At 45.2% G+C, this 109,598-nt stretch overlaps 5 protein-coding genes and 1 pseudogene across 6 annotated transcripts in view; 3 read left to right on the top strand and 3 right to left on the bottom strand.

Annotated features, from left to right (window-relative positions):
* Positions 1-8,767, bottom strand: part of GLUL (glutamate-ammonia ligase) — a 9,527-nt gene extending 760 nt beyond the window's left edge. Inside the window, exons 1-7 of the mRNA XM_079760830.1 lie at positions 8,636-8,767; positions 5,861-6,039; positions 4,177-4,338; positions 2,449-2,595; positions 1,938-2,065; positions 1,538-1,737; positions 1-970 (exon numbers count right to left, since the gene is read on the bottom strand). The exon at positions 1-970 is cut by the window's left edge and continues 760 nt beyond it. Of these exons, the coding sequence (XP_079616956.1) occupies positions 652-970; positions 1,538-1,737; positions 1,938-2,065; positions 2,449-2,595; positions 4,177-4,338; positions 5,861-6,026 (1,122 nt within the window). The 5' untranslated portion in view covers positions 6,027-6,039; positions 8,636-8,767 and the 3' untranslated portion in view covers positions 1-651. The remainder of the gene's footprint in view (positions 971-1,537; positions 1,738-1,937; positions 2,066-2,448; positions 2,596-4,176; positions 4,339-5,860; positions 6,040-8,635) is intronic.
* Positions 8,768-16,443: 7,676 nt separating this feature from the next.
* TEDDM1 (transmembrane epididymal protein 1) lies at positions 16,444-17,454 on the bottom strand (the record flags this gene model as incomplete). Its single annotated transcript, XM_079761999.1, has 1 exon — positions 16,444-17,454. The coding sequence occupies exon 1, from the start codon at positions 17,347-17,349 to the stop codon at positions 16,444-16,446; it is 906 nt and encodes a 301-aa protein (XP_079618125.1). The 5' UTR covers positions 17,350-17,454.
* An 11,030-nt stretch (positions 17,455-28,484) lies between these two features.
* On the bottom strand, positions 28,485-29,387 carry LOC307093827 (transmembrane epididymal protein 1-like; the record flags this gene model as incomplete). Its single annotated transcript, XM_079762100.1, has 1 exon — positions 28,485-29,387. One exon carries the CDS (start codon positions 29,385-29,387, stop codon positions 28,485-28,487), a length of 903 nt encoding a protein of 300 aa, XP_079618226.1.
* A 20,491-nt stretch (positions 29,388-49,878) lies between these two features.
* LOC307092829 (transmembrane epididymal protein 1-like) lies at positions 49,879-50,652 on the top strand (the record flags this gene model as incomplete). The annotated part of the gene is made up of 1 exon (XM_079760322.1): positions 49,879-50,652. One exon carries the CDS (start codon positions 49,879-49,881, stop codon positions 50,650-50,652), a length of 774 nt encoding a protein of 257 aa, XP_079616448.1.
* Positions 50,653-58,771: 8,119 nt separating this feature from the next.
* On the top strand, positions 58,772-59,389 carry LOC307093535 (transgelin-2-like; annotated as a pseudogene). Its single transcript has one exon. The product of its transcript is annotated as a transgelin-2-like (transcript).
* Positions 59,390-61,434: 2,045 nt separating this feature from the next.
* On the top strand, positions 61,435-105,211 carry RGSL1 (regulator of G protein signaling like 1; the record flags this gene model as incomplete). The annotated part of the gene is made up of 22 exons (XM_079762055.1): positions 61,435-61,548; positions 63,412-63,486; positions 64,926-65,055; positions 66,528-66,632; positions 67,619-67,780; positions 69,630-70,597; positions 72,835-72,897; positions 73,328-73,550; positions 74,834-74,947; positions 78,182-78,302; positions 82,392-82,585; positions 83,973-84,090; positions 84,521-84,635; positions 86,422-86,562; positions 86,739-86,865; positions 90,550-90,721; positions 99,552-99,690; positions 99,906-100,030; positions 102,682-102,791; positions 103,080-103,172; positions 104,178-104,247; positions 105,127-105,211. The coding sequence occupies 22 exons, from the start codon at positions 61,435-61,437 to the stop codon at positions 105,164-105,166; spliced, it is 3,519 nt and encodes a 1,172-aa protein (XP_079618181.1). The 3' UTR covers positions 105,167-105,211.
* Positions 105,212-109,598: the final 4,387 nt, after the last annotated feature.

A 109,598-nucleotide genomic window follows, 5' to 3' on the forward strand; every position in this document is an offset into this window, starting at 1 on the left:
TCAAAGGTAGGGCTACCCATCCCTCCCATCCCTTTATGCTGAGCTTGCCTTCCAGTGAGGGCACTCAGCCCCAGGCCAGGAGAGCAGGTCACTGCAAAGGAAGGGGACACAGTTGGCAGGTAAGAGGGCTTTCCTGCCTGCTGCCCCCCACCTCTCCTAATTCTCACTTTCATTAGAAAGCTGCTTATAACCTTTTATGGAACTTCCCAACCAAAGGGAGTATCTAACCCAATCACAGAGCAAGCCCAGCACTCCTACCCCCTTCAGCTACCTCAAAGAAGAAAAAGGTCCTCCCCCTCCCTTCACAAATACTATGCTCACTGTCCAGATAGCTACGCCTGTTGGACAAACACCTGATTAAGTGAAGCAGTGGTTATGTTTCCCCGCCCCCCCCTCCCCACAAACACACTAGAAAGCTTCAGTGATAGGGGAAACAAAGGGTGTGTGTGTGTGTGTGTACGAGACTAAGAACTTGACCCCTCTAACCTGGCCAAAGAAAGCAAGAGATATTAACTGGGCACGAGGAATAAAAAAAGACCTTGATATTCTGCCCTTTGAGTTACATTTGTTATGACAACTGAGGGGCGAGAGTGGGAGCGGGACGAAGAAGAAGTAATTAGCAGGAGCTGGATGGCTGCGAGTCCAGTCCGCTTAGTTTTTGTACTGGAAGGGCTCGTCGCCGGTTTCGTTGAGAAGACACGTGCGGATGAGGGCTTCTGTCACGGCGAAGGGGTCACAGTTGGCAGAGGGGCGCCGGTCTTCAAAGTACCCCTTCTTCTCCTGGCCCACGGACCGGGGAATGCGGATGCTGGCGCTACGGTTGGCCACGCCGGCGGAGAAGTCGTTGATGTTGGAGGTTTCGTTGAATCCAGTGAGGCGCCGGGCATTGTCCCGGCCCCCCTTGGGATCGTAGGCTCGGATGTGGTACTGGTGCCGCTTGCTCAGCCTCTCGATGGACTCCTCAATGTACCTAGAGGAAACAGAAAGGATGAGGGGACCGTCCACCTGTCCCCCAGGAAATCTGTCCTTCAGGGGCAGGAGCAGGTATGGATTCAAGAATGGAGTGACTTATCTATCAAAGACTTTCCCCAGTTTCCAATTCACCTCAACATCGCTCTAGCAGAGCAAATACCCGCCTTGTTCCTGGCCTGTCCCAGTGCTCAGAATAGTGTCAGACATCCAAGTACATGACACTTGTTGAATGAAAAGACCCCAGACTTCCTCTCACCCATAAGCATTAAGTTCATTCACATGCTTGTACTGTACTATTACTAACTTAGTTCTTATTAGAGGTTTTCAAATGCCATTCATCTATGTCAACTTTCCCTATCGCCACCCTTGAATTCTATTCCTGGAGTAATTTCGACCCTTTTCAAATAGGAACAGAACCACAGAATTAGAAGACAGTTTTTGAAGCCCCGTGGCAAAAGCTAAGGTCCGAACTAGGAAGTCTGGCTTACTCATCCCCAATACATCACGTCCCTGGCAAGTCTTCTTGCACAGAAATAAGATGGCCACAGCAGGAGAAGGCACTCACTTGAGACCGTTCTCCTCTCGCATGGCCTTGGTGCTGAAGTTGGTGTGGCAGCCTGCACCATTCCAGTTTCCGGGAATGGGCTTGGGATCAAAGGTTGCTATCACTCCAAAGTCTTCACACACTCGGTGCAAGATGAAACGGGCCACCCAGAGATGATCTCCCATGTCGATGCCTTCACAGGGTCCTATTTGGAATTCCCACTAGAGAACAAGAAGGTTGGCCTTGAATATAAAGCCAACTGCTCACCCCGCTCAGGAGCTCTGAAACCCGCTCTCTTCTCACCTCTAGTCCGTCCACCTTTTAGGTTTCGGGTTAAAGGAGGGGAGCATCAGCAGCGCTGGCTACCAAAAAGCCCCTACTTGCCTAGTGATGGGGAAAGCTGCAGACCAGAGCCATTTACCTGGGCGGGCATGACCTCGGCATTTGTCCCTGCGATCTTGATGCCAGCGTACAAGCAGGCCCGGTAGTGAGCCTCCACAATATCCCTGCCGTAGGCTCTGTCTGCTCCCACGCCGCAGTAGTATGGACCTGGAGAGGCATCAAGACGAAATGTCAAGAGAGGAAATCCCTAACTCCCCTTTCCACCTAAGATGCATAGCGCCCAAGGTCAGCAATCAGAAAGCTCTAACACTGGCTCTCCGGAATCACTGTCCCTGCCTTCACCTGGCAGTGGGGCAGCAGAGCAGGGGGCTCCTCAGTGGAGCCAAAGGTTTCCCCCCAGTATCAATGGCAAAACATCTATGTTTGGGTCTGGGTAATGTGAGGGCAAAGTATTATTCCAGCCAGGCTCAGGGACACTCCCAGAGCTTTTTGATCCATAAGGAGTCACTGCCATCTCTGGGGAAAGAGACTTTCCTCACCAATTAAGCAGCCGGGGAGGAGCAAGGTTACCTCTCGCCCACGAGACTTACCTTGGGGTCCAGGGAAGCCATTGGAAGGCCAACCAAAAGGGTGCCCATCTGTGCCCATGAGAGTATATTCCTGCTCCATTCCAAACCAGGGATGCTGATTGCTCACCATGTCCATTATCCGTTTGCAGGTATATCTTAAATTGGTCTCTAGAGAAAAAAAAAAAGAGTCAACAATCCTTTAGAGACATCTGGGCAAATATACTAAATCTCGGTGCTGATGGGGAAAAAAGAAGTTCTTCCGAATCCACGCAGCCAAAGTGTTGAGTAAAAGCTAAACTGGCCCTGTTCACCTTTCTGGGTCCCATTGGTGTAAAAGAGGAAAATGGGAGATGCTGTAATTAAAAACACTTGTAGGGAGGTTCCCCCAAAATTTGTTCTAATCAAGTCACATGACAGTGGCTCCAGGAAAGCACAAGTGTTCACCTTATCAGCATGCTGGCCACCTCCTAAGGACCCAATACCAGGCACTTACACTGTCTATTCACAAGACAGACGCTTCTACAGTCAGACCTATTCCTAGTTTCTTGGGCATTTAGAGCCAAATCTATAATTCTTATTGAATCACTGTGTACTGGGAGCCTTGCATTCATTTCAGGTGAGAAGATTTAGTGCTGAGTTATATAGAATTGGATAGTGCAAAAGAAAAACTTACAATGAGATGAGCTCAACTGGAAACAATTTCTTAAGCCAGACGGGAACTTTAAAATAAGTAAATACAGACATACTGACTGCTTAACTATGCCCCAAGACCCATTTTAAGAGGTCTATATAAATCCACAACCGAGTCTTCATAACCACCCTGAGAAGGGTTATTATACATCTCCACCTTTACTAGTGAGAAAAGGAGGCTCAGAGATGTTAGGTGGCCTACCCAGGTTACTACAAGGCAGGCAGCAGAGCCAGGAAACCCATGACTGTCTTTGCATCAGAGCTCACGCCCTTGACCACAATGATACGGTCTCTCAGGACAAAGGCATTGTGGTCTAGAGTCACTCAGTGACGTGCCCAAAAGACCCAATGCCAAAGTGTAGCAAGAGACTACACAGAAGTGAGATTTCAGCTGAGTTTAAAAAGATGAATGGCTGAGAACTGGGAACAGGCTTGCCAGAGGAAACCCAAAGGTGCAGTTACAGCAAACCTCAAGGCAAATGTATGTTATCAATGAACCAAGAGGCTCACGTTTTAGTCAGTGGACAGACAAGGAAGAAAACAAGCAGTCTGGAATGAGACAGCAACCAATAGTTGATGTCAAACTGTTCTCAATGATTTGCATATATTAACTCATTTAATCCTTCCAACGACTTTAGGAGATGGATTTCATTACTCATTTTTAAAATCAGGGAAATGAAGGATAGGAGATAAATAACTTGCCAAGTTCATAGCTAAGAAGTGGCAGATCCCAAATTCAAACCCAACGTTCTAACTTCAGAACCATGTTCTTAAAATCGACAGGCAGGCAGGCTGGACTGTGTCCCGGGGGACTCCACCAGCAAACAGATTTAGAAGAATTCAATTTTATGCAACCAACAGGAGACCATGGGAGGATGGCCCACTTTACCACTTTGAATGAGGAAGTTCAAGGTGGAGAGATGCTCGTCCAACCCCCTAGACTCCTGAAACATTCCGAGACAGTCTAGTCTTCCCATTACTAATTTGTCAATATCCTCTCGCTCCCCTTTATTCCATTCATGAATTGGGGTGGGGATATCCATATCTATCTATACACACCTGCAGGTTTGTGGTTGTACTTTAAGACTTCACAGAACACCAGCTTGTTGGGGTCCTTGCGGAAAGGGTCCCGAAACATGGCAGCAGGAACAAGATACATGTCACTGTTGGAGCCTTCAGACTGCATAGTACTAGAGCCATCAAAATTCCACTCGGGCAACTCTGGGGTAAAAAGAGAGGAAAATTAAGTTTAAAATGCACAGCTTTCCAGGCAGCACACAGCCCTTCACTTACCCATCGACACTCTCGTTTCTACAAAGTCAGTGATGCATGTCTGCCACTATTAACATGCGCTGTGACGTGTGCATGTAGCCCTACAGTTCTGAGTTCTAGTAAGACCCTTAGATCACTTCCTTAAAGAAATAACAGTCACAAGAACAACCTAAGAATGATGTTTCTTCCCTGCATAAAACCACCGGACACCAAGGAGACAAATTAAAATATTCTGACATCAGCACTCAGTCATCATTTAAAATATTGAAATAGGAGAAACAAGGATTATCAATTCCCCCACTAGACCATCTGTGTTTCTTCTTTCTCTGATTCATCACCCCCGCCCTGTCTGTGTCCCTGGCCTGTCCTTATTTTATAGATGACTTATTCAAGGATGCTCCCACATCACGTATCCACTTTCCCCACTATGCTTAAAGGCCGCTTTCTTCCTCTCTCCAGCTGACTGAGTTCTCCGAAGGCACAGACCAAACTCTTACCTGTATCCCCAATGTCTTTCTAATACCTGCCACATAGCAGGTACGCAATGTATGTCTTATATTATGGTCATTCATTCACTCAAATGTCAAGTTAACAGAAGAGGCAGCTATCCTAAAAGTAGGTAAGAGGTGACAGTTGTTCTCTGATCCCTTTTTCTAGAAGGAGGAGGGCTATGGCTTCCTCTAGACCAAAAAAAAAAAAAAAAAGAAAGGATACAACTCATAATGACTGCTAGTGGAACAATAATCAGATTATTTAAAAATTTCCAAAAGTGGCTCAGCTGGTGTGGCTCAGTGGTTGAGTGTTGGCCTATGAACCAGGAGGTCATGGTTCGATTCCCGGTTGGGACACATGCCTGGGTTATGGGCTTGGTCCCCAGTGTGGGATGTGCAGGAGGCAGCCAATCAGTGATTCTCTCTCATCATTGATGTTTCTCTCTCTCTCTCTCTCTCCCGCCCCTCCCTGCTTCTCTGAAATCAATAAAAATATATTTTAAAAAATTCCAAAAGTGCCATCCATTATAAACACATGAATGGCTAATCCTTTTAAGAAAGCACTTTAGGGTGATGACTTTGCATCTAGAACCCCAATGATATGAGTTTAAAACAGTATTCAAAGAGTTTGTAAAGTAGGTGTCTCAGTCAGATTAGAGCAGTGGTTAACAAACTGGGTTCCTGGGGGTGTCTTAAGCCAACTAAAGGCTACCCAAGTCAGTAAAGTACCCAGCCCCCTTATATCCCCAACCAGGCTTTATTTTTTGTCTTATATATACTGACTTAGACACAAGATTTCATCTAAATAAAGGAGTCCATTGTTGCCATGCTTCGAGGCAGTGTAAGAGCTTAATGTTGAGTGACTGAAGTCTGAAAAGCCCTGCCTTAGAAAAGCTTTCCAAACAGAACAATAAAGAGGCCCAATCGAGTGGCTTGGTCTCAGGCTGCCCACCCAGCATAGACTCCCCACTCTTGCCCACCTTCTATACTTTTGGGCTCACTGTCCAGGGTCCGGGTCTTGCATCGCAGTCCTTCTCCAGTACCGTCAATCCAGATATACATAGCTAGGACTTTATCCCCCTGAGGCAGGGACATGTACATCTGCTTGATGCCTTTGTTCAAGTGGGAACTCGCCGAGGTGGACATGGTGGAAGTTGCTCTGGTGAGAAAAAAATAAATAAAATCAATGAAGAACACCAATTCCAAAATGATCCTCTACAGGAATCACTCTATGAGGACAATGAAATCAAGAAGTCGCAGAGGGAGTGGTGACCCCCGCCCTTCCCTTTGGAAGTTACTCAAGGGTCTATTTATTACTCTGCTTTCTGGGGATTAAAGATTTATATTAGACAAAAATCTCCTTATAAGCTTCCTCAAGCTAGAATATTGAGGGCTAAGCTTTATTCTTCTCAGTGTAGCCATGGCAGGGAAATTGTTTTATTTATTTGTTTTTATACTAAGACACTGGGGAGGAGTGGAGGGAACCCAAAACAGAAGACACAAAAGTTCAGAAACACAAGTTTACAGAACAGATATGATCTTCCAATACAAATAAAATCCAGCCACAGAAAGGCTTGGCGGCTATGGTCTCGGGGTGAGTCTTGCCCCTTTGCCTGGCATCCCAGTGGGCATGGCAATCAATAAAAAACCCGTTTTGAAGATTCCTCCAAACCCTGGTGGGGAGGTGGGGGAGGGGGAACCTCACATTTAGACAGTAGGTAGGATAAAACAAGGGCGTTAGCTAGGCTTAAATGGCTGGCGGCTCCCTAAAAGAGCTGCAGTCATTACAGTCACCAAGATTAAAAAATAGCTGATCCAAGTTGGAGCCTAAGATGCAGCACGCTGCCATAACTTCCATCCGTCAAAGCCAAAGTGCTCACTTCAGAAGGTAAGTTTGAGAATGACATGCTGAGATTCCCCTAGAGAGCTTTTCAGGGAATGAGGGGATTCCCACTTCCAAATGAAGAAGATGTGGAGTTTCAAAAGCTGACGCATGCTAGAAACTGCAAGCCAACACCACAAAATCTCGGGAAAAGAAGGCACTCTGAAGCCACACAACCTAAGAGGAATCGGTTCTACCACTCCCTCCCCCTCCCCCCTCGGTGGCCCAGGGTGGCTCAAAAGGGAACATATTGTTCTCCTCCTATGACTTGGGCAACTCTGAAGTACAATGACAAAGTTTCTATGGGCAACCGTCCATGTTTACCCAGCTGAAAACATCGGCTTCTTCCAATATCTTCGCCCTTCCCCTGGGGAAGAGGAACTCGTCCAGAAGACTTGGTGGGTCCAATCCCACCCTCACCCCCCAACACCTGCCCCTTTAAGTCCAGAAGGAACAAATCCCCTGATCCCTTCAGCTCCCAATAAAAGCTACAACCCAGTCTCCAGCTTTCCTCCCAGACATCAAGCACACTTCCTCCCATAAGCCTGGGTGGGGTGGGGTGGGGGTGGGGGGGATCTTGGATCTTCTGCTCTTTTCCGTGACACAAGTTGGTCGCCAACAGCATAGTTGTTTACTGTAACTGGTGCCACCGCGTGCCTAGTTGAGAAAAATAGGGTCCGGCCGTTTTTGAGCTGTTTCTGCAGCTGCCGCTTGGCTGGGGGTCCTCCTCCCTGTCTCCTCACTCACCCCAGCCACAGAAGGTCAAGCGGATCGCTGAGGTTGCTCTCTTTGGCCCTTCTCTTTTTGGAGTGGCGTTCCTGCCTGTCCTCCTTGTCCGGGTCTGGCTGGAACATGCTCCGGAGTTTTAGGGGCGAGGGAGTCGAACGTGGCGAGGGAATCGGACACGGCGAGGGAATGGAGCACGGAGAGGCAGCGGGAGAGAGCGAGGGAGTCACCGAGCGATCGGTATCGTACCAGGACGCGCCGGAATACGCATGCTGGTGGCTCGTGGTCTTCATCTTAAGTCGCGATTTCTCTCCGGGGTTCATAGAGTAGGCGACGAAGCCAAAGCAGTTGGGGGGCTGCTCTGAGGAAATGGACTCCTGGTCGTCTTCATCTTGCTTCGCTGTCCTCACCGAGGATCTGCGGCTCGGGGAGGATACCCCTGGGGCACCCCCGTGGTAGTTGGAATAATCCACTTTGAGAGCAGCCCTTTCCTACTGAAATGTCCCGAAAGTTGGTGCCCCGCCCGCCCCTCGGGCCCCCGGCCCGATCTCAGGGTCTGGCCGTGGGGGCCATACCCCTAACGAGGGCCAAGGCTGGGGGACCGCGGGAGCGTCAGCCCGAGGCACAGCGCGCCGAGGACGCCTCTACCCGGCCCGGCCAGGCCTCTCCACTGGCCAGGCCCGCCGCTGCGCCGCAGCCCGGGGTCCCCATTGTTCAGTCACAGTGGCAGGTCCCCGGGACGGGGCCGCAGCCGGAGCTGACCGCACTAACGCGGCCACTCGCCTCAACGGAGGCCACTAGAAGAGCATCAAGACCGCGACGATCGCCGAGGCCCGCCGCCGCGGGGGAAGAGGGCGCGCTCCCGCAGCGGCCACCCGGCGACTCCATCCACCGCGCACACAGCACCGCCGAGCGACCTCCAGGGGCGGCGCTCTGGGGCCGCGGGCAGCCAGAGGGAGATCAAAACAAGTCCCCGCCCTCCTCCCAGCCTGGCGACCCGCGCGCCCCACCGTCGCCAACCCAGGCCCACCGAAGCCAGAGCGGCGCCAGGCCGCGGGGCGCACTGAGGCCGGGAAGTGGGAAGGGGCCGGGCTCCGCGGCAGGGCGGGGCGCGCCGCCGAGTCCCCGGGACCCGCGCGCCGCTTACCTGGGGGGCGAGCAGGCGGCCGGGGGGCAGGGCGGGCAGGCCGTGAGAGCGAGGTGCGGAGAGGAGAAGAGAGGAAACTGGGAGTGCTGCTCAGACACTCGGCTCTTCTCCCATCCTCGGCTCTGCGGGGCCGTCCGCGGCCCGCACCCTTTATCGGCGGCCCGGGCCGTCCCCGGCACCCTGATTGGCTCCCAGCGGCCGGCAGCCGGGGCGGGTCGGCTGATGCGCGCCCGGGCACCGCGGCCATTGGGCAACGGGCGGCGCCGCCGGGGAGGGGGCGAGCGCGCCGGGAAAGAAAGAAAGGGAAGGGGCCTTGGGGGAGGAGCGCGGGAGAGGGGAGGGGGCGCCCGTACTTGGGAGGAAGGGAGGGGTGGGGCGGAAAGGAGGGCGGGCTGCGTCACGAGGGGCGAGTTCCTGCGGGAAGGACCCTGCCTGCCCCAGCCTTCCGCTCGCCACCGCGGGGCGTCCCTGCAGCGCCCACCGGGCTCTGGAAGCGCGCAGCCAGCCGCCCGCAGCCTCCGTCCCTGCAGCCGTCAGGTTGGATTAAGTTGCAAGAGTCCTGTCTTTCAGGAGGTCCTACTGCAGACCCCATAGGAAATTCTGACCCAGCGCAACATAAATTTGCCTTTTGTTGTTAGAGACCCCCGCGCCCCCTACTCCGCGCCCCAGCCCCATTCTCCGTGCTTGTGTCAAGTTGAGAGGGGCGCAGGGCGCTGGGGCCGGAAAGCCCTGGGCCTGCGGAGAGCTCGGCGCAGAGAGGGTAGGCCTGGGTGGGTTTGGGTGAATGACCGGATGTCTTCGAGCTCACATTTATAGTCAACGTGCTGTGTTTATAGTACCATCCATAGAGAGGGACCTGAGGGCAGTAGAAACAAAGCTGGGGACCTGTCTGATTCCCCTTCTGTGACCCCGAAAGCAAGTCGGTCTCTCTGGGCCCAAGTTTTCTTGTCTGCAAATAAAGGTTTTCAAGAGAGGACCTTTAGAGTTGCCCGCCAGGATTGAAATTCTCTGTGTGCAAACTTCCCCAAGGGCGGCTGAAAGGAAAGGGAGGTCTTTGTATAGACCGAGGGTAGGTAGAAAATTTAGGGTTCCTTAAACAAATCCTCCCTGGTTTTGCTTTTCAGGTAATTTATTGCACCTTCTTTTTAATCTGGAAAGAGAATCAGTATCCTTCTCCTCTCAGCCTTGCAGCGATGGTTGAGAAAATGCATAGACAAACACAATCGCGAAATGGATGCTTGTCAACAGATGTAATTGTGTATGTACGTATACATACATATATATGTACATACACACATATATACCGATATATATGCATATGTATGCACCAGTTTTATTACTTCATCATTCTCTATTTTTATTCTCTGAAATCCATCTGAAGGTATCTGGCCTTCATTGCATCTTTCAGGAGCCCCCGCGTTTGAAACGGAGATTTTTGAAGACCAAGAAGGCATGTTTTCAGTGCCTTTAGAAGAGGAAGGGAAGAAGTTTGTTGTTTTGGTTATTTTTTGTACCACAAATATGGAAAAGAAGTGTTGCCTGTGACCACAAACACATAACGTGGCTTCTTGGTCAACATCCCTCCCCTTGAAGAGTGTGTTTTAACACTGTAGTGCTTTAAAATTACAGATGCAACATCCATCTCAAAAGGGCTTTTGGTATGTTTGGGACAGGTGACGTTCTGGACTGGGTAAAGTGCCTGGCAAGTGTAAGGGATTCCATGTTAAGTTTCAGTGCTGCCTGTTGGAATCTTATGATGTGGTTGTTGAAAGCTGGAGTTTCAGGTCAGACAAACCGAGGTTCAAGTCTGGGCTTTACCTCTTACCAGCTTTGTGTTGGCTTAGTTAGTTAGTCACATGAAGGCTCAGTTTCCTTGCCTACAAAATATTGTAGGGATTAATTGTGATTAATTTGCAAGTAAATTAGCATAGTATCTGCAACATAGTGTTTATGACTATTATAGGGTAAAATGTAATCTGAAGAGATTGGATTATTTCTTCCCTCGTAACAACCCATTGTGTACAACTTTCTAACTCTCTTATGCTCCACTGTCAGTTTTCTGAGAGTGGGGCTTAGACCTGGTCACAGTGAGCTGTCTTCATTCCATTTCTTTCTGTTAAGTCTCGAGTTTAAGTTGGTTGAGGAAGGGGAGTGGAGGAAGTGAAAAGTTCCTTTTAAACAAGATGTTCTACTCTACTCACCACCTCCATCCAGCACTTGAGGTGGGAATGGCAAACGTAATAGAAAATAGAATAGTAGCAAGTGCAGTTTTTTTTTTAGCTTATGATATCATATTTTGTCCTGTGAAGGCTTGCTAGGTATCTGAACCTCCTGAGGAGCTTATTCATCTTGTAACTCCCCATAGTATCCAGGGTGAGTGCTCAATAAGTGGCGTTTGTTGACCACACAGATATGACAGCGGCACCAAGGGAACATGTGGTTTGAGCTGCTTTTCCAAGAATGGAAATGGATTTGCTTTGAGCCCTTCGTGTGACCAGGGACATACTTTGTCAGGGCTAGCCACATAGAACATGACTGCGGGGTCTTTCAGGCGGGAGCAAGAGGCCTTGTCCTCCTTGGTCCACCCCACGCTTACTTAAACCAACCGAAATAGGGCTCCCAGGAGTCCAAGGACTGAATCTTAAAAGGGTATGAGGGAAGAGAAAGTCCTGTTACCAACTGGTTCACCCCCAGAAACCCAGACTGTGCTTTTGGAGAAGTTCAAAGTGGAACAGCCTGTTTCATCCAGTTTGGCTTTGCTGTGTCTGCGGCCCTTTGTCCTTCCCCTTCTTCCCCAAATGGCCACCCACCCCATTCCCCACCCCCTTGGTAAAAAGGGTATTAGAAAGCTTGAGCCTATGAACTCTCTTACCTCTTGGTATACTCAGTATCAAAGCCAACAGGGGGTGGGGGTCCTATTACATGTGCTTCAAATTCAGGTTTTTGTCCCTTAGGTAGAGTCTGTATGTCCAAGGGGTGGGTGGAGTGGGAGAGCAATTTTTTATTTTTTATTTTTGCTAATTTTTACCCGAGGATATTTTTCCATTGATTTTTTTTTTTAGAGAGTGTAAGGGAGGAGGAAAGATGGGAAGAGAGAAACATCGATGTGAGAGAGACACATGGATTCGTTGCCTTGGGAATCACCTGGGGCCTCAGAGGTACATACCCTTGTCTGGAATCGAACCCGAGACCCTTCTTCAGTCCTTAGGTCGAGGGTCTATCCACTGAGCCAAACCAGCTAGGGCTAGGTAAAGATTTTGTTCCATATCAAAGGATGGCCGGGGACGAAAAGCATTTCTTCAGTGTTGCTCTGTTGCCTGAAATAAAGGCCTTGTCTAGGGTGGGTTTACCTGTGAGTTCACCTTTCAATTTCTCTCTCTTTTGAAGGACTCATTCTCACCCTGCAGGTTGGAAGCCCTTAATCTGGCGGTTTGAGGTGCCTTCCCAGGGCCTGCATGGCTGCCTTGCACTCCTTAGGGACAAGATTTGGGGTAGGGCTCAAACAGACCCAAACCGTCAGCCATAACATGTAGTTTGAGAAATGGAGGTTTCCCCATACCTGAATGATTTCAATAGGCATTCGACAAAAACCATTTAATCCGACTAAAGGCACACAGCTGAGACCCCGGCTTCAGAAACTCCCTGGAAACCCAACCCCAAATTGTCAACTATTTTTGTTTTTAAATAAATCAAGACCAATTCTTTTCAAAAGAATAGGCCATTGTATAATCTTAAGACAAAATTCAAAAAGAAGGAAAGGAACAGTCTTGGAAGTTAATGTCATTACTCTTAAACCAGATTTAGGGAAGAAGAAACAGCAGGTGGCCAAGCTTTCAAATTTCATTACACAATTAAAGGAGGAAAGACCAGGTTTTACCTTAATTCAGTACCTAACACAGAACACAGAGAAATTGTTCTTTATATCCTTTCCGATTGTTTGATATTCTTTTTTGTTTTGTTAATTTTTTAACCCGGGACATTTTTTTCCCCATTGATTTTTACTGGTAGGGAGAGTGGAAGGGAGGGGGAGAGAGACAGACACACATCAATTGGTGCCTCCCACACGTGCCCCAACAGGACCAGGTTGGATGGAGGCTGCAACCAAGGTAATGTACTTGGACCAGACTCAAACCCTCAACATTTCAGTCCTTGGGCTGACACTCTAACCACTGAGCAACACCAGCTAGGTCGATTGTTTGATATTCTTAAGCTCAGGTTAGAAAATGAGAAGTTCAAACCTCAGCTGTGTTTCTTTAGCCTGACTTTTGTTGAAGGCTCCTCGAAGTCATTCGAATAGAGTGAAGACTTGATTTCTCAAACTCCATGTCATGGCTGAAGGTTTGAGTCTCTTTGAGCCCTACCCCAAATCTTGTTTCCAGTAGGAAACTGCTTGGAGAGTTGGGAAGAATTAAGTTCCTCTTCGCTAACAACATGGGAAAAATAAGTAGTGTTGAGAAAATTAAAGCCGTGCAGTTCTGGAATTAGATGTTCATGTTATTCTGTCTTAAAGGTGAGGACACTGAGGCCTCAATAAGTCAGTAGCTTGCTGACGTCATCTTAGGGCAGTATGTCTCAGCCGGTGTGCTTCCAGTGTGTAACTCCCTTGAGAGCCTTACTCTCTTTCACTTGCTGTAGTGTCAGGCTGTGGATAATGCATTCCTGGACTACCACCTCTAAACCACTGAAATCTCTACCCAAGTGCAGGGACTAATCTAAGTGCTACACTGTGGGTTTAAGTGCCTTCCAGGTAGTGGGCATTCAATATATTCTTTGTGAACAACTAGATTACCAGAAACAAAAATGTTTTAAGGTTCCATTTAAAGGCATCTTTGGAGATCATATTTCATATTCAATAATTGGCCCCCAGTTTCACTGTTTTGTGAATCTGGGATATTCACCGATAAAAATGGGTTCCTTATTCTCAATGTATGGATGGATCTATCTTTTGGGAGCATTGTTGGGAATGATGGGAGCATTGTTGAAGTTTATGAAAAAGGTGAGGTCAAAACATTACCAGGATCAGAGTGTGCCCTTTTGTTAGTTGGTACTTTTCTCAAAGATATCCTCAACTGGGTCCAAGGTCCTTCTCCCTCATCCCCATCCCTTTAGTTGATTTGAATCCCTGTGTATTTCACATGCACATGCCAAATTTTCATGGAAAACAAATAGCCCTGGGGTATGTTTTCTGGATGCTTGGGCAATACTCAGACTGGTTGTGTATTCTTCCTGATCCCCTTTACCTCCCCCCTCCGCCACCCCTGCTTTTAAAATCTTTTTTTGAGAGACTTGTTTACCAAGTTGGAGAGCTAGAGGCTTCACTGGGGTGGTGTGAACGTGGTGCCCTCTGGTGGAATTTTGTGAGCATGGCATGTCTCCCTGCAAGTTGAAGAGCGGGAAGTTGTTTTCTTGACTCGCTTTCAAGGGGAGGGCCTCTCTGTTGCATAGTAAATTAATAATAGGTAAATTTATTACACTGGATATTGAAGAGGTATTATCCTGTGCGTATCAGTTGATTACCAGAGGCTTGTTTATGATTATAAAATTAAGCCAGATGACCAGAAATGGGCAGCAAGCAGCACGTGTGGTGTTTCACCTTCTCCCATCAATGTTTACCAGAAGTGAAGAGAGAGAAGGTCCCCTTTAAAAAGGGTCATTGATGCCGAAACCGGTTTGGCTCAGTGGATAGAGCGTCGGCCTGCAGACTCAAGGGTCCCAGGTTCGATTCCGGTCAAGGGCATGTACCTTGGTTGCGGGCACATCCCCAGTAGGGGGTGTGCAAGAGGCAGCTGATCGATGTTTCTAACTCTCTATCCCTCTCTCTTCCTCTGTGTAAAAAATCAATAAAATATATTTTAAAAAAATAAAAAGGGTCATTGAGAAAAGTCTAGGAACCAACAGTTAAGGGGGAATGGCAAGCATCAGGAAACTTGGTCACAAACAAGTCTTATCCTCAGCCCTCACATAGATCTGAGCCTAAAAATTTAAGGCCCAGCTAGAAGTTAAGAGTCAGCCAGATATTCTCTCTCTCTCTCGCCCTCCCTCTCCCCTCTCTCTCTCCTCTCTCTCCCCTTCCTCCTCCCCCCCCCCTCTCTCTCTCTCTCTCTCTCACACACACACACACACACACACACACACAAAGAGAACCCCAGGGGGCAAGGCTCGAGAGGCGGGGCATGGACAAAAAGTGTGACAAGAGACACATCTTTTAGGGGAGTCTAGAGTACTTGCACTGCTGCTTGCTCTTTTTTCTCTTTTATCTCTCTCTCTCTCTCTCAACAATTTCATTTTGAGGATTACTCCCTTCACCATTGCCATTAGCAAAATCACGGTGACCCAGAGGACATAGTCACTGGCTTGAGTCAGACACACCTGCACTTGAATTCCTGTCTTGCTAGCCATAAGACTTGGGCAAGTCAACCTGTTGAGTCTCAGCATTGTTTGGAGGTTCCTTGTAGAAATGCTTGTGAGGATTGTAAAAACAGCACAGCAAACAATTCAGAAACAGAATAGTGGATTTTATTATCTCAAGAATGAGGAAGAGAGTGGGCAAATGACTGAGGAGATGACTTAGGCTTTAGGCTTCCAGAGTTTCACAGACCTTCCGACCTGTCTGGCAGCACTTTTAGAAGAAACGTGTAGGCAGAGATTTTGAAAGCAAACAAGCCTTTATTAAGCATCTCCTATGCTACATAGTTGGCTCATACATAGGAAAGTATGTGACTTGATCTGGCCTACACTTTAGATGGTGAGGAAAGGCCTCCCCAAGGGGAAGGATTTCAGAAACAGAGCAAGCAAAGTGTATCAGCTGTATGAGCCAGGGGACAAGGTGGGTCTAGTGAATGTGTCTGAGAGTCCCAGAACAAAGGAGTCAGAGTGGAGAAGGCCTCCTTGGGGGTGCTCCATGGTGGGAGGTTGAAGGTGGGTCTTATGCTGGGTACCAGATAACATGATAAAAATGTGATTGCGGAACGGCTTTCTGTGAAATAGAAGGGAGTGAAATTTTGCCAATGCTCATGGATAGGATCTAGTAAATTACATGTGCTAAGGTGGTAATGGCGAACTAGGTAAGCTTTGTCTGGAATAGGACTAATAAAATATGAAGTTGGGAAAATACTGAACATTTGGATTCTATAAAAATTCAGTTTTACAAATTTGAAATGTTACTGTATTAAAGCATTAATATAGTCTCACTTTACTAATTGGAAATTAACCCAATTAAAGCATTAATATAGTCTCACTTTATTAATTTGAAATTAACCCAATCCTTAAAGAACTTTCTTTGGGAGGAGGCAAAAGTTCTGTTGATGCTAGCTCCACATGATAGAGCCATTTTGGTGAGCAAACAAAAATACCCAGTATTCTTTATCAGGATGAGACATGAATGTTTCCAGTGTTGAATTGTAAGAAATCATTATTCCCTCAGGTAAAAGGCAATCACTTCTACCCAGAGAAGTAGCTGGTAGATGGAATGACTGCTGGACTCCCCTCTCTTCCCTTCAAAGGCTTCCCTTCTATTGCATTTTAATTCCCATGGCTTTTCTTGCACATTTATCTATTCACTTGGTCCTCTTTCCCCCCACCTCGCCAATCTATTCAGCATCCCTTTCTCAGCCCCCTCCCATTTCCTCAGCAATTCAAAGTTCAGTGACAAGAGACACATCTTGTCAGATGTACCAGCAGACGGAGACCAAATGTTCTCCATGGCCATTACCTTCATTGGAGACCAAAGAGGATACAATGCACATGTCGGAGAGAACCTACAAGGAGGAAGAAGGGATGGACAATGTGCAGGTATCCTGGGCCCTATCTCAGGGTGAGCTCTCTGGGAGGAGAAGAGCCTGGTCATCTTTCTCTGACTGCTCCACTTCTGGCAGCAATTGGTAGATGGGTCCTTCAGTGTTTGTATAATACGGAGCTTCTTTGGATCTCATCAGCTTCGACCTGGGTCTGTAACAATGATGCCAAAAGGAAGAGATGCCGTAGATTCCCAACAGACACAAAGCATTGATCATCACATGCCAGCAGAAGAAGGTGGTGACAAACATGATGTCACTGATGTCATCATCCTGCCATGGATAGCCGCTGACTGGTCTGTACAGAATAAAGCCTGCCTGCATCAGCCAGGAGCCCATCATCAGAAACAGAAAGGTCTCAATCATTGAGAGGTGAAATGCGTTGGGAGCCCACAGCTCAACAGTGAACACCAGCATCAGCAGGAACACCACCAAGATGAGTAGAGAATGAACCTGCAGTTCCACCCCTGTGGAATCTTGAACATGCGACACCAACAGCATCAGGAGCACGTAGAAGATCAGGACCAGGGCACCTTTTTCTAGGAGCACACACCTCTGAGGGAGCAGGTTCTTGCTGGTGACGTCTACACAGCCATTGAGGGTGAGGAGGATGAACATGGTGAGGTGCTGCCACTCTTTGGGGAACAAAAATCTCGGTGGCAGTTCCCTGTTCATCAGCACCAACCCTCCTTTAACGCAACTGTTCTCGTAAGCTATCAAGATGGAGCCTGTCACTATTTTCAACAAACCTCGGTAGGATATTTCCCACAGCCTGGCCCACCTTCCCTTATTTCTTGGAGGACAGGAAGGATTCAGGAGAGAGTCATTGAATATCACAGCTTTGGAGACCACTATTGCCTGATACAGTCCGTATGAAAATAGAAACAGCCCCGGGTACACGTGACCGATAAAGGTTCCCATTGAACTACAGATCTTCTTAACGAAAGAGAGAAGAACAAAACTTGGGCACGTCCACACCTTCTGGGGCCACTCCAAGGTCTAGACTTTGGAAAGAATTGCCTTCCACCAACTTTTATCATCTCACCCCACCCACTGCCGCCCTACAGAGAGGAAATGTTTCTTGAATCAAACCTACACCTTTGGTGGTGTAAAGCATCATTATTCCATTCCATTCTGGTACATTGGGAACTGGCTTCTGCCAAAGAAGAAAGTTGATGAATGTGTTTTTAGGGGCTCCCCTCTATGGCCTTTGGGGTGCTTCAGGTCACACTTGTCCCTTTCTCCCCTGGATTCCTTCCCCTTGTGCTGCCCAGCACTTAGAGCAGAAGGAGAGAGGACCATGGGATGGGGTAGGGGCTGCCATGATATCCAGAGGTAACCGGGGCACTCACAAACCCTTGAATATCATTCAGTATCCCTCAGACATAACTTGGGTCCAATTGTAAGGTTTTCTTTCTGGATACATATATTTATAAACATTTGGATATATAACCATTTAATACATACTTACCGTCTACCTGGCTTTTCTATTCTTTTATAGAAACATTCTTGAAAATGACCAAGAAAGCTCCCTTCACCTCCTCCCCTTACCTCTTCACATCTTTTCCCACCCTTACCCCCACTTCAACATCTCTACTGGTTCTAAAAAGCTACCTTTTGATATGACTTTAGAGATAGTGGTGGTTTTGTAGAGTATAAACCTAAGCTTGAGTCATGTTTCCCAGAATTCCCTTTCCTACATGGTTCCAGGTTGAGCTGGCTACAAGAGAAATTTACCTGGGAATCTGAAGGTGGGAGTGAGGCAGCACCTAAGCACACTTTGAAGGTGTAGGTGCTAGGTACCTGGCACACTGTAGCTCATGCATTTGGTTACTGATGTGCTGGCTCACCTCCTTGGCATGGCCAACAGCCAGGTCTATAGCTCCCTTAGCTTCTCTTAGTGTGAAAGGCACCAGTTTCTTCTGCAGATCACCTGCCACTCAAGTACGAGGTGGTGAGAGGCAGACATAGGCTCCATTTTGTCCTCATGGGTTTTGGTTTGTCCCTGCTCTTCCCTAGCTTCATGTCATATGCTTCTTCCTGGCTGCTGCCACACCAACCTGAAATGACCTCAGGCCCATCATACAGCAGAGAGGCAACAGTTCCAAAGACTTCACCACAAATGTATAAGGTGTAATAACTATAAGACATCAATATTTCACATCACTCTGCTCCCATGATGCATCCCTACCGATATAAGCGATTTAGGGTATAATCCTTAAAATGCAGATACTGTTGAGAAGAATGACTCCAATGAGGTGGTGTTGGCCCTTTTATTTTAATATGAATTAGCCCATCAGCTTCATTTATCCATAACTGGTGTCTGATGTACCTTGGGAGACAGTGCCCTCGGTATTGGGTATCTGCCAGATGAGTATAAGGCAGAGGATGGTGGAGAATAAAGTACAGGAAATGTGAGGCATGCACTGGGCCCACAAATGGTTCTGGGTGTATTACAGGGAGTACAGGGAGTAGAATTTCTCTGGGAGTACTGAGGGGGAAGGAAGTTTATCACTCAACACGAGCTGTGCTAACATCACAGTCATCTGCAAAATCATCTGCCCTCACAGTACAAGCAATGCTGTGAGCCGAGAGTTGGCCCCTGCATGCTATCAGCGCCCCTGGTGGAGAGGAGGAGAATTCACACCCAGGTCACACAGCACTGCCTCTCAGCAAATACCTACTCTTCTCCAAGTCCACTTAATTCCAGAAAAATTAAATTTCTCTCTGCCCTCGAGGATTGCAATAATTTAGATTGCTTCTTGCTATTCAGATATTTGGTGGGGCTGGGTGTTTGAGTGTGAAGGCAAGTAGGAAAAACAAAGCTTAATTCTGCTTTCTGAAGGAATTTGCTTTATTTCAAATTTTAATTTTAGGTGTTTTTATTCATTGTATAGTCATTGTGGGGGGAAAAAAACAGATAAAACATCTAAGCAAAAAGAAGAACATTAAAAAATCATTTGTAACCCCACAGTCTGAAGGTGACCATTGTCACCACTGAGGTATAGAAACACTTATGAAAGCAGCATGAGAAAGTGGGAAAATGCATTGACTGGAAGTGAGAAATCTGGGTTCTACATCCAGTTCTCCCTTGACTTACTGAATTTCATACCCCTTATCTGAAAAAAAAAAATTGAGTGTTGAACTGTCTATTAAAGTGAAAATAAAAGGGCATGAATACTGTTACACAGACATGAACTTATTTATCTCCTGACTGTTTTTCTGATTTGGTGAATTTTCAAAATGCTTGGAGCACACTGTAAAGCTCAGTGCTTGATTCAAAGTGACAGGTTTTATGAGTCAGGAAGGAGAGAACCCCAGGGATTCTCTTTGGTTCTTAGATTTGCTCTGGGAGAAGCATAGGGTCCATGGCTCCGCCGGGGATCAGCAGTGCTGGGCTAGCGATCATGTGGCCTGTAGGTCCAAGAGGGGCTGCATTTGGTCACTCTGAATTGCCTCCAGTACTTTGAGGCTGTGGGTCCAAGTGAGGCGGGGGCAGCAGAGCTTACTCCAGCTCCCACACTCATCTCCCCAGTTGTTCCTGGCCGCCATGAGCTCGTTGCCAGGGGCCAGAGGAGGAGAGAGAACAGCAGCACTGACCCAGGAGGGATGACCCAGCAGTTGCAAGTGGCATGGATGAGGACAGGTAGCCCATCCTGGATGCTCAGGCCCCCACCTTGGCCACACACCAACGCTGCATGTCCTTTGAAACATGAACACTCTGATCTCTCGGCTTTGAAGATAAGAATCTCCCACCCCAAACCAGACACTGCCCACAGGTAGCCGAGAAGAAAGCCAAAGGGAGTGAATGATTAGCAGAGCTGGCAGGCAGTCCTGAGTCTGTGGGCATTGAGTGCCTGGGAAGCTGTTTCCTACGGAAAACTCACCTTGACCATGGAGCCCATGGAGGTCCTTCACGGCCTGGCTGCTCCATGGTGAGGCTCCCCTCAGACCTGCCTCCCCCACCCCATTCTCGAGGGTCCCAGGCACAACCACTGCCACTTGTCTGGCTTGATATGCTAGAATGAGCAGGAAGGTCCTCAGAAATTTAGTAAATGTGAATTTACTAAAATCTGCGAATTCTGAGGGCAGCAGGGCATATAAAAAGTATATCATAGTTCTTATCCTCAAAGAGCTTACAATTTAGTTGAAGGCACACAGTTCATACACACACACACACACACACACACACACCCAGAGACATGAGAAAACTAGACTACCTCTCCTATCGAAATCAAGTGTCACATATGTAATTCAAAAATTTCTAACAACATTAAAAAAGCATATAAAGGCAGAATTAATTTTAATAAGATACTTAACCCAACGTGTCTAAAATGTTATTTCAACATCCTATCTAATAATAGACAAATATGCAAATTGACCATACCTCCGACACACTCACAAGCCACGCCCACAAGCCACACCCACCATCCAATCAGAGTGAGTATGCAAATTAACCCAAACCAAGATGGCTACAGCCACAGAGAGCAAGGTTTCCTAGGTAACAGAGGAAGCAAAGCTTTCTGCCAGCCATTGCAGGCCTAAGCCTCCACTCAAGCTACAAAGTTTCAATTATAGAAGGTAAGCAAATTCAAACAAATGGCGGCAGAATGGAGCTTGAGAGAGCAGGCCAGGGTTGCCCCCGGCAACAGGGGAAGCAAAGCTTTCCACACACCCTGGCCAGGCCCACCCGCTTAAGGCAACAAAGTTTCAATTATAACCCCAACACAAATGGCTTCGGGCCTCGGAGGGAGCCCTAGGCTTGGCTCTGCTCCAGGCTACAAAGTTTCAATTGTAGAAGGAAAATAAATTCCAGATACCAGGGCCTCCCCTTGGGTTGCCAGGGGGCGTGGCCGGCCTGCAAACCACCACAGGCCCCTCGCTCAGGCCGCCCCATGCCCCAAGGGTACCCCACCCTGATCCGGCACACCCTTCAGGGCAAACCAGCTGGCCCCCACCCCTGTACCAGGCCTCTATCCTATCTAATAAAAGAGAACTATGCAGATTGATCATCACTGCAATACACAATATAGCTGCCCCCATGTGGTCAAAGATCCTGCCCCCATGTGGACACAGGATGGCCACCACAAGATGGCCAGCAGGAGAGAGCAGTTGGGAGGCACCTGGCCTGCAAGGGAGGGCAGTTGAGAGGGACCAGGCCTGCAAGGGAGGGCAGTTAGAGGTGATCAACCCTACAGGAGAGGGCAGTTAGGGGTGACCAGGCTGGCAGAGGAGGGAAGTTGGGGGCAAACAGGCTGGCAGCAGAGTGGTTAGGGGGTGATCAGGCTGGCAGGCAGAAGCGGTTAGGGGCAATCAGGAAGGCAGACAGGCAAGCAGTTGGGAGCCAGCAGTCCTGGATTGTGAGAGGGATGTCCGACTGCCCGTTTAGGCCCAATCCCAGGGATCGGGCCTAAACAGGCAGTCGGACATCCCTTGAGGGGTCCCAGATTGGAGAGGGTACAGGCTGGGCTGAGGGGCAACCCCCCTCCGTGCACGAATTTCGTGCACCGGGCCTCTAGTGTTATTATAAGAACTATAAATGAAGTATTTTATGTTCCTTATTTCATACTAAGCCTTTAAACTCTGGCACATATTTTATACTTACAGCACATCTCAATTCAGACAAGCCAAATTACAAGTGCTCCATAGCTGTGTATGGTTAGGGCTGCCATATTGGATCGTGCCAATTTAGGAGAGAATGACATGTTGAGTGAATTTCAGTTTTAGTGAAAAGAACAGTTCAGAGGACGTAGAAGTTTGGTCAGATATGGCATCTAGGGGAGCCACAGTATAAGCTTTGCAATGGCTGGGGGATTTTAGTATGGTGCTGTCACACCTTTTAATTTACTTCCTTTCTGTTTAGGAAGGCCTTTGTTGTCGTAATCACCATCATCATCATCATCATCATCAGAAAAGGATTGCAACTCACTTTGCTGCAAGACAGAAATACATCAGAGGAAGAGAGAAAGCCTGAGGCTGGGTGCTCCAGCAGAACCGTGAAAATCAGCACAAGGTCAGATACAGCACATGTGTTCATGCTGGCATTTGACTTTATGAGAGTGGCAGAAATACCCTTCTGTTGTGTTAAGCCAATAGGAGTTAAGGGTTTACCAGGTTTTAAATCAGGTAATTAATATACATTATCTACCAAGCCTCCAAGAGGCTCACTGAAAGCTCAGTAAATTAAATTCCTTAATTTTGATGTGACAAGCATCCAAAGGGTTATGTTTATTATTCCCACCCAACCTCCTCCTCTACCTTCAGTATCTCAAAATCTAGAATTCTCATGTACTCTGTCCAAGCCACTGTTTTGGGGCCCAAGAAACTAAATTCCACCTTATGATTATAGACACAGAGCATAAGAACTCGATGGGCCTGAAGCTCCTCATTCTCATTAGGATCTCAGCTTCATTTTGGATACAATTTTCCAGTGACATCAATGATGAGAGAGAATCATTGATCACCTGCCTCCTGCATGCCTTCTCCTCCCTGCTGAGGATTGAGCTGGCTATGTGGGAATGTGCCCTGACCAAGAATCGAACTGTGACCTCCTGGTTCAGAGGTCAACCACTGAGCCACGCCAGCCGGGCAGAGCCACACATCTTAATGAATGTGGTGTTTCTCATCCCTAACCTGTGCTGGATAAACCTTCACCCAAAACTAATACGACCTGCATTGGTTTTCTATTGCTGCGTAACAAATTAACTTCAATATAGGAGCTTAAGCAACACAAATGTATTATCTCTGGTTTCCATGGTCAGGAATCCAGTATGGGTTGGCTGAGTCCTCTGCTCATATCTCACAAAGGTGTTGGCCAGGGCTGGGATTCCCATCTGAGGCTCAGGATCCTATTGCAAGCTCACTGGATGTTGGCAAAATTCAGCTCCTTGCAGTTCTAGGACTCAAGCTTCCGTTTTCTTGCTGCCTGTGAGTCAAGGACTGCTCTCAGCAACTAGAGTTCGCTCGCATTTCCTTGCCATGTTGCCCCCAGTAGGAAGTTCATGACATGACTCTTTGCTTTCCTTCAGGCCAACAAGGTTGTATATCCCTGATGGCTCACCTTCTTGTAAAGACCTCAACTGACTAGGTCAGACCCACCCAGGACAATCTCACTTTTCACTAATTTAAATTCAACTTATCCTATCTAATAAAGATGGATATGCAAATTGACTGTCACTTTGCGACAAAGATGGTGGCGGCCACAGCCAATAAGGAGGGAATATGCAAATTGACGTGACAAAGATGGCAGTGGCCAGGTTGTTCTGGGCCTCTGGGCAGCGCGCAAAGGCGGAAGGCGGCTCTGGGCCAGAGGGAAGGCCGGGTCCCGGGTGCCAGCAGCCAGGGGAAGGAAGGCCTATTCTTGCACAAATCTTTGTGCAACGGGCTTATAGATATAATATGAGGAAAGAGCTTAGATTCAGAAATCATATTGTTTTTCAACTAGTTTACTATATATTTGTATTTCTGAGGTTCAGTGTCTTCAACAAAGTGGGCATAAATTATTATTAAATAAAAATAAGCTGCCTCAAAAGATTATTATGAGGGTTAATAATAACATATAAAGAACCTGGCACACAGTAAGTGCTCAATAAGTCATATCTATTTAATAAAGATATATTAAAATAACAACAACAACAAAAAATAAATTCAACTGATTATAAACGAACCATGGGAATGATATTCCATTACATTCACTGGTCCCATTCACACTCAAGAGGAAGGGATTATACAGAGTGTGTACACCAGCGGCAGGAGTCTTGGGGACCATCTTAGAATTCTGCTGACCACACCATCTAATCTTCCTTTTCATTCATTACTATAAGTTGCATTATAATTGTGTATGTCTATTTGTATCTTTCTCATTATTGTATTGCTAATCCCTACACAGTACCTGGAAAAAAGTAGCTGTTTAAGATTTTTTTAATGAATTGATCCTTTTGTCATCTTCATTGAATTTGGAAGATTGCCTTAATTTATTATCTACCTGTTTACAAATTAGTCTCCTTCACTGTATGTTCACTTTAGTGAAATTCAGTTAAAAAGTTTCTCTTACCATTCTTCAAATATCTGGGGGTGAATTCTGTTTAAAGCTCTGGTCCCCTGTGCAACTACTCTATTAGTGTCTATTGGGACTCAGAGAGGGTCCCAATAGGAAATAGATTGCAACCCAAATTGGAATAGTTCAAGGAGGGCTGAAAAGGGTACTTCTTACATAGTTGAGAGCTGGATGTAAGGTGACCGCAAGGGATAGCTGAGTAACAGATGGAGTTGTGACTGCCTTTAGGCCCCAAGGGACATGAGACAGAAGTTCCTGGTATGGGCAAGCACAGTGTGGTGGCTTGTGTGATGGCCTCTAAAAAGATATTGCCAAGTCTTAATCCTGGAACCTATGAAAGTGACCTTATTTGGCACAAGCGTCTTTGCAGATATAATTAAGAATTTTGAGATGAGATCATTTTGGCTTTAAGGTAGGTTCTAAATCCAATGACATGTGACTTTATAAGAGAAAGGCAGAGGGAGATTTTTGACACAGAGAAGAAGACAATGTGAAGGTGGAGGCAGAGATTGGAGTGATGCATTCACAAGACAAGGAATGCCAGCAGTTACCAGAAGCTGGGAGAGAATCATGGGACAGATTCTACCTCAGAGCTTCTAGAAGGGACCAATGCTGTCCACACCTTCATTTGGGGCTTATGGCCTCCATAACGGTGAGAGAGTAGGTTGGTTTTAAGCCACAAAATTTGTGGTGATTTCTTATGGCAGCCTAGGAAACTAATACTGATGGTGTTATGGTGTTGGGGTACTGCCAGCCCGAGGTGACCCTCAGAGACAGGAGCCAAGAGAATAAAAATGCTAAATTCACTCTCTTCTCCATCCTCCTGCTGGGCTCCTCATTGGCTTAGCATTGCCTGAAGCCAGAGAATAAGGGAGCTCAATGATGTGCTACAGACCAGGGTAGTCTCCTGGGCGAGAGAGCAGAGGGAGGTGAAACTAAAAACAGACAACATATCTCTTTTGAGGCTGCAGGTAGGGTAATCATAAGTCCCGATTTGTCTGGAGCAGTTAGGTTTTTACCTGTCACCCAGGTGCAGGAATTAATTTTGCCTCTTTTCCTTTTCAAGTGTCCAGTTTTTATATGGTCACATTGGGTACAGGTTAAATCCAACTGCATCATTATTCAAATGGAGATGGAGTTTGCTGTAGGGTAGGTGAAGTGAAACAAGTCACCACACTCTTCACTGTACCCTCTCTCCTGGTTGCCCTGTGGTCCTAACCGTTCTTGACAGGCGTAAGGAGAAAAATTAAGACCTTATGAAGTTAACAAGAACACACCTACCTCCAAAACCTGGATCCTGTATGCCCCATATTTTCTGGGGCTTTTCTTACTTCATCTTGGAGATCTTTTCATGGCAGGACATACAGATCTCCCTTGTTCCTTTAAACTTCTGCATAGTACTCCATAATTTATTTAACCATTCCCCTATTGGCAAACATTTATTATTTAAAGTTCTTTATGGGAACAACCAGAGGCCCAGTGCACGAAAATCATGCACAGGTAGGGTCCCTAGGCTTAGCCAGCGATCAGGGCCGATCACGGCTGATCGGGGCCTTTCTTTCCCAGCTGCCCGCTACCGGCTGCCAGCCAGGGCCTTCCTTCATTCCACACCACCTCCTGGTGGTCAGCGCACGTCATAGCAAGCAATCAAACTCCTGGGTCTCCTGGTCGAACTCCCGAGGGGACACTTTGCATATAAGCTTTTTATATATAGAGATGCTTCAGGGACCATCCTTATACATGCTCTTTGTGTAGATGTATGAGTATTTCTGCAATATATACTATATTAGAGTTCTCAGCTACAGACAACAAGACTCCATTCTGGCTAGTTTAGGAGAAAGAAATGTATTAAAATAAATGGGTTAGTTCACAGAATCATTAGGGACTAGAGAAAGAGGTTCCATATTAAATTTAAAGGACCAATGCCCAGAAATTCACTGTCAAAATGGGCTTAGATTGCTGCTTCTGGCACTGACCCCAGAACTATGAGGCAGACCAACTTGATGATGAAAAACAGAGGTTGACACCATTGCCAGTATTCTTGCTACAGAATGGAAAACCCAGGCGGAGCTCTTTTCTTTGCACTGCTCACTGTCCGGGTTGAAATCCTAAGTGGGTGTTGTCTAGTCGGTAACATGCCTGTACCCCAGCTAACTCCAAAGGAGGTCAGAGATTAAAAACAAAAATATACCAGGAAGGCAAGCCTGGTAATATGGAAACTCATCAAAATGTTGGGAGGCTGCTTCAAAGATGTAGTTAGGCTCACGTGACAGATCTCCACTGCAGGTAGCAAGAAGTGTAATTGTTTGCTGGAAGGATATATGCATCTAAATTATGGCACACTCTGCTACTCTGACTTCCAGAAATTATACACCAATTTTACATTGCCACCTACAGTGTATGATAATTCTCTTTCCCTACATATTCTCTAGCTATGGATATTATCATTTATTTAATACTTATGACAATTTTTGACAACCCGAAAATGAAAAATAGATCCTACCTTACTTAATTTTGCTTTTTCTAAAAAACAAAAACCCCAATTTTTTTCGTTTATTAGTCATTTGTTCTTTTTCTGAGCCATAGACACTTATATTTTCTGCCCATTTTTATATTAGATTGCATATGTTTAACTTTTCAATCCATCTATAATTCTTTCCTTGTGTGTTGTCTGAGATAGAAACTAACAGTTTTTCTCCCAAAATGGAGAGTCAGTTATTCCTCACATTAATTGAGGAGCCCTTTCTTACCATGTATTTAATCCTCACACTATATTTCTGTGTCCGGAGTGTCTATTACATTACACTATGTTGATTGACAGTCCAATGGTACTTGCTTGCTCCTATACCACAGCTTTAATTGTAGAATATTTATAATGTATTATGAAAGTCGGTAAAGCAATTTAATCCTCATGTGTAGAGGACAACTTTATATTCCTCTGGAACATGCTGAACAAATGAGATGACTAGGATATGACAGATCTCTGCTCTTAAGGAGACTGCCTTGAGTGGGTATGGCAAAACTTCCCTGTGCGAGACAATGTGAGAAACAGGACAAAGAATGTATCCTCAGCATGGAAAAAATAAGGCAGATTTAGATGAGGTGCTGAAGAGTTCCAGATCAAAAGAGTATGCGAGAATTTTCTGGAGAAATAATTCTTGGTGGCAGTAGTGTTAAGGTTTAATGCCAGGTATAAAGTAACACTGTATAGTTAATATGTGACTGGTGATGGCTTTTCCCAAATTGCATGGAATGTCCTTTGGCAAAGGCACAAGTGTAGGATAGAGCAAATTAGGATGTAGTAAATTCCTGGTAGGGCTGGTGGTAGTTAAACAAGTAGCTACGTCTTGCTTTGGCTGGATTAGAAATCAAGAATAAGAAATGTGCTAGCATTTAATGGAAATTTGGTTTATGGGAATTTGAAAAAACTGTGACATGAAAGTACTGATTCTTACTTTATGTGGAAAATTTGAAACAATGCTGATCTATCCAAATTTTAAAAATGTATGTATGATATTCTTATTACTGTAACCAGGTGAGAGAAGTGAATTATACCATATATGTTTCACTTTAGTTGGCAAACAGAAGCACCTACGATTGCAATTTTGATTCGTGAGAAAGTAGTCTTTATTCCTCAAGTAAAAACCTGGAGAAACAGCCCGTGCCGGCATGACTGCTGGACTCCACTCTCTTCCATTCAGAGGCCGATCTTGGATTGCATTCTTGAACTCTCATGGCTTTTCTCCCACATTTATCTCTTCCCATGGTCCTCTTCCCCCACCACATCAATCCCATCAGCATCCCTTTCTCAGCCCCCTCTCTCCTCATCTCCTCAGTGATTTGAGGTTCAAGGACAGGAGATGTACCAGCAGATGGAGACCAAATGCTCTCCATGGCCATTACCTTCATTGGAGACCAAAGAGGATACAAAGCACATGTCGGAGAGAACCTACAAGGAGGAAGAAGGGATGGACAATGTGCAGGTATCCTGGGCCCTATCTCAGGGTGAGCTCTCTGGGAGAAGAGCCTGATCATCTTTCTCTGACTGCTCCACTTCTGGCAGCAATTGGTAGATGGGTCCTTCAGTGTTTGTATAATATGGAGCTTCTTTGGATCTCATTAGCTTCGACCTGGGTCTGTAACAATGATGCCAAAAGGAAAAAGCACAATAGGTTCCCAACAGACACAAAGCATTGATCATCACATGCCAGCAGAAGAAGGTGGTGACAAACATGATGTCACTGATGTCATCATCCTGCCATGGATAGCCGCTGACTGGTCTGTACAGAACAAAGCCTGCCTGCATCAGCCAGGAGCCCATCATCAGAAACAGAAAGGTCTCAATCATTGAGAGGTGAAATGTGTTGGGAGCCCACAGCTCAGCAGTCAACACCAGCATCAGCAGGAACACCACCAAGATGAGTAGAGAATGAACCTGCAGTTCCACCCCTGTTGAATCTTGAACATGTGACACCAACAGTATCAGGAGCACGTAGAAGATCAGGACCAGGGCACCTTTTTCTAGGAGCACACACCTCTGAGGCAGCAGGTTCTTGCTCGTGACATCTACACAGCCATTGAGGGTGAGGAGGATGAACATGGTGAGGTGCTGCCACTCTTTGGGGTACAAAAATCTCGGTGGCAGTTCCCTGCTCATCAGCACCATCCCATCATCAAGACAGAAGATCACGTAAATCGTAAAAATAGAGCCAGTCACTATTTTCAACAAACCTTGGTAGGATATTTCCCACAGCCTGGCCCATATTCTCTTATTTCTTGGAGGACATGAAAGATACAGAAGAGAGTCATTGACTATGGTGGTCTTAAAGACCACTGCTGCCTGATACAGTCCATAAGAGAAAAGATACAGCCCTGGGTATACATGACCATTAAACTTTCCCATGAAATTACAGCTCTTTCTGATTCAGGAGTGAAGAGTAGAACTCAGAACCTCTCTGCCCTCCTCTCTTTGAGGACCCCTTTAAGGGTTGGGCTGTATATAAAGAGCTAACTTCTACCTACTTTTATTACCTCTCTCTGCCCACTCTTCCCAGACAGAATGGAAAGTTCTGGACAGAAGCCTACACTTTTGGTGACGTGGGTCTCATTGTTCCATTCCATTCTAGTACACTGGGAACTAACTGACTTCTGCCAAAGAAGGGAGATGACTATTTCCTGGTATGCACCTGTGAGAATTTGTGTTCTCATGAGCTCTGAGTTTGGGCCTTTGAGATGTTTCTGGTCCCTCTCTCCCATGGCCTGATTATCCAGATGAAGTCTGGTTTACTCACAAATATTTACACATCTGTTAAGACTGTATCTAAGGCAAGAGGTTTTCATTTAGAGAGGATGGTAGAGAACAAGGTGCAGGGAATTTGAAGCATGTTCTGAGCACACAAATGGTTCTGGATCTATTGCAGGAGGTACATGGAATAGGAGTTTCTCTGGGCCTGATAATTGTGTTGAGAGGAGAGGAAATTCATTATTCTACATGAACCATGGTGACATCACACAGTCTTCATAATCATCTCTCCTCACGGTGAAAAGCAGAACCGTGGGGTAGAGAGGCAACACCCATATGCTGATAGTGCCCCCAATGGAGAGGAGGAGGTTTACACCTAGGTTACAGCACTGCCTGAGCCTTCAGTCTTACCCAGTAATCTCCCTTTTCTACACCAATTTATGTCAGAAAAACCCATCTATTCATACCCTTGAGGATGAGGGCATTTCTTATCAGTGGGACAATGGGGATTTGAGTGTGAAAATGCTGTAAGAGAGATAGAGCTTAAGATAGCTTTACAGAGGGACTTGCCTTCCTTATTCCATTTTAACTTCAACTTCCTTTTCCTTACACAAGTGTGGTATAGATTGACTACACATTCACTGTACTCATTTCCTTTTCTTCTTTTGTATGCGATAAACTACATTTCCCACTGTGCCTACAGTTAGATGCAGCCCTACACCTGAGTTCTAGCCAGTGGAGTATGACTGGAAGTGATATACATATACAGTATTACTTTCTGGCCTCCCCCATAAAAGTGCCCCTCGTGTACTCTTTCCTTTCCTCTTGTTTTATACAGAACATTACAGCTTATCTGAAAGTCACACTTGAAGATAGAGGAGCTCCGAGGTGGAAGGAACAGGTTTCCTGAATTGCTTCTTCTAGGAGGCCTATGCACTCTTTAGGAATACTCATTTTTGACTCTATATGGTCAAGAATATTTTTGGTTAAACATTGGAAATTTTTACACTTGTTTATTATAGCATCCAGTTTACCCAAGCTATTGCAAAATTAATACATAGCTTTTTGCAGAAAAAATTGGAAAAATCCATAAGCAAAAAAAATTAGAGAAAAACAAGCACTTGCCATTCCAAACCCAACGATAATTGCTGTTAACATTCTGTTGTAGAACCTCAGCTTTAGGAAGGCATGGTTTGAAATGGAAAAAATGACTGGCAATTGAGAGACCAGGATTCCAGTCCAAATCTCCCCCTAATTAGCAGAGCTTCGATTTCTCTATTAGAGAAAAGAAAGAGCTTTGGCATCTGTGTTCTCTAAAGAGAGAACAAGAAAAAGGAGAAGAAGAAAGAGGGAGAGTAGGAGGAAAATGTGGGGGTTATTGCATAGAAAGGAGTGACTTTGGTACCCCCAATTTTCCCTTTTTAGCTAGTGGTCAAAACGCCCAGAAAACTTCAAAGAGCTGAATTCTTAGGGAGAGGAGGTACAAAGGGAAGCGTGAGTATGACCCTGTGATGGAGTGGTCCATGGAGGAGAAAGCTCTGGGACACTCTTTGGTTCTTGTCTTTGTTCTGGGAAATTGCTGAGCTGCTCTGAGGGGAGGTGGCCTCTGTGCGGCAAAGTCCATTGCTCCACAAAGAGCCCAGGCATGTTTCTGAGTAGCCTGGTTCTACCTAGAATGGACTGAAGGTGTCAGAAGTGGCTGTAGCCCTCGCCGGTTTGGCTCAGTGGATAGAGCATTGGCCTGCAGACTGAAGGGTCCTAGGTTTGATTCCAGTCAAGGGCACATGCCCGGTTGCAAGCTTGATCCCCAGTAGGGGGTGTGTAGGAGGCAGCCGATCAATGATTCTCTCTCACCATTGATGTTTCTATCTCTCTCTCCCTCTCCCTTCCTCTCTGATATACATACACTGAGTGGCCAGATTATTATGATCTCTGAACGCATAATAATCTGGCCACTCAGTATATATATTAGAGGCCCGGTGCATGAATTCGTGCATGGGTGGGTTCTGGCTAGCCTGGCCAGGGGGAGGGGACATGGGTGGTTGGCCAGCTTGCCTGCTGGTCGAACTCCTAGTCGAGGGAACAATTTGCATATTAGCCTTTTATTATATAGGATATACATTGAGTGGCCAGATTATTATGCATTCAGAGATCAAAATAATCTGGCCACTCAGTGTATATATATGTAATGTATTAATTTTAAAAAAAGAAGTGGCTGTTTTCAATCACTAGTTATGTTACTTCCAGATGTCATAGCTGTGGGTCTAAGGGACATAGTGGACATTGAGGGAAGTGCATTCACTTCCTGACCACCCCATTTGTCTCCACCTTTTGACTATTCCTGGCATCTGTGAGCCAGTGGCTAGAGGAGGAGATGCGAAGTTGAAAATGGCACAGATGAGGACAGGTAGCCCCACTTAAGATCCCATCCAGGATGCTCAGGCCCCCACCTTGGCCACACACCAACACTTCATGTTGTTCATTGAAACATGAACATCCTGACCTCAACTTTGAAGGTAGGAATCACCCACCCCAAACCAGACACTGCCCACAAGTAGCCAAGAAAGCCAAAGGGGGTGAATGATTAGCAGAGCTGGCAGACAGTCCTGAGTCTGTGGGCACCGAGTGCCTGGGAAGCTGTTTCCCAAGGAAAACTCAGCTTGACCATGGGAGCCCATGGAGGCCCTTCATGGCCTGGCTGCTCCACAGTGAGGCTCCCGCAGACCACCCCCCCACACTTGCCTTCCCACATTCTTGAGGGTCCCCGGGCACAGCCACTGCCCATTGTCTGGCATCAAATGTTAGAATGAGCAAGAAGGTCTTCAGGAATTTAGTAAACAGGAATTTACTAAATACTGTGAGATAATCTTGTCCTTACAAAGCTTACAATATAGTTAAAAGCATAGTATATACATGAAGACACATGCACATGAAATACAGAAATGTATGGTAATTGGAGAATTATTTTGAATTAGAGTATGTCATGCTGAGTGATGTGTAGATTGTATTTTAGAAGCTTTCAATGACAGGAGTTGTTCATGGGGGAGATTCAGTGTTAGTAAGAAACATCCCTAGATATGTCCTAGACTGCCAGTAATTCAGGGAAGGTTTTTCAAAAGCTTTTATACCACCTGTAAAGGAATCTTTCATTTCTTGTTGTTGCAGGACAGACAGACATGGCTATGAATCCAGTGCTGTGTTGTATGGATGATAGAGAGACAGGACTAAGTAAATGCTTGCCCACCCCCCGCTCCCCACTCTAATGCTAAGACAGGGGCACTTGTGGGAGAAGGAGTGGGACTCTGAGATTTGGGATGGGGAAACAGGTGAGGCTGAGAACTCTGAACTCCCCAGTTCCATTGCACCTCCCTTTCTGACAGAAGAAACCCCTCTCCCCAGCTGAGAGAAAAAGTCTTCCTCTGTAGAAATACCTTTCAATAACTGCACCTGGGAGAGTTCTGTCACCAGGGGACACCAGTCTTTGTAGGACTCACTCCCCACCCCTATTATCTCCACGTCCTTAAAACAAGAGTAGATCCCAATAAATAGCCTAGACAAGGATGTGCAAGTCCTGAGGCAGAAGAGGAAGTCCATACACCAAAAGAATTATAAGACCTCACCAGTCAGTCTTGGCAAGAGTGTGGGGAGCATGGATGTGAATGAATTAGAAAGTGTTTGACCATTAGCATGAAATGGAAAAATTGATTGAGCCCCTTTTATCAATATGAGTTTACCTTCCTGAGATTCTAGGGTCAGTATGTGGCTTGAGCATCTTGGAATGGGGTAAATAGTCTACTAGGATGGCCCTTTGAAACCTACATGGACTCAAGGTGGTTTACAGTCAATGAAGTTGACCCATTGGAACTTTCTGGGCAAACTCAGGGTTAGCACTGCCAAACAGAACTTTCTGCAAAGATGGAAATTTTCTATAATCTGCCCTGCCCTATATGGTAACTTCTAGCCATCTGTGGCTACTGAGCATTTGAAATGTGGCCAGTGCAAGTAGGGAACTGGATTCTTAATTGAAACGAATTTAAATTTAATTAGCCACGTGGACAGCGGCCATTGTAGTGTAAGGAGTCTGAGGCTCAGGGAAGGGCAAGGAGTTGTCCTTTTTAATCTGCGTCCACTCCAGCTGCCTCCCTCAGGTTTCAACATAGAGTGTTCTCATTATCATTCATTATCATTCACTTTTGAATAATTTTTCCATTTCTATTTTTATTATCTTTATCTCACAAATTATCTAGAAGAACATCTGTTAATTTCCAAGTAAATTGTATCCTGTTTTCTTTTGTTATTCTTTTTTATGTTGATATTTTTCTGCTTTTTAAAAACATTATTTTTCTTCATAAACGTTCCATGAGAAGCATTCAAATATTCTATATTCCTATTAATGTTTATATGATAAGATGATTTCTGAGATGAGTGTGTTATGTTCTTTGACCATGACTGTGATTTCTTCATGTCTCTTTATTTCCATCAGTTTTTATTCTATGCATGTAGATGCCACTGTTTTAACAACATTAAAATTTATAATTGTTTTATCTTCTTAGCAAATTGAATATAATAGAAAGGAGAAAATATATTTTTCCCTGTTAATTATTAGTGATTCTTACCTTTAGTTTTCTTTTGCCTGATATTAGCACTATAATACCTGCTTTCTTTTATTAATTTTCTGTTATACTTTTGTGTCTGTGTTTTCAACCTTTCTGTGTTCAGTTCCTTAAGCATATGCCTTATAATCAGCATATAGTTTGACTTTGTATTTTAACCTGTTCTAAAAATCTGCGTGATTTTGACAGGGGAAATTTATGCTACTTGCATTTATTATAACCATTGATATATTTAGACTTATTTTTCACATTTTATTTTATGATTTCCTGTTCCCTTTTTGGTCCTGAATCCAGTTCCTTCTTTAAAAATATTTCCGTAGGAATGAGTAAGTTACATTTGCTAGAAATTAAAATTTTCTCTGAAACAAAGAAATGTCTATTAGAATAGAAGGTTATGGGAACTTGAGATGGGTGACCCATTGGTTTCTGTGTTCTCCAACTTTCCTTACCCCTCCCGCTCTAGCTTTGTAGAACTTTACAAACAATCCTGCGAATCCTTGGAACCTTGACATCCATGTAGGCGTGTCGCACAGGCCAAACTGTCCTTGGGTTCTCATAGCTCCAACAGTTTATGTGAAAACCTCTATTCGTTTGTTCCTCAAGTAAGTGAATTTTTATGTATGAAACTTAATAAAAATCACCGCTGCCTCATTCAGAGCAGCACCAGCCAGTGCAGCAGTTAGTGGTCAGTGTGTCTTTTTCCTGCTAAGAAAGACTAGAACATTTTGAGGTATCCTAAGAAACAACAGAGTGAGGTGGTTAGTAGTACAGACTCTAGGAATACTCAGCCATGGGTGGAATCTCAGCTTCGTCACCTCTGCTTTCAATAGTTGTAAGATCTCGGTCCAGTAACTTAATTTCTCCAAGTCCCATTTCCCTCATAAGTAATATGGGGTCAATAATAGTATCACCTCAGAGGGTTACTGTGAGGATTAGAAGAGAGAACCCCAGTAAAAACAGCATAATCCTCAGTATACAGGGAGAACTCGGGAAATGGTAGCCGATACTGTTAACAGTGATCTTAGTCCACACCCAGGACTCTAGACAAGACTGTTTTCACATAAAGTGTTGCTTCCGGGAGAGCCGTGGAACTCCTTGAAGACACATGATATCTCTAAGGCCATAATCTATTTCTGTTGATATTCTTAGCAACCCCAAAGCTGACAGCAGATGTCATTTGTGAACAGAGGTCAGGGGCTTAAAGGGGTGCTCCAGGTACTGGCCTTGGACTGGCAACCTCTGCCCTGTTATGTGTTTCGTCTGCAGTTGCTGCATTAAGAAGACCTGGCCTTAATGAAATATTCAGTCCTGAATCTTTTCATGTTTCAAATTAACTTTAACGAGCAAACAGGGAAAGATCAAGAGACCTGCGACTGGGACTTAGGGGGAACTTTGAAGCAGAAGCCAGGATGGGATAGATGCCCTCTGGAGACAGGCCAGCATTTGCTTTTGATTGCAGCAAACTCTCAGATCTTGTTCATCTGAGCAGCAAACAAGGGGGCTCTGGTCCCAGATACCTGAGATTTCATCTTTTGTAACACCTCTGTGTTCCTCACTCAACAAACATGTTGAGTACCTACTGTGAGCAAGAAACTTGCTCTCCTGCTTCTTATACGCATTGAGTAATACCTTGAGTGCCCTCAAGGATTTTATATTCTGCTAGAGGAAATAAGATGGACACAAATAGGCACATTAGGAGGGGGACTGAATGTTGTTACAACAGAGGTACAAAGTCCCAGGAACAGTTGCTTCTACCTTGGAGGGAACCGAGGCTGCTGTATGCCGGAAGTTAGATGGGAGCTGCCCTTTTAGGAACAGTAGGATCTGGACAGGTAGAGGTGAGCAGTGATCTTTCAGGTGGAGCCCAGTATGAGCAAAGGCAGGGAAGTCTGGGGAATGTTCTGGAAATAGTGAGTTGTACTTCCCTGTCTTCAGTGTTTTCATGGGAAAATCTCTTAATTTGAGTTTAGTTTCCTCATGGGGCTAGTTCTGTCTACTCAGATTCACAGGGGTCCTCAAACTTTTTAAACAGGGGACCAGTTCACTGTCCCTCAGACCGTTGGAGGGCCGGACTATAGTTTTTTTTAAAAAAACTATGAACAAATTCCTATGCACACTGCTAAGTCGGCTGCTAAGCAGGACAGGCAGCGGCGGCAAAAACACCCGGCGGGCCAGATAAATGTCCTCGGCGGGCCGCATGTGGCCCGCGGCCCGTAGTTTGAGGACCCCTGACTCAGAATAATTGTGAAGAATGAATGACTTGTAATAGGTAAGTGTGTAGATTGTTGTATGTGCTGGAATAATGGTAGTTTGGGTCTCTCATGCCTGTTTCTGTTTCTTCACCTTACTCTAGTCCCTAAATGGTGAGAAGTAGAGCTTTAGGAACTTGAGGGCAAAAAAAAAAAAAAAAAAAAAAAAAAGGTGGGGGGAGGGTGCTGCATGTCAATACTGATGTTTAAATAAGGAAGTTTAGGATTGCCACAGGCAGGCCCCAGCAGAAACAGTTCTCTCCTGCCATAAAAAGGACATAATCCTCGACAGAACTGGTCCTGGGCTAACTGTCACATTGTTCCTGTCCTTGGCACAAACTCCTGGATGCCATGGTCATCTTTCCCAAGTGTCCTGTCCCATCAGCATCACCAAGATCTCTTCTTTCGAAGACTTTTCTTTCACTGCTTCCCCAGTTTTCTGGTTGAAGAAGAAGCTTGTCCAGAAAGCTTAAGATCTCAGGAACTTAAGAATCCATCAGATGGTTTTTTCCTTAGCAAAATTGGTCTTCTGGACTTGTCTCAAGAGTGTTGGGTCTCATTTTGGAGCCATATATTGTCATTTTTCATTTTTTAGTATTTAATTCAACAAATGTTTTCTGTTACAGGATCTTAACTGTAATTCATCCTTTGGTCTCTTGCGTATCAACAGTGGCTTCAAAGGGTAGTAGTAAAACAGTTAGTGGCAAAACCCCAGTGTCATTCCAAGGTGGTGGTTGGGGTCGGGGGCGTGTGGCTGGTGCCTCTGTGTAAGACTTCCAAAGGGGAGGCCTGGAGTTGTGCTGCCAGCCTTGGTTCGTCACCCAGCTCTAGCCCATGGAAGAAGCTGAGGTTGACAAGAGATTGGAAACTGGGGATTTCTTTGAAGAGGATTGTCAGTGCCCTGTGTGCTCTCGGTTCTCCATCCCCACTGGCTGGAGGGAGGCATGAGGTGCACTCCCCTCACCTAGAGCCAAGGGAGATGGCTTCAAGGGTGCTATGTGGAAAGCAGGACGTGTGTTCTCTAGAGGGATGGAGAGGCTGTGTCTGGCTCTCACCTGGGAATCTAGTGGCTAGAGGCTATCATGGGGCTGCACCTGCCAGGTGCAGAGCGGGGAGAGGTGGCCCCATGGTGGGGAGGTGCCGGCCCATGACAGAGGACAATGGCGGTTGTCTCCAGGGTCTGCATACGAACCCTATGGAAGCCAGCAGGGCAGAGCTTCTTCCAAGGTTCTTCCCCCAGAGGAACCCCTGGAGGGGTGAAGGAACCTAAGGGCTGAGAGGAGGGGTCAAAGGTGGCCCTCTGGGGGAGGGGCATTGCTGACATGGTGGTCACCTCAGTTTGCTCAAAAGACCATGAAAGGACAGGAATTGAGAGATGACTATAAACAACTTTTTTTTTAGATTTCTAGTAAAGGGAAGCAGAGCAGTAGGGTAGTATGTAAAGCACTTAGCACAGTGCCAAGCACATAGAAAGGGCTCAATGAATGTTGGCCGAAGAAGGACTTGATGAGTCATGGGTTGTGCTCAGTAAATGTTGGCCTACTGAGTACATGCGAACAAGAACTGTAGGCATAGGGACTGGTCAGGAAAGGCTTCTAGAAGTCTTCTTTTGAGTCCTAAATGATAGCGTTAGAGGAGGAGCATAGAGGGGAGAGGAGGTTTCAGGCATGAGCCAAGGCACCAAGATGGGGAGGAGTTGCGGGAGGGGCAGCATGCCTTCCAAGCCCCAGAGCTTTTGGGGGAGCAAACCAGGCTTGAATAGAGACAGCTGGCGATAAGACTGACAGAAGACCTTGAGTGCTCGACTGTGGCATTTATTTTGGGTCTGATACTTCAGTAGGGAGCCAGAGATCTTGAGCCATCAGGGACATAATGGGAATATAGCATTCATTGTATTTTTCAGACTATGTGCTGTGTTTCTATTCCAGGCATTGAAATTGAGCCGGTTATAACTCGTGCTCCAGACAATCTAATGAGAAGCACATGTTTTTATACTAACTCCAACCTTCAGCTTCTTCCCTGAGTTAGGACAATCCTGGGAATAAAATTCTGAGGATAAAGATGGATAGGAAATTGGAACTCGTGTTAGGGACTTAAGGAGGGGTGGGGAAAAGGGGGTTCTCCTGAGTGAGGTCATTGGATGCTGGCTTGAAAACAGACTGTTTCTGCAGAAATCCAGGCACCGCTCTCTCCGCTGGCTATTAGGAGCAGGCTTTCATGTCTCAGGCCTGTAAGCCTTAACAGCGCCTCTCTCATTTCCACAAATCCGGGTGGCAAAATAGTCACCCGGCTGGATATTTTAGAGTTAGGGTGATTCATCTGGTCACATAGAGTATTGAGATTCTGACCAGTCTGGTTACCCAGGGAGATGAGTGGTGAGTGTGGGTCTGAGAGGGCAAGCACCAGGCTTTGGCCCAGTGGGACCTGGGTTTGAATTCCCATCTTTCACCTCCTAGCTATGTGACCTTTGACAAGTCCCTGAACCTTGATTACTTACCTGGCAAATGGGGGTGATAGCTCCAGAGTTTGTTGCATAAGAAGAATGTCTATTATTGCCATTCATTCTGTAAATGCCATCCAGTTCTGGCTGGTCAATAAATGCTGGGTAATTGGAGCACGATGGGAGAGAAGCAGCAGTACCTTCTGGCAGGGACGTGACAGTTCAGCTAGCGAAGCCCCCTTAGCCCCAGATTATAGTCCACTCTTTGGCAATCCTGTTTTGGTTACGTGTTCCCGTTTATAAGGAAAACTCTTAACAGGAGATTGCAGCCATTTCTGAATTCTTTTGGTTATTAGATTATGACTCAATATCCTTTTTGATCCCGGGGCTATTTACACAGAGCAATTGGGCAAGTACGTAGCTGGAGGGAACGAGTAGACAATGAAAATGTTAACCAGTGACTTTGAGCTCTCAGAACGATAGCTTCCTATTAGGTTATTAACTAATAATAGTTAATAACTGTCTGGGATGATGGAGACACCAGCTATGTTTCCATGGGTGTCAGGGCCTTGCTTGCCCCATTCCACCGTGGAAAAGATTCTGGGCCAGCTATACTCAGGCAGCCACAGAAATTCAACATGGCCCATGAGGGGGGTGGGTCTGACCAGGAATGAAAGGTACTGTCCTAACTACACTGCCAGGGTGGCAAATAGGCCTTTTGTTCCAGAAATTTGGATCTTCCTTATCTCTCAGGAGGGTGGACAGCTCTCTTTTTGTTCTGAAAATGCAGACCCTGCCTGGTGGTACACAAACTATTGCAGCAGGAGGGGTCAGGATGGACCCTTTCTTTAAGAAGTGAGTCAGGGGCCTTGGATGAAATCCGAGGGGTTGAGACAAGCATGAGACTCAGGGTTGTCTGGAAGTAGATGCAATCTCTTCCCTGAGCAGGACTAAAGAGGGGACAGCAGGGGTCTGATAGGATTGAATGGAGAGACAAGGTCCCAGGGCCATGCAAGGAGCATGTGTCTGAGGTCTCATGGAGTGACGATGCGGGTGGTGGCTTAGAGCGGCCTCCTCCTGCAGCCCCTGCTGGTGTGAGCAGGGACTAGGCTGGGGCAGCCCGTTTACCCCCTGGGCTGCAGCACCAGAGATGGAGCGTCACCCCCCTTGGAGCTAGAGGAGAGGGACCTCGTTGCTGTATCAACAGCAAGCATTCTCTCACATGCCTGTCATTTTCTGAGTGGCTTGAGTAGAAATGTATTGTCTCCCAGGTTTGGAGGTGAGGAGTCTGAGATCAAGGGGTCAGTAGAGTTGGTTCCTTCTGCGGCTGTAAGGGGGTCTGTTCCATTGCCTCTCCCCGAGCTTCTGGCGGTTGGCTGTTAGTCCTAGGCATTCCTTGGCTTCCAGAAGCATCACCGAATCTCTGCATCTTCATTTGGTGTTCTCCGTGTCTGCCCTGATTTCCTCTTTATAGAAGGATGTGAATCATATTGGATTAGAAATCTACCCTTCTCCAGTATGCCTCATCTTAACATAGATAATTACAACGATAATGCCCCTATTTCAAATAAGGTCACATTCTGAGGTGCTGGAGGTTAGGATTTAACATATGAATGGACGGCACAATTCAACCCATACCAAGGACGATCCACACAAGCAGGGTCAACTGACACACATGGTTAAAGAAAAGCACCCCAAGAATGTACCATAGAGGAATCTAAACAAGGCTCGTTACCTCACTCAGACTCAGTTTCCCCAGCTGTCACAGGGAAGGAGCCTCCTTCACCTAACATGGCCGTTTTGTGGGTCAGAGGAGATAATGTAGAGAAAGCTCAGGAAACTAAAAAACATGAGTTTTCATTTTTATTACATTATTTCATTAATTAAAAACAGCAACTCCCATCTATTGAGGGCTGTGCTACACTCTATCACATTCCATTCTCACCATAACCCTACATGGTGAATATCCCCATTTGAGGGGTAGGGAGACAAAGACTTAGATAGGTTCAGTCATTTGACCGAAGGGCTCGTAAGTGGCAAAGCTAGAAATGAAACTTTGGGCTGTCAGGGTCCAGAGTCTGAGCCCTTACTTATTCTGAATATCTCTGGTATTAGAGCTGAGTTCTGGGCAGTAGTGAGGCTGAGGAAAAGGCAAAAGAAAGAGGATATGCTTTATACTAAGGAGGACACACCCATCTGTTAGATGGAGATTTAGTGTAAAAAGCAAGTAAGCATGGTGTTAGTAGGGGATGGGAGAAAAAGAGAAATAAAAATATGAATAAAACCTAGTCCATGCCCTGGAGCAGGTGGGAAAGCAAATAACAGATATGGAGGGAAAGGAGTCTGTGACCCGGAGTGAGCTTGGGGAGGGGGCTCAGGAAGGGAGCAGAGGCGACAGGGGGCAGGTGACTGACCTGACTTGGAATGTGCCCAGGGTATGGACTCTGTTTTGAATCCCAACTCCCATAAGTTGTGTGGCCTGGAACAAGTTACTTACAACCTGGAAAACTCCGTTTTTTAAACTGTAAAAAATGGAAATTTTTGCTTGCCTTCTGAACAGCCACCTGTCTCTTCTTTCTCCCTAAAGGACCCCGTTTTTTGTTTTGCTAGTTACCCCCTCCCCTCCTTGTGTGTCAGAGGAGGTTGGCCTGGGCACCGGCCACGTTTGCAGGGAACGAAGCAGGCAGACCCCACTGGTGGTTGGTTCCCTTGCTGTTGATGGGGCTGCACTACCTCTGGAGTTCTTAAGTTAGAGAATAAATTTCCTAATGCTTAAGCCAGTGGAATCAGAGTTTTCTATTTGCAACCAAAAACATCCAAAATGATTTATTACCTGATAGATTCGTGTGGAATAAATGAAACATTCCTATAAAGCGTTTGGCACTGTGAAATGTTAACAATTATCATTAATATAGGATGCTTTATTATGGAATTATATAGGGCTTTTTTCTTTACTAATATGTATCATGTTTCTCCGAATACATATGAGAACATTTTTGGCCAGAACGCAAACTTCTGCTTCGTTGGTGCCCAACTCAGTTGCCAAGAAAAATGCATAGTAGGTATTTAATATCTATTTCATAATATATATATATATGTACACACATATATATATATTATGAAATATATATATATTATGAAATAGATATTAAATACCTACTATGTACCTCTGATGGACAGTCTAACCCAGGTTCCCTTGTGAGTTGGTTGGAGACTGTGACCAAGAAAAATGTTTCATTTTGCCACTGAAAGTGAGTTCCAAGAGAATGTATTCTAAGTCATTTGAAAAAGGGAAAAATGGCAGACCTTTCTAGAACTGGAACGTGCCAGAACCCCAGGCTCTCGGGGCTAGAAGGTTCTGGGAACCTTCTGGTCCATCGTCTTCATTTCCCAACTGAGCCCAGAGACTGCCTCATGGTCAGGCAGACGGAGGCCAGGCCAGGACTGGAGCACAGCCTCCGGACTCCTGCTTCAGTCCCTTTCCTTTTTGTCATTACTTCCTCCACCGTCATCTTCCCTTGCAATCTCTTCCCAGAGGTTGGGCTGCCGGGAATCCATGGGGATTTGTGGGATTCCATGAGAATTTGTGGGAATCCACTTCCCACCAAGGTCATTCTGCAGAGTCGCTGCCAGGGACCAGGTGGCCTGGCATGAGATCTGAGACTCGGCATCCTTTGTTGACTGCAAACATCATCCCTGAAGGGTCACGAAGGGCCAGGTGTGGGGAAGAGGCCTCTCCCTGTCCAAGCACAGACCAGTGTCTAGTGTGCAGGGCTGGTGAAAGGGTACCATCCAGGTCAGTGCAAAGGAGAGCACACACAGCACCGACGGGCTGAGTACACTGTCCATCCCAGGGAGCTCTTGAAAGACTTTTCCAGTCTGCTCTTGGCTGGCTCTGTACATGGCCTACCCTCGCCCTCCCCCACCCAGCCACCACCTTCACAGCTTTGTTCACACCATTGTCCATACCTGGATGCTCCTACCTATTCTCATCTGCTCCCCATCCCCAAGTTGTTGGCCAGTGTAATTTAAATTTCAGTGCAAATATGTACTCCTCCATCAGAACTAACCATACACTCCTCTATGTTCCCACCACTCTTGGTCTATTCCATCATTATAAAATTTAATCCAGGATGGCTTTAGTAGGGTCTTTTCTGTTAGATCTGTGTTTCCCAAACTTTAAATGCATACTAATCACTTAGTGATCTTGGTAAAACAGAGATTTAGATTTGGTTGGTGTAGCCTGGGACCTGGGAGTCTGTATTTCTAACAAGCTTCCCGGACACTGCTGGCCTATGGGCCACACTTTGAATAGCAAGATATTAATATAGGAGAGGGGCATAAGTACTATATAAATGAACTAAAGTGAAACAGAGCTAAGTAGGGGCCTGCTATGTGCTGCCCGGGGCTGACCAGAGATGCAAGCAGACCACAGGGAGCTTCTGGAACAAAGAAAATTCCTGTAAAGATTGATTAATAGTCCAGCTGGAGTGGCTCAGTGAGTGAGCATCAACCTATGAACCAGGAGGTCACGGTTCAATTCCCAGTCAGGGCACATGCCCAGGTTGTGGGCTCAATCCCCAGTGTGGGGCATGCAGGAGGCAGCCTATCAATGATTCTCTCTCATCATTGATGTTTCTATCTCTCTCTCCCTCTCCCTTCCTCTCTGAAATCAATCATATATATATATATATATATATATATATATATATATATATATATATATATAGCTACTCACCCATACTTATTATTTACCCATACCATAAAGGGGAACAGACCACAAAATATACCTTGTAAAGGTTAAAGTTAATCCCAATGTTTTGCTCCGTTCTCTATTTCCCCATACCATCAGTCTTCCATAGAAACTACAAGCAGTTATAGAAGCTCAGCCTGTAGAGTTAGGGTGTCTCTTCCTTCTCTTGTAAGGAGAGTCGGCCACTCTGTCGGTGAAGTGGCTTTTCTTGCTTATCCTCTCTGCTCAAGAAACTTGTTTCCACTTTAACCTCTTGTCTGTCTGGCTCACATCTTTTTTTTTTTTTTTTTTAATATATTTTGTTGATTTTTTACAGAGAGGAAAGGAGAGGGTTAGGGAGTTAAAAACATCAATGAGAGAGAAACATTGATTAGCTGCCTCCTGCGCACCCCCTACTGGGAATGTGCCCACAACCAAAGTACATGCCCTTGACCGGAATCGAGCCTGGGACCCTTCAGTCTGCAGGCCAACGCTCTATCCACTGGGCCAAACTGGTTAGGGCCTGGCTCACATCTTGCATTCTCTTCTGCTTGAAGCCAAGAATCCTCTTGGCTCGGGGCCGGATTCTCCCCTGGGGACTCACCCCTCCAGCATTGGTACTGCTTTTGAGTTGCCTGAGAGCAGGTGCCATGTCTTATTCATCTTTTAACACCACCTTATAGCATAATGTCTGGCTGATTATAGGTGGTTAAGACACATTTGTTGAAGTGGCTAAGTTATTGGTGTTTCCTTTAAATGTGAATATGTGATCTGGGCAGTATTAGGAAACTGTTGTTGCTGGGATGGCAGAAAGTGAGGTGATGCAGAACTTGGGGGTCACAGGAAGGCAGGATAAATCCTGAGCTGAACCAAGAACTCAGCTTACAGATCCATAAACTCAATTTTATCCGTCTCTTTAGGTTCTGAAGGACTGGTTGGCACTAATACATAAATCAGAAGGCCAATTTATTCACTAATGTTAGAGGCCGTGTCTTTCCAGTGACTGAGTTGCTTATGCCTGCTAATGAGATACTCCCACCAACCACCCACGCTCCCCCACCAGCGCCCCACCCCCGGCCTTTTTGCTGGGATCAAAGTAGCTAGGGATAATTTAGCTCAGAACATTGACTCCGAACACAGATGACTAAATGAACGTGTGGGGAAAATAAAGCAGATAAAGGAAAAGCTTGAGAAATTGTCCCTGTTCCAAAAAGATTACGCTTCTATAATAGAATGCTCATTTTCCCCCACATAGTCTTTCTCCTTGGATGGCACTGGATAAAGACAGATAAAGTCTGTGTTTCCAGACTCCATGTTGACCAGCCACTCCTGCTTCAGCCAACACATCCTTCCACCAGGAAGCCCAGCTTCAACATAACTGATTCGCTCACAGCTCTTTCTAACAGCATCTAGTCTTGAGGACACATGCAAGTGGGCATTTTCATGGCAGGCAACATGTGTGTGGCACCTAGAATCTCAGGGTGGGGATGCTTCTGCAGAAAGTATTCCATTTATTTGATGCTGACTCTCCTTGTCCCCCAATTCTGGGGACCCCTCATTTGGCTGCTTCTCTTGACAGTACCACTGAGGCATTGGGCAGAGTGGGACAGATTGAGATCTAGTCAGTGGGCCGGCCAGAAAGCTGGACTGTCCTGCAGCCTGGGAGCTGGCTGGGAAGGGGGCTCACAGCCTTGGTCCACTTACATGTTTGCCTTATGCTGACTGAGCTGGGGTTTTCTTGTACCTCTCGTGGACAGCCAGCGTGTGACTCTCTCAGCATCACAACTAAGCCACCAGCCATGTGACATCCTGTGAGTCACTGCTCTCTGGTCTTTAGTTTCAAATAGGCCCTATGGTCTCATCCAGCCCTAAGATGACCAACTTAAAGTAATTTATATTTATAACCTGCTTTAAAATACAACATTTTATGGAATCGCACAATTCTATATTTATCTATGGGGAGAATGAATCTTGGAGAAGATAAGCACCTCATCTTGAATCATCCGCCTAGCAAACTAGGTCTCAAACACAGATCAAACATCTCATTTTCTTAATCATTGATAGATAATGTCTCCTGGGACCTGGACAAGGAGGATTTTTTTTTTTTTTTTACTTATCTGGCTCCTTTGCTTTCTCTTTTCCTTGCCTCTCCCATTTCAGGGACTGGGCTGCTTTTACCCTCTTTGCCTTCTTTCTGCTGAGTTCCCCATGTTCTCTTTCAGTCTTCATCTCTCTTTCTCCCCTCCACCTTTCCTTCCTTCTCCCTTCCCTATTCATCCCTTTCTTAGCCTCCTTCTCCCTCCCTGCCCTCTTTCTCGGCATGCATACCAACCTCTCTTGGTAAATATTGCTGGGTTCTGCTTTTGTAAAGATGTCTCCCCACGCTCCTGGGTGAATCTGTGGGTCAGTGAGGGCAGGAGGATGGTGTCCAGGTACAGCCTAAGGACCAGAGTGATGTTTCCTAGTCTAGTGCAGTGGCTTCAAGTATCAGGTAAAGGATGGCTGGCCTACATTGGAATCACCAGTGGTAGGAGACACATATTCATTAGGGTCAGGGTGAAAACTTAGTACTCTGTATTTTACAAAAGCTCTCCTCAGGTGATTAGATGAGTGGCAAGGTTCATACTTGTGCCCACAAGGCCCTGCCCCTAGCGGTGAGCCAGTGAGTGGCCAAGTGTCCACAGGAGTACCATACCAAGAGGGTCGCCTAAGGTAGAGGTCTTTCTTGTAGGTCATGGAACATCAGCTAGTGAATTTGGCATCTGCTCCCTCCACATCCTAGGTGGATGCCCCATCAGTGATACCTCCGGATCAATAGGGGGAGCTCTTGCTTCTGCCACATTTGTGCAAGCAGAGTCTTCTGATCTGCATTCCTTCTATTTTTGGGTATCAAACCTGCTGCCCCAAACCAGAGATGTGTCCATTCCTTTCACCCTTTTAGATGACACTCCCTTCTCTTATACAGTTGTCACCCCTGTTATTGGCTGGAAAGGAGAAGAGAAGAACAATTTTCACTCAGTTGTCTCTAATTGAATATGAGTTTCCTAATTAAATTAAATTCCTAATTAAATTAGGATCCTAATTAAATATCAGGACTGCCCCACATGAGATCTCTGGGGGACACACATGCAGAAGTTGGTAGAATCTTTGAGGCCATCTAGTCTACCTGTACCAATGAATCCCCTCTGCCTGTTGCTGAAAGGTAAATAATGTTGCAGATAAGCTCTGTGCTGCATCATCACCAAGCTCTTTGCTGGGATCACACTCTGCCTTTTGTTTACACCAAATGCCATCAGTGGGGGCAATATCGCCCCCAAAGGGCTAAAAATATTGTGATTTTAGATATTATAATGGTTCCAGGAGGCCATAGGAAATAAAATATAGCATATAGCTATGATATTAAATTTTCACGGGGACATTTGTAATAGTGTCAACAATAAAAATAAAGTTAAAAAATGTTTTCATGGGGGGAAGGTGATAAGGAAACACATGTTGAAAAAGTTTCTTAGAGGGGACAAAAATTAGAAAAGGGTTGAGAAACACTGATTTATGCAAAGGGGTCTGTGTCTGTGGCTGAGAAGTTAAAATTATGCCAAGTCATCTACATCCTTTCATTCTGCATCTCCTGTGTCCAAGGACGAAGAAGTAAAAAACAAAATTCTCCTCTAACTACATAGCTCTGGTCATTTGTTCCACTCATATAGCTTTAGCTCTGAGCATTAGTGGCCTTGCGTCATTTGTATGTATCTGTTCCATCTTTATAACTAATTAGAAAACCTTTTAGGGTAGAGACCATGTGCTCATTTGACAGTTCGTTAATTTATCCATTCATCTATCAAACATTCATTGAACACCTCTAGGTATGGGGCTAGATTCTGAACAGACAAAGAATGCAGGATATGGTCTCCAACTTGAAAGACTTCCCAGTAAGTAAAGAATGCTAGAACAGTGTGTCAAGCATAACAATAGAGATGTGTATAAGTTGCATAGAGAGGATCTTTCCTATTTGGGAGGAGGCAGTGCTTGAGCAGAGCCTCGAAGGAAAAAGGAGTTTCTCAGGTGAACAAAGAATGTGGAATAGGAAGAACATTCCAGACCAAACGGAAAGCTTCCAATATTCCTGGAGATGGTACAGGTGGGAAGGGACTAGGAATGAGGTCAGGCTAAAGCAAAAGGTGCCTTCAAGCTTATTCTAATGACATGGGTTTTACCCATAAAGCAATGTGATGCCACTGGGGAATTTAAGTTAGCCAGTGGCATAATTAACTCTTTTGACTGCGATGTGGATACGAACAGGTGAGGACTGGAGCCCGGTTAAGAGATGTTGCAACAATGCAGAGTTGGGGGTTTTGGGAATCCAGAGAACTTGGTGAGGATGTGGGGGTGAGTAAAAATGGGTACCACCACTTTGAAGGGAGATTCATCACTATCTATTAAAACCAAAAAAAAAAGGGGGAATAGTCTGTGATTCAGAAATGTCAATTATGGTTACCTACCCTAAAGAAGAGTATTTGTTCAGTGTTGTTTGTTTAAAAGAATCAGACCAGCATGTTCATTGATAAAGAACTAGATAAAGAATATGACATTAAAAGGAATGAGCAGCACCTCCCTATAGCAAAAATGGTTCTATCTCCAACACATTCTATGACTGAGTTGAAAAAAAGCCAGTTGTAGAATGATATGTATAAGTGTTGGTGTCCTAACGAAAACTCATTTTGGTATATGAAGAGCCCCTTTGCAAACAGCTGCTTTTCCACTTTCTCACCCTACAGTGGACTTGTTAGGCATGGGGTCTCACGCACCCACACAGCACTTCTACTGTCTTCTTATTTCCTTAAAAAACTACTTAATATCCAATCGATACAAAATAACATTTATAGAATGCATATAGGGATACAATCAACACTCCTGTGCTCACCACCAACTGTAAGAACAGGAAAACATTGTCATTATTTTCAATGTCTTGTGTTTCCCTCTTAAATCGATCCTATCCTTCCCCTCTTGGAGGTAACCATTTGCCTGAACTTTGTTGATAGTTTCACATATGTGTTCACATCATTCAGTTTTGTGTGTTTTGAGCTTTGGCATTCTTCTTTCACTTAGAGTTATATTTTTGAGGTTCCATGTTTGTATTAGTCAGAGTTCTGCAGAGAAATAGAACCAAAAGATCTATGTAAAGGAGACCTATTATGAGGAGGTGGCTTGTGTGATTATGGAGACAGAGAAGTCCCACCATCTGCTGTCTCTAGCTGGAGACCTGCTGGTGTCATTGCCGTCTGAGTCTAAAGACCTGAGAACCAGGGGTGCTGGTGGTACAAATCCCAGTGCAAGGGCAGGAGAAGACCTATGTCCCCGCTCAGTAGACAGGCCGGAAGCAAAAGGGGCAAATTCCTTCTTCCTCTGCCTTTTGTTCTATGTGGGCCCTCAATAGATTGGATGAAACTCATCCATATTGATGCGGGTAAACTATTCTAATAAATCCACTGATTCAAAAGCAAATCCCATAGGTACACCCCGAAACAATGTTTATTTAATCTGGGCTTCTTACGAGTGAACATTTTCCTGGCAATTCTCAAGTAATCAGGCACTAAGTGTGTTTACTTGTGGCTCTTAAAGACTACTTATACCCAGGGAAATAAGGTTGTACTTAGTGCTTGTATGAGGTTATATGTGAGGACTCGTAAGGGATGTACTCTACGTTGTGTGTTCTCCGTGCTTCCTCTGAGTTCTTCCTTATGTTCTGTGAATTTGGAGGGAAGTAAGGAAGGTAGCATTGGCATCAAGGACAAGTGGGAGGAGAAGCAAGGGGGACCCATAGCATAGTCTCTGAGAAGGGCAGAGGCCCAGGCATTGTGCTGGAGAACATGCTTATATCACTATTTGGCAATGGTTGGTTAGTTATCAGTGAACCAGAGCAGAAGACCGGACGGAAACCATGACACCCACCCCGCCATAACGTTGGGTTTCCTCCAAAACCATTTCCTTTCTGAATGTGGATGCAGTGAGCTGGATAGAGGATATAAGTCGACTTCAGGAAGCTCTCTCCACACCCTAGAGCCTGAGGACGTCATTGCCTACCCTCTCGCCTCTGCATTTGGTCGGACCAGTCTTCAGTTCCATGGGAGGCTTTGAGGGTCATCTGTACCCAGGGCTGTCTCTCTTCCTCTATGGACTTTATCACGCACGACTCGTGTTCAGGGCCTTGATATGCAACATCCCCGTTCAGTATCCCGCACGCTGTCCCTGGAGCAAAGGAAGATGGGCCAGGCTGCAGCAAATATACTATGTTGGCTTGGTGAAGATACTGAGCGCCTGCATTTTAGTAGCCCAAGAGCTGCATAGCATCCCTGGACAGCTTGTATTCATCAGCAAGATATATCATCAGCGGAACTTTATGTACCGCAAGCAGTGGCAGCATCTCACTCTGTATATGACCTTCTTCCTGAGTGGGTGTGTAGATGTGGTGAGCCAGAACCTGCTGCCCCGGAGGTGTGCTGCTCTGGAGCAAGGTGCCCAGGTCCTGGGCATGTCTCTACTTCTGCCCCTGATGGTGTCTCACATACAGGACTCAGACGGCGTGGAGCTGCAGTCTCACATCCTGCTCATCCAGGCCATCTTCCTGCTGACGCTTGTGGTCATTGCAGAATTCTGGGCTCCCAACGCGCTGCAGCTCTGGGTGATGAAGGCCTTTTTGTATATGATTCTAGGCTCTTGGCTGATGCAGATAGGCTTCATGCTGTACAAACCCATCTCGGGCCATAAGTGGATGGACGATGACAAAAACGACATTGTATTTGTCACCACCTTCTTCTGCTGGCATGTGGCTTTCATTGCCATTTTGATGATCTGGATCTACGGCTTTTCCTTTTGGTGGTATTGTTACATTTGTTGATGTCTGAACCTGGGCGGGCCCAGAATGGTTCCTGTCACCTGCACATTCTGGAGCGCCTGGTTGAGAAATTGAGGGAAGTGGAGCTGTCAGGAGGACCAGGTGCCCTTCCTTCAGAGGTCCCACCTGATGCAGGAGACTCTTCTAGGATGGGCAGGCCCCCCACGCCCTTCTGGCTTCTCTCAGTCTCATTTGCTGAGCCGTGTGCAGAGGAAAGGTGATAGGCGTGTGACTATGACCTTCACTCTTAGCTCCCCGAGTAGTTCCCCTACCTCTCCTCACTCTCTTCAGCTCCAGCCAAGGCAGTCTGCTCACCCTGCTCCTCTCTGCACTCTCCACTCCCCTCCAGGCGAATGGAAAAATAATATACTAAATCTGGCCTTTGGGTCTCGATAAATACCCTTCACCCACCACGTAGAATACCAACTAGTCATGTTTAGTACATCATCATAATTTACATACTGTATTACATCATAATAGTTTACCTCTCATAATAACCACCTCCACACCTGTCCTCTTTATGGATCTCTTCAGTACTCATACTGAGTCGGAACTGCCATTTTGAATATATAGAACTATTAGAACTGTTACTGAGTTCTTTGTTTTGATTACTTTATAATTTGTCCAAAGGAAAGTCAGGTCCTTTTTTTCAGCTTTATTGAGGAATACTTAATATACCAAAAAAATCACACATACTTCATGTATATATTTTGGTGAGTTTGGACCTGTGTGATACCGTGGGGCAATGTCCTCCTCAGAGTCTAGTGGAACAGAGTAACACCCCACATGCAGTGCGGCTCAAAAGGGCTCATCTGCTTCCAGAATTTCTGTCTCTCTCCCCCTGAGTGTGTTCTGTAAGATCTTCTATCTGTGTATACCAGTCCATTGCTGTGTACATATCTCAATCGATTTCCAAGTAGTAGAGCCACGTGGACCCACTCCTTTCTGGTTTTCATGTATAATACAATTCAATGGCTTGTTTATTTCACACCCTTTTCTTTTTAATCCTACAGCTACCCTATGAGATCGGTTTATAGATGATAATCTAAAATTTCAAGGAAGTGGCTTCAGGTGGCTAGTCATTTTGCGATGCCACATCATGCCATAGCTGGGTGTCAAGGAGGGTTGGAATTCTGAAGAGTAGAGGTAAATTATTGGGGACTTGCAAAACAGTGTCTCTGTGTCACCATTCTGCTTCTCTCCCTGCTGTTCCCAGGAGATGGAGCATCTGTCAGGTATTCCTAAGGTTCCCAACCATCTGCGGAGCCTCCCCTGTGAAGGAAAACCACCATTGTTCTGAGGTTGCAGCTTTAAAATGGCAGCATCTGTCCCCATTTGGACTTCTGATAGCGCCCTGGGATTTTCCAGCAATGAAGGCTCCCAGTTGTCTCTTAATGGAGGATTCCCTGGCCAGCCCTCCTGGTCCCGCCCCGGCAGGATAGTCCAGAATTCTCCAGGCTTCTGGGCCTGTGGAGTTCTGGCCCTTCGTTCAGCTTCTGTGCTTCTTCTTGGTCCTGGTGACCAGCGGAGCTCAGCAATTTCCCCTGTAGGTTCTGCTGTGTTCCTGGTTGGCCCCTCTGGTCCCATCACCTTGGGTTTCTCCCCAGAACCTTGGGCATCTTTCCAAGCCTTGCCCAGCCTTGCAGCTCCTCGTTCCTGTAGCCTAGTTGAACCTCCTCTAGTGACCTGAAGTTGGGGTGGTAGGAAATCTGTCATATCCTTTCCTAGTGATACAGCAAAACTCTGTTTCCTACTTCACTCAGGCCTCCTCTTTGTGATATTAAGAGCATATTTTGGATTTTTTTAACCTAAAACAATACTTTTTTATTGTTATAATCAGACCTCATCTTGAGGCAATAGCTTTCACTAATTAAGGGATGTTGTATACAAGGATAAATAAGCAAAGCCCACATATAATATTTTGAGATATTTTCACTCTACAAAGGTAAACATTGAAGAGATACCAAAAGCTACAAGTTGACAGAGCTGTCACATTTCTGAGGACTTTTGAGGTCCTATTAGATATGGATGAGCTCATTCTTGTAGTAATTTAATGCCTAGAAATATGATGGCTCACAACATGTATCTTTCAAATAAAATAATAAATATTAATAGGAGTCTACAGAGCCACCAAGGATTATTAATGGGGCCTGAGATAATGGTGGAATGGGCAGGCTTCCTGTTTAGATGATAAGGACATTTCTTTATTCCTACATCACAATATGTATGTGCACTCTGACAGTAGTCCTAAACTTTGAAACGTAAAACCAACTGAAGATACATTTTGAGAAGAACAAAACCAAAAAAAACAACAAACAAATATGGTTTGGGAGAGAAAGGTGTCGTCTTCACCACTATCCACCAGAGGGCACTATCTCTACATGTGCCCATTGAGGCATTTGCTTTCCAGTTAGTATTGAACTATCCATTTAATAGAAAGAGGAAATAAAAATACAGAAGCAAGGGTTAACTAAGAATCCATTAATATAATGAAGGTCTGTGTGTTTCCTGTTAAACTTAAATGTGTGGATATGATAAGCATAATATTTAATCAATAGCTACAGATTATATTTTTAGATCTATAAACAGATACATATATATAGATATCTACACATATATAGATATATAGATATGTATGTATCTCAAAAACGCAGCAGTGTAAATATCCCTTTAGCTAAAATGGCTGCTTTTTAGCAACTTTATAAAAATCGTCAAAATGCTCTTTTTAGTTTTATCCTATATAATAAAAGGCTAATATGCAAATTGTCCCCTTGACCAGGAGTTCAACCAACAGGCAGGCCGGCCAACTGCCCATGTCCCCTCCCCCTGGCCAGGCTGGTGGGACCCCACCCATGCACGAATTCATACAAATTCATGCACCGGGATTCTAATACACACACACACACACACACACACACACACACACACACACACACTGAGTGGCCAGATTATTATATGTTCAGAGATCATAATAATCTGGCCACTCAGTGTATATATATATATAAGTTTATAATATCAGCTGTGTAGGAATGATCAGAATGATGTGGTTCAGAATATCATTGTGTGGTCAGAGATGTTTTTCACATAAATGACCTGAAATCTGAGACTGGACACATGAAAGGCATTCTTATCATGAGTGGAGGGAAGAGAAGACTCCCAAGTGAAGGTGTGTGTATGTGTGTGTGTGTGTGTGTGTGTGTGTGTGTATATATCCTATCTAATAATCCTATCTAATAAAGGCGTAAGTGACCGTACCTCCGCTACAAAGATGGCGGCCCACATAGCACCAGGGTGGGACGCTAGCGTCGTCACCATGGTGACGACGCTAGGTCCCATTCACAGGCCGCAGAGGGAGGAAGAGCTGCAGACAGAACACTGGGCTGCTGGGCAGGGGGCATGCTCAGAGCCGCCGCCCGCGCAGCTTGGAACAAACAGAAGCCCAGCTGACAGAAAGCAGGCAGTGGGCCGGCGGTGAGCTCTGAGCTGCCTCTGCGCGACATAGGACACGCCAAAGAGACAGACGCTGGGCCAGGGGCTGCTCAGAGCCAGGGCTGCTCAGAGCCGCCATTGCGCAGCTTGGGACACGCCCCTGGCCCACCAGAAGGAAGCCCAGATGACAGAAAGTGGCGGTGGGCCGGGGGTGAGCTCTGAGCTGCTGCAGTGTGACTTGGTACACGCCAAACGGACAGACGCTGGGGCCGGGGGGGCTGCTCAGAGCCGGCGCTGTGCAGCTTGGGACAGGCCCCCGACCCAGCAGATAGAAGCCCATCTGACAGAAAGCGGTGGGTGAGCTCTGAGCTGCTGCAGCGCAACTTGGGACACGCCAAGCGGACAGACACTGGGCCAGGGAGCGATGCTGTGCAGCTTGGGACACACCTCCAGCCCAGCAGACAGAAGTGCAGCTGACAGAAAGCAGGGAAGCTGGGCTGAGGGCATGCCCCTGGCACCCCCCGCAGTGCAGCTTGGGGCATGCCCCCAGCCCAGTGGACAGAAGCCCTGGGGACACAATGCAGGAGGTCCTCTGTGCATGAACTGCAGAAGAAACACCTTTTCTGAAGCCTCATTGGCTAAGCTCCCTGTAAGCTGCCTCTCACAGTGTTCTGGTAACTTGAGTAATAAGAACCTAAGAAAGTGTTCTAAGGTTTTTCCACACTCCTGGAGGAAAAACAAAGGTCTGCTGCTGGAGGGCTAAGATATGTCATATCCTGCCCTAACCAGTTTGACTCAGTGGATAGAGCCTCGGCCTGCCCACCGCAGGGTCTGGGTTCGATTCTGATCAAGGGCATGTACCTAGGTTGCAGGCTCCTCCCTAGCCAGGGCCCAGGTCAGGGCTCATGCAGGAGGCAACCAATCGAAGTATCCCTCTCACATTGATGTTTCTCTCTGTCTTTCCCTCTCTCTTCCAAGCTCTGTAAAAATCAATGGAAACATATCCTCAGGTGAGGATAAAAAAGAAAGAAAGAAAAGAAATGTCATATCCTATGAAAGACACATCTTGAAAGTGCCTAAAGAAAGCTGTCATTTTTTCATGGAGAAGGGACTGGAGTCCGTGTTGGTGAAAACACCTTGGCGGCTGTGACAGTGGCAGCAGGAGTGGGGTGATGGGGCTGGTGCCTTCCCCTGATCAGCCCAGTCACCTCCCGCAGGGGAAGGCCAGACTGCAGCTTAGGCCCGCTCCCCATCAGTAGGACATCTCCTGAGGGCTCCCAGTCTGTCAGAGGGGGCAGGCTTGGCTGAAGGACCCCCCCCCCCAAGTGCACGAATTTCGTGCACTGGGCCTCTAGTCTATAATAATAAAAGTGTAATATGCAAATCGGCCGAACAGCGGAACGACCATCTGGACGACCTTCCGGACAAAGCCGGGGTTGAGAAGGCCTACTCTTGCACGAATTTTGTGCATTGGGCCTCTAGCCAGATAATAAGCATGCAATAAGTAGTTGGTGAATGAGTAAACAAAGAATCTGGTACAGTAGCATAGATGAAATGTCAGTTTAATTCGGATCTTGGTTTTGAAGAGTAAGTGGGAATTTGTTAGAGTAGTTCAGGCAGGGATTCTAAGGTCTTGTAAGTTCCTGTACTCAGACACCTAACTTGGCATTGCAGTTCCAGTGATGGGACTTCATGGCCCAATGGTTCCAGAGAAAAATATTGAGTTCCTGCCCCCTAGGAAGGGTGACTAAGGAAGAGCCACACAAAATTGTTTTATGGACAGTTTGAGAACATGCTTTTCAGGGCTGAGAATTGATTGAGGACAAAGTATAAACCCCTAGTCTGATTTCTTTTTCATGGAAGATACTTAGCTAATGTTTATTGTCTCCCGTTTTAAAGCCAATGGAAAATGAGATAACCCACAGCCAACCAGAGGAAACTATCTGGAAAAGGAGGGGAAGAGGTGGAAAACAAAACTTGGATCTTAGCTTGAATTTTCCAGCTTATATGAGAGACAAGTCATTACATATTCATTGATTACTTGTTAAATTTCTAGAAGGATGTTATATCCAGAAGGTACATTAGAAATAAATGGGCAGATCCCTGTTTTCCCAAAACATAAAGTCAAGTTAAAGAGGCAGAACTTAAACTTAGGACTTAAACTATCATTGGATAACAGTGACAAAGAACCTGTCAATGCACACAAAATAGTATGGACTAAAGGCCTTAGTATGGGAAGAGTCTGATACATTCAAGGGGATCCAGGAGATTGGGTCACATAAAGACTGGTAGAATCTGGAACCCTTTAGAACAGGTGTCACTGTGCATTCTCAAAGAGCTGGGTTCTGTTGATGGGGATAATTCTGCCCCTAATCAATCTCAGTGGCAGGAAGAGCATGGCAACATGAGCAATGCTGGTGAGTCTCTGAGGGGGAGGGCTCCAAGGCTTTGAGTCCCCAAATAAGGCAAATCACTCACCTTCCCACTCATCAATAGATCTGAGTCGTTCAGGGACACCACGAGTGGCTCTTAGTTATTCATGCCCTCTGTTTTCCTTTGTTCTGCTTTTGTTTTTCCCCACTCCATTTTCCCCACCTTATGCTACCATATATTTGAGGACAGGACCCCATTCATAAGACAACTAAGTAAAATGCAGATCAAGCCATCATGTGTTGTCATACCTCCTCCAGGTAGAAGGCTAGCATGAGGTTTAGGGTTAGCCAATGATTTCTTTTTTCTCAAGTTGATATTATTATTGTGTGGAGTGAGTATTGAAAGCCTTCCCAAATTATTAGGAAGTGTGAAGGTAGAAGAGGTGAGAATGGAAAAACAAGAATGAGTAAGGGGAAGATATGGAGAACTTTGTTCCTATACCCCAATAAGACTGTCCTATCATAATCAAGCCTCTTGTCACCAGCCTTGTGTATAGTTATGGAACACAACCAACTGGGAAATTTCTGCCAAACCCCACTTTCCTGTACTCAAATCTATATATATAAAAGCCTAAGCGACTGTCTGACCATTTGACCATTTGCCTGGTAGCTATGATGCACAATGACCACCAGGGGACAGACGCTCCAACAGTAGAGGAGGGAGCCTGATTCTGCATGGAATCAGCCATAGGTTAGGTAGCTGCTGGGGCACTGTCGGCCCCGAATCTGCTTCACCGCACCCGGACCCAAGGAGGTGGGCTCCCCGCAGGGAAGGCTGAGGGACCCCACCAGTGCATGAATCCATGCACTGGGCCTCTAGTGTCTTAATAATCTTATTAAACAAATCCATGGCAGGCCTTGTGAATGACAAACAAAAGTCCTAAAGATTGGAGATCTATAGAACTTAGACATTGTGCAACCCCTTTTAGTGCCTACAAAAAAAAAGATGGAAAGGCAAGGTCCCTACTCTCATAGAGTTCAGTCTAGTAAGGAAGATAGGTACACCAATGGATGAAAACAATGACTTGTTCATTGTAATGACGGGAGATGTACACCATGGTGTGTGTAGAGCCATTGCAGTAGCTTCTACCATGCTTGGTTCACCGCAAAGATTATATGTAGACCAGTTCTTGATGGGTAACTAGTTATTTCTGAAGCAGACCGGGATTGAGATGACATTTCAGGCAATGGGAATGCAAGCACAGACATGGAGGTTGGAAGTGAGAATACAGAGCAATGCGTAAGAAAGAACAATGCCTTGTCTGGTCAACAGGAGGCACCATGAGTGTTGAAAGCCTTTGATAGCTTCTTTCCATATAGATATTGTTTACTTCCTCTTTTATAACATCTGTAGGAAAGGAAGTTTAACTAAACATGAGGATACACACAAGAAGTGGCAAGAGGAATTATACAGAAAAGTAGATCATTGAGAGGAAGTCCAAGGGGTTTAATTTTAAGGGGTGGTGGGAGATGACGCTGGGAGGGAACCCAAAAGCCAGATCTGGTGAAGCTCAGATACTGTACTAAGGAGTTTGACTTTAGGACATTGAAGAGTCTTTGAAAGGTTTTAACAATAATAATATCAAAAGATTATGGCGGCAGTGTGTGAAGAGTGCTTGGAAAGGAAAGAGCCTGGAGCTAGGGAGGTGATTTTAAGAAACGGATGCAGTAGTCTAGGTGAGAGATGACAGGGGCCTGAAATAAGGGAGTGACTTACTTTATGGATGGAGAAGAGAGGACAGGTTCCAGGGATATGTAGGAGAAACCACAAGGCATGGTCCTCCATTGCATGTGGAAGTATTAGAGAGAGAGAGAGAGGGAAAAACAGAGCAAGAGAGGAATCAAAGGTGATTTTCAGGTTTCTGGTTTACGGTAGATCATTGGATGAGTTGTGGTTCCAGTAACAGAGATTGGGAATACAGGAAAAGGAGCAGGTTGGAACGAAAAAGAAAAAAAAGAAAAAAGGTCAGATCAGTATTAAAAATATTGAGATGAAGGTGCTGGTGGATGTTCATGTAGAGATGTCACTTAGCTCTTTGGGGGTTTAGAACTAGAGAAAGGGAAAGAAGTTTGGACCAAAAACAGATTTTGGAATCATCCACATGGCACAGGATAAGTAACTCAGGGAATGCTTATAAAAGGAAGAGCAAAGGGTTGAGAAGGGAGACAAAAAAACATGGATATAAATTTAAAATACAAACACTTGCCCCGCAACCCCACCTGGAGTGTGGGCTCTCCAGCCTGCCCAACGCCACCCACAGCCACCACCACCTTTCAGAATGGCCAGCAGGGGACCTGCCTGTGGCCTGAGCCAGGAGGTGCAGCAGAAGATTGCGAAACAGTACAATGCAGACCTGGAGCAGATCCTGATCCAGTGGATCACTGCCCAGTGCGACAAGGATATGGGCCGGCCCCAGCCCAGGCGTGAGAACATCCAGAATAGGCTCAGGGATGGCACACGGTGCTGCGTGAGCGCATTAACGGGCTGCATGTACCCTGAGGGGCTGGCCCAGTGACGAAGATCCAGGCCTTCTCCATGGCCTTCAAGTGGATGGAGCACATGTCCCAGTTCCTGTCAGCAGCCAAGCGCTACGGCATCTGTAGCACCCACATCTTCCAGACCGTGGACCTCTGGGAAGGAAAGAAATGGCCTGTGTGCAGAGGACACTGATGAAACTGGGTGGACTGGCAGTAGCCTGGGGTGATGGGTTTTTCTCTAGGGATCCCAACTGGTTTTTTAAGAAGTCCAAGGAGAGCTCTCAGAACTTATCGGACAACTAGCTGCAAGAGGGCAAGAACATGATTGGGTTATAGATGGGCACCTCAGGGCGTCTCAGGCAGGCATGACTGGCTATGGGATGTCATACCAGTTCCTCTGATCCATCCTCAGCCCTGCTCCTGCCCTCCCTTGGATGGCATATTTTTATTTTATGTAATTTACTTATTTATTTATTTGTTTATTTATTTATTTATTTATTTATTTATTTATTTATTTATTTATTTTTAGCAGTGACATTCCCTAGGAGCCCCTGGAACGCTCAAGCTCCCCTGTGCCAGGGTGGGGGCCTGGCCTGGTGTGTCTCCTCTGGGGGTGCCCAGTGGCAGCCTCTCCCCCTGTGCTTACTAATACATTCCCTTCTCCAAACTCACCAAACCTGGACCAACTGGCCTCTTCTTTTTCCCTGACCAAAATTTAGGGCCTTTTCCTCCTCCTTCAGACCTCTCCTCCCCGGATCTCTGTGCCTTCCATCCATTCCTTGGCTGGGGGTCAGCAACAATGCCTTTGGGCCTTCCTTCCACAAATACGCCTTGCTCACAGCTGTGGCTGCAGGACTTAATTTATCCCCGCACAGCTGGACTGGGCTCTCCACACACTGAAGGAAGCCTGCCCTGGCAGAGGCCCTCCCGGCTCCTCATTTTCCATTCCCCTCGCTGTGGCTAAGGGATGGTGTGAGGGGAGCGAGGAGGAAGGGCTTCCCACTATGGACTGGGGCTTGAAGTATCTGAATTCGCTGGTTTAAATAAATAATCTCTGGGTTGTTGGTTTTTTTAATTACAACACTAGGTGGCAAAAAGAAGAGATCTGTGGAACAGAGGGCAAGAACTGACATACTCTGTAACAATAGTGTTTGATTGTCTGAGCTTTTATTTCCATTTTTATTATAGGAAGACAATAATCATCAAATGTCATCAGGAAAAGTTATGGAAGTCTTGTTTAGGCCCGATGCACGAAATTCGTGCAAGAGGCTTGGCCCTTGCAGCCCCAGCTGCCTCGACCCTCGCAACCCCAGCTTCATCCGGAAGGTTGTCCGGAAGGTCGTCCAGATGGTCATTCTGCTCTTTGGTCTAATTAGCATAATAGCTCTTTATTATATAGGATAACTACACTCTAGTGGTGGTGAGTGGTACTTACTATTCACACCAGATGTTTAGACTGAGGGATAGGACTAATTATAGTATATAGGTTGCTCGTTTTATAAGTCTTCCATTATAAACTTTAGGTATGATGGGCAAATGTAGGAACATTGATAGAACAATTAGGTTATTATTCACTAGTTGAGCATTGTGTTCTAAGAGCAGAGATAGTGAATTAGAGTTAACTTACAGGGGTCACCTAGTCCACCTGTGGTCTCCATGCTTGGCTTTGTAACGTTCAACATTAATCTCCTCAGATGAACTTGGACAGTGCAGTGATCAAGCCTGAGGGGAATGAAAATATTTTGCATGACCAGATCAATATTTAGAAAAGCTCTTGTTGGGTTTAATGTTGGGCCCAACCCAGTAAGTTATACTTTGACTGGATAAATGTAGATTCTTGCCCTTGGTTTCTGAAAAGTGACTGAATAAATAAGGGCTGGGGGAGTTAATAGTGAAATGAGAGGGCACCCAAAGCTAACCCCACTTCCGGCCACACTAATAAAACATGCAACATGGACAGCAGTTGTCTGCGTTCTTCCCTGGGGTGAGTGCAGACTGTTTGAGTTGTGCTAGGCACTCCAACCAACAAAAGAGGAACCAGATGGCAAGAAGGCGGTTGAAGAATTGCTTAATGACCAGCAAGAGGGGTTGGAGATAAGCCGAAGGTTGTGATGTCTTCATAAATTTGAGGACATTGTCCCGCTTAAGAGGACTTAAATGAATTCTGTGAAGCTTCCGAGGGTAGAATTTCTGTACATAGAAAGAAGATAAAGGAAGGCAGTTCATAGTAGGAAGAATCTTCCTAACCAGTTCCTCTTTTCATAAATGGAATGGCAGCCCTGGGAGGCAGTGAGCTCCCCACAGCTGGGGGTGTTCAAGCAGAGTGATACTGCAGAGGAGAGTCCTGGAGATGGCAGGAAATTGAGTTAGATGACGCTGAGATTTGGCGATGTGAAATGTCCCATTCAGTTGCTTCATTTTCTCATCCTGAGTACAATTCTGGTTCATGAGTGTGTTTGTTTTTTCTCCCCATACAGAGATAATCTGTTCTACAAATCTCATAATTCTGCTGGAGGATGAAATCTTTGCTGATTTTTTCAACACATTTCTTTCTCTCCCGGTAAGTTTTCTCACTCGTACTTAAATCCACATGTTTCATCAACAGACAAGTAGTGAATCTCACTGAGCCACGTGCCTTTAAAAAAAAAAAATTATCAAATAAAAACTTTTCAATTTGAGCAAGTAAATATGAATTAGAATTTCCTCTAAAATATCCAGGAGCTTCCCATCATTGATATAATTCAGTCCTAAGTCCCCACCTCCTTAATTGCCTTGACCTGCCCATCACACCCTCTGCTGGTACCCAGTAGTCTACCCAAAGGAGCACCCCTGGCATCTGCTGAGCTATGTTCTTAGTTTCTGTAGTTCCACCTACCAAAGTCTTAACCATTCTTCAAGTATCTGCTTACATCCTGTTCTCCTTAAGGAATTCCCAGGCCCTTCCAATGGGACTTACTTTCCCTGCCTCTGTGCCCCTTAGCACTTTGCAACTAATAAAAAGTCTTAGTATCACTTCTGAAACCTTTCATGCCACTGGCAGAGGTAACAGTATGCGTGAGGATCACCCCAAAGACCTGCTCTTAGATGTCTCTTCCTCTTTCCTCTTTTTACCATGTTGCTAGCACCACCATCCATCCAGGCAGCCAAGCCTGTTACCCCAAAACCCCTCCCTTCTTGTTACCACCTCTCCCCAATGTTCAAACAGTGACAAGGTCTGGCATTTTGCTTTGTAAAAAATCTCTCCTATCTGCCCCATCCTTTTTGCCTTTAGATCCTATCTCCTCCCATCTGGTTGCCTAGTTCACAGGCACTGCTCCATGACAAAAGAGAACAGTAGGCTAGAATTATCTACCAATTTTGCACACTTAACACCCCCATAAGTAATCTCTACCCCTAATCTTCATATCCTCGGTCCTTTCTACTTTCTCCAGCTCAAGAGTTCAGGCAAATCCAAAGCTGTTTCTCTTTATGAAAGAGTTTAGGCCTTTGGCTTTAGCCAGTTAATACACAAAATACACAAAAGTTAACCTTTTGCACTCGGATGTCGAGTGTGACTTGACACGGTTAGCATCGGTTGCAGGAATCGAGAAAAAGCAAGCGAGTGCAAAGGGTTAACACCTCTTAATATCTTGGGCTTTGGCCTTTGCACCCAGGCAAGATAACTCCCAGGCTGAGGCAAGGCAGAGCCAAAAGTTAAACAAATCTTGTCATTTAGTCTACTTTGGGTGTTTGGGGGAAAGGCAAGTTGATTCAGTGGAGTACATATAAGGATGAATGTCCCCTGAAATAGGAAAGCAATGGGACTAGTTATAGTATACTAGAGGCCCGATGCATGAAGATTCGTGCAAGAATAGGCCTTCCTTCTCCTGACTGCTGGCACCACCTTTGCTCAGGCCTGGAGCTGCCTTTCTGCCTTTGCTTTGGCCCAGAGCTGCCTTTCTTGCCTTCCCATGCTACCCAGAGGCCCGGAGCTGCTGAGGGGGTGCGGAACACCTGCGTTGTCACCATGGCGATGACGCGAGCGTCCCGCCCCCGGCCGCTTGGCACCTGAGTATGCAAATTAACCTGCCATCTTTATTGGGTTAATTTGCATACTCACTCCTGATTGGCTGGCGGGTGTCACAAAGGTACGGTCAATTTGCATCTTTCTCTTTTATAAGTGTAGATAGGTTGCTCATTTTATAAGTCTTCCATTATAAACTTTAGGTATGATGGGCAAATGTAGGAACATTGATAGAACAATTAGCTTATTGTTCACTAGTTGAGCATTGTGCTCTAAGATGAGGCCAGTTGGTCCAGGTTTTGTGAGTTTGGAGAAGGGAATGTATTGTGCTCACATCTTCCCCTGTGGCTGCAGATGCCCGTAACATGTTCGTGAGGAGAAGCTCTACCCCTTTGGCTGTTTCCTAGTTTTCTTTTGCAGGTCTTTGGTCAGACACCATTTTATACAGTTGAAAATGCACAGTGGAGCTTGTGGCCAGAAATACCTCATGACTTGGTGAGTAAGGGCCTTACTTCAGTGGCGGCGGTCTTGGGGTGGGGGGTTGAGGGAGCTGAATTGGAAGTGTGATTGGGAGAGGGAGAGGGAGAAAGGAAAGCAGGTGAGGAGAGCAAACTGTATCAAGACAGTTAGACATTTCTCCTTTGTGCATTCTTATCACTTGGCCAAGAGGTGCTGCTGACTTCTGTTACCTTCCAGTCGATAGTTAGCAAATGGGACTTCATCTCTCATGCTCACTGTGAATGTTCGGTGGTAGATGCTTGAAGCACTGTGTTGAAAAGAACTCTGAGGCCACACCTAAGCCAGGAAGAGTCTGGGAATGGATTGGCAATGCCTGATGTGGGTGTGGGGTAGGCAGTCACAGTCCATGAGCTACCTAGTAATTTGCATTATAAGGTGCAGCTCAAGGTAAGATGCCACTCTGCAATTCCTAATGCCTACTCCACCACTCTCCTCCAGAGAGTTGTCTCACTTTTCCCTCTTTATGTCCTTTTTCCTTGTCGTCATCCATTGTCTTTCTCTTTTCCTTCCCCCCCTTCCTGTTACTAGTATCCTTTTCCACCGTATAGATGTTAGACATACCAATGGCTTCCACATGCCCTTCTGGCGGCAGGTAGTCTCAGAAAGGTCATCCTAATCCCTGCTCACAGCAAGGTTTTGTTTTCCCCTGGGATCTGGAGAGCTGGGAAAGACACCCCACTCTGATGGTTACATTTAGTATTCCTAGAACTCCGAAACTTAAACATATGAGTTTTTTCCTCCTTTCTCTGGTGGCTCCATGTCTCAGGGATCCATCCTGTACTCTAAATGATGTTATGTGTGAGTCTTTGTGTGTTTTTGTACACATTGTGCAGTTGATATGGGTTGGGAGCCTGCAAAATATTATAAATGTGCTTACAAAGAAGCACGTTGAATCGAGTTATGACTCAATATCAAAGACCAAAGTCTCTTCTGCTCCTCTTCTATCAAGCAAGACTTAGATCTTATTTCAAAATATATCTTTGTATTGATTTCAGAGAGGAAGGGAGAGGGAGAGGGAAAGAGATAGAAACATCAATACTAAGAGAGAATCATTGATCAGCTGCCTCCTGCATGACCCACACTGGGGATTAAACCTGAAACCTGGGCATGTGCATTGACCGGGAATCAAACCGTGACCTCCTGGTTCATAGGTCAATGGTCAACCACTGAGCCACATAGCTGGGTGACTTAGATCTTTTTTTAAAACAACTTCACCCACGAAGATTTTTCCCCACTACCAATCCATTCACTCCTTGGGGAGCCTCAGTTCAAGTCTCCAGTTTCTTTAGGTTCTATTTTTAATCTCTGGGCCAGATTCGGCAAGTGTTAGGTTATTTGTTGCCCTTTTCTAAGCTACATTTCTTAGCAGTTCAGTTCCATTTCTCTTTTCTGTTCCTATTTTGCTTGGACTCTAGATTCCAAAGTACAAAGGATTATTGACCTGGTTGGGAAAATACCGGTTACCTTTCTTCTGTAAAACCAACTTGTGTTTCCATTACATTCTTTGTCAAGAGCTCATCAGTTTCATTAATTCCCCAGAAGGAGGTAAGCATGAAGGTGTAAGTATGGAGAAATATGGGAAGCCAGGCTGCCTGTTAGTCCTACAGTAACATACAAATAGTGGCTACCTTTGTAGCCTTAGACCTTCAGGTGGCTCAGTCTGTGTTGTGACCATAGGTAAAATCTTGAGCTGGAAAATTGTTACTTAGATCAATAAGCAGGAGTCTAATGGGCTGGCTATTGTCTCACTACATTTATAAATGAGAGAATTAATGGTGGCCACAGAACATGACAAAATTGCCTAAACTATATGCAAAATCAAACATATCTTACCACCTTCATTGCCACCACCTGGTCTAAGCCACCATCATTTCTCACCTGGCCACTGAAATCATCTTAGACTCCTTGGTTCTGCTCTTGCTCTGCTGCTCAAAGCAGTCAGGGTGAGCCTTTCAACATTTAATTCAGATCATGTCATTCCTCTGCTCACCACCCACCACCCCTGCACCAATGGCTTCTTTCTCAGTGTGAAATCCAACACCCCTACCATGGCCTTCAAGGTCCGAGAGACCTGGCCTCATTTCCCTTCTGACCTCATCTCCTCCTACGCCCCTCCTCAATCCCTCCATTTCCCCCACATTGGCCCTCTTACAGTTCCTTAAACATATTAGACATATTTCTATTGCAAGGCTTTGCACTGTCTGTTTACGCTTCCTGGAATGCTCTTCTTCCATATCCACACTGGCTCCCACTCTCATCTCCTCGAATCTCTGTGAAGTTCTCACCTACTCCATGAAGATCATAATGTCCACTTGTCCAACCCCTGCCTTAGCATGCCCAGCGTTTCTCTACTTTTTCATTTTTTCCTGTAGTGCTTCAACTTTTCCAGATAATGTACTTGTTCTACTGATTGTTCATTGTCTGTCTCATTCACTAGATTTTAAGCTCCTTGAGGGCAGGGTTTTTTGTTGTTTGCTAATGTATCCCAAACACCTAGAATGGTACTTGGCACTTAGTAGACATGTAATAAATATTTGTTGAAAGAATGAATGAAGTCTCCATCTAGGATTGAATTGGTAACTTTACTTTCAGCTCAACTAACCAAAGGAAATCAAATATGCTCCACCCAGGGAAGGTTAAGATTCAGGGGATCCCATTGAGTAAAATGTTGTAACAAATCACTGCTATGCTCTCTCTCTCTCCTGCGATCTACGTATTGGGGAAATTGGATTGGTAGAATTACTCTCATGAGGGAAGGCAAAGGGCCTTGGTTGGCGGGTGTTTTTGATTTTGGATTGTATGTGTGCTTGTGGGTCTCTCACATGTCACTTGATGCATGTCAGTAGAGGGTCTGGTGCCTAGTTTCAAAAGCACCACATATTCGGGACCCAACTCCTCTAACTATCCACCATTTCTCCTCACTCATACTGAGCGAATGGGGGTCTGACTGTGCACGAGGCTGAGAGAGGAGCTGGGGACAGAGCTCACTCTCCCTCAACATGGACTTTTCCTGGCAGCCAAGATGATGAGATGGAAAAAGGCAGACCAGTGGCTACTCCAGAAATGCATTGGCGGGGTCAGAGGGATGTGGCGCTTCTGTACCTACCTCAAGGGCAGTGCAGGTGGGTTCTTGGAGTTCTTCCTGGGGCCTTTGCAAGTTCTCAACAGTTTCTAGGTTGCCCCAGAGCACTTACTAACAGTTATGTGTGTCTATGGTGAATATAAAAAATGATTTATAATGCAGTTTGAGTAAAGTCTTTTAAAACTGGGATCCATAGTGTAGGTTAGGGCAAACGCAGTCAGAGTCCCTTTCACTCACTCATTTGTTCATTCATTCAACAATGGTGATTGAGCACCACTCTATGGCAGCCGCTGTGCTGGTAGGTGGGGATACAAAGGTGAATGAGAGCTATATATCCCCACTTCATAAAGCTGCCACGATGGTGGGGAGACAGACAAGGAACAAGTAAATAAATAAATCCTTGTAGCAAAAGTGTTAAGGTGCATTGATTTCTGCTCTATTGGGTCCAGTAGTTGGTGGATGCTGAGAGGCCAACAGCTTGTACAGTTCAGTAATGTTAAGTTTTACCCAGGGACAAGCCCTGGTTTAAGGGTGAAGTCTTGGGTCTCCAGAGAACATGGAGGGAAGAGCTATCATTCAGTTTGTCACAAGGATTTCATCCCTGACAGTTATGAAACAGGGAACATAGTGTTTGGTACATTTTGGCCCAACTGTCCTTCTGCTAGCTACTCTGGGTTCATGATCTAGGAAATTTACTTTTCCCTCTGTCTTTATTTTTTGGACCAAACTCAAATGTCTCATGATCCATCTTCAGAGTCATGCTGTTTTTCTTAAAGTGAGAGTTTTTCTAACAATAAAAAGTCACAAAAGATCCCTATCCATTAATTCCCTTCCTCCATGACTCCCATCTGCCCCCATATTAGGACATTTCTGGAGATGGTACTTTAATCCAGAGGAGTGGCTAATGGTGATGTTTGAGGCAGTAGAGCAGGTGGGTGGTAGGGGTATCAGCTGCCACACCCTGATGCAACCACTGAAGAGGCAAGATTGGGGTGCAGCTCTGTGCCTCCCCTGTCTGGTCTGTAGGTGAAGAGCTGGTGGATTTCTGGATCCTTGCTGAGAAGATCCTGGGCATAGATGAGATGGACTTGGAATTGAGAGACCACTACCTGTCTCTCCTCCTTGTGCTGAAGGCCACCCATCTTCAGGAGGGCTCACGGGTAGTGACCCTCTGCAACATGAACATCAGTAAGAACTATAAAGTTTATCTGAAGTAAAATCCCTGGGAGATGTAACCAGAAAAATCAATCCAGTGTCTGATAGCCCTCAGTCTCTTGCTTTGCACACTGCCACCCTTTCCATGTTCTGTGCATCAGGGATGCCAGTAGGAAACCCAACCCGTAACAGGGGAGGGATGAGAGAGACCAGTTGTCCTTAGGCTGGTACTGGCCTCTTCTGAGCTATTACTTTCCAGTGATGTTTTGCTGGATGGAGTGAAGAGGAATTGGAACAAGGTAATTGCATAGCTACTCCATCTTCTGAGCCTGCAGGGCTTGTCTTTTTTTCTTTCTCTCTCTCTCGCTCTCTTTTTTAATTGGGATTCTTTAGAATAAACTGCAGCCCATGGGCCAAGTGAAGTACATGTGGCCTATGAACTAAGAATGTTTTCATATTTTTACTTTCTTATTTTATTTTTTAAAATGTTTTTATTGATTTCAGAGAGGAAGGGAGAGGAAGAGAGAGAGAGCAACATCAATGATGAGAGAGAATCATTGATTGGCTGCTTCCTGCACACCCCCTCCTGGGGATCGAGCTTGCAACCCCAGCATGTGCCCTTGACCGGAATCAAACCCGGGACCCGGTAGTCTGCAGGCTGATGCTCTATCCACTGAGCCAAACCAGCTAGGGCTGTTTTCATATTTTTAAAGGGTTTAGAGACAAGTGTGCAACGAAGACTGTAGGTGGCCCCTTTACAAAGCCTAAACTATTTATTAGCTGGCCCTTCACAGACAAAGCTGCCTGCCTCTTCTCTAGAACATCCAGATATTTATTCATTCATTTATTTACTTACTAGAGGCCCATTGCACAAAGATTCATGCAAGAATAGGCCTGCCTTCCCCTGGCTTTGCTCCCGGCCATCCAGGAGTCTGCAAGTCCTTGCTCCCAGCTGGAGCGCTGCTCCTGTAGCTCCCTCTGTCCCCCGCGCTCCCCCTCATAGGAGGCGTCCTGCCCAGCTGCTCCGTGCCTGCATATGCAAATTAACTCACCACCTTTGTTTGGTTAATTTGCATACTCACTCCTGATTGGCTGGTGGGCATCACAAAGGTATGGTCAGTTTGCATATTTCTCTTTTATTGGTGTAGATTTATTTAGTGAGGAGGCATTGCTAACCCAAACACAAATGTGTTCCAGATTTTCTATTTGGGATTAGTCACACTACTCTTAATTCAGAGAGATAATTGAGAATTGATGGCATTAAAATCAGAGCTAATAAAGACTTCTTCAAATTATTGTCCAAAGTCCTTCCTCCTTGTTAGATCTGATCCTGAGACATCCCATTCAGAGGTACATGTTCTTACACAAGTTTTCATGTGATGTTTGCTTTTCTTTACAATAACATTCAATAGTCTAAAACAGTGGTCGGCAAACTCATTAGTCAACAGAGCCAAATATCAACAGTACAACGATTGAAATTTCTTTTGAGAGCCGAAAATCGACTTCTGCGCATGGGCCATGAAGTTTCAATTGCACTGTACATGCACGCCCACACGTGGTATTTTGTGGAAGAGCCACACTCAAGGGGCCAAAGAGCCGCATGTGGCTCTCGAGCCGCGGTTTGCCGACCACTGGTCTAAAAAATAACTTGAAGAATCCCATAGAATGACTTATTTATCTGGGGAAAAAGGAAGGTAATCAGAGAAAGGGATCACTGTGATGTGATGCAAATCATAAATACGCATCCATCATTTATTTGACCTCTTCACATCCCTGGGTTGCTTGAGGAACAATGAAATTCTAATCAAAAACCATTTGGAAAAATTTCAAAAGCTCACCGGCACCACATCGTTTTCATCTTTCATCTCTGTCTTCTTTCCAGAGTCTCTCTTGAACCTCTCCATCTGGCATCCCAACCAGTCAACCACCAGGCGGGAGATCTTGAGCAACATGCAGAAAGTGGCTCTGTTCAAACTCCAGAGCTATTGGCTTCCCAACTTTCACACCCATGCCAAGACCATCATAGCTAAGGAGGAGTCATGCCAGAATCTGATGCAAGAATATGAGACTCGCCAGTGCAGTATTTGCTGTACCCATGTAGGAGGGCTCCCTCTGAACATGAGCATCAAGAAGTCCTGCCACCCCCAGAAGCTGTACTCCAGCAGAAAGATCAAGCGGAAGATGTGGCAGTTGATAGATCATGCCTCGTGGTCTCTGGAATTGGATACCAAGCCAGGCGCCAATTCCATGTCCTCCCAGGAGATCTGTCCTCAGGAGAAAGTGGTTATACAAATGCCTTCCCTGAAAAAGGCCTCTTCAAAGGAGAGAATAACCAGTTCCCTGGAAAAGGACAGTCTGAGTGCCAGGAAGTCCAACATGAAGAAGAAAGTCAAGAGCCATCTCCACATGGAGGGCCTCTTTGAGGCAAAGATCTCTACCCACCTGAGGACTGCCACCCCCATCATCCGTCACTCCCCCCGTTTGACAATCAAGAAGGCCATCAAGCAAAGACTCTCCTTGGGGTACACCCACTGGGCCTTGTGTGCTGATGCCTTTGCAGGGAGTCCCTTCCGGGACCACCTGAAGAAGCTGAATTTGAAAACTGAGGTCCAACTCCTGGACCTCTGGCAGGACCTGCACCATTTCCTCAGTGTCCTGATGAATAACAGGAAGACGGGGAATGCTGTCTTTTGGCACATACTAGGCAACCGAATCTGTGAGCTCTACCTAAATGAACAGATTGGGCCATGCTTACCACTCAGCTCGCAAACCATTGAAGGTCTGAAGGAGCTGCTGCCTTCTGGGAATATGAACCCCTGGATACCCAAAGCCCAGGAGGAAATCTGCCAGGTAGGTCACACCTTACCGAAATGGGTTAAGATCTGGAAGATTGGGTCAAAACTGACCTAAAACCCTATCTGCTCATCTATACTAAGTTAATGATATAATTACCCATATAACCCTTCACCTATTGAAGAGTTGGTTAATCTTATAGGAGCAGGCTGTACAAATTCCCAAGGAACAGCCAAAACTCCAAAGAAGAATGGAGGTGGGGGAGTGGTCAATATCCACCTTTCAGTCCTTCTTCAATTCCCCCTTATGTGAAGTCTCCCAAAACCATGAACCTCTAAGTGTTCCACTGAGGGAAGTTTTAATAACTGTTTTGAACGTCATGGATTGGAATGCAGGGTCTTTCTTTTCTAGAATAGCCAATGAGAAAATGGCCAATTGAGAAGGGTTTATTCTCATCCCAAAACATGAGATAAAAGTGAGAGACCATCCTAAAGACTCACAGGAAGTAAGGCCCATTGCTTGACTGTTGTATCATCAAGATCTTGGGAGAGCCCTAACCGGTTTGGCTCAGTGGATAGAGGGTCGGGCTGCAGACTGAAAGGTCCCAGGTTCGATTCCAGTCAAGGGCATGTACCTTGGTTGTGGGCACATCCCCAGTAGGAGATGTGCAGGAGGCAGCTGATCGATGTTTCTCTCTCATGGATGTTTCTAACTCTCTATCCCTCTCCCTTCCTCTCTGTAAATATATTTTTTTTTAAGATCTTGGAAGAAAACAAATGGCAGAGTCAGTTGGGAAACAGATGAGCATCCAATAAAAGGGACTAATTACAAGGCATTGGGCATGAGAGTAGGGAAACTACAGAAGATAGTGCAGTATCCCAGGGCCAGTAATGGTGGGTCACCTTTATCACTCTTAGGCCTGAAGAGTTGAGGAGAGGGAATAGTTAGTTACCAGATCCAGGAGAGAAGAGCTATATGGAATGGAATGCTCGGCAGAAGCTGTAATTGTCGGTAGAGGGATGTAGCCAGTCCATAGTGATCTGGCTGGGAGGGACCAAGGGAATAGATATCCCAAGCTCACTTGGCTCCTACTTTCCCATCTCCTGTCAGGACTCCTGACTGGATAAACCCAACCAGAGGTCATGGGAGCTTGTTGATGTGGCCCATACAGGTTCATTTCCCAAGGCATAAGCCAGGTAAAAAAGGCTAGAGAGTAGATCTGGAAGGGCAAGTAGATATAAATAGCAAAATTTTTAGTGCATTATAATTTATTTACCTTATAAAACACATTACCTCCTTGAGGCTTCCTAGCACCTCTGAGAGGCAGACAGGGTAGTATTGTTGTCATTTGTACAATGAGGAAAATGAGACTCAGAGAGGGTAAGTGGATTAGCTCAAGGCACAAAACAGACTAGTAGAGGAACCAGGAGCCAGAACCCAGTTCTTGGCTCTAAGTCCAGCACAATTTCCAGTACAGGATCATTATCCAGGGCTGCACATCTGGGTTGTATAGGACCAGATCAGTCCAGTGGATCCACAGCCACAGCTCTCCTGCGCAGTTCTTCAGTCCTGGAAGTCTAAAGGCCCCCTATCTCTTGTGAAATGTGTTCCCTCCTCTCCGCTCCCAGGGAACTTTGTTCACACCTCTGTGGTGGCATGTGCATCATGCTAGAAGGTGAGCTCCTCGAGAACCAGGCTTGTAGCATATTGGTCTGTATATTCTCAGCAATGGGCACGGTGTCCGGCACGTGGGAGGCTCTCAGAATGTATTCATCAGATAAATAAGTGAATGAACGCGAGGGTATAGATATATAAACCGAGCTAAGCACTAATGCATAGCTTTCTATTGTTATTATTGGGCTTTGTTTGTGTATTTATTTTAAGGTAATGAAATAATTTTCACAAGTGTGTAAGGTCTTCAAGGAGGAGATATTAAGAGTAGACACACCAAAAGAAGATGGTTGGTTTTCAGGACCATTCTGAGAATCGGATGAGATAGTACTTTGGAAAGGAACAAAGATTTAAGAGGTGGCCAATAATTGTCCTTCAGTAAACTATTTGTGGTACCTCTTCTTAAATAAGTATCGGTTACTATCCTCTGAGATTCAGAGAGAGGCTGCATGAACTGCAAATTTAGAAAGCCAAAGGAATGTCCTGGTTGGTCATGGCTAATGTTTGCTATTCCACTGTATCTCCAAACTAGAGACTCTGGAATCGGCAGCCTACGCTTCTCCCATGTGAACATTAGCAGGCTGAGCACACCTCCTAACACTTATGTCATGTTTGAATTGCAGATGCTCAGCTCCTGGTATGATGAATTCCTGAATGAAGAGGACTACTTATTTCTCACTTATTCAGTAGGAGGGGCTTTGAGTTGGGGATGAATCATAAGGTTGAGGGAAGAAAAGAGAGCAACTGCTCTTTTACTACACTTGATCTTAGCCAAAAGGCCGAGAAGCGATGGCAACTGCTCTTTTAGAAGCCTTATTCGTTAAAGTAGATGAAAGTCTGATACTATTTTTTCTAGAGGCTACTGGGGGGTTGACATGGTCCCTGATGCTTAAACATAAAGCTCTCAAGTGCATAAGGTGACTTTAAAAGAGTCACATGCACATCGAATTTCTCGGTTAATAGAAAATGGGTTTGCAATGGATCGGAACAAATTGAAAACCATCAGCCTAAGTCTGCCTGACAGGGAGACACAGGGGGACTGGGCTGTTACAAAAATCTTGCTTCTGGTCTAGTTCTTGTAGCAAATATTGTCTGTCCCCCTCCCCCTTCTCTTAGACTCAGACCAAGGTCACCAACATGAGGTGGCATAAGAAAGACTCTATAAGCAAAAAAGAGAACATTCTTCTTTATAAGAGATTTGAGGAATCCTTGGCGTTAAGCCAGAGTTTGGCTAACATGGAGGAAATGGATTCAGTGCAGTGGAGAAAACTAGCTACTGAGGACCTGAGACAAGACGGGTCTCTCCGGGTGGAACTGAAGTCTCCAGTGTTTCTGACAGGTGAGGGCAGTCACCATAATTTTTTCGACCCCTGACATATAGGCAACTGGGAAATATGGACAGTTAACATTTAGTGATTATTTACTGTGTGCCAGCACTGTGCAATGCAGGAAGCAGCCGATTGATGTTTCACTCTCACATCAATGTTTCTCTCCTTTCCTCTCCTTTCCTCTCTTTTCCTCTCTCTCTCTAAAAATCACTTTAAAAAATTCATTTTTAAAGTAACACTAAACTCTTGCAATCTTTGCATTGCACGGTGCACTCCATATACAAAACAAGATGCCCTGGATGCTTGCCCCTCAGAGCTGTGCTTGAGCATGAGTTATTTAAATATATCGTGAACAGGCCCTCTCTCTGTTTTACCCAGAGTTTCACCTTCTCTCTGAATCCCGAACATTCCAAAACCTCTCCCAGAAATGTAGAGAGATGTGGGAGAAAGGATAGCTGGTAAATTTCACCACACCAGACAGGGTAACAGGCATTTCTTTAGTGGCCAGGAGTGTCAGGGGTAGCCAGGAAGAGTGAGAACCATGCTCCATGGAGACGCGCCCTCCTCCCCCGCCCCCCCCCCCCCCCCCCCCCCAGCACATGTGATTGTTTCATCCACCGCTGCATTTTTGGAACACGGGTCCGATCTGATAAGGGCCTCCTGTGCATTTGTCCATCTTGGAGCTCTGTCTGCTCAGGAGGCTGATGCCTCTACTCAGGCTGCGCCAGAAACCCACAGAGCACCTGAACTAGAATACTCTCAGCTTTCATACAGAGAAAACGAGTCCCAGGGAGGTGAGAAGGTTGCCCGAGGCGGCTCAGCAAGGGAGGACTAGAAACCTAGATCCTCTGCAGAAATAACCCACTGCTCTTGCAACTTACAGCCAGATGCCCCTGGCTGAGAGGTGATATTGACAGCAATGGCAATTGTCATAAGGGCAACTGACATTTGTGAGTCCACACGCTGGGATTCCTTCTGGACTCCACCAGTATCGCTCAGAAAGCACTAGACTGCCCTGGGGAGTTCCGGGACCACTGTGTGTGACTGGGCGGAAGGTCTCCATGGCCAGGGGTCTCCAAGAAGGACAGAGTCCTCCCACGCTGGAGGGCTGGCGGTCTTTCCTTGCTTCTAATCTGGCTTAGAGAACTTGTATTCCTTGCGTAGAAACATTCCCTTAGAACGTTATTGTCGTACTTAAATAACGTTTAAAAGGCAGTACTTTCAACAGAAGTATATAAATCTTTGACCCCAGAGTGGTCAACTAGACTCTCCCCTGTTTTTCTCTACTTGATAGACATAGAGAAAATGTCCTTTGAGGAACTCTGCTATAAGTATCCGAAGGTGGCCATAGAGAAGATGAGTGAGGACTACAAAATATATTGTGAAAAAGCACCTACTAGTAAGATGGGTAAGTGTTTATTTAAACCCACAGATAGATTTGAGACAGCCCAGTATGAAAGAATCTCCCAACACAATGGGCCAAAACCCAAAAGGGGAACCGGGCTGTGTTTGAAATGAGGCATGGTCAGTCTTGTCTCCCAGCTCCTACCCCCTCCTACGAAGTCATAGAAGGGCATCATGAAAAGGAGATGCGATTATAAGTGAATGAGGATGAGGATGAAAATAGTTAATTCCTGCCTTCTTGCCTAGTTATTACTCTGGGCTTTTAAATAACACAGACTTGTCTTCTGCGAAGTTCCCTGGAGTCAGAAGTTTATGGAAGGAGGTCTGTTGGGCATGTTCTGAATAACACCTGTAAGGGAATGAGGAAAGCAGGACTGGGCAGAGGTAGGTGCTGACTTTAGGCAGTTAGCGTAGACCTCAGATCCCCTAGGAAGCTGGAGAGCCAGGTGACACTTCAGCATGGTCCCTCATTGAGGCAAGGGGCTTTTATACGTCTGTATCAACTCACATGGGGTGTGGCTGTCCCTCAGGAGGGTCTGACCTTGGGTCAGGCAGGGCCCTTTGTTGGAGGCCAACTCCCAGAATGAGTTTCAAGACTTCCTGCATTTCTGACTTGATATCCTTTGTCAGTTTTAGGAAAATTCCAGTTATTATCTCTTCAGATATCTGTCCTGCTTCATTCTATTTCCTTCGGATAATCTTACTACACAAATTTTTAAATATATATATATATATTTTTTTATTGATTTCGGAGAGAGAGGAAGGGAGAGGGAAAGAGAGAAACATCAATGATGAGAGAGAATCATTGATCGGCTGCCTCCTGCACGCCCCCTACTGGGGATCGAGCCTGCAACCCAGCCATGTGCCCTGACTGGGAATTGAACCCATGACCTCCTGGTTCCTAGGTCGACGCTCAACCACTGAGCCACACTGGCCAGGCCACATATTTTTGACATTTCAGCCACATTCCCCATGTCTCATATGCTTTATTCTGTATTTTTCACTTTTTTTTTTCCCTCTCTGTGTTTCAGTATAGATATTTTCTTTGGGTCTTACTCCTAGTTCAACAATTCTCACTCAGCTATTTATAATTTGTCATCCTACCCATTTCTTAACTCTCAATTTTCTACATTTCAGTCATTAAACCTTTTATTTTTAGAATTTATTTTTTTCCTTTTTGCGATACTCAGTCCGTGTTGATATTTTTTCTCTTTTAATTACTTACATTAAATGAATAGTAGTAATTTTAAAGTCCATATTTGGATTTCCTGCCATGTTGTTTTCAAGTGCCATGGGGTTTTTTTTCTCCTTGGTTTTTGGTCATCTTTTTAAATGCCTTGTTATTTCTGCTTTATTTGTGAACGTGCTGTTGGTACAAATTCGTAGGGATGATTTGAGCCTCTGGGTGACCTTACTGTCCTCCGGAGAGGGCTCCCTTTACTTCCGACATACACTGAACAAGCACATCCAGATGACCTTCACCCACTGAGGGTGAGAGTTGATTCAGAGCTAGCTTCCATGCCTTTTGATGGATGAGCTAGCTCTGGTTTTCCTTCCTTTTGGGGGTCCCAACGGAAAGCCTGGGGTGCTTTTCTTCTTTGCTGTTTTGCAGTTTTGCTGTCATCTGCCTTGAGAGTCCGCCAAAAAGTTCTGTATTTCTCAGTAACAATTGTCATACTTGTCAAATGCCCTGAAAGTAAAAGCAGTGGCCAAAGGGTTTCTCTGCCCATTTTCTAAGGGCGCATGGCTTTGTCTTCGGTCCTGTTCTGGCCTTTAACACTGCAAATGCGTCCAGGGCAGATGCACTGTTGGTGTTAGCTTACCCTCTGGTTTCTAACCTTCTCTTTGCTTCTAATCCCTATGTTTCTATTTTGTTTTGTGTTAATGTCTTACAGGCTTACTTACAAATTTGAACCTGTGTTATTCTTTTATCCACGATTTCTAGGTGTTTTTTATTGGGAGGTTTGTTGGGGTTCTTTTGTTTTGTTTTTGTTTTTTGATATCTGGTCTTCCATCATCTGGATTGTACTTTTTCACCTATTCAATTGCGTATTAGACTCAGTATATATTTCTATTGTTTTCGATCCTTTGGCATAATATCTGTCACTGAAAGTATTACCAAACCAGACAGAAATTTCCTATGTGTGTGTGTGGAGGGGGGAGTGGGGGGGCGAGGACATTCTAGTTAATAAATAGTTTACAGGATTTACTATAACCAGACCATGTTCTAATATCTGGAGGGGCAAGATGAGTAATATACCATCCCTGCCCTTGAAAAAGTCTGCATTATTTTCTACGATATGAACAACCTCAAAAGGCTCTTTGAATACTAAAATGCTTGGAGTCTGTCATTCTTTAATAGTAATGTTTTAACATATTTTTGAAATAATGGTTCCTAAGTGGCAATAGGGCACCAGACACCCACTCCAAATTGTGTACTATGGTGCGACAGATTACCACTTGAGAAGTTCGCTGTGGCAGCAGTGTCCTCAGGAAAGGGAATGGTTTCTGTTAAAGCCAGAAGGTGGGGAGAACTCTTTTTTTTTTTTTTACATATACTTTATTGATATTTTACAGAGAGGAAGGGAGAGGGATAGAGAGTTAGAAACATTGATGAGAGAGAAACATCGATCAGCTGCCTCCTACACACCTCCTACTGGGGATGTGCCCGCAACTAAGGTACATGCCCTTGATCGGAATCGAACCTGGGACCTTTCAGTCTGCAGGCCGATGCTCTATCCACTGAGCCAAACCGTTAGGGCAAGGGGGGGACTCTTAATGAAGAGATCAAGCAAGAATCTGTGAGTTTGCTGATGACAAAGCAGGGGTTCCAGAGGACAAGTGGAAGGGTTTCGGAGGAGACAGCAGAGGTGTCTGACTGCCACGTGGAGTACGGTCTTAGTAAAAATTACTGATTGGGGGAGGGATGCCCTTTGGTGTTGAAATGATAGGAAGTATGATGGAGTAGGTCTCAGCAGTTTTCTAAGGAAGGTGGGCTCTAGGCCTCATAGCCAGCAGACGTAAATAACACAGCCTGGACTGATATTAGGGTCAGGGGTTAAAGTCATCCCGAAGTCTCTTACGCACTAATGGCCGTGCATTCCCAGCACTAATGGCCTGAGATGGCAGCAGTCGTGGGGACCGTGGTTTTTCCACATGCACTCTTGCTACTTTGTCCCTCCTTCTCTGCAATGTTCTTTATAACATGGCGTTGCCCAACGTTGTGACTTCTCGTTAGATTACCAGTATAAAGTCTATCGTCAGAAATTTACCAAAGAACCACGGATACATTCACCCCCAGCTAAGGAAGCGCCCTCAAAAAAGATTGCTGTTGTAAGGAAGCCTTCAATGAGACCCAGGTAAGACACCAATTTCTCCAGGCACAGCCCTGGAGTTCAGCATGAGCCTGTTTGTCTGTGTTAATTTCCACACTCTTTTCCATATATCACATATACATGCACAGGCATACTAAGTATTTTAAATCATTGTATGTTTTCTAAGCCTGGCACCATGCAATATGAATTATACAATAAGTTTTTCAACATAGCAAGCTATTATGGACATCCTTTCATGCCAGTATGTACACAGGTTTACTTTCTTCCATAGAATGGATGTAGCATGATGTATTTAACTATATGTTTTTCATGGACATTTACACCATCTTCAGTTTTTTATGGCTATCAGCAGTACCATCATCTTCATCTTTGTACATGTGTCCTTGCGTGTTTGTGTTTTCTGGACTGTGTGTGACTGTAGAAGCCTCCTAACTGGGTCCTTACTTCGTGTCTCTCCCCCTTACAATCAACCCAAGAGTCAGCCTCTGGTAAGGTCCCACTGCGAGGCAAAGACTCTGTGGCCCTTGCTTTCCGGAATGCCCACTCACCTTTATCCCACTTTTCTTAGTACAGATGCCACCGCTACATAAAAGTTATCCAAATGTATGACTCCCTCTCCTCTGAAACACCAAACCCCTAAAATATAACCCCAAGCACTTACCATGTACTGTTTTGTACCGGTCTTTATTTCTTGTAAGCCAGGCCATTCATTCAGTCTTTCTTTCTTTCTTTCTTTCTTTCTTTCTTTCTTTCTTTCTTTCTTTCTTTCTTTCTTTCTTTCTTTCTTTCTTTCTTTCTTTCCTTCCTTCCTTCCTTCCTTCCTTCCTTCCTTCCTTCCTTCCTTCCTTCCTCCCTCCCTCCTTCCTTCCTTCTTTCTTTCTTTCTTTATGTTTGTTTTAAATATATTTTTGTTGATTTCAGAGAGGAAGGGAGAGTGAGAGATAGATAGAAACATCAATAATGAGAGAGAATCATTGACTGGCTGCCTCCTGCACGCCCCACACTGGGAACTAAGCCCGCAACCTGAGCATGTGCCCTGACCAGGAATCGAATGGTGACCTCCTGGTTTGTAGGTCAATGCTCAACCACTGAGCCACGCCAGCTGGCCAGTCATTCATTTTCTTTTTTAATTCACTATCTATCTATTAATGACTAGTTACATGGAGAGTTCTCTTACAGAGGATTGAGATAGAATAGCACGTACAAATTTGGTAGTCAACATCACTAGCAGAATATTTGCAGAGAAAAGTTCCCAGAAGTATGTTTTCAGTTACTGTTAGCCTTCATGGGGGGTGAAAAGCCCTCTGTCTCTTCTAAATACTCTAGAGAGATTTTCCTCCCTTTCAAGGAACTGAAATTAATCCCTGACATTTAAGCTTCTATTCTGTTTGATATTCTAATTTGCACTACTTACTACTTTTCACTATATCTACAGAGATTCGTATTTTCCAAATTAGTTGAAAATGAATATCACAGAAGTCTTTTCTAGATCATATATTCATAAGATCATTAAATTCTAGAGGGACTATGCAGGGTTATATAGTCTAGTTTCATGACTCCATTAGGACCACAGCATAATGGTCCAGGTATACCACAATTGCAACTCTCTTAAACCTTGTCCTTAGTCCAAATTCAATGTACTAAACAGTTTTTGATCATATACGGTGTCCCAGACACTCTGTGTATACTAATGATACAAATAAAGACATAGTCCTTGCCCTTAATCCAATACATAACTAAATAAACTGCAATTCTGACCTTTAAATGTTATGATAAAATATTGACTAATTGCTATAAGAGCATAATTGAAGAAGGAAATTTTGAGTGAGGGTTAGGAAAACTTAGAATATCAAAAGGGTCCCTGATCTGCATGGAGCAATTCAATTGCAAAGAAAGGGAGTATTTTGTGGGTAGGGCTAAATCTTCCAAACCGAAGAAATCACACAAAGAAATAAACTCAGAAGTATGAAAGTGGTATTTAAAGACTTGAAAATAGTCCAGTGGTGTTAAAGCACAGAATAGTTGGGGAGAATTTAGACATAAAATTAGAAACCTAGATTGAGATTAAAATAACTGAAAGAAGGTTTTGAATGAATTATTAAGTAATTTGTGTTGATCAAGTGGCAATAAGGATTCATGGGAGTTGTTGGAACAGGAGTTGCAAAAAACCTTTTATATGGAATTTTAAAATATTACTCTGGTAGACATAATAATAGTATGATGAGTCAGAGACTCAGACTAAGGGCAGAAATAATATTTGGAAGGTTGTGGCAGTTGTTTGGGCAAGTGATATTAAAGACCTGAAGTTAAAAGTGGAATCCTATATAATAAAAGCTTAATATGCAAATCGACCAAATGGTGGGTGGGGGGCGAGGGGGAAAGCAGCGGCGAGCAGGTGGCGCTAGGCCAGCCAAAGCGCGTGCCAGAGGGCAGAAGGAGGGGACAGCAAAGGGGTGTGGAGGGTGGTGGCAACCAGTGGCAGGGCAATGGGGGCCATGCCATCCCCTGATTGCCCGCCCCATTGCCTCCTGCAGAGGGTGGCCAGGGGCAGCAGCAGTGGTGGGGCTATTCAGGGTGGGCCCGGCCACTTGCCATCCCCAGATCAGCCCACTGGGGTCGCCTCCCGCAGAGGGAAGCCAGACTGCGGCTTAGCCCACACCCCACAGGTAACAGGCCGAAGCCATCAGTTGGACATCCCCTGAGGGCTCCCATACTGCAAGAGAGCACAGGCTGGGCTGAGGGACCCCCCCCAGCACAAATTTTCGTGCACTGGGCCTCTAGTAGACATATAAGGGAAGATACAGATTAAAACAAAACAGAACACTGAAGGTGAGGAATTGGACTTCTGCAATGGTAGAGTAAGAACCTCAAAAAATTGTCTCTCCAATGGTAAAACTGGACAAACCTGTCAAAAGTTTTAGAACTCTAGAAATTATATCATCTAAATTTTCAGTTAAAAAATTATGATACATACCCCCACCCCCCTTCCCCCCCCCCAAAAAAAAAAAACACACTGGAAAGCATGGCTCATACACAGAGGGGGGAAAGCAATCATTAGAAACTATCTTTGAAGTGATTCACATATTGCACTCTAAGGACTTTTAAGCAATATGGTCAATGAATTAAAGGAAATCATGTTTAAAAAAATTAAAGGAAAGTATGATGATACTGATTCATCAAATGAAAATATCTAATAAGATAAATATTACAAAATAGAACCAAATAAAACATTGGCGTTGAAAAGTACAATAATTGAAATGAAAAATTTACTAGAAAGCATCAATAGCAGATTTGAGTTGGCAGAAGCATTTGTGAACTTAAAATTAGCTCAGCAGACATTATCCAGTGTGAAAGCATCAAAAAATAAGAGACCTGTGAGACACCATCAAGAACACCAACATACAAATAATGGAGATATCCGGAGAGAGATAAAGGGGCAGGAAAAATATTTGAATATGCAATGGTTGAATACTTAATCAGAACATACTAGATGCTGAATGAATCCCAAGTAGGATAAACTTAAAAATATTCACACCTAGGCACATCATAATCAAACTGTTGAATGACAAAAAGACTAGAAACATAGTTTTACCATATCAATGAAAATTGAGATAACAGAGGAGGTAGGGATTGGGGCGGGGGTGGCGGGGGCGAGGGAGGAATCATAAGGCAAAATTCAAGAGGATTGAGAATGAAACATTAGGGGCACCTTTATTTAAGGAATGGTGAAAAAGAAATCAGCAAAGGCAATTAGGAAGTATTGATCAATAATTGCTGATCACTTTTGCTCCACCTCACTGAAATGACTGCCAGTGAGGGGTGGTTTTGAATCCATAATGTAGAAAGAAGGTGGTTCTAGAAAAAAAAAAAAATTAGCCCCTTTAAAATACCTCTCTTCCTCTTCCATTGATGTCGGCAATGATTGAACCATGCTTAGGATGGACACATAAAAATTTATTTCCAAGGAAATAGAGTAACCAATTCATTCACCCTGATCTTCACACATAATTAAAGGCCCCACAGCCCGGGAGAAGTCCTTCCCCATTCCTTAAGTGGAACAGAATCCAGGGTCACCATCCATTCTCTCAACCAATGATGCTTTCTTGTTTCCAGAAACCTGGAAGAAGTCTTCCTAAATGTACAGCACTTTGAGTACTTCACGGAGTTCCTCAAAGAACAGAAGGCTGAGAGCCCATTGCAATTCCTGCTGGCCATACAGAAGATCAGTACTGAGACCGATGAACAGGTCTCCAAATCTCTTGTTGAAAATGTAATGGAGACTTATTTCTCTGGCATAGTCCCTGCTGGTATGCAGCTTCCTCCTGATACTGTTTGCTTCTCCCTTTAGTATCATAGAAGAATCTGGAAAAGAGCAGTCTTGAGTCTCCTAAGGGAGCATAACAGAATAGCGGCCACACGAGGCAGTATTGAGACAAAGGTTAAGAGGGATAGTGAAAGCAGAGAACACCAATCAATTAGAAATATTGGTAAAGAAGCCAAGTGCAAAACACTTGCATTTGTATGTGAAATACATACTCTCAGTTCATTTGACCCTGAAAATAGGATTTTATTCAGTCCCTATAAGGTAGGGATAAATAGCTCTACTTAACTAATGCGGAAGGTGAAACAGAGGAGCTAACTAACTTATCCAGCTGGTGGAACTTGAATTCAAACTCAAGTTGTTTGACCTTCAAATCAACTACACTGGAGTTAAATACAAAAGCGAGAATAAACTGCAAAGCAAGAGTGTTCACCAATCATAGGTTATAATGGTAATTGTGCCAGGAAGCAGAACTATCTCTTTGAAAATCCTCAAGAATTTTGTCTTGTTTCCTTGCCTAAGGTGGGAGGGTAAATCTGACCCATGTCAGTTCATTTGGCCAGAAGCAGAAGTTGCATGTAAAGTATTGACCTATAAGACTGAAGGCAAACTAAAGGGAGTGAGCTTGGTTCCATCTTGGAGGTAAACAAGCAAAGTAATAAAGATGAAGCCTACTATTTTGACAGAGATGGTGTGTGTGTGTGTGTGTGTGTGTGTGCACGCGCGCGCGCGCGCGCTTTGCTTGTGGTAAACCAAGAAGGGACATAGATTTTATACAAGTCAAAAAAGAGGTAAAATTGGCAAATCTTGTAAGAAATGTTTATTAAGTGTCAGGATATTAAGTTCTGTACATAGTTTTGAATGAGCTAGAAGTGAGAGAAAAAAAGGAAGCAGATCTTGTCCTTGGTAAGTTTTCAAGTCTTATTAATGACCACCATAGTCTTTGAACAAAAATTGTATAGCCCTTACAATACTTACTTGTAATCTTGGATTTCTCATTTGACTCAGCAATTAACTTTAATCCTTTATCTTTCTGCTCTCTTCCTAAACCAAAAACTTCAAACTAACTGCAGAAATGAGTCTTTTAAACATTTATTCCCTTTGCACACTTATCTGAGATTTGAGTGGAAGTAAACTAGAATAGGAACAGTATTTGCTCTACAAATACACTTGCACATAACATCCCAAAGATGCGTTTGGGATTTTCAAACAATCTGTGGAGAGCTCAGTCTAACCAGATTGAGAATAAGGGACTGTAGACTCTGAGATGAAAAAAAACACCAGCTACTTCAGAAATGATAGACAAGAGATGATGGCTTCTCTCCCCCTCCCCATGTCCCCTCCTCCTCCCCCCTCTCCATGTCATTTTCTAGAAGACATACTGCAGTGTGATGCCCCTATCATCAAAGAAGTCTCTCAGAAGGGTCGTCTCAGCACAAACTCATTGTTAGCACTCCAGGACTGTGTCATGAACTCTCTGGAAGAAAAGTGGTGAGTCTTGCTTGATGGAGGCAGTGAGCCTTTCTGGAGCTGCTCCTTGGCTGCTGCAAGCCACATGACTCACGTCTCATAATACACTCACAGAGTTCATAATCAGAGCCTCCCTACAAAAGAAAAGCCAAACGTACCTTGAACCCTCTTACCTACCTGCATGGGCGGGCGGGCGGGCGCGTGCACACGCACACTCTCACACACACACTTCTGCTCATTTGTCTGAACAGGAACAATATAGCATTGATTGGGAAGGGCAGGCTGACATTAGCAAAGGATGGAAATATGAAGAAGACTGTTTTTGAGTATCTTGATGTTCCCCAGTTTCCACTTTGACGTCCTCCCAAAGCAGAGATAGGTTTGCTGTGGCCGCTCCTGTTGGTGTGCCAGGCTTTGGCCTTCTTTGACATCCCTCACCTCCTCCCGGCAGGTTTAAAGAGTACCAGCAGCTGTTCCCAGATTTCCCTCAGGAAGTGCAAACTCAAGTACGAACTGTGTATAGGAAGCCCTCGAAGAACTCATCAATGCAAATACAGGAATCGCAGGTGAGTGCGGAAGCCAGTGAAGACAAGACACGGGGGACGAGAAAGCCACTGCCTCGGCATCGTCGCCCTTACAAAAGCGTTTCGCTGTTAGCTTATTCCGTCACCAGAACAACTACTCTTTGGGGTAGGCTTCTGAAACCCCATTTTATGAAGGAGGGATCTGAGTCTCAGAGGCATGGTTACAGTGGGAATTAAGGAAGACCCTCTCTACTGTCTTTGTGAGAGGCAACAGGTACTGATGGAGATGAAAATGCCAGGTTTTTGTTTTTTTGTGTTTGGGGTTGTTTTATTGCTGAAAGCTACTTTCAAGGACATGGATTGACCATGAAGCCAAAGGGGTTTGATAATCCTTTCTCTTTCACATTTACATGTCCAGTCACTATAGCATAATGGAACAACTTAGGCCCCCACTTAGCTGAGGGAGCCCCTTCCGGTATGAGAAAGGGCAGGCCTGAGCATGTGTCCCGAAGACAAACACCTCCCAGAGAGAGAGAATGCAAAGGGCCCAGAGCAGACCATACTTGCTTCCTTCTTCCAAACTCATCAATCATCTAGCTCATTCTTTCTCCCGCTGGAGGAGATAAAAAGGGGAGAAAGAGAAGACAGGTATGCTATTCAGGAAAGTCTTCATATGATTTGAGAAAAAAATAAAAATAATTTTAAATAATCTCTTAAATAACCTTTGTTCAATGTATTATAGAGTTAGTTTATATCAGAAAAACTTGCCCTCAGCTCTGACTCCAAAGATCATGCCCAGATATTTTGGAAAATCATTCCTATGCCCATTGACCCAATACCCCAGGTATGGAAATGGGCTTCCCTGGCCTTTTTTCTTTTTATTTCCTCCATCCGTGAATCGACTCCATCTCAGGGTACCAGGAATGATCACGTAGGACACTGGAAAGAATACCGCCCTCAGAACCCGGATGCTTTGTTTTACTTTCAGGTCTTCCTGTTGCTCTTAGATAAGAAAAGATAAATGGAAAACCAACATGTACATAAGCCTACTTTGTGCTAAGTACTGTGTTAGGGTTTTCATATATCATCCCTAACCCTCACCACAACCATTGGTTTGTGTCTTACACGTGGAGACATGGACTCATGGTTTAAGTAAGTTGGCCCAAACTATATACAATTAGGGTGAGCTAGGTTCCACACTCAAAGTTTCTGATTCTAAATCCAGTGGTTTTTGAACTTTACCTCTGGCTCTCTGAAGCCATGTTTCTACTGAGGTTCCCTGCCTGTAGAACAGTGGTTCTCAACCTTCCTAATGCCACGCCCCTTTAATACAGTTCCTCATGTTGTGGTGACCCCCAACCATAAAATTATTTTCGTTGCTATTTCATAACTGTAATTTTGCTACTGTTATGAATCGTAATGTAAATATCTGTGTTTTCCGATGGTCTTAGGCTCTATAGCAGCAGTTCTCAACCTGTGGGTCATGACCCACAGGTTCAGAACCACTAGCAGGGTCAACCAGATCAACCAGATGCTTTCTGGCCCTCAACCTCCATTTCTCAAGGGGTAAATGAACTGGAGAATGGTCACCAGGTACCTATGAAGAAATGGATGAAGAAACTTACCAAATGAATGTGTGTGTGAGAGTGTACGTGCGTGTGGTGTATGAGTGTGTGCATCTAATTATTAGTTTTTCTTTTTAAAATGCTTAGAAATGGTTTTATTCTTTTCCTTGTTTTTTTTTCCAACATTTCAAAATCTGCCTGAGCCACTATTCTCGCTTTGTGAGTCATACTTATCTCTGTCCTCTGTTTCTTCCTGTTTTTAGCTCGCACAACTCCTTTCTCAATCACGGCAACTCAAACCTTCACCGTTGAAAGACTATGACAGAAAGAGCTTTGCCAATGGCCCCAGACATGCCTGGTTGAAGCCGGAATCTTCCACTCAGCAGCTGCTTAATCTGGGGAAGGTTATACAAGTTCTTTGACTTGAGTTTCCTGGGCTTTAAACTGGAGCTTAAAATTATTCCTTTTTAAAGGAGGTGTTGTGAGGATTGCTTGTGAAGAATGGCAAGTTTTGGCGCATAGTTGACTCTCAGTGGACAGCAGCTGTACTAACTATGTCATACCCTCTCTCTTTCCCCAGAAAAAAATCTGGCTGAGAATGGTCAGCTTTATCAAGAGCTTTTGCAAGTACCGCAGATACATGAACAATGTCAGCTTGCGCCAGGAATTTGAAAAATATCTCCAACTGGAAGTTAACAACAAGGAAAGTAAGTCACATCTCTGTTTGCTCTCCTTCCCTGTTGATTTCAGTAGCAGGGCTGGCTGGCTCAGATAAGTAGCTACAGGGGTATGGCTCTGTGTCATTCATGTCTGCGTTAGCCTGGGGTCCAGCAAGAAGTCCAGGTCCTGGCTGCAAAGCCAAGCCCAGGCCAGCCTAGAGAGGATGGGAGTTCAGGGGCATCTGCTCACGGACCCAGAAGGGTGGAGAATGACTAGACTAAAGCAGCGCGAGATCTCACATTTTACCAAACTATTTGCTTATGTTGTTTGTTGGTAGCAAGAGATTTATTAAATTGTTTCGTTCATTCATTCAACGCCCTTTTTGAGAATGTGGCAGACAGTTTGCTGGGGATACAGTAGTGAGCATGCAGCATAGGATCTGCCCTCAAGGTACCTCCACTTTTGAGGGCAAGGCAGCAAATAAGAGCCACAGATGTTGGAACCAGATTTCCTGGGTTTGAATCTGGCACTTTCTCATGGGAGGACCTTGTGAAAGTGGCTTTGTGCCTCAGTTTCCTCATCTGTAGAATGGAAATAATTGTGCCTGTCTCAGAGAATTGTTGTGAGAATTAAACGAGTTTATATATATATATATATATATATATATATATATATATATATATATATAAAGCATTTTAGAACTATTTCAGGCAATGGTAAGCGCTATGAAAGAGTTAGCTAGTATTCTTGCTATTATTATATCACTAGAGGCCCGGTGTACAAAATTCGTGCACGGGGGTGGGGGGGGGCGGGGGAGTGAAGGGGTCCCTCAGCCCAGCCTATACCCTCTCGCAATCTGGGACTCCACAGGGGATGTCCGACTTCCGGTTTAGGCCAGATCCCTGGGCCGCTGGCTTCTAACCACTCGCCTGCCTGATTGCCCCTAACCACTCTGCCTGCCTGCCTCATCACCCCTAACCACTCACTTGCCTGCCTAATCGTGCCTAACCACTCTGCCTGCCTAATTGCCCCTAACTGCTCGCCTGCCTGCGTGATCACCCCTAACCACCTCTGCTTTGGCCCCCACCACTGTGGCTTGGTCTGGAAGGATGTCCAGAATGACATCCAGAAGGTTGTTCGGCTGTCCAGTCTAATTAGCATATTATGCTTTCATTATTATGCATTGTGATGAGTGATCCTATTGATGATTTCAGGGAGACCCTAATTAGTCCAGAGGAAGGATCAGAAGAGAAACATATCAAAAATGACATAAAGTTGAGCTTTCAGAAATGAACGAGTTAGGCAGGCAACATAGGAGGGAGTGATTTCTAGGTCTGCATATAATCCTAAAACAGGAAAGAGGATGGTGCAGATCAGGAACTTTAGGCTGGTTGGACGAGATTAATGAGATGGGGAAAGTGAGATGAGACTGGAGGGCTTGAGAGTGACAAATCTTGTCTCTCTTTTGATGACTTTTGCGTTGTTCCAACTGTCACTTCAACAAACAATGCTGCAAAATGTGCATATTTTGCAACTGTCAGTTTCTAGGAAATACATTTTTAAAAATGGAACTAATGGGTAAATGGTTAAAAATAGTTCAATTGTGGCCTTCTAAAACCACTGCACTAATTAAACTCTCACCAAGAGTATAAATGAGGGCCACATTATCACCAACATGGGCTCTTATACATTTTTTAAAAACTGGCAATCTGGTAGATGAAAAACAACGTACAATTCTTATGTACATTTTTTTTTTAGTATTTGAGCACCTTTATTTATTGGTCATTGTATTCTTTTTTAACTGTTTATATGTCCTTCGTCTATTTTTCTATTGGAATTTTAGTATTATTGTTGTATTTCCTAACTTGCAAAAAGTTTTTGTATGTATGTCTTATGGACTGCTTCACAACCAAACATTTAGGATTTAAGAATAGTCCTAGTCCTGGCTGGTCTGACTCAGTTGGATGAATATCGACCTATGCACCAAAAGGTCACCAGTTCAATTCCCTGTCAGGGGACATGCCCAGGTTTAGGGCTTGATCCCCAATAGGGGGCAGGCAGGAGGCAGCAGACCCATGTTTCTCCCTCACGTCAGTGTTTCTCTCCCCCTTTTCCTTCCCCTCTCTCTAAAAAATCAATTTAAAAAACATTTTTTAAAAATTAGTTCTAGCTCTTTTGTTTCTTCTTTTAAGTAAAATCAACTCAACCTCTTATGCCCAGGATGTAGGAAGTTCAATTTCACCTTCTTTTGACTTCCTACATCCCTGGCATTGTATGGAAGCCCAACAACAAGACGCTCCTGCAACTCCACAGGAGATCTGCCCGACCAGTGGTCTGCTTTCCTTCACTATAGTCTTTTCCAGGATTGTGTCCTCCAATTAATTGACCCATTTATCATTATGAAAGGACCTTCTTTATCCTGGGTAATATTCTTTTCTCTGAAATGTACTTTGCCTGGTATTAAAATAGCCACTATTACGTTGCTTTTATTAGTGTTAGCCTATGTGACTTTTTCCATTTCTTTCCTTATAACCTATTTAAAGTTTTACATTTAAAGTGTTTTTCCTGTAGCCAGCATATAATTGGCTCTTGCTTTAAAAAAAAAAAAAAAATCCACCCTTATGACCTTAGCCCAGTTGAGAGCCAATTGTTATGCATTCAGGTATTTTGTGAGCTAGTTGAAATCAACCATGGTGGGAGCATTTGCTATAGAAATGGGCAAATCATGCAAATCATGCCCCCGCCCCCAACCTCTTATCAGAGAAGACTTGTCAGCCTGCCCCTGTGTCCAGATTTCTTAGGTGGATTTGGCACCCTCTTTCCTAAAATCCCTGATGATCATATCAATTTCCACTGTTATTCAGACTCTTTTTCCCTTCAAATTCAAGTCTCAGAGATAAAGAAAGAGAGACTGTAAGATAGTCGGGAGAGACCTTATGCTTTGTAACCCTGGGACCTAGCACAGTGTCTGGGACACAACAGGTGCTAGGTATTTACTGAATATTGTAATCACCCTCCCATCAGAAAGAATCCCACTAGACAGTTTCTTACTGGTAAACCCAGCCAGGCAATGGACTAGGGCCTGCTTGTCAGATCCAGCCCAAAACTATTCTCTTCTAAGCCCCGAATCCCTATGAGTGGGTTTCTTTGAATATATCCTAGTCAAGAAACTTTCTAATATAACTGCCTTGGTTTTCTGAGACACAACCCAAACCTTCTAGAATCTTCTACGCTCTCCTTTATCCATTCCTGTCGTATTTCTACTCTAGCTTCCTACCCTCTGTTTCTTAATTAACTTCTTTACTCTTCATGTTTTGGCTTTTTCTTTGTGCTGCTTTCCCAGTTTACTTCTACACTACTTCCCTGATAAACCTTGAATAAGCAGCATCAGAACCACGCACTCTACTTTGAAGGTCATCTCTGCATATTCAGTTTCTGCAGACATGTTAGGGATTGGCATAATTACAGTGAGCTCCTATCTCTATTAGACCAGCACCAGGAAGACACCTTTCAATACTCAGTTGATTTCTTTTTGGTATGTATGTTGTCATGTCATCTGAGCAGATGGCTTCTCCAGCAGTCCTCCAAGTCCAATGGGAGGGAGTCACTATTTCAATAGGCCCAAAGGTGTGTCCGTCGTCTTTCACTTTAATTATGCCCAGATTGAAGGCTTCAGGCTTAAGAGGGACTTGCTCGAGCTAGATGTTAATTCCTTCCTCTTTCTTTTTCAGATTTCCCTGCATCACCAAATGTATCGGGACGCCCATCCCCACATCACTCAAATGTCCGGAGTGCAGAGGAGAACGGCGATATAATATTTATGAAGCGCCGTATATTTGGCCACAGGGTTATCACTGTCAACTTTGCCACCAATGATGTATATTTCTTTTCTGAAATGGAGAGGTAAGTCTCCCATCTTGCCTTCCCCTTGTGGCTTTTCATGCTCAGTGCCTCCTGGCAAAGACTGGAGTGGCCTGTACGTGGCACAGTGATTTCTGTGAAAGTCTCACTGAATGCTGTCACTGTATCAATTTCCACCATTTTTCCCTTTGGGTCCTGGAAGCTCTTCAATATTTTGGAGTTCCCAATATTGAAATGCACTTACTTATTCCCAGGATATGGAACCCTTTTGTTCTATTATCTATTAATATGATAGAAATCCTCTTATGTATTGGAACAATAGTTATTTTTTTAATGTATTGATTTGAGGGAGAGAGAGAGAGAGAGAGAGAGAGAGAGAGAGAGAGAGAGAGGGAGAGAGAGAGAGAGAGAGAGAGAGATTTGTTCCACTTAGTTATGCATTCATTGGTTGACTCTTATCCTGACCAGAGATCGAACCTACAACCTTGGAGTATTGGGACAACGCTCTAGTCAGCTGAGCTACCTGGCCAGGGCTGGACCAATAGTTCTTTAGTTAAAGCAAGGAATTATAATAATTAAGGTTGTGTGTGTGTGTGCATGACATTAAACAGATATTTTTTTTTCAATTTTTTTATTAAGGTATTATATGTGTACATATCTTACCATTGCCCTCCCCACACCCCACTCCCATATATGCCCCCACCCCCCAGAGTTTTGCATCCATTGGTTATGCTTATATGCATGCATACAAGTCCTTTGATTGATCTCTTATCTCCCCCACCTCTCCCTAACCTTCCCCTTGTAATTTGACAGTCTGTTTGATGCTTTACTGTCTCTGTATCTATCTTTTTGTTCAAGTTTATAATGTTCTTTATTATCCATAAATGAGTGAGATCATGTGGTATTTTTCTTTCATTGACTGACTTATTTCACTTAACATAATGTTCTCCAATTCCTCCCAGGTTGCTGCAAATGATGAGAATTCCTTCTTTTTTATGGCAGCATAGTATTCCATTGTGTAGATGTACCACAGTTTTCTGATCCAGTCATCTGCTGACGGGCACCTAGGCTGTTTCCAAATCTTAGCTATGGTGAATTGCGCTGCTATGAACATAGGGGTGCATATATCCTTTCTAATTGGTGTTTCTAGTTTCTTCGGATATATTCCCAGGAGTGGGATTACTGGGTCAAATGGGAGTTCCATTTTCAGTTTTTTGAGGAAACTCCATACTGTTCTCCACAGTGGCTGCACCAGTCTGCAATCCCACCAGCAGTGCACGAGGGTTCCTTTTTCTCCGCATCCTCGCCAACACTTGTCGTTTGTTGATTTGTTGATGATAGCCATTCTGACAGGTGTGAGATGGTACCGCATTGTTGTTTTGATTTGCATCTCTCGGATAATTAGTGACGTTGAGCATGTTTTCATGTGTCTCTTGGCCTTCCTTCTGTCTTCTTTTGAAAAGATTCTATTTAGGTCTGTTGCCCATTTTTTTATTGGATCATTTATCTTCCTTTTATTAAGTTGTATAAGCTGCCTGTAGATGTTGGAGATTAAACCTTTATCAGTGATGCCATTTGCAAATATGTTCTCCCATGCAGTGGGCCTTCTTGTTGTTTTGTTGATGGTTTCTTTTGCTGTGAAAAAGCTTTTTATTTTGATGTAGTCCCATTTGTTAATTTTCTCTTTAGCTTCCATTGCCCTAGGGGCAGTGTCAGTGAAGAATTTCTTTTGGCATATGTCTGACATTTTGCTGCCTGTGGATTGCTCTAGTATTTTTATGGTTTCCCGTCTTATGTTTAAGTCCTGTATCCATTTTGAGTTTATTTTTGTGTATGGCGTAAGTTGGTGATCAAGCTTCATTGTTTTGCATATATCTGTCCAATTTTCCCAACACCATTTATTGAAGAGACTGTCTTTATTCCATTGTATGTTCATGCCTCCTTTGTCAAATATTAATTGAGCCATAGTGGTTTGGGTCAATATCTGGATTCTCTATTCTGTTCCATTGATCTATATGTCTGTTCTTGTGCCAGTACCAGGCTGTTTTGAGAACAGTGGCTTTGTAATACAGCTTGAAATCTGGTATTGAGATCCCTCCTACTTTATTCTTCTTTCTCAGGATTGCTGTGGCTATTCGGGGTCTTTTTTTATTCCAGATGAATTTTTGGAGAGTTCTTTCAAGGTCTGTGAAATATGCCGTTGGTATTTTAATGGGGAGTGCATTGAATCTATAGATTGCTTTGGGTAGTATGGACATTTTAATGATGTTGATTCTACCAATCCATGAACATGGTATGTTCTTCCATCTGTTTACGTCTTCCTCTATCTCTTTTTTCAGTGTCCTGTAGTTTTCCGTGTATAGGTCTTTTACCTCCTTAGTTAAGTTTATTCCTAGGTATCTTAATTTTTTTGGTGCGATGGTAAATGGGATTGCCTTTTTAGTCTCTCTGTCTGTAAGTTCACTATTGGTGTATAGAAAGGCCATAGATTTCTTGGCGTTAATTTTGTATCCTGCTACATTGCCGAATTCATTTATTAAGTCTATTAGTTTTTTGACGGAGTCTTTCGGATTTTTTATGTACAATATCATGTCGTCTGCAAATAAAGACAGCTTTACTTGTTCTTTTCCAATCTGGATGCCTTTTATTTCTTCTTCTTGTCTAATTGCAATGGCTAATACTTCCAGTACTATGTCAAACAGGAGTGGTGAGAGTGGGCATCCCTGTCTTGTTCCTGTTCTTAGGGGAAATGTCTTTAGTTTTTGTCCATTGAGTATGATGTTTGCTGTGGGTTTATCATATATAGCTTTTATTATGTTGAGGTATGAGCCATCTATTCCCACCTTGTTGAGAGCTTTTATCAAGAAAGGGTGTTGGATTTTGTCAAATGCTTTTTCTGCATCAATTGATATGACTATGTGATTTTTATCTTTCAATTTGTTTATGTGATGTATCACGTTTATTGATTTGCGGATATTGTACCATCCTTGCATTCCTGGGATAAATCCTACTTGGTCATGGTGTATGATCTTTCTGATGTACTGCTGGAGCCGATTTGCTAGAATTTTGTTGAGGATTTTGGCATCTATGTTCATGAGGGATATTGGTCTGTAATTCTCTTTCATTGTGTTGTCTTTATCTGGTTTTGGTATGAGGGTGATGCTGGCTTCATAGAAGGAGCTTGGAAGTGTTCCTTCCACTTGAATTTTTTGGAATAGTCTGAGGAAGATAGGTTTTAGTTCTTCCTTGAATGTTTGGTAAAACTCTCCTGTGAAGCCATCAGGCCCCGGGCTTTTGTTTGCCGGAAGCTTTTTGATGACTGCTTCAATTTCGTCCATAGTTATTGGCCTATTGAGCTGTTTAGATTCTTCTTGATTGATTTTTGGAAGGTTATATTTTTCTAGGAATATGTCCATTTCCTCCAGATTGTCCAGTTTGTTGGAATAGAGTTGTTCGTAGTATTTTGTAACAATCCTTTGTATCTCAGCGGGGTCTGTTGTTATTTCACCTCTTTCATTTCTGATTTTGTTTATTTGGGTCCTCTCTCTTTGCTTCTTGGTGAGCCTGGATAGAGGTCCATCAATCTTGTTTATCCTTTCAAAGAACCAGCTCTTGGTTTTGTTGATCTTATGTATTGTTTCTTTGGTCTCTATGTCATTTATCTCCGCTCTGATCTTTGTTATTTCCTTCCTTCTGGTTACACTGGGCTTTTCTTGCTGCTCTTTTTCTAGCTCTTTGAGTTGTAGGGTTAAGTAATTTATTACCATTGTTTCTTGTTTTTTGCAATAGGCCTGTAGAGCTATGAACTTCCCTCTCAAGACTGCTTTCGCTGTGTCCCATAGATTTTGGATTGTTGTGTTTTCATTGTCATTTGTTGCCATGATGTTTTTTATTTCTTCCTTGATCTCTCTGGTGACCCAGTCCTTGTTTAATAGCATGCTGTTTAGTCTCCATGTGTTTGATTTCTTTGGATTGTATTTATTGTAGTTGATTTCCAGTTTTATGCCACTGTGATCTGAGAAGATGCTTGATATAATTTCTATCTTCTTGAATTTGAAGAGACTTTGCCTGTGACCCAGCATATGGTCTATCTTTGAAAATGACCCATGTGCACTTGAGAAGAATGTATATTCTGTGGCTTTGGGGTGAAATGTTCTGAAGATGTCAATTAATTCCATCTGGTCTAGTGAGTCATTTAGGATTGCTGTTTCTTTGCTGATTTTTTGTTTAGAGGATTTGTCCAGTGGTGATAGTGGGGTATTAAAGTCTCCTACTATGATTGTGTTGCTATTAATCTCTCCCTTGATATCCTCCAGGAGTTTTTTTATGTATTTGGGTGCTCCTATATTGGGAGCGTATATGTTTACCAGAATTATTTCTTCTTGTTGGATTTCTCCCTTTAGTATTATGAAGTGGCCTTCCTTATCTCTTGTTATGGCATTTACTTTGAGGTCTATTTTGTCAGATATAAGTATTGCTACCCCAGCTTTTTTTTCATTTCCATTTGCCTGAAAGATATTTTTCCATCCCTTCACTTTCAATCTGTGTGAGTCTCTTGTTCTGAGGTGGGTCTCTTGTAGACAGCATATATATGGGTCGTGTTTTTTTATCCATTCAGCTACTCGATGTCTTTTGATTGGAGCATTTAGTCCGTTTACATTTAAAGTTATTACTGAAAGGTATTTGTTTGCAGTCATATCTATTTTTGTGTCTGTATTCCTTCTTACCTGTTTATTTCTTCTTTTTACAGTATTCCCTTTAGCAATTCTTGCATTGCTGGTTTGGTGGTGATAAACTCCCTGAGGCTTTTTTTTGTCTGCAAAGCTCCTGATTTCCCCTTCAATTTTGATTGATAGTCTTGCTGGATATAGTATTCTTGGATTCAGTCCTTTGCTTTGCAACACTTTGTATACCTCCTTCCATTCACTTCTAGCTTGTTGTGTTTCTGATGAGTAATCATTTGATAATCTGATGGGTGTTCCTTTGTAGGTAACTCTCTGTCTCTCTCTTGCCGCCTTTAGGATTCTCTCTTTATCATTTATATTTGCCATTGAAATTATGACATGTCTTGGTGTGGGTCTTTTGGGGTTGATCCTGCTTGGGACTCTCTTTACTTGCGTAACTTTTATCTTTCCCATATCCGGGAAGTTTTCTGTCATTATTTCTTCAAATAGATTTTCTAATCCCTGCTGCTCTTCTTGTCCTTCTGGCAGCCCTATTATACGCATGTTACTTCGTTTCATGTTGTCCCGAAGCTCCCTTAGGCTTTCCTCCTGCTTTTTAATTTTTTTCTCCAATTGCTGTTCAGCTTGAGCTTGTTTCTGTACCTGATCTTCTAACTCACTAATTCGGTCCTCTGCTTCTTGTAATCTACTGTTGAAACTTTCCATGGTGTTTTTGATTGTAGCTATATCACTTTTCATTTCTTCCTGATTCTTGCATAAGTTGTTGATTTTCTCATCCATCCGATGTATAAATTCCATGACCATTACTCTGAACTCCTTTTCGGTCATGTTGCAAGCTTCATTTTCACTAATTTCCTTTCTTGGCGACTCCACATTTTCTTTCCTCTGTGAGTTATTTCGTTTCCCCATTCTGGCTATTACCAGAAAGCTCAAGCTTCTGTTTGCGTGGACCTGGGCCGTGTGCTGTGGGGACTTCGCTCCACCCTAGTTTCACTGAAGTGCTCTGACACTAGGACGTGTGACTGTCTTTGGTTGGTGGGAACCAAACTTGCCCAGGATCAGTGTCCCCAGTGTTCTGTGTGGTCTCGTGTGCACATTTAGAATCAGGGGCCCTGTCTGCACCACACTGTTGGTATGTGCCGAGAATGAGATCCTTAGCATGTGCCAGGAGTCAGAGTTTCCCTGTGTCTGCACCAAGACTCGAGTGTCAAAGTCTCTGTTGCCTTGTGCGGTTTCTCGTTGAGAATCAGGGTCCCTGTGTGTGCACGCACCAACAATTGGGGTCGCTGGCTCTTAGTGTGAATGCGCTGTGAGTCAGGGATCCCAGGCAGCTGTGTCCGGCGTGCCAAATTCCCTGAAGTGGGGCTGCGTCCTGTGTGTGCTCTCTCTACTGATTAAACAGATATTTTTAAGTTAAAACATAAATGTGCATTCATTCAGCTGTCAAACTTTTGATATAAAGCCAAAGCCATTCCACTAATTGGGGGTTCACATATTTTTCTTTTATATACTATTCCTATAATGCTACCTACTAATTATAAAAAATTTTCTCGTTAAAGTGGAGCAAGAACTTAAAAGTTACTGCAAAGCAACTTAAGCCTTCTGAATTTTATCCTTATCATTTATTTATTTATTTATTTATTTAAATGTGTGATGAAAGGGAATGGTCTTTTTTTAAATATATTTTATTGATTTTTACAGAGAGGAAGGGAGAGGGATAGAGAGTTAGAAACATCGATGAGCTGTGTCCTGCACACCCCCTACTGGGGATGTGCCTGCAACCAAGGTACATGCCCTTGATCGGAATCAACCTGGGACCCTTCGGTCTGCAGGCTGACACTCTATCCACTGAGCCAAACCGGTTAGGGCAATCCTTATCTTTTAAATGTTTGTAATCGCCTTGCCACACCTAACTCCATAGCAATTTCTTAAAAAGCAACTCGACCTTTAGCAACTCGATCTTTATTGGAACATTCCAAAGCATTCCGATCTGTTTTCACAGAAACAACAAATACCTTTATTTTCACGTTTGTATTTCGTTAATTTTCATAAATTATGAATTACAGTAACAAGTACAACAGGCAAAAATACTTGGGAAGAAGCATGAAGAACTTTCAGTAAATGCCTGTCTTAGCTAGTGCGGACAGTGTGAGCTTGTACAAGGAAGGTACCAGCAGCATGTGGAGTCCACCTGCCGCTGTGTTTTTCGGAAGTGCAGAGCGCTGGTAACGCCGCGCATCAATTAGGGTTACGAGCTTTTCCACTGCACTTCAGTGAGGGACCTGGCTCAGTTCCACAAACACTTACGGATAGCTTGATTGTTCTTGGCTCTGGATTTGGCATTGGAGAATACAAAAAGTACCAATAAGACATGCTCTCCATCCTCCACAGAGATAGGAATGGCAGGAAAGACTCAAAGTTAGGAAGTGTGATGCTAGGTGCTCTGGTCGAGTCAGGAGAGACTTAGACAACTGAGTCCTCAGGTGTGGTTTCATGGCAGACAAGTCACCTAAGCTGAAGTTTGAAGAATGAGGAGGGGTTAGTGAGATTTAAAAAAACAACAACAAAAAACCCTGTGTAAGGGAGAGGTGAGTAGGGAACAGAAAGGAATGCCAGTCAGGGTGAACAGCCTCCCACTGCCTCTCCAATTCCCGCTCTGCTTTCTCACTTGTTGGCTACACAGCAACCAGAGAGCCTGTGAACAATGTCAACCAGATTAGAGCACTCTCCTGCCCAAAATGATCCAGTGGCTTCCCATTTCCACCGGAATCAAGTCCAAACCTCCTCCCACGGCCTGAATGGCTCTGTGCAAGCAGGATACACCCGCTTGCATCTCAGAGCTCATCTCCTGCCCCTCACCAACCACTTGCCCCAGGCTCCAGCTCAGAGGCTCCAGCCCACCTCTGCCCATCCTGGCCCACTGAGCTGGCTTCACAGGACTGTCTTTTTCTCATTGTTCCGCCTCAGTGCCTGCTCCCTTCCCAATTACATCATGCCCTTTTTCTGTCTTCATAGCCCCTACTGGATATTTAATTAATCACCTACTTACCTGTGCATCTTCTTCCCTCATTGACTGAGCTCCTGAAAAGCCGGTCTTTGTTTACTTTGTTCCCTGCTGAGTCCCTGCTCCTGGAACTGTGTCTGGCACAGCCTAAACCCTGAATTAAAATGTTGGTTGACTGAATACATGAATGGATACGGGGAAACCTGGTGTTCTACTATTAGGAAGACTTTACATTGTTACAATTTTAAATGGCCTAGGACAGTGGTCGGCAAACTCATTAGTCAACAGAGCCAAATATCAACAGTACAACGATTGAAATTTCTTTTGAGAGCCGAAAAACGACTTCTGCGCATGGGCCACGAAGTTTCAATCGCACTGTACATGCGCGCCCACACGTGGTATTTTGTGGAAGAGCCACACTCAAGGGGCCAAAGAGCCGCATGTGGCTCGCGAGCCGCGGTTTGCCGACCACTGGCCTAGGAGAAGTCAGCTGTGTACTTACAAGATAAGGTGTAACTGACAAATATTTGATGGCCACTGAAAGCATATGTTGCTAGGAGACAGAAAGTAGAGTGATGGCTGCCAGGGGCTGGGGGAGGTGGGGAATGGGACACTGTTTGATGGGCATGGAGTTTTAGTTTGGGAAGATGAAAAAGTTCTGGAGATGATGGTGGTGAGGATCACACAACCACGTGGACGTACTTCGTGCCACTGCAAAACAGTTAAACTGGTTATGTTATGTTATGTTATGTTATGTTATGTTATGTATATCTTACAATAGTAAAAAAAAAAAGAAAAAAAAGAATAAAAGGAATATGTTGCTTCAGAGCCTGGTGGTAATTGTGAGAGGGTCAGCACAGGAGGGGAAAGAAAGAGCAAGACAGCGCTTAGCCCTCGAAGCAGTCAGAGGGCCCGGCCTGATGGGTAAGGGAGGGAGGATGGGATTAATAAAGGAGGTAGTGATGAAGAAATACACGTGAAGAAGCACTTAGCATATCATCTGACAGGTGGAAGGCACTCAATTAGTGTTTGCCCATAGATGAATTACGACTGGATGAATGAAGTCACAACCTGGCCAGGATTTGGCCCTGTCTTTTTTAGACCAAACATAGGTCAGGGCTGGCTGCCCTAAGTCGCCACTGCTGTCCCCTTTGCTGATTTCCTGCTTACTGCCTCTCTTTAGATTTAACGATTTGGTGAGTTCAGCTCATGTGCTTCAGGTCAACTGGGCCTATAACGAGAATGATGTGATCCTAATGAAGTCCAAGATTAACATCATCCTAAAGCTCTACCTGCAGTCCGAGGTCCCTCCGAGGCTGAGGGTAAGGGGGACTTCCACTCCTCTCTGGCCTCGTCCCAGGGAGCATTTTCCCCCACAAAAACCCGGAAAGCTGTGTCCTGAGTCCTGGGTCAGCCGGATGTCCTTGACCTAGCAGCCCCAGAAAAAGCTCCTGCCTTCTGGGGAGGGGAGATCTTAAAGGTTGCGGGACCCCAAGAGAGGTTTTCTGCCAGTGACCGGCTCCCACTCTGCGGGTAGGTGAACATCACCGAGTCCCAGAAGGATGCCATCATTGCTGCCATTGCCGAGGGCCGCCTGGATCGGCACATCTTCCACGGGGCTATCATGTCTCTCTTCCCCATCATTATGTACTTCTGGAAAAGGTACCTCCCTCCCCGCCCCTCCCCTCTCCTCCCCTCCCCTCCCCGCCCCGCCCCTCCCCAGGTCAGGGAAGCACTCGACTCTCTAGAGAGTCTTCTGTCTTCCCGTAGCTCTCTGCTCCAGTTTCCAGACTCCTGGGAACCGAGACGGTGTGTTCTCCTACTCACTACACTTCGTCCCTCACACGCTCACACTGAGCACGTCAGAGGATGGGAGGCCACGTAAGACTGGGGCCCGGAATGCCTGGCTCCCAACACTCCCTGCGTTGAATGGGGAATACAAAGGAATACCAGGCTCTCAGGTTGTGTTAGGCGTGGGTTCCTCACCTAAGGGTGACATGGACCACAGCTACTTGGGAGCAGTCTGTCAAGGCTGACACACTGTCCCCATGCTCAGGGAGCCTCCTGGGGGCAGTGAGCCAGGAGAGTCTGGCTCCGCTGTGCCCACATCCCATAATTACCAGTAGGGGGCTCCGTTGCTAGATATTTCCATTTTCAAGAGAAGCTAGAAATTCGGGTTCTTAGGTCATAGCTCCCCAGGTTAAAGTAGGAAATCTGGCAACCAACTCAAACCTAAAACCTGGGGAGGAACCTGTGAAGGCCAGAAACTGAAAGACAAACAAAATCCGCAGAACAAATGTGATGGGCGGGGCGGGGGGGGGGGGGGGGAAGGACTGGTTCCTAACCTGTCCCTTAGAGACTCACCTAAGTTCTCTCAGCTGGTTACTCACCCCTGTGGTCCGCTGCTGCCCCAGCTCGCACCTCCCCCATGGTGAATGGCAGCGCCCCGGCTGGTAGTGGCCACAGGACAACTGGCTGAAGTGGCCCCAGACCAGGCTGGTTGGGATGTTTAGATTATTATTGTGATTCCAGCTCTGAGGGGTTTCCCTCGCCCATGCCCCCCAAAACACACACACACACACACACACACACACACACACAAGTTACTTTCCTAAAATAGAAGTGTTAAGGTTGCTTACCAACCACCAACCTTCCGTTTTAAATCCCTAAGATAAATTATGGAATACAAGATTGAAATAAATTTTTTTTAAAAAAATCTAAGTTCAAGATAACCAGTTGAGCCTTTTGAGCACCAATTGTTATCTAGCACTTACGTCTAGACTTGATTCTCCGCATGCTTAACCAGGACTAAATAAAAATGGGTCCCAGCCCTAACCGGTTTGGCTCAGTGGATAGAGCATCGGCCTGCGGACTCAAGGGTCCCAGGTTCAATTCCGGTCAAGGGCATGTACCTTGGTTGCGGGAACATACCCAGTGGGGAGTGTGCAGGGGGCGGCTGATCGATGTTTCTCTCTAATCGATGTTTTTAGCTCTCTATCCCTCTCCCTTCCTCTCTGTAAAAAATCAATAAAATATAAAAAATATATATTTTTTAAAAATGGGTCCTACAGCTTTCTGGGGGATCAGCAACCCCTGGGAGATATTTGCCGCTCCGTCTGGAGTCAGGCTCAGCGCTCCCTCATCCCTGTTCATTGCTTTCCTATATATTTACGAAGATTTTTATATCATACAACTGTGTCCATATCTAGTACCTCAGGTGAACCTCTCAACAGCCCCATGAGGTGGGTGGTGCAAAGTCTTACTATCCCTATTTTATAGATGAGGGAACTGAGGTTGAGCATGGTTAAGGGCCTTGGTAAGTGGTACCACTTGGTAAGTGGGTTAAAAACCAGGTCTCTTGGTCTCGCAAGCACCATAAAGAATGGCATCCTTGCCCTAGCTGGTTTGGCTCAGTGGATAGAGAGTCGGCCTGCAGACTGAAAGGTCCCTGGTTCGATTCCAGTCAAGGGCACATGCCTGGGTTTCGGGCTCCATCCCTAGTAGGGGGCGTGCAGGAGGCAGCCAATCAATAATTCTCTCTCCTCATTGACATTTCTATCTCTCTCTCCCTCTCCCTTCCTCTGAAAAATCAATAAAAAAATTATTTTTAAGAGAATGCATCCTTGGCGCATTGGGAGGTCCATGACTGGAGGGAGACCCAGTTTAGCAAGTGGAACGGGAGAAACCCACTGTGATTGGGTGGAATGTGCCTTGGGGAGGAGGAAGGAGAGCAGCAGTCAGACCACCAGAGCCAAGGCAGGATTGAACATAAAGCCAGGACACCTCCAAGCAGTCCACTCTCAGGGCAGGCTGCGGAGAGCAGGGCTCAGGGCCAAGGAGGGAGAGATGGAGAGCGTTGTGAGGGCTTCTAGGGAGCAGCCGTTCTCAGGTTGTAGTGAGTGTGCGAGTCTGAGGTCCTGAGAGGAGCCAGGCTTTACTCCAGGGCAGGACTGTTGGGAATGAGGTGAGGGGGCCAAGGTCCTCAGTAAGGGACAGGCTGCCAACTAGGGATCATTCACCGGGACCTGAGGGAGGCCAGTCAGATGCTGGGTGGGGTACACCAGGGTGGGGAACAGCAGGTCCTTTATAGACTCCATTCACTGGAGGTTCCAGAAGGAAGTCCCAGGACCCTGCTTGTCCTGGCCCCTCACTGAGCCAGGTAGCACACTGAGGCAGGTGCTGTCCTCTTGTTCCCCCCTGATCCCCCTCCCCAGCTCTGCGAAAACTGGCTCTGGCCGGTTCCCCTGTGCTCAGCGTCACAGTCCTCCCCTGGGAGGTTTTCTCCCTGTGACCAGAAGCCATTCTTCTCACAGGTTTTGTTCCTGGAAGGCAACCCGCTCTTACTTCCAGAAGAAGGAGAAGACGACCAGGGACACAAAAACTCCTTCTAAATCGGTGACCAAGTACTCTATTTGGAGTGGAGGTAAGCCCCGCCAGGATACCCTGAATTAAGGGGTCAGGTCACTTGGGTTCTATGCCTGGAAAGTCATCCTGGATGAGCTGAGGCATTTTGAGAATCTTGCTTCCCGAACTCTTGTGGCCTTAGACCCCTGATCTAAGATACAGACATTTGGATTTAGAAAATGTCCTATCGTTAGCATCCTGTAATCCAAGGAGTGTTAAACAGGAGCTTTCTTGCTTGCTTGGCATGATTTCTTTTGTTGGATATTGCTGTAAAGGCTTTTAATGCCCCCCCCTCTCCCCTCCCCAGGAGACCATGCCATCTTAAGATTCTCCTTGCTCAGAGGTATCGAGTGGTTGCGGCCCCAGCAGCGAGACGCAATAACAAGTTCAGTCCAGAATTGTGAGTTGGAGTTGGAATCCCATGGATAGCAAAAGTCCACTACTCAATAAGAGGGTGACCCTAAGGCCGGCTTGGCCCATGTCCTTATTGACCAGGAGGAGACTGAGATCCCCAAAATATGAAATGGACTTGCTCAGGATCACACAGCTTGTGAGTGGCAGGGATGGAGTGAGAAGCGGGTCTCCTGAGCCCGGGCCCAGCTCTCATTAGAATAATCATATCTTTTATAGCCCTTTAAAGGCAGTAGCTGAAGCTTCTCCATATTTCTGCCGGCTCCTCTGCCCATTTCCAGGCATGGTATGTCATCTTCATTAAGAAACAATGATGACATCCCACTTGTTCCTTTCCCCTCCCTCTGAGAGCACCTGCTGCTTCAGTGGAACTTCAGCCCATGCCTCCTGCTTCCTGGAGGCTTCAGCTGCTGATCTGCTTATCCCTGTAATGGGCACTCCGGTCCTAGCCTCCCATCCTGGGTCCATGTCAGATCCTTTCCCTTCCCCATCTCCAGCCGCTAGGAGTCAGTCCCACTCCCAATCACGAAAACTGCCTTGGTTCCCACATGGTCTTTCCCAACAAACCTTTCCTTTCTGCCCATCGGCAGCTTCTCTTTCCATGTTGGAGATTCTGCTTCTCTGAAATGTCCCCTCATTGCTTCGTGAGGAGTTGATCATGGAACACTGCCCAGGAGCCCCAATTGCCCTAAACTTTGGTGTTTCTAGTGCTTATCTGGCCTCATCTCCTTATTTTCCTTCCCCGGGTCAGTGAGGTTGAGATCCTGATCTGTGCACCCAGATGAAATGTCTCCTAGGACAACAACAACAACAACAACAACAACAAAAATACTGTAGCATCCAACCCAGGACTCCTGACTGTCCCTGGAGCGTTGCTACTTCATCACTTTCCCAACTCCTTCTCTGGTACTGGGATGCCTCCCTGGCTGGCTGGCCTCCAGGGAGGGTCTGTGCCCTGAGTTCTGATGCGATTTTTCTCTGCATTTGTCCTTAGCTTCATCGACGAGCAACCTGACCCAGTTAGCACATACCATCTCTGCCATTCAACTGATGGCTCTCCCAGGGTAGGCACCAGCTGGAAGTCCTCTTCTTCAGTGTTGAGCTTGTCTGTCCAAGTGCACCATGGGAGACGGGGGAGACACTTCCCAGAGACCTGGCTCCGTCTCCTGACACTCCCTGGCATAAAGAACCAAGAAGCTGAGCTTGCTGCTTCCAGAGAGGCCTGTGGGTGTCCTCACCCACCTCCATTAGGACAGGCCCTTTAGGAAGTTGAAGCCTTGACCTACTTCCCGGTAGAACACCATTGCTGGAGGAAGAGCGACCCAGGTGGTCCTTTATTGTCAGCTTCCCTCATATCCCAGTGCTCCAGGATAAGGTCCTGAGATGGGAAAGAAAGAGGAGCTGTTCTGCTTGGCAGGGGATTGGCGATGAGAGCAGAAAGGATTTGAGCCTGTCACAATCTGATTCATCCTCACTTCTGTAAGAGCATCAACGTGGGGCTGATGCTAGCCTAAGGCTCTGGGAGAATCCCCAGGGGGTCATAGAAACCAGTGCCAAAGAGCTGCTTGAAAGTCAAGGTTACAGACAGCAGGCTCTATGAATGGCGGGCCTTGCCTCCTGCACCAGCCATTCCACCTTCTCAGACCAGCTGCAAGACCAGTGGGGCTTGGAGCTCCCCAGGTATCATTGGCCAGCGCTGGTGCCTGGAAGACAAGCCAGGTACTTGGGAGCTCTTTGCTCAGAAAGGCGTTGCCTGTCTTCAGAGGTTACAAGCCCTTGGGGAGGGTGGTGAGAATCAGAATGGGAGGGGCCCTCTCCTGAAGGCAAAGGGTTTTGGTTTAGGCCGTTGCCATTCCTAAAGGGAATGACAGCAACAGACTAGCAGAGAGTACTAACACCTTATCGCCATTGTAATAACCAGCCATTCTTCTCTCTTCCTTCAGACAAAAACCATCTATAATCAAAAAAGAAAAGAAAATCTAGCCAGGCCCCCCCAACAGAGGCGCATCATCTCTCAGAAGCTTCCTGACACTGACAACCTTTTCTGGTCAGAAACGAAATGCCCTGGCACCCTCTGCCCTGGAAAGATCCGTGGGGTGACGTCAGGGGGTAAGATGTGGGCAAGAGAGCGTGAGCAGAAGCACCTCTGCCTCCTCTGATCCTGGGGGGCCTGTCAGAAACGGTCTTTCCCCCATGGGTGTGTGACGGAACACCCTACCCTTGGGGTCAGGAAACCTGGGTTTTAGTCTCACTCTGCAGCCGCATGGCCTGGAGAACCCCCGACTCCAGGTTGTTTAAGAATCCTGAGACAAATGTGTGGAGATGTTGTGAAGCACCCCGGGAAGCAAGGTACTGTTTTATTAGAGAGATGGGATCTTTGAATGCTAGGATCTCCCATTTGGACAATGACTCCCATCCACTGTCTCAGCAAATCCTCAGAACCCTGTGGGTAACCATGTCAGAAACCATTAATTTTTAAGCAGCTGAAGAAACCGGCACACACAGGAGGTACGTGCCTTTCTCCCGAGATCACTAGGCAGTAAATGCAGAGTCTGGACTAGAGCACCCACCGCTGCTTCTCATCCGTGGTCACCATGTATGTTGGCCTAAAGGCCTAACTTGTTATTATAGTTTAGAGTGACTAGGCCCATTTTCTGTCCTTTGAAGAAAATCAGGAGGAAGACGGTAGCATGCTGTGTAGGAGCTCACCACCTAAGACACTTGAGGAGAGGTTGGCGTGTTGACTCCCTGGGTTGCAGGACAAGGAAAGACTAGAACGTTTATCGGGGAATCCGTTCAGGTTTCCAGCCAACGTTTCCTGCCATGCTGATGTCCTTTAGCTCCTAGACTTTTCCCAAGGATGAAAAATGTTGCAATGTTGGGACAGGGCTCACAGGGAGAGACTGTAAGAGCATGTAGGTGAGGCTGTGATGGTGACAGGTCAGGAAGACCATAGGTGGACAGGACTGGAGGCCTCACGACACTTAGCAGGACCACCCGGAATAGAAAGACGTTCTGCTCTTTGAGTCTGGCTGATTGCTTCCTTTGGTTTCTTACACCATCTCACCTCAGCGATCCCAGGTCTAGCATGTTTTAACACCAGATTTAGACTAGCGTCACAGAACCAGTCACCTATAAAATGTGGAAGGGTAATACAAATGAGAAAAGCAACCCATGAGAGAGAACGAGTGGTAGAGACTGGTGAACTGGAGTCCATATCTCAAAGGGGACAGTGACAGCTCCAGCCAGCCAGCCAAGCCACAGTTGCCAGAGCTGCTTACTTAGAAAGAAAAGAGGAAGGGAGGGAGGGAGGGAGGGAAGGAGGGAGGGAGGGAGGGAGGGAGGGAGGGAGGGAGGGAGGGAGGGAGGGAGGTGAAGGAAGGAAGAAAGATAAAAGAAAGGAGGGAGGAGGAAATGCTTTAAGCTTTTTCTTTATCCTTGAAATTATATTTAGGTCCTAGGTCTACCTTAGACAGAAAATATGGGAGGGGAAGAAGAGAACCCCAACAATAGACCCCTAGGGGCCGCAGGCATCTACTGGTAAAGAATAGGCCATGGACCGGGGGAAGGAAGCTGGCCTACTCTGGGCCCTGCATTCATTTTCTATTGCTACCACAAACAGTTGCCCAAATCTTAGTCGTTTAAAACAACACAAATGGACTACCTTTAGTTCTGCAGGTCAGAAGTCTAACCTGGGATGCATGGGGCTAATGTCAAGGTCATTGGCAAGACTACATTCCTTTCAGGGGGCTCTAGGGGTGGTTCCCTTTCCTTACTCATTCAGGTTATTGGCAGAATTCGGCCTTTACAGGTATAGTACTGAGGTCTGGTTTCTTTACTGGCCTTTCTTTGCCTCTTTACAAAAGCCTCAACTCCTTAGTGGCATATATAAGACCATTGACAATTTGACCCAGTCTAGGTTTCCAGGTTCATCTTTTATCTCTCCCATTCGTGCAGCCCATCCTCCGAATGCCCTGCCCTTTCTTCTCCACCTGGTGAGAAGAGACATCACAGAGGTGACACCTCCTAGTTGTCTCCTCTCTCCTCTCATCATCTCCTCTTTGTCTCTGCAGCATATTTTCCCCCTCTTTGGAGACACCTGTTTGTGCATGTGCATCACCTGCTAGACTATAGACTCTGTAGGGCAGAGACCACGTCCTCTTTTTCTTTGTGCCTCCAACACCGACCACAGTGACATGCAGACGAGAGTTGCCCCATGAATACACAGAGAAGGCATGAGTAAATGAACTGCGCTAGGTGCTGGGGATGTAGTGGAGAAAACAGAATTTGCAATGTATATCTGCACTGACCTTACCGTCAGTTACGCTGGCTTCACAGTCATTAAACAGTGCCATGTGCCAGACATTCACATCAGCAATCAATGACAGTTGTGACTAGCCCAAGAAAGAAGAAATACCAAATTGTCCTTATGCAATTTTTCTTGTTCCAGTCATTCTGGATGCTTGAAGAACTTCCTGGTTTTTCAGGAAGCTCATACGACCCATTCAGACCAAAGAGTGACAGAAAGAGGCCGAGGAAAACAAAAGAGAGACTGAGCGAGACCTGCCTTCCACCTTCAGGAGCCTTTTCAGTTTCGTGTGTCAGGGAGTGACATGAGATCGCCCCTCTTTCTACAGAAGTATGAAAAGACGTCTGTCCCTCATTTTGAGTGCCTCCAACTGATCCAGGTGTCACCCCAGAGGCGGGGGCAGCTCATGTGCAGCACCTCGGGGTGCCCGTCCCCACCCCCACACCTCAACCGGGGCTGCAGATCATGAATCAGAATAAAGCATGTCCACATTCACAATCGGGGGGCCTCCTGTCCTCTTCTTTAAGAGAAGGGCACAAGCAACAATACGTTGCTCCCCAGAGGGATCCATGGATCATTTTCAATTTAAGAGATTAGTGGAAACATTTACTTCCCATCCTGGATCAGGACCAAGGGCCAGTCGGTCTCATTCAGAGACACTGACACATGGGCCCTCTCCTGACCCAAGAGTCCAGGCCAGGAGGCCCTGCTGCCGTTCCTTCAGAGCCAAGTTTTCCATGAGGCAGATGGGTGTGCAATCCCATCTTTAATTAATCCTTAGTAACTTTGTGATCATCAGCAAATGACTCAACCTCCCTGAGTCCAAACACCCTTGTGTGTGAAATGGAGATGAGAAGATCTACCGCATAAGGTTGTTTGGAGACTAACGAGATAGCATAGGCCACGTGCATGGCATGGGACCAGGCCCAGAGTTGAGGGCAGGGACATTAGTGGCTGCCCTTCTTTCCACCTCTTCCCTAAACTTCCCAGAGCATGAAGAAAGCACTAGACCAGTAGGGGTGTAGTTGAACAGTTAATTCCTGGGGAAATTCTGAATGCATTTTCTCCAACAAGATACATGATTCATGGGGGTTGAGTGGCCAGGATATCCACAAGTCTGTTTAATTCCTGATGTGTATGTAGGAGGAGTTATAAATTTAAGATTAATAGGGGGTAAAAAGATTTCCTCCTGTGCCATTACATGTACTCCCTGACCACTAACAGATGCTTTCATATGTTTGTGACCCCCATTGAGCACTTAGTATGTGACAGAAGAGAGGAATTGCAAGAGTTGTTCTACAGGCGAGCTAATGGAGGTGTAGAGAGGTCAGGTCTCTTGCTTCCTGCTTGCATGGTTTCTGAGAAGTTCAATGTAATTCTTGTCTGCACTCCTCTATAGATGAGGCATTTCATCCCTCTGGCTTCTTTCAAGATTTTTTTCTTTATCTTTGATGTTCCACAGTGTGAGTGAGTATGATGTGGCGGTTATTCTTCTTGGTGTTCTCTAAGCTTCCTGGATCTGTGGTTTTGTGTCTAGCATTAATTTGGGGAAATTCTCAGTCATTATTGCTTCAAATATTTCTTTTGGTTCCTTTATTCTATTTCTGGTTTCCCCAATAATTAATAACCTTCAGAAACAGAGCTCATCAGGCCCAGATGGGTTCCCTGTTAATTCTACCCACATACTGGTTCTCTACAATCTCTTTCAGAGGATAGAAGCAGAGGTCATGTTCTTAACTCATTCTGTGTGGCCAGCATTACCCAAACACCAAACCCAGACAAAGACATTGTAAGAAAAGAAAACCACATTCCTTAAATGTTTTGTTGAATTCACCAGGTGACCCATCTGGGCCTGATGATTTCTGCTTTGTAGAGTTGTTACTTATCGATTGAATTTCTTTAGCAGATATAGGCCTATTTAGATCGTCTGTTTTCTCTTATGTGAATACTGGAAAATTGTGTCTTTCAAGAAATTGGTCCATTTCATCTGGGTTATCAAATTTGTGGCATAGAGCTGTCCATAGTATTCCTTTAGTATCCTTTTAATGTCCATGGGATCTATACTGATGTCCCCTCTTTCATTTCTGGTATTAATAACTTGTGTTT

Source organism: Cnephaeus nilssonii (genome assembly GCF_951640355.1).
Source record: "Cnephaeus nilssonii genome assembly, chromosome: 21".
Classification (NCBI taxonomy): Eukaryota; Metazoa; Chordata; class Mammalia; order Chiroptera; family Vespertilionidae; genus Cnephaeus; species Cnephaeus nilssonii.